General features: G+C 50.3%; 5 protein-coding genes across 8 annotated transcripts; 3 read left to right on the top strand and 2 right to left on the bottom strand.

The window, feature by feature from the left end:
• Positions 1-7,856: 7,856 nt before the first annotated feature.
• Positions 7,857-10,096, top strand: PLA2G3 (phospholipase A2 group III). Its single transcript, XM_058037263.1, is given in 7 exon segments — positions 7,857-8,289; positions 8,354-8,486; positions 8,554-8,688; positions 8,794-9,254; positions 9,365-9,494; positions 9,605-9,739; positions 9,898-10,096. Coding segments are annotated over 7 exon segments (1,626 nt in total).
• Positions 10,097-10,619: 523 nt separating this feature from the next.
• Positions 10,620-18,696, bottom strand: INPP5J (inositol polyphosphate-5-phosphatase J). 2 transcript variants are annotated; one of them, XM_058037041.1, is made up of 12 exons: positions 18,089-18,696; positions 17,170-17,280; positions 15,579-15,687; positions 14,879-14,995; positions 14,632-14,807; positions 13,961-14,072; positions 13,452-13,561; positions 12,970-13,159; positions 12,642-12,779; positions 12,193-12,285; positions 11,850-11,954; positions 10,620-11,717 (listed from the first exon to the last, which is right to left on the bottom strand). In XM_058037041.1, the coding sequence occupies exons 1-12, from the start codon at positions 18,694-18,696 to the stop codon at positions 11,097-11,099; spliced, it is 2,490 nt and encodes an 829-aa protein (XP_057893024.1). In that variant the 3' UTR covers positions 10,620-11,096. The 2 variants fall into 2 exon arrangements, with proteins under 2 accessions (XP_057893024.1, XP_057893025.1); XM_058037042.1 differs by having other exon boundaries at positions 11,349-11,610.
• A 4,308-nt stretch (positions 18,697-23,004) lies between these two features.
• On the top strand, positions 23,005-24,655 carry SELENOM (selenoprotein M). The gene is given in 6 exon segments (XM_058036684.1): positions 23,005-23,050; positions 23,053-23,195; positions 23,278-23,313; positions 23,398-23,432; positions 23,867-23,945; positions 24,035-24,655. Coding segments are annotated over 6 exon segments (552 nt in total). The 3' UTR covers positions 24,248-24,655.
• A 613-nt stretch (positions 24,656-25,268) lies between these two features.
• SMTN (smoothelin) lies at positions 25,269-47,182 on the bottom strand. The gene is made up of 22 exons (XM_058036683.1): positions 47,007-47,182; positions 41,867-42,027; positions 41,531-41,624; positions 41,346-41,424; positions 40,968-41,251; positions 39,394-39,496; positions 38,993-39,210; positions 38,797-38,860; positions 37,535-37,627; positions 36,683-37,012; positions 35,624-35,727; positions 33,492-33,608; positions 32,337-32,495; positions 32,170-32,245; positions 31,737-31,901; positions 31,127-31,189; positions 30,899-30,962; positions 30,398-30,568; positions 30,180-30,300; positions 29,957-30,108; positions 28,459-28,632; positions 25,269-26,200 (listed from the first exon to the last, which is right to left on the bottom strand). Exons 1-21 carry the CDS (start codon positions 47,055-47,057, stop codon positions 28,488-28,490), a joined length of 2,814 nt encoding a protein of 937 aa, XP_057892666.1. The 5' UTR covers positions 47,058-47,182; the 3' UTR covers positions 25,269-26,200; positions 28,459-28,487.
• A 17,661-nt stretch (positions 47,183-64,843) lies between these two features.
• Positions 64,844-114,213, top strand: MORC2 (MORC family CW-type zinc finger 2). 3 transcript variants are annotated; one of them, XM_058037285.1, is made up of 26 exons: positions 64,844-64,966; positions 70,442-70,495; positions 71,936-71,970; positions 72,943-73,011; positions 84,564-84,654; positions 86,124-86,232; positions 87,420-87,579; positions 87,661-87,772; positions 89,009-89,134; positions 93,345-93,424; positions 95,538-95,620; positions 96,472-96,557; positions 99,928-100,068; positions 100,497-100,651; positions 100,779-100,907; positions 102,171-102,276; positions 107,352-107,484; positions 108,003-108,077; positions 108,190-108,564; positions 109,046-109,186; positions 109,280-109,334; positions 110,090-110,231; positions 110,557-110,748; positions 110,843-110,936; positions 112,271-112,459; positions 113,310-114,213. In XM_058037285.1, the coding sequence occupies exons 1-26, from the start codon at positions 64,881-64,883 to the stop codon at positions 113,376-113,378; spliced, it is 3,087 nt and encodes a 1,028-aa protein (XP_057893268.1). In that variant the 5' UTR covers positions 64,844-64,880; the 3' UTR covers positions 113,379-114,213. The 3 variants fall into 3 exon arrangements, with proteins under 3 accessions (XP_057893268.1, XP_057893269.1, XP_057893270.1); XM_058037286.1 differs by lacking the exon at positions 113,310-114,213 and having other exon boundaries at positions 110,843-110,958; positions 112,271-112,373; XM_058037287.1 differs by lacking the exons at positions 64,844-64,966; positions 70,442-70,495; positions 71,936-71,970; positions 72,943-73,011 and having other exon boundaries at positions 84,576-84,658.
• The last annotated feature ends 25,837 nt before the right edge of the window (positions 114,214-140,050 follow it).

Below are 140,050 nucleotides of genomic sequence, written 5' to 3' on the forward strand. Positions count from 1 at the left end.
CCGCCCGGGCCGCGCTCCCCTCCGCACCCCGCAGGCACAGGGAGCCAGCTCCGCCCCAGCCGCGCTCCCCTCCGCACCCCGCAGGCACAGGGAGCCAGCTCCGCCCCAGCCGCGCTCCGCTCCCGCTCCCGCTCCCTCAGCAGCGCCGGCGGCTGCAGGAGCCTCCCGGCCCGCAGGGGGCGCTGCACGACGGCATCGAGCGGCTCCAGCGGCTCGGCCGGGCCCAGCTCGGGCAGTGGCTCATCGCCGTTTCGTGGTCAGGAGGGAGCCTTGTCGCGGCGGGAGGGAGTGCTGTCCCCTGGACAGACTGGCACAGGTGCCCGGGGGCTTTTCGCTTCTCCCGCAGCTCTGAGCACGACCGCGCGACACGGGCCTTGGAGCCACTTTGGCGATGGATTCCCCGCTGTGGCAGGGCCGGGAGTCCAGCTGTGGCTTCCATCCCTCCGTCTCTCCTCCCTGTGCCAGGTTGGCCAGTGAACTCCAGTTCCGAGAATCTCCATGAATGAGGTCACCTGGGGGATTTCTGGATTTCTGTCCTGTGCAGAATGTGGCTGACTTGGTCCCGTCTGGAGGGACGCTCTGCCAGGAAGGAGTCACCACTTTCTGCCAGGACATGCCTGCAATGAAAGCGCAGCACTCTCTGCCAGAGCTTGTGGTTTTTGCCTCAGTCACCACCTCGGGTCCTCAGTTTGAGGACCTGATAGGTTACATCATCACGAACTGGAATGTGAGTGGAATCAAATCTGCTTACAGCTTCTCCTGTGTTCCTGCAACAGAACTCAGAAAGCCTATGTCCCTGCATAACCCTGAAGTACATCTTTGCAGGTGGAGGTGCATAGCAATGCTTGAGGGATTCCTCCTGTGTTTTAATTTGTGCTTTCCAAGAAAAATGGCCAGTTCTGCTTTGACCATGATGTGAATCCAAAAGAAATTGATGAAAATCTGCCCTTTTCCCTTCCTGGAGAACCTCTGGCCAGAAGGCACAGGAAAGGTGACTATCAGCCTCAAGAATGCATCATGAGGTAACTGTGCATGTGGTGTGGCCATATGGTAGAGGCAGTCTGAAGCTTGAGAGCCTGTGAAGCTGTTCTGGCGCTCCAAAATGACTGACATGGACACAAGGATGAATTAAAGCAAAGTTGTAGGTGCTATGAGTATCCAAAACCAAAAACATGTAGCCTCCTGACCAGCACTGCTCCTTCTTCAGGGATGCTCCAGGGACAGCTTTCTGGAAGAGCAGCTGGATTTGCTATTTAACTTGGTGGTTTTCTAGACCAGATCCACTTCCCAGTCTGCTGGGCTCCCTGGGCTCCTGCTGCTCACAAAACTTTGGTGCTTCTGCAGAGTCACCATTCCTGATGGCTGTACTGGACCAGGCATAGGCATGTTTTGTCTCAATCATTCTGATTTACAACAGGAAAGATATGACTGTAGGGGAGAGTCCCATGGAGGTTGGGCAGTGCATTCTTAGCCAGTTTCCTTCTCCCCCCTTGGTTTCATGCTCAGTTCCCTCCTCCAACACACTTCCTGCAGGAGGGCTGAAATGGCTGGCTGTGCATGCATGAACAAAACAGCACAAAGAGTCAAGTTTACAAAAAGCCTTCTACCAGGTTAACTAGAAAATAAAGTGGATTGGGCCTACTCATTCTCTTTCCCTCCTTTTCTTTTTCACTTTCTTTGTCTTACAACCCCAGCTCTTGACGACCCATGCAGCAAGACCAAGATGGGATCTGCATACTGATTATAATCTTTGTTCTCTTTCTCCCTCTTCTGTGTTTATTCCTCTCCTGGGCAAAGCACACTTACCATATTCTACCCCATACTCTGCACTGGACTTTGATGTGCAAGTGGGAAGTTTATGGAAACGTGTTGTGTGACTTGTTAGGCAGCACCCTGTGGGAGTGTGTTATAAGAATTTACAGGCTTGTTGGCCAACACCTTTTGAGTCTAAGCAGTGGGCTGGTTGCCAGAGTTACGGTGACTGTACAATGAAACATAGGAGTTCCTGACATGTGACCAGTGGCTTTGTTCAACCTGGTAAGAATTTGTGCTGAACATCATTCCCCTGACCAGTGGGTCATGACAACAGCAGCACAGGCCCAGGCTACCATCTTTGGCCAGGGGACAAGGAAGTTCCCAAGTCCCAGTTGCCTTGCAGAATCCCTTGTGTCAGCAGCATGCCATGTCTCCAGGACTCACTCCATGAATTGCTGCTCTGTGCAACTACCCTTCTTTGTTACCACTGACAACCTTTAACAGCCTGGGACACAGCTGGCCTCATCCTGCTGCTGGCTGACATCTGCAGAGGCTCTGTGGTGTGACTGTTCCTGAGGCTGGCCCTCCATAGAAATTGCTGTAATTCCTGCCTTGTGTCTAGGCTGGACTACAAATGACAGCCAGGACAGCAATTTCATTGAACTAAGCCAGGAGAAGCCCAGACTCAGTTGCACCAGACTCAGCTCCAGTGGGAAGGAGAAATTCACTGGGGCCCAAGGCCATCTGACATTAGCTGCTTCCTTTACCAAAACCAGGGAAACTGGCTTTACTGGGAGATGTGGGGAGTTCAAGGAGGAATCATCAAGTTTTTAAGCTTGAGATGCACTCATACCCCTTTGCTGAGCCATACAGTGATGTGGGCATGGTGTGGAGGCTGCAGGCCAAGGGGCACAGGCTGCAGCCCTGCCAGTCCCCATGGGGTGCTCAGGGTGGAGCTGTCTGTGTGCCACCCTGCTCTGCCCCCTGGGAGTAACAAGCGCACAGGAGCTGTGGCTTGTTCACCTGACTTTGCAGTAAATGATTCACCCAGTGCCGTACACACTTCTGCTGCAGGCACCCAAACCTTCCCAGCATTTGTCACAGGTAGAGCTCAGTCACATCTGTTGCACACCATGGGAAGGAAATCAGAAGCATGTGGGAATTTTTTCTCTTGTCAAGCTGCTTTGGTCCCTTCATCTCATTTCCAAAGAGATGATAATACCAGCCCACAGTTTTCCTTGGACATTGAAAGAAAAGTAACTGGGCTTTCCAGAAATGCCTCAACCCCATGAACTTTCCTCTCCCCAGCGTGCTAGCCCCCAGCTCCTGCCAAGCCCCCACCCATGCTGGGAAAGGAGTCCCTGCTCTGAGTTGCTGCCCCTCCTGCTCTTGGTAAGCCCAGCTCCTGCTGATTCATCACGTATGTGACCTTCACCTGGAGTGCACTGATATGCACCAGTCAGGTACTACTCCTTGCAGAGCTGCTTCCTCCTGGGTAGTTCCCATAATTTAAAGGGACATGTTCACCAGGGCACTAAAACCAGGTGCACTGATCACAATGGCATGGGGAAATGCCTAGGGACTAAGGGAAAACAGAAAATGGTAGTCATTTTCTCCTGCCATCAGTAGGAGGAAAGTACCATCCTCTCACAAGGAACCTCTGTGCCTTGTGGTAGTTTTGGGGTGGTTTTCTTTGTGTTCCTTAAGTCTTGGAGAAAATACTCTCCTTGTATTTTCCTATAGGACAAGGCTAGTTATTTCCTGCTGGAAGCAAGGTGCAACTCCTTGCTGAGGGTGGAGGTTTTCTAGTCCCTGGCTCAATCAGGGTCACCCAGACAAGGCTGCCCAGGGCCTTCAGAATGCTCTATGACTCTTGGAAAAAACCTTGAGGAGGCTGCAGCTGTGGCTGAGGACCCAGAGCAGGAGATGGCTCCTGTGAGCTGCAGGACCCACAGATGTGCAGAGCCTGACCACCTCCATTGTCCCTACGGCCCAGCCTCATACTGAAAATAGCTGATGGAGCCAGCTCTGCTTCTGCAATGAGAATCTGGCAAGAGAAAAGTCTTCCCCTGTAGTCCCTTTCCCCTATAAAATTAGACAATATATCCGAGAGGGATGTCTCTTTCCTTGAAGAAATCTGGGCAGATGCTACATGATGACAACCAGCACAGCCTTCACAGAGGCTGGGGCCAGGCACAGGGTGGCCTGTGCACCCATGGGCACCAGTGCCACCCCAGCCTGAACCGGTGCTCTCCCTAGAGCCAGGACTGCGGGGTGCAGGTGAGTTAAGCCCACCACCCTGGCCTCTGGCCCCACAGGGTAGCCAGGGAGCAGGCAAATGCCACAAAAGCAGCAAAAGTGCCTTACTCCCACCACATCCCAGTGTTGCCATCTCCATCAGGTTGATGGAAAGCCTGAGTAGCCTGATGCAGCAGGCTGGGGCACTTCTGGCTGCTGTGTGATGAGGGTCCCAAGTCACACCAGTGGGAGAGGGTAGCACTCGTGTGGTGTCTTGGTGCCACAAGGGGATGGGATCCAGATGGGACCAAGATGTCACATGGGACCACAGCTTGACCCAGGCTCTCCTAGGCAGACAGGTGGTGGCTGTGTTGGCTGCCAGCCTGGGGAGTGCCCACCAACCAGCATGGTGTGGAGGGACATGTGGATGCATGCCAGAGTCCCCAGGAGCCTTCAAGGGTCTCCCTGGGTCTGCAAAATACTTGAATTGATAATCTCAAGTCAGGCGTGGAATAACTCCTTTGCTCATTCCAACTTGAATTTTGTCTTCCAATCTTCACAAGACATTTTTTCTCATGAAGTTCTTTCCCTGTCCTTCCTTTCATGTCCTGCCTGTCCTGCCATGGATGCCCTGGATGCTCTATTGCTCCCTTCCACAAAACTGTAAGTTCCAGCTTAGATCAGTAAAAAGCAGATAGGCTTGTATCCAGTGCTGCAGCAATTCCTTTTCCAGAAGGCAGAGCTGTGCATCTCCTCCAAGGGTGCCTGTCCCCAGGTGACACGCCAGCAGCGTGCATGATACACACACAATGGGGAGCCAGTGCTGCTGCTGGCTGGGGCGAAGGGCAAGGCTGGACATGGGGACATCTGGGGGTGTGTCAGCACTGAGATACGGGTGAGGCTCCAGGTCTGGCAGCCACTCACACAGTCTGTTCATCCAGCCCCTGCCTGCAGCATGTCTCTATAGGAGGCATCACCCCAATGCCCATGCTGGCCTGAGGAGTGCAAAAGGAGAAGAAATTAGTCCAGCCATGACTCAGCGTTCAGGGCAGATGAAGCCTGATTCCTCCTCTTCTTCAGCCCAAGTAAGCCTAGCTCCAGTCCTGACCAGCTCAGCAGCCTTTACTAGCCTCACTCCAGCATGGGATCTTTCTTGGACTGGGGAGCCCCAAATGGAACATAGCGTGCAGAAGAAGGGGGGAAAGAATTGCTTCACCAGCCCATTTCTGCACTCTTGCTGACCCAGGCTGGGACCCCCTCCCTGCATGGACCATGACTGCTGGCATCTTCACCAGAGCTCAGTTCTCCCCCGCTGCAGGCTCAGCCCTGAGTCCTTGGGAGCTTAGCCGCACGCTGGCCTTGTCTACAGCCTTGAGCCACGTCAGTGGGGCTGGGTGCAGGCTTGGCAGTGCTGCCTGTTGAGCTGGGCAGCCCAGGGCTCAGCCCCATGTCCTCACTGCCCAGCCAGACACCAGCCTTGTGCCAAGAACTGGCAGCAGGGCAGTAGCTGCATGATTACACAGTGGGGAGGTCTGCTGCAGGGCCAGCCCTGTAAGCCACTAGTTGCCTGGGCGTTGAAGGCCAGAGCATTAGGCGTCCCTCCTTATCCCCTGTTATCTTCCAGACAAACCCAAACTGGGTTTTCTGTCTCTCACACAGTCATTCACTTGTCAGCCAAGGCTGTCCTGTGCTGCCCCATGGATCCCTCCCTGTGGGGCCCCACAGGGCTGACAACACAGCCCGGGCACAGGGCAGCCCCGGGGTGCTGGGCATGAGGGGTCACAAAGCATGCACAGGGGGCACTGGGACAGGAACACAGCGCAGTGTGGCAGAGCTCATGGCAGGAGGACTCTGTGGATCCCTATGGGTGGAAAGCTGGTTCTCCCACATCTGGGGTACTCCCGAGCAGAGCCCTTCTCCAGCCTTGGCATGCCAGTTCTGCCAGCCCTCATCCAGCTTCATGAACACAGCTCCCAGGACATGTGACATGTGGGGTGATGTCATGGGTGGCACACAGCAGCCCTATCATAGCCATGGGGTGGACTCTGCTCTTTATGCAGTGCATTGCTGTCAGGGAAATCCTGATAAGGTGAGATAAGCCCACACTGCCAAGCACCATCCATCAGGCCCCAGTGTCTCCTAGTTAGGGTTAGGGCACATGGGGATCCACAGACCACCTCCCCTGCCCCCCCCAGAAACCCAGCAGGGCAGAGCATCAGCCTGGACACAGACATGACTCCAGACTAGCCATGGAAGAAAAAAACACACCAGAGGAACCTTCCCTTCCCTTCCCTTCCCTTCCCTTCCCTTCCCTTCCCTTCCCTTCCCTTCCCTTCCCTTCCCTTCCCTTCCCTTCCCTTCCCTTCCCTTCCCTTCCCTTCCCTTCCCTTCCCTTCCCTTCCCTTCCCTTCCCTTCCCTTCCCGCCGAGAGGTGCATCTGGACTGCAGTGGGCCAATTCTCCACAGCGGGGCCAGCATCCTTTTGGGATGCAGCAGTGATGCAGCAGGATTCCCAGACACACTAGCCACCCTAAACAACACTTCCCTGGGGCACTGGGGCTCTGGGATAGGTGGAGGGATAAGCTCTGCCCCACAGTCCAGCTACCCTCCCAAGGTATTTCCAGGGTAGAGAGATCCTGATTCACAAGGGGATATTGTACCAGCATAAATTGTGCCACCAGCTGGAAAGCAGCTCCGCAGGGATCCTTGGGATCCTGCTGGGCACCAGCTGAGCAGAAGGCAGGAATGTGTCCTCATGGCACGAGGCAAAGGCAGGCAGGGAGCACCAATGGGGAGGCTGTGCTGCTCCAGCTGGGATAACCTGGGCGAGGCACAGCCATGCTGGGGTGAGTCCAGCAAAGTGCCGTGATGGTGGTGGAGCGACTGGAGCACCTGTACTGTGTGGAGTGGCTGCAGGAGCAGGGTCTGCTGAGGCTGGAGCAGAGGAATTTTCAGGGATCCTGCTAATACACAGGCAGGGAGGGTGCAAGGAGATGAGAGTTCGTCTCTTCCCAGTGATGTCCAGTACTGGAAGAAAATGCAATAAGCACAAACTAGGACATGGCAGGTTGCTTTGAATATCAAGAAACACCTTTGTACTGTGAGAGTCACGCCTCAGTACAGGTCACAGGAGGAGTTGCCCTGGGGGCTGTGGTGGCTCCGTCTCAGGGATCCTCAGCTCTCAAACAGGCGTGATCCTGGGCCACGGGCAGCTTCTGCAGGGGCTGGACAGGACAGTGCTCTGTGTCCTGACTGCACACAGTGGACACTTGAGCAGGGACATGGCTACAGGCTGTGCAGGGCACACACATGGTTGGGCAGGCACGGCACATGGGCATACAATCACACACGAGTGTACACGTGTGCTCAAGGTGAGCGTGCAGGCACCTGTGCACATCTGCACACACACCTGCATCCAGGCTCGTGCACGTGAGAGCACACCCGTGAGTGCCCAGGGAGAGAGCGCGTGCGGCAGGCTGCGTGTAGCAGGGGGTGCCCGGGATGGGGGCTGCGCCGGACGGGGGCGGTGCCCGGTATCAGGAGCCAGGCTCGGGGGCCCCGGCTGCGTCCCGGGATGGGGGGAGCCCGGGATGGGGGCTGCGCCGGACGGGGCGGTGCCCGGCGTGAGGAGCCAGGGTCGGGGGCCCCGGCTGCGTCCCGGGATGGGGGGTGCCCGGGATGGGGGCTGCGCCGGACGGGGGCGGTGCCCGGTATCAGGAGCCAGGCTCGGGGGCCCCGGCTGCGTCCCGCCGCTCTGCCCGGGGCGGGGCGGGGCCTGCGCGGCGCGGGCCAATCAGCGACGTGCTCGCAGTCGGGCGCGGGGTTAAAGCCGGGCGCGGTGGGGGGGCGGAGTGGCGCTCGGCATGTGGGGGCGCGCGGTTGTGGCCTGCGCGGCACTGTGCGCATGCGCGCGCGCTTGGCTCGGCGGGCCGGTGTGCGCGCGGGAGGCGGTGGGCGCGGGCGGCGCGCGGTACGTGGCGTTCCTGAGCGCCGGCTCCGCCGCCGGACCCGCGCTGGTCGAGAGCGTCTGGGCTGCCCCCGGCCGCCTCCGCGCCTGCTGGGCCCGCCGCGATCCGCGCCTCGCCCGCGCCTTCCGTGCCGCCTGCCTGCAACACCCGCCTGCCGCGCCCGGGGCTGCGCTGCGCGGGGCCCTGTCCGCGCTGTGGCGGCGTCGTGCCGCCTGCACCGACCCCGTGCCGCCGGGACCGCAACGCCGCCGCCGCCGCCGGGGCTGGACGCTGCCAGGAACGCTGTGGTGCGGCGCGGGGAACTCGGCGGGGAACTGGAGCGAGCTGGGTACGGAGCGGCGGGAGGCGGCGGGAGCACCCGGTCTCCCTCCGGCTCATCGGCGCCTCCGCAGGGCTCTTCCGCGGCCCCGACCGGTGCTGTCGGGAGCATGACCAGTGCTGGGCGCAGATCACGGCGCTGCAGTTCAATTACGGCATCCGCAACTATCGCCTGCACACCGTGTCCCACTGCGATTGCGACACCAGGTGAGCCCAGGGCGTGAGGAAACGGGGAGCTTGCGGGCCCGCCTTCCTCACCGGTCCCTGCCCCCAGGTTCCGGCAGTGCCTGCTCGCCATCAACGACACCGTTTCCAACATCATCGGCGTCACATTTTTCAACCTGTTGGAGGTGCCGTGCTTTGTGCTGGAAGAGAGCGAGGAGTGCATCCAGTGGTACTGGTGGGGCGGGTGAGTTCCCGGGGGTGCCCCGGCCCTCAGCGTTTCCTGCCCAGCTGTCTCCTCGGGCACTGACTCGGTTGGTGTGCAGGACCTCACAACACGTGCTGTCCCCAGGTGTGAGCGTTATGGAGTAGTGCCTCTGGCCAGGATGGTGCAGCAGAATCAGTACCACCCCAGTCTACCAGCAGAGGAGAGGGGCAGCCCCACTGTGCAGCCCCCGGGCAAGGGAAGGAATTTCTCTAGAACAGGGCGTAAGCGGTTTCGACAGGAACTGAGGGCAAAGTCTGGGCGCCGCCAGGCACGGAGACCTAAGACAGCCCAGCAGCCACAGGGCCCAGGTACCCCTGTGTCGGCCAGGGACAAGGCTGAGCTCACAACCAGGCACCCAGCAGTGCGGTGGGGGCTAGAGCCTGGCCGTGCAACAGCATCCACAGTGTCAGGACAGGATTTGCTTGGACCAGAGCAAGGAGCTGGAATCTCAGCACATCCTCTGTGTGGCAGCCTTGGACCCAGCCCAGCCACAGCGCAGTGTGGAGTCACCCCCGTACCAGCTGTGAAGGGGCGCAGGCAGCAGGGTGAGCTGGTACTGTGGGCAGCACGTGCACACCGCAGCTGGGGTGGCCCACGGCCTCAGGCTGGTGGGGTCATGTGCTGGGGGTGCCCATTACCTCCCCACTGTCCTCAGGCCCGGGCAGGGGGTGCAGGTGCAGCAAGCACCTGCGTAAGTGTGAGCACCAGATTGCACCCCATGAGGTGAGGTACCAGCTGCACAACACGGACAGCCGGACACTCTTCCACTGCAACTGCACGCGCAGGTGTGAGTCCAGGAGGAAAAGGCCACTGTGTGCATACAGTTGGGGATCAGAGGAGGTGGGATGCTTGCCCTGGCCAGCACCTGGTGACATGTGCCCTCCTGTGCCTGCAGGCTGGCACGGTGCCTCCACAGGGCAAGGGACTGCAGCAACATGGACGTGGCTGTCCTGGCTGACCACATCACCATGGACTGCTTTGTGCTAGAACTGCCTGCTGCCTGCAGCCCAGGCAGGGGGTCACAGCACAGGTAAGTGGGGAAGAGGCCAGGGCCTGGGTGGGGCAGGAAACCAGTAGCGCAAGCATTGGCCCCTGCTACGCTGTGCCACTACTAAGCTGCAGGGCAGGAGCAGTGGGTGGTGGTGCTGCAGGGTTAGAGTGATGCTCACAGCTTTGCTTTTCCAGCAGCTGTACCATGATGACCAGGGCTGTGCTTGTACCGGCACAGCAGCTCAAAAAGATTCTAAGACGCTGGGGCCCTCTGCGTGTGAGCTCCAAGGCCAAGCATCTACACTGGAAGACACATGCCAGGGGAGGTACCCTCTGTGAGCAGTGCCAGCATCTGGTTGTAGAGCAGACACCAGCTTAGCCCCACACAGTGCTTTGATGACACCCAAGCAGCGCTGCCTTGGGGCAGAAAATGTGCTGTGCAGCAGCTGGGACCTGCTTGGGGTCTGGTCCTCAAGTCAAAGGATGGCACTGAGCATGGCTGTTGGCATGACAGCATGGAGCTGGGGACCACAGCCAGAGCAGGCAGAGGGACTGACAAGCCTCTCAAGGAGTATCATTATCATCCATGAGTATCAAAAGCAAGGGGAAAGAAATAGGAGGGCTCAGGAAAGAGGAAACTCATTGTCCTTCCCTGGTGTGCTCTGGGGCAGGGAGGATGGCAGGGCACCCCAACCCTAGATTGGTGACCCTTCAACTGGGGGGCCTGAGCAGTGAGGTGTAATCCTGACCCTCTTGCAGGGTAGGAGGGCTGAGGTCAGTACCTGAATGCAGCAGAAAAAATAAAGGGTGGGTGGTCAGAGCATGGTATATGGTACAAGAGTTGAGCCTGCTGTCCCCTCTTGACACTGTGGCCCCCACCCCAGGGGTGATCCTGCCCCCAGCAGTGAGCACAGTGCAGCTGGGGTGGGCAGGATCATTTATTTTGTCACTTGCACTATGTTCAGGCTGAGGCACAGTAGTAGAGCAGGGAAGGAGGGAGCAAGCTTTGATCTCCGATCTCCAGGCTACCCTGTGGTGGTCCTTGCTCTGTGCCTATCACCATTCTTGCCAGAGCCCTGCCCTGGCCTTTTGTGCCACCTGAGGTGTAAGGCCAGCACTCCTCCCATGGGACAAGAGTCCTGCACTTGGAAGTTCGTGAGAGGTTCCCCAAACCACATTAAACCAACTTTGCCCACCCTCCCCTGTGTGGTCACCTCACAGCCCAGGGCAGGAGCTTGGGCTGTGGGGGGCAGCAAGGAGGGGGCCTCTACCTGCCAGGCACACAACAGGGGTGAGGAGTCACTGCAATAAATAAGGGAGGGAGTGTCTCAGCAGGGAAGTGGCAGAGGAAAGCACACAGCAAGCGCGCTATGGGGAGGAGGAAGGGAGCCACTGCATCAGCGGCCCATGGCACAGCTATGTCTGTCCAGTTCCTGGGGGCTGTGCCCCTCCTTTGGGGAGGGGCCACAGCCTGGGGGGCTGGTGGTGCTCATTCTCCGGCAGGGATAATAGCCCTGGTCTGCGCTCTCCTGCCGCCGGCTCAGGGCCTGGTCAATCATCTCCAGGCGCAGTGCAGGCAGCAGGCCCAGGTTCCGGGGGTCAGCCCTGCTCAGGGAGCCATCAGCAGAGACACGCCGGAGGCCACTTTGCTCCTGCACAGTCTGGTAGAATGAGCTGCTGTCTGGGCTCTCAGCTGCCTGTCCCAGCTCCTTGCTTTTAACTTCATGGTGCCCCAGCTCTTCATGGGGCAGATGGATGGTGGGGATATTCCTGGGGACGCTGCAACGGCTCTGGGGTGAGGGACTGCGGCTTGTACCCCTGTCCCGGCTTGATGGCCGCAGGATGAGGCCCTGGAACTTGGCCAGGCTGGGGCTTCGGCTCCGGTGACGTTTCATCTTGCCCGGGCTGGGACTACGGGATTTGGGAGCCAGGAGGACAAGTGTACTGTCATCCTCTTCTGAGCTGCTGCCTGAGCTGTCTGTAGAGCTGCTGCCCTCCTCTGACCTGGGTAGGGAAATCTGCACCCCTGCATCAGCACTGCTAGCTGACCCTCACAGGGGACTGTTGGGTACCACAGCAGCTGGCCTCCCCCATCCAGAGACACCCCCCTCTGCCCTATCCATCCCCCCTCACCTCTTGGCTGTGCTCACCTGGAAGGGCTCAGTCACACCAGCGATGCTACTGGAGGTGTTGCTGTAGTATCCAAGGATGTACTCTCCATTCCCCTTGGGCAGTGCTTCCTCAGAGAACATCACCTGCAGCCCAGAGACACCTGATGGCCACCAGGATTGGCACAAGGGTGCCCCCCCCCCGCTACCTCCAACCCCAGCCAAAAGCACAAATCTCTGCTGCCAATACCATGAGCCTGCCCCATACTCAGCAAAAAGCAATAACAAGGTGCCTGCCTCCCCCATCCAGGGGCACAAAGGGGTGATTATCCCTCTAGTGTGGGGCAGAAGTGCCAGCAAGACAGCAGGGCTGGCCCCAGCTCACCTGTGCACACAGCTGCTTCTCCAGACAGCGCTCCCCATCATCACTCCTGGCCCAGACATAGGACACGTAGTCTTTAGGGTGCCGAAACCCCACCTGTGCACAATACATGGGACAATACAAGTGAGTGGGACAATGTGAGCCCCACTCAGCACAGTCACTCTTCAGTCTCCTGTTGCTCAGCTGGCTCTGCTCACAGAGGGTGACCCAAAGCCGCCTTGCACTCCCCTGCAGGTGTGCCCTGGGGTGCTGTGGGGCCCACAGAGCAGGGGAAGGAGGAACTGCTGGACCAGAGCCTCCTGAAGCAGGACCACATCATGATGCCAGGGGAAGGGAGGGCACAGCTCCATGCCCTCACCATGTTCACCAGTGGGGGGTAACTCAGAAGGGACCCCACAGTGCTGTGCAGTGCTCCCCACTCCCTCCAGCCCCAGCAGCCCCCAAGCCCCTACCCGGTAGAGTCCTATCCAGTCCCAGGAGCTCCGGTGGAAGCCAACAGCCATCTTGTACCTGACAACTGCTTGCTCAGGCCTGCTCCACTCATCAGCCACATAAATCTCAACCAGGGGCTTGTCCACCTTGGAAGCAAACTGCCAGAGAAAGGGCATGGCAAACAGCTGCCTCTGCTGCCCAGGGACCCCATGCACATACCCACAGCAGCCCCCAGTAAAAGGCAAGGTAGCTGAGCTCGCCAAACCGGAGTAAGCTCCCCACACAAGGCTGGACATTCCACCCCTGCAGCTCCTGCCTGTGTTCCCAGCAGCCCTGGACAGTGCTCACCTGCACGGCAAAGATGGCAGCTACTGGCTTGTGGTCGCTGATGGTGTATTCCATGTGACTGCAGTAGCACAGCTGGCTCACTGACAGCACACCCTGGCTGGGCCGGTGCCCACCTGTGCCCAACCCCTTGCTGGGAGGTTTTATCTTCCACAGGATGCGGTCAGTCCAGGCAGGTTTTCGCTTCTTGGCACTGCAGGGCACAGAAGAGCATCTCTTGCCTGGCAGGGGCAGCGGGCTCTGATGCAAACTGCCTCCCCCTGGCACTATGGCACATGTGGGCAGAGGATGTGGCTCACCCTGGCACTCAGCACAGCTGCTGGGACAGACCTGTGCTGGCAGCAGCACTGCCGTCACATCACAGTCCAGCCTGTGCCCACCCCAGCACGGCTGCTCTCCCCACCCACCCACACCAGCACCTACACTGGCTCTGAGCCCCAGAGCTCCTGCATCTCTCAGCCCCACCTCATGCCCTGCTCTCCTACCTGCTGTCATACTTGTTGGTGCCCACATCAAACTTGAAAGTGGGTGGGAAGTTCAGGGGTCCCTCCTGGAAGCCTCTGAGAACAGGCCACGTACTTTTGGCAATGTTCAGCTGTGGGGAAGAGAGCACATCAAGGAGCACAGCAACCCCCATAGCCAGACCCCTCCACAAATCCTGACATAATCTCCCCACCCTCGCACACTGTGAAATCCCAGTCCCATTCCTGCCAGCTCCCACAGCTCTCAGGGTTTGTCTATGCCAGCAGCTAGCCTGTAGACTCAATGCCTCAGCTCTCCTTCACACATTCATGAGGGAAGTGTGCCCAGCTCCATCCAGACTGACCTGGGATTCTGCTGTCCCTTCCTCCCCCAGAGACATGAGAGCCAGGGCTCTTTGTGTCCTACGGGTTGCAAGAGGACATGCCCTGACCAACAGCCACATGGGCAGTTTTGGGGAGAGTCGATCACTGCTAGGGTTCCAGTGTAGGCTGGCAGCACACCCATCCCTCACCTGATCCTTCTCCCAAAGCTGGCTCAGGACATTGCTGTCAATGGCATACTTCACAAAACAGATGTCCAGGCTCTCAATGCGGAAATTGAGGTCCCCAAACCAGAACACGAGGCTGTGGATGGCAGCAAGGGCAACGGGCTGAAAGGGCTGAGGCTACCAGAGCCAGGGACAGCAGGGGTAAGATGTCCCCAGCCTGGGGGCAGCCTTAGCCCACAGCACAGGTGCTCTTGGGAACACTGGCACAAGTCACTGCTCAGCCAGCAGCCTGGCCAGCTGCCAGGATTCTGTAGGTAGGACCAAGTACCATTAGCCAAATGGGCCAGACTTCCCCAAACTGAAACCAAGGGTGGAAGTTTCCACATGAGGCACCCGTTGGATTCAGATCACAAAGCCAGGACACAGGGACAGAGCTAGGCCCTCTGACTGGTCCCAAACCCCAAGAGTGCTAGTAAGGCAGGAATTGTATCAGCCCTGAATGTGGTGAGACCAAGACCCCTCTATAAACACCTACCCCACCAAGCTGAGTCCATGCTAGGCCAGCTCTGCAGGCAAGACCTAATCTCCAAGCTGTGCTGGGATGCAGGGGAGACCCCACACCCTACATGGAGGTGGTCAAGGACTGGGACTGGCACTAGAGCCCAGACTGGGAAGCAAAGTGGTGGGGTACGCACTCATGGTCCAGGATGCCGTTGGCCACGGGCCCCTCAAACTGCTGCATGTGCAGTATGGTGGCAAAGTCCTCCTTGCGCTGCTCCGCCTTTTCCAGGTGTGCTGGCAGGTGGCAGTTCAGGAAGCAGACCATGTGGCCGAAGATGGAGAGACGAACACTGACCCCACCCTTGTTGCCCTGCACCAAGAGGATCCCATGACTCCTTGGGAAGCCAGCCCCTTGCAATCTCCCCCCAGGGCCATACTCACCCAGTATCCCCCCAGCCCTGTCCTGGTGCAGTCTGTCTGGATGTCCTGAAGGAAGGGCAGGTGGTAGTACTTGGCAAACACCAGCAGGATCACACCTTGCATCCTCACTGTGCTGACCTGGAATTGGAGCAAGGGCTGGAATAGGATGGTAGCCTGGGGACAAGGGGACAACTCCCCTCACTCCAGGCCATGAGGCAGTACCTCCACCCTTTGTGTGCCCCTCCATCCTACAGGTGACTAACAGCACATTTGGTTCAGAGATCTGTGCATACCCTCCTGAGCACTGACTGCCAAAGCTGAATCTCAGTGATGCTGGGCTTACATATGTTCTGAGGCAAATGTCTTGGGGAACTGAGCCTGTCTGGGGGAGCTGAACCTGCCCTGAGTCTTGCAGGCTGTTGCCAGCAGCACCAGCCAGTTCCCACATTTACCTCCTCACCCTGGTTCAATGCAAGGGGCAACGTAAAGCCACCCCAAAGCACCAGAGGGGAAGCATAAGCACAGGAAAGGCAGCTGGGTGGCACAAGCCAAACAACTTGCTGGGTGAGATGCAGCAGCAGTCCCTGCAGCCTGGATGGTTGTAGGCTGTCCCTCCAGCCAGCTCTCCCCCTGCACCTCTCTCCCAGCTTTCTATTCCTGTGTCCCACCTGCCTGGCAGGCAGAGAGAACACCAGCAGCCAGCTCCTTCAGGACTCCTTACCAGGATGAAGTGGAAGGGGCTTAGTACATCCATGAAGAGTTCACTCCACTGATCTGTGAAGAGGGCATCCTTCAAGCGTTTGTTTATCTTTGAGTTTACCTCCTGCAGCCTGAGAGGAAATGTACAGATCCTTCAGCCACACCAGGAAACCAACTGTGTCCCAGTTAGTGAGAACTTGGGAGAGGTGCCAAAGCACAATGCTGGGCAGCAGGACAGGGTGGGAAGGGCAGTTCAAGGGAAGACACTGATTTTGGAGTGCAAACCAGCCACGTCCTTGCTCCAGTGATTCTGGGCCATGTGGTGGCAGGAGGCACAAGTGGCCCTGAATCCAGGAGGCTTTGGTCCTTTCTAAAGCAGAAGCAGTTAAGCTGCACAGGGTTGAGCAGAAGCCTAAAGCCCATCTCGGTGTGCAGGAGGGGCTTATGGGGCCTTTCATTCTTTACAGAGAAGTCATGTCCCAACAGCACAAGGTGTCCAGATGTATTTGAGCTGCATAGCTCAGAGCAGCAGCAACCAGAAAGCTAATAGTGCTCCTCCTAGCTGAGCAATTAATTGAAGAGAAGGAAAAATGTCCACAGAGAACAGCACAATCAGGAAATGTCTTGCCTAAAAAAATCGAGCGCTTAGAGCACAAAGACACAAGTCAGAGGAAGGACACAGCTAGGCAGAGATGCCAGGAAGTGAGCAGTAGCAGGACACTCTGCCCTGGCCAGAACATGGTCCCAGCAGGTCCCTAACTATCAGCTACACCCCTCACCCCATCCATCCAGCTCAGGTTGACCTCTGCCACCCACACAGACCCATTCCACTGGCCTGTAAGGCTGAGGGGACTGAGAGGCTGGCTCCAACACAATGAGCTGGCTCCAACATAGCTCCAGCAGTGTCAGCCTTTACATCACTCTGCCCCTGCAGCTGGGAGCTCAGGGGCAGTCCTGGAGGCAGATCCAGCTTTAAGACCTCATACCTATAGGCAGAGGCTGCTTCCTGCACCCTGTGCAAAGACAGCACATCCCTGGCCTTAGTAGGAATTCATACACCACTGCAGTCCTCAAGGGACAGCCACCCTCACTTCACCAGCCTCAGCACAGTGCTGTGCTACTGCCCTGTCAGCAGATCTGTGTACCAGGGGCATGGAGCCAATCCAGCCTCAGGAGAACAGATCTATGCCCTTGATGCCTGCATACCACATGCAAAAGCACAGAGGAGGAGAATGCTCCCAGAGGACTTGGCAAGGTGAGTCAAATGCCTTGACAGACCTGACCCAAGGACTGCCACAACTCACAGCAAGAGCGGGGCTAACTTGGTCCAGCATAGCCAACCTCAGGCTTGATGAGTGTTCAAGTCTAATCAGTACTCAAGGGTTTCACTTCCTCTCAGCACTCCCATCTTACCAGGAGCTGATTCTCCATCATTTTTTCTGACATGCTATCATTTGTGATGCACACCCCTCCCTGCTCCCCATGCCCCAAGGGAGGCTGGGGCTGCAGCTCTTCCATTCCTTGTCCCCCAGGGCTTTGGGGATTCCTTGAAAAGGGAATTCGCCAGAGGGGGAAGGGGAAGGAAAAGGAGGAGCTGCACCTCATCTTCTTACCCAATGGCGATCATGTCCACATCGTTTGTCTCGCCCGTGTTGAGGTGCAGCAGGGATGTCACATCATTTGGGGGCATGGCTGTACCTACGTTCCAGGTGACCACTGTGATGCTTGGGAGGACAAAGGAAGAACAGGCTAACATGAAGGCTCGGACGGGTTCCTTGTAACCCTGTTCAGCCCCCAGATCCACCAAAGAAGCTTTTTGCTGGCAACAGAAGTAGCCAGGGCTGAAGCTTAGTCATGGCATATATACAAGGTCCTTAATTCCTGTATGAGAGAGACAGATCCTTCCCTCCAAGATCCCCCATGATCTGCACCTGAAATTCTAGAAACCAACACAAAGAGCCCTCGTCTTCATCACCACTAGTGGACACAGGCAGACTGCGAGACAGAATGTCTCTGGAAACCCCCCCGCTTCCCCAGGAAGGCTCAGGCTCCTGGGGAAAGGACCCGGATCTCAGTTCCCAGCCCCTGCCAGCCACAAAGGCCAGGGCAGCGCATGTGACAGCAGTGCTGCAACCCCGCAGCGGTGTCCTTCACCAACGCAAAGCGACATCCGTCACAACACATTAATGCCCTTGCTCAACGGGCACCAGCAAAGGGCCCGCAGGCTCTTTTGGTAGTGACAGGAGCCTCAGTCACTGGGGAGACGATTCAATAGGGAAGGACAGCAGCGCCACGCTAGCCCTGGTGCTCGGGGACAGCGGGGGCAGGTAGCACTCACTCCACAGTCGGTGTCTCTGTCACGACATCCCGCACGAACAGTGCGCGCCAGACACGCTACCCCGCCGGGAGCTTGCCTGCAGCCCCGCACCCCATCCTGCTGAATCCGCCACAGCGGGCAGAAGGGGCACAGCGGGTGCTGCTCCCACGGCACTGCGAGCCCCGTCCCCGCGAGCGTCCCGCGGCCCCACTCACCGGAACGCGCCGTCCTCGGGGGCTCGTCCCGGGCAGTCTGGCAGCAGATCGCAGACGTCGCTGGGGCCGAGACGACCGAGGGGCCGGGAGACGACGGGCAGCTCTCCCGGCTCCGCTCGGGGGCTCAGGCCCGCCCACCCGCCGGCAAGGAACTCGCTGGAGACGGCCTTGGGCAGCGTGGGGGCGCGGGGCACGGCGGGGCCCGCCCAGGCCGCGATGTGGTCGCTGGACTCCGCTTTGGGCAGCATCTCCCGCCGCTCCGGCGGGGCTGGCGCGGGGAAGGTGACCCGGCCGGGAGCTGCCGGGGATGGGGGGCCGCCCGGGCCGGGGGACAGCAGGGTCGGCAGCGGGAGACCCTCAGGCGGGGTATGGGCCTGAGGCCGCTCCTCGGTTCCTGCGCGCCGCGGGCAGCCGTTCCCGAAGCCGTGCCCGTCCGGTCGGGAGCTCCTACGGCCGCCCGGGACGCCGCCGCCGAGGAAAGGCGCCGCCGAAACCCCAGCGTCGGGCGGGAGTCGAACCGCGCTCCCAGGGCCGCGCGGGGGGCCGGGTCGAGACCCCGCGCCGGAGGCCGAGCCCCGGTCGGCGCTGCCGCGCCGGGCCGGGTCCATCGGCAGGAGGAGACCGGAGCGGCCCCGGCCCGGCCTCGACCCGGCCCCGCGCACCTTTCGGCCCCGCCTCGTGACGTAGCCGCACAGTGACGTCACGCCCGCCACCTGCGCGGCGCCTCAAAGGCGCAGGAGCGGCTCCGCCCCTCGCGCACCTGCCGCCCCGCCCTGCTCACGTGACGGCCCGTGCCTCACCCCGTGCGCCGCTCGGAAGCCTTTCCTGCGTGTGCCCGCCCCTGCACACCCGTCCCTGCGTGTGCACACCTGTTCTCGTGCACGAACACCTGCCCCTGCACACCCGTCCCTGCGTGTGCACACCTGTTCTCGTGCACGAACACCTGCCCCTGCACACCCGTCCCTGCGTGTGCACACCTGTTCTCGTGCACGAACACCTGCCCCTGCACACCCGTCCCTGCGTGTGCACACCTGTTCTCGTGCACGAACACCTGCCCCTGCACACCCGTCCCTGCGTGTGCACACCTGTTCTCGTGCACGAACACCTGTCCTTGCACACCCGTCTCTGCGTGTGCACACCTGTTCTTGTGCACGAACACCTGTCCTTGCACACCCGTCTCTGCGTGTGCACACCTGTTCTCGTGCATGAACACCTGTCCTTGCACACCCGTCCCTGCGTGTGCACACCTGTTCTTGTGCACGAACACCTGTCCTTGCACACCCGTCCCTGCGTGTGCACACCTGTTCGAACACCTGCCCCTGCACACCTGTCCCTGTGTGTGCACACCTGTTCTTGTGCACAAACACCCGCCCCTGCACACCTGTCCTTGCAAGTGCACATCTGTCCTTGCTCATGCACATCTGCCCCTGCAAATGAATGCCTGCCCTGCTGCATTACTGTGTATATGACTTTTCACCACTGAAGCCGTTCTGTCAGCTTGTGCCAGATATATTTGTGGTCTGCTGCAGAGTGTTTGCATTGTTGGTGAGCACACACACCCTCGGGCAGTTGTGTGTGAGCGTGTGAGTGTGTTTGTGTGTGTTGTTGTGTCTGGCCATGTGTGTATTTACACATGGGCTGTGTGTGCTTCATGTGCATCTCTGTGTGTGTACTGGTCTGTGTGTGCAGCTGTGTGTGTAGCTGGGGATGTGTGTGCCTGTTTGTGCAGCTGTGTGTATGTGGCTTTGCATGTAGGTGCTGCTGTACCTGTGTGTGGCAGTGCCCATGTGCTCCAGTGAAGAAGCACTTTGTACAGGCAGGTCTGAACACCTGCACTTGGGGTGCACACATACACAGGAGTCTGGGTGACAGGTTTATCCTTATCCTGTGCCTGCTACAGTGTCTGGGCAAGGCTGGAGCTTGAGGAGGAGAAAGACCCAGGTGAATTAAGGAGTGAGGCTGAGGAGGATACTGGCCAGAGAGTATAAGATCCTTGGATTGCCATGGGATTCAGTCAGGAGCCAAAGGAACTGTGGGAAGTCCCTGCCATCGTGCAGGGGCACTTGCAAATAATTTGTGATCAGTAGTGCCAACTGGGAAAGGACTGAGGAGAGTCGATATCACTGCTCTGCACTGGACACAGCCCTCGAGGGGTGGCCTCATAGGAGCCTCTTTGACCTCCTGTGGCCTGCTGACAGCACCCCAATGCAGCTCAGGATGTCATTCACCTGCTTTGCCCCAAGGACATGGTGAGCTCATAGTCAGTGAGTGTCAGGATGTGCAGGGTTGTCGGGGTGGGGTGTGTGTGTGTGTTGGTGTGTGCTGTTGGTATGTATGTGTTGCTGCTGTGTGGTGCTGTCGTTGGTATGTGTTGTTTCTGTGTCGGTCAGTGCAATGCTGTGTTCTGTGTGTATGAGCAGTTGTTTGTGTTGCTCTGTGTGTTGGTGCTGTTGGCGTGTATTGCTCTGTGTGTTGGTGTTGTTGGTCTCTGTGTGTTGATCTGTGCTCTACTGGTGTGTGCTGCTGTGTGTGTGTGGTGCCAATGGTCTGTGTGGTGCCAGCCTGTGCAGATTGTGTGTGTGTTGGTGTCGTTGGTCTCCATGTGTCAATCTGTGCTGCTGTGTGTGCGGTGCTGTTGGTCTCTGTGTGTCTGTCTGTGCACGGTCGCTGTGTGTTGCTGTGTGTGTGATGCTGTTAGTCCATGTGGTGCCCATCTGTGCACAGTTGGTGTGGTGGGTTTCAGGGCTGGCTAAATGCCAGGGCACTTATTAGAATATCCTTATTAATTTCCTGTTGTGACATAGGATTAGGAGGAAGGCAAAGCAGACTTAAACTTGAAAAGGGTATAAGGAAAAGTTTATAATAGTAACTAAAAGAAAGAATAATAAGAATTATAATAAAATTTTTAGAACACTTCTCCCCCCATAACCTTTTCTTTCTCTCTAACAATGTACAGAAAAAATTCAGTCAGTTTATTACTTTTAGAATAGTCTTTCTTCAGTTTACTTAGGGAGAGAAGTCTCTCATTAATATATGAAGACTGGTCTATAAGAAAACAGTTCTCTCCTGACTTTGAATTTCTATGAATAGTAGCCACCAGGAAAATCTGCAATTGTGAAGTCCTCATTTTTTACAGCTTCTCCCACAGCTGTGTTTATGGGCCATGTCAACTTATGGGGTACTGTGTTAAAGATGAGCTGCTTAAGAGCAAAAGTTCTCTTCATCTGTCATTGAAATCATACTTTCTGGGAATAGAGGTCTTCTTTTCTCCCTGGGGGCACAGGGTCTTCATCACTCTTTTCTCTCTCTCTGTATAAACTTCTTATGGGATCACAGCTAGTTTAACATCTGCTTACTTTAGCACAGAGGCCTTTGCTAGGTATCTACCATTTGAACGATTCATCTCCCGACCGGACTTTTCAATGCATTACAGGGAAAAAGAGTCTGATGTATTAATTATATTTTTCTCCATATCTTTATAAGATTATTTTCAGCTTAAAACTACAGGCATCTCTTTATCCCTCCCATCTGGGACTTGACTTCTTCACTGACCTCAGTGACTTCATGCTATTCTGCTACATGTTTGCACTCTGTCCTTTTCTCTCACTCGAGGGAGGATTGAAGCACTGAAAGAGTTAATATCTCACGCGGGGCTTGCAGACGGTGACATGGCTCTGGCCAGGCTCTGTAGCTTGCAGCGGGAGCTGCAGCTGGGCTTGGGGGGAACGCAGTTAGGATCTGGGCAGCCAGGCCAGGACACAGCAGCAGCACACCGGGGGCTGATGGCTTCTCCTCCCCCTGCCCACTGGCTGCAGGTGAACCTCAATGGCAGCAGAATCTCGGCCGAGCCAGCCCAGCCCCGGCTGCTCCTGGGGCCCAGCGGGCCCGCTTGGCCTGGGCTGGTGGGAGGGCAGGACTCGGTAGCAGCAAGATGTCAGCAGCCGCAGCCGCAGCCCGGCCTCGGCCCTGCGGCCTCCCCTCTCCCTGCCCAGCAGCGATGGGGCCTGTTGGGCGCCCTGGGAAGGGGCTCAGGCCCGTGGCAGGGACTGCCTGCCCGGCCTGCCTGACACAGGCCCAGCCCAGCCTGACACGGGCCCGGCCCGGCCTCCTCACCTGCTCTCAGGCCAGAAGGGAAACAGACCCTCCTGGGCTTTTTGTCTTTAACAGGTGTCTTCACATAGGCGTGTCCAGTTTCCTTAGTGGTTTAACAAATTGTCAGTTTTCAAACCTAATTACTGATTGAACTTTTTGTCAGACATAGGGGAAACTGCTAACAGCCTCTTTTAGAAAGTCGCTTCCATGACTGCCTCCAATATAAAACTATGACAGTTGGTCTGTGTGTTGCTGTGTGTGTCGCCGTCTGTGTATCGCTGTGTGTGTGTGTTGCTGTGTGTGTGCCGCTGTGTGTCGCTGTCTGTGTGTCGCTGTGTGTGTGTGTGTGTGTGTGTGTCGCTGTCTGTGTATCGTTGTGTTGCCCTGTGTGTGTGTGTGTTGCTGTGTGTTGCTGTGTGTCGCTGTCTGTGTGTCGCTGTCTGTGTGTTGCTCTGTGTGTGTCGCTGTGTGTTGCTGTGTGTTGCCCTGTGTGTGTGTGTGTCACTATGTGTCGCTGTCTGTGTATCGCTGTCTGTGTGTTGCTCTGTGTGTGTCGCTGTGTGTTGCTGTGTGTTGCCCTGTGTGTGTGTGTGTCGCTATGTGTCGCTGTCTGTGTATCGCTGTCTGTGTGTTGCTGTGTGTTGCCCTGTGTGCGTGTGTGTCGCTGTGTGTGCGTGTCGCTGTCTGTGTGTTGCTCTGTGTGTGTCGCTGGTGTCGCTGTCGGTCTGTGCACGCTGAGCGCTCGCGGCTCTTACGCGCCATTCACACGATGCGCACGCGTGTGCGCGCGTGACTGCGTTCGTGTGCGCGCGTGTTTTGCGCGCATGCACGGCGCCGTGCGCGTGCCCGTGGCGCGCCGGACGTGGCAGCGGCGGGAGCGATGCGGGCGGTGCTGCCGGGGCCGGGGCCGGGGCTGTGGCTGCTGCTGGCGGCGGCGCTGGCGGCGGGCAGCGGCTCGGAGCGCCCCCGGCTCCGCGAGACCGTGCTGCAGGACCTGGCCCGCGGCAAGGTGGAGGTGAGCGCGGGTGGGGGCCGCGGGACTCGCCGGGGCCGAGCCGGTGCCCGCCGGGTGCCTGACGAGGTGTCCTCTCCCGCAGACCTGTGGCGGGTGACGGCTGAATCGCCTCAGGGAGGTACGTACTGGGGCCGGGCCGGGCCGTGGCGGGGAGTCGGGGCTTCCCGACGCTGAGCCGGGCCCGACTGGCCATTCTCCGCAGGTGAAGGCGTTCGTCACCCAGGACATCCCGTTCTAGTACCTGCCGGGAGCGGCTGCAGCGCTGGGGTCCGGACGGGATGGGATGGGATGGGATGGGATGGGATGGGATGGGATGGGATGGGATGGGATGGGATGCAAGGGAATGAAGTATGGGAGAGGATGGGCTGAGGGACAGGATGGGGTTTTGTGAGGAATGAAGGACAGGGCTTGGGGAGGAGTGGAGAATGGTAGCTGGGGAATGTGATAAAGCATAGGATGGTATTACATGGGAAAGAGGATGGGATGATGGACAAAACAGATGGGATGGAAGGCAATAGGATATGAGAGAAGATGAGTTGGGATGGATGATGGTACAGGATAGACAGGAATGGGATGTGACAGACGACAGAAGGGGATGTGATGAAGGATGGGATGGGACAAGGATTGCATGGGCCTGATCAGTGCTGCCCATTCCTTGACACATTGCCCAGCCATAACCTGGAGATGAAACACCTGCCTGGTGCTGACCCTGAGCTTGTGCTCCTCAGCCTCCGGTATGAGGAGCTAGAGGTGAGTGGGCAGTGCGGCACCTGCTGCCACAGGGCCTGGGGTGCTTGGTGCCCCACAGGTGCCAGGCTACAGCTCCTGTCTGGGTGCAGAGAATTCCCCTGAGCGACATGACCCGGGAAGAGATCAACCAGCTGGTGCAGGAGTTGGGCTTCTACCGCAAGGAGACGCCTGATGCCCCCGTGCCAGAGGAGTTCCAGTTTGCCCCTGCCAAGTCTCTGCCAATACTGCTGCCCCCCCATGCACCCACTGCTGATGGCAAGACCCCACCCAAACATGACAAGGAAGAACACCCAGACCTCTAGCAAGGAATGGCACCCTTAGGACAGGGTCCTGCAGCCAGTCCCCAGTGCAGGGAATGAGGGCGTTATGGCAGCTGGACACGGTGTCACAGGGTGGCAAAGGTTTTCCCCCCCACTCTTGCTTGTGTGCTGGTTGATGCCCTCCTGTCCTTGGAGCTCATTATCCTTGGTGGAGGAGGAGCAGCATTTCTTACAGTCTCTTGCTGTGCCCAGACGTTTAGCTGCTCCCAGCACTGGGCAGCAGTATCCTGCCTGCATGGGACAGGATGAAACCCTCAGCAGAAAGCACCAGGTGCTAAGGGTAGATGTGCTGAGTCCCAAAGGTGGGAGAGCTGTCCCAAGAAGGGGGCTTTACCCCCCAGCAGGCTTTATATCATATCCAGCTCCTAGTAAAGCTTTTATTTGCAGTCATCTGCATTGTATCTGTATGTTGTGTGCATCCCAAACTGCTCTGTTCCAAGGACAGCTGGGTGCCCCAGAGCTTCTCACAGAGGCAGAAGATGGCACAATCATAATCACTGCTGGTGGGCCATCTACCAACCTACAGACCAACTGTGCTGTTCCCGTGTCACCCCTCCCCAGCCTGATAGAGGGGTGAGGGTGGTGGGCACCATGGCATGGGATGAGCTGTTCTCACAGGGTGCGGAGGGATGGGCATGAGCCCATGAGTGAGTCCTGCAGTGTTGAACCAAAGCCCCATGGCTGCACTGGCCCAGTTGGAGACATCTGGCCCTCACCTAGGGAAGGAAGTGGGGCACAGCTGCACTTGACCATAGTCTTGCTGGCCATGTGGGAGTTTTTCCCTGTGCCAAGCCTGGGGCAATAGGGGGCAGTGAACCCTGGTCAGGGTGGCTCAGCTATGGACATCATCAATAAGGTGAGGAGCAGGACATGCCCCAGTGTCCCTCTGGGCTGGGTAAGCAGTTGAGTTGTGGGTAGAGGGGCCTGCAGCAGCTGGGCTGCCAGTGTTCCCCAAGCACTGTGGTGTGCAGTATGCCACTGGCAGAAGGACCTGAACCAGAGGCATTGCCCTAGATAAACCTTTATTATCTGGCTGGTGTTGGTACACGTGTCAGCGCAGGTGTAGAGATGTGACAAAAGGGCGAGCAGCGCTGAGCACATGGGTGGCCTGAGCTGGAGAGGAGAGTGGGGGCGGTTGTCCCAGCTTGCACTGTTCACCTTGCACTCCCCTGGGACCCCTTGCTGCTACTCCCTCCCCAGCACACAGGTGCCCCTAATGTGGAAGTGCCTCAGGTGCACATGGAGGTGGGAAGCAGGGAGTTGGCACGGTTGTGGAGCTGTCCCCAGGGAGGTGACACCAAGCAGGGCCTGCAGTGGGCAGAGAGGCTTCCTTGCAGGGGGCCAAGGGAACCGCTGGCAGATGCTGCCTGCAGGATATACCATGACCCTGGTTGAACTGCACAGCCCTGCTCAGCCACAGACCCATGAGGTGGCCCGAGTCTGAGGGCACAGCTGTGCCCGTGCCACCCCAGGGACATAGGGATGGTGCCTGCAGAGCAAATAATTCCTGGAGAACAAATAACTTAAAAGGCTGGAGTATGGGGGGCAAGCCAATGTGGGAGCATCCCCAGCAGTGCCCACCTGGCTCTGCCCACAGGGTCAGCCCACAGCTGGCCGAGGCAGAAGCAGCTCTGCCAAGGCAGAGGTGTGGGGGTGCCCTGGTGGAAGAGTTCTCCTGTCCCCAGTGCCAGACCCATGGCCCCCCAGACCCTCCCAGGCAAGCAGCTCCCTTGCCCACAGGCAGCTCTGGGGTGAGGGCAGCAGTGGGGTGGAAAGGGCAGGCTCTAGCACTCCTTCTGCCGCATGCGCAACTCGTGGCGACGCAGGTGGTTATAGAGGGACTGCACGTAGGTGAAGACGCACTTGGCGTCAGGCTTCTTTCCCATGATCATCATGTCTTCAACCTCCACCAGCGGCACGCAGTCCACCAGCGTCCTGCAGAGATGAAGCCTTCAGCATGGCCTCAAGCAGGCTGCCACGTGTGGGGCTGGGATGGGCACCCCACACTGCTCAGGGCCTGCTGGTGTGGGCACTGCTGCCCTCAGACCTGCTGAGCTTCTTTTGCACCCCCCCACCCCACCCTGGTACCACAGTCCTGCTCCTGACACTGGGAAAAGCATGTGCTGTCTGCCCTGGGAGGTGCCTGCCCCAGGGCAGGGGCGGCCCAATTGTCTGTTCCCCAGATGCTCTCCATCCCACTTCTTGGTGCTGGCAGTCATCCCCTGCTAAAGCTGTGCCACCCTCCTCCTCTTGCTCCTCCAGCTGATGCTGATGTCCTCTAGAGAGAGCCCAGCCTGGCTGCAGGTGTCTGCTGTGCCCTTCCCTCAAACACTACCAAGTGATTCAGGGAAAGCAGGGGGGGTGGTCTTGGTTATGTGCTGCCCCTTACTCCTGCCTCACATCCTGGCCCTGCTGTTTTGCCTTCCCCTAAGCCCTGCCAACCTGGCTCCCTCCCCTGCCCTGGACTGGAACCCAGGGGCTACCTGCACCAAGCCCAGCACACCCTGCTGCTGGAGTGGGCGCTGCCCTGCCTCAGCTCACTCAGCCCTCGCCTATTTCCTTCTCTCCCTGCCCCACCACAGTGCAGGGGTCCATGCAGGACGTGGCTCCAGGAGCTACCAGTCTTATGGCACCCTCAAAGATCAGTTGTGGTTGTGTTCCCATCCCCATAGAAACTTTGGGGCTCTGCCCCTGCCCTTTTGGTGGGGTGGCCTACTCTGTCTTGCCACCCATCCAGTTCCCTGGGCTATGTCTCTGCCCAGGTTGGGGCTCCTTGGGCGCTTGAAGGGACTGACCACACAATTATGAGTCCTGATGACAACCAGGAAGGGCTGGATCCAGGATCCCCCTCCAACCATGGAGGGGATCTGGCAACCTCTTGTCTGCTCCTTTCTACAGGGAGAGAAGGGGTGGGGGGCACAGAAGCAACCCTACCACTTTTGCCAACCCTCCTGGCCCTGCCCAGGCCCCACACCCCTACCAGGCACTGTTTCCCCTTCAGGCTGCTGCTGCTGCTGGAGCAAGGGCTGCATTGGCACTGGGGGCGCTGCTGACACAAACTGGCAGCACCTGCTGCTGCCATGGCCAGTTCAGCTGCTTTGGCCTGGGCCACTCAAGTTTCTGCCCCCAAGGCTCTGGGTGCACAAGGATGTCCCAAGGCAGGGATCTGCCCCCAAGGAGGATCTGAACCCTAAGCTTGCCACCCACCACAACACCCTCAACCCCCAAGCCCTGAACCTCCCCTCTCCCCTCCTGCAGTAGCCCCACTGCACACGTTGGCCCCCTAGAAGAGTCACACCCCAAGGAGTGACCCCAGCCAGTGCCAGCCCCTGGGGAGCACCAGGGCCCAGGAGAGCCCCCCACCCTGAGTCCCATGGCCCCAGCCATTGCATTAGGTCTCTGCTGCCTGCTCAGTGGGCTCCAAGCCCACAGCCTGGCTGGCACCAGCCCCACCTCATGATTTGGCCACTGTGAGAGTGGGAGGGAAAATGCTCGGGGCCTTTGGAAAGCCCTTGCCACTGCCAGCCTGGCTCAGGGTAGTGGTGGAGCAATGGCAGTGCACAGAGAGTGACTCTGCCCTTATAAAGCCATTGTTTGGGCCCTGGTGTGCCAGCACTGTGCAGAGTCAGGGGAGCCAGAGCTCTAGCGCCAGCCAGGATGCCCTGAGACAGGCACAAACACTGCAGGACCTGAGCCTTGAGTCACACTTTCCAGACTCCTGCTTCTGCCCATATATGAGCAGGCAGCCTCTTGGAGCTGAGCATGCACCCTGAGGCAGGGGAATGAGGCAGCAAGTGGAAGCAGTGATGCTGCAGCATCCTGAGGGGCCACCCACACTCAGCACCATTCAGAACACCTTGGGTGGCATCCCCAGCAGCTGACCCCTGGGTGAGGCTCAGCCATGGGGGCATGGCTCTGTTCTAACTACTGCCCTCCCCACAGCTGGAGAGCAAACAGCACTCCAGGGTGAAACAGTCCCCCCTGCCCAAACCCCCACAGGTGCTATTCCAGAAGGCTGAAGCCCAGCCAGCTGTCCCTGCCAACCTCCTGCTGGGCCCTGTCTGGCACCGCCAGGACTTGCCCCTCACCCATCAGCATCCCCCAGCCTCATCCACAGCCGAGGCAGTCAGTTCCCTGCCGAGCCCTGGTGGTGGTGGGCACATGGGCAGGTACTTGGAGGGGAAGGTTCTCACCATCAGTCCTGGGGGGGGCTGACAATGGGCTACGACTTTTTGGTTTTTACCAGCCCCTTCTGGACCAGGCAGCGATAGAATTCCTGAATGTATGTGTACACACACTTCCAATCTGGCTCGCGCATCCGGACCATGTCCTCCACGTCCAGCAACTGTGGACAGTCCGCGTGCTTCCTGGGTGCAGGGAGAGAGAGGGGCAAGCCAGTGACCGCAGCCCAGTCAGGGAGGGGAGGAAGAGAAAACAAGAGACACAGATCAGTGCAGTTCCCATCCCACTGGCAGCTGCTCCGCTCTGGCATGCTCTGGGGATGCACGATGCAGGGGCAGGAGGGCTCCAGGCACCCCATGCCAAGGCCATTCAGTGATATTGGGGGGGGCACAAGCAAGGGGGAAAGGGGCAGGTGAGTGGCGTGGAGAGGCGTGAAGTCCAGAGGGAAAGACAGACGGAAGAGAAGGAGGAGTAGGAGGACGAGTGAGGTGTTCTGGTGCGCCAGGTGCTCGGGGTGCGGGTTCCAGAGTGGAGCGGCGCTCTATACAGCTCCTGTATAGAACCGCTGGGAGGATGGCGGGGGGCAAGCCCAGCCCTCCTGCCCAGCTCCACTTGGAACCGCGCGGCACAGCCCTGGTGCAGGAAGCTCAGGAAAGGACGCTCACAAGAGCTGGAGGAGGAGGAAGGACGAGAGGCCACCTGGCTTCCAGGCCGGAGAGATCGATGGCTCTCTCAAGTCCGCGCACCAGTTTCCCAATTAAGGCAAAAAATCCATTAACAGGAGCGCCAAGAGCCAGGCCCACAGCCCCCTTCTCGCTCCACCACAGCACCACGGCACCCTGGGAGCTTGTGGGAATCCCCATCTCACCCTGCCACCCTGGACATCAGCAGGATGGGACCCCCCACCCCCAGCCCTGCCCCCTGGCAGGGTGCTGGAGAAGAGTGGGTGGGTGGGAGAGAGACAGAAGGAAGGAGAGAGGGGCTGGCTGCCAGCCCTCCAGCTAGGTGCACTCCCATCTCTCAGCACCCAGGAAAACCAGAAGCAAAAAGGGACAGGAAGAAAACTGGAGAAGGTGCAATGGTGTTTGAGGCCCTATAACTGTGAAAGGAGGAACCTGGCTTAGGCCAACCCTGCTCCCCCCACAGACTGCAGTCCCACACCTGGTCCCCCAGGATGGAAAGTACTGCTGGAAGCCAGGTGGGCTCATGGGGCTGCTGCTCTGCCTTTGGGTGCTCTGCTCCACATTCAGGAAACCAGACCCCTATACCCACCCTTGCCACACTAGACTGGGCTGCACTGGCCTCCTGTGACTCTGCCCATACCAGCTTCTGTTTGCCCCCACAGCACCTAACCTTGTTGCATTGCATGGGGGGAGTGACACCTACAGGCACCCACCTCCAGCACCATCAACTCCATGTGTCCCCCCTCGCCCCAGCAGCGAGCAGCAGAGCCACCCCAAGCTGCTCCAAGCCATCCCAAGTCTATATGATGGCAAGAGAGATACGTACTCTGCAGAAGAGAAGGCCACCTCGAAGTTTTGGCGGCGGTTCTGGGGCGTCAGCTTACTGTAGTCAAATGCATCAGGGAAGAAATTGTGGACCAAGGCACAGAAGGCCATGCCATCACTCCAGCTGGATGAGAAGTTCTGGATGTCCACGTGCTGAGAGAGCAACAAAGTTACCAAGGGACAGAGTGACTGGCCATGGGACAGGAAGAGGGGGTGGCACCCACCTCATAGCCCCGGGTCTTGGCTCTGCACCAGTCCAGCAACATCTGCTTGATACTGTTGGCGTTAGGCACGCCACAGCTGGAGGAGCGCTGCACAGCGGTCTGTGATGCTGCAGGGTTTGAACTGTGGCAGGAGACATGGGGTGTTATCCATAGCTGTAGGTGTTGTTATTTGTGCAGCAGTTACTGCCCTGGCCAGCCTGCCCCAGGCCCAGCCTCACCTCCCACCCTCCTTCTGCAGCTTCTCCATCATGGCCTTGCGTGCCTGAGAGGCTGATGTCTTGGGCAGGCTCTGAGCCTTCATCAGTTCCTTCTTCTTCTCCGCCTGACGCCGCTCCAGCGCTGCCAGGCTGCTCTGCCGAGAAGCACTCTCATCTTCACGGTCAAAAATGCTGGGAGAGAGACAGGCAATGCTAAAGGGGCTCTGGGCAACCCAGAGGAGGGCAAACAGTGGTCTCAGCCCATGGCCAGCCCTGGAACTCTGGAGACCTCCATGTCTTTGGGATAGAAGAGAGGCGGCTTAAGGTCCTCAGCTGGCAGATCTATCTCTGTGCCCAAGGAAGGACCCATGAGAACCTCTGAACACAGTGGATGTACCTCAAGGACCAGGAGGCTTTGGAGTCCCATTTGCGTGAGGACACTGCAAGCTGGGCAGAGGATTTGTGCAAGCAGATAAGTGACAGGGACCATGTGGGGCTGTCCCCACAGGCACCTCTGCTCACCTGCCTGTCTTTTTGGATGAGGAGCTGTAGGATGATTTAGTTTGAACGAAAGTGCTGTTGCCATCTGCAGAGAGAAAGAAAGGAAAAAGGCCCTGGGCAGGAGCTGAGGGCAGCTATGCCAGGAAGGCAGAACTCTGCCTGCACCAGGGCACTGACGGCTCAGCAGCAGCGATGCCCCAGGGTTACACCCTGAGGATACTATGCAGAAAGGGCAGGAAAAACTCTTACTGTCTGATCTCTTCACATAACTTGACTCCATGGTTGTAGTACGGGAGGTCTTGCTGCCATCACCTGCAGGGACAAAGCAACGGGAACTGCTGGGCTGGGAAGAGCAGCACCCACAGACACTTGGTGCTGCCAAGCATTCACACCCACTCACTGCAATAGGGAGAAGTCCCGGGTGGTAGAGCCATGGGCATAGCAGGCAGAGGGAGGACAGAGGGCATGTGCCCCCCAGGCAGAGAACAAAGAGGCAAGCGCAAAGCAACAGGGAGCTGGGCCATCCCTCAGCCCCTGCAGCCACTCAGCCTGAGCCATCCAGGGACTGGGAGAGCAGGGATACAGGAGACAAGACACAGGCCAAAGGTGCAGATGAGGCCCTGCCATCCTGACAGGGTTGGGGATTCAGAGTAAAGTCACCAGAGCAAAACCCTAATTATCCCCAGGCAGACTCTGGGCAAGCCAGAGACAGCTCTGAAACACTGTCCTGCTCCCAGGACAGTCTAGCCAGACTCGGGACAGGCAGCGAACGGCAAAGGAGCTGTGGTGGCGGAGCACTGGGAAGGATTCTGCAAGGCCCCCAAGGGCTGGCACACCCCCCTCCTGGCCCAGCTCATACTGGACTGGATAAGACGCTCAGTCTTGGTGACGGTGCTGCATGCCGAGCCGTCGGCTGACTGAGTGCTCTGCGTGGTGGTGGTCTCTGTGGCATGGCCAGCCCTTCCTGTCACAGACTGGCTCCTAGCCTCCTGCAGCCGCTGGTCCCGCTCCTTCTCCCGCTGGTCTGCAAACATGAGTGGGAGATGGCATCAGCAGGGAAGTGGGGTGGTGCGCATGGTTCCTGCCACACCAGGAGTCCTGCAGCTGCTGCTGGCCACAACTGGTTTGTGGGAAGGATGATGTCCTTGACATCACAAAGCCAAGGGGGCAGCAGAGGAACCAGCACACACTGGTTCCTACTGCTTCCCCGCAGCTGGACAGCCACACTTGAGCACCCTATATTTGCCACCACCACCATTCTGATTCCAGCAGGGATCACCATCCCCGAGTACCTCGCTTGCGCTGGCGCAGCTCCCGCATGGCATTTCGAATCAACCGTCGTTCCTCAAAGTCTGTTGTCTGATCCAGCTGCAGGAGGGGGAAGTCATCATTAGTGTTCTGCCATCAGCTTGAGGTCCCTTTACCTTCTTGCAGGAGCCCAAACCAGAGGAAGAAGTACCATCTTATCCAGAATATCCTCATCCTCAATCTTGCTCAGCTCCTCGACATTCAGCTTGCTCCTTCTCTCCACCTCCCTCACTTGCACCTTCTCCATGCCGTTGGGCAGCTCTGGTTCTCGCCTCGCTGCCTGCTGCTGCTCCACCACCTCTGGCTCCATCTGCAAGAACATCACAATGCAGCTGAGCCCCCTGCCGGCTTGGCCACACCCCCACCTCTTCTCAGGGTCCAGGCCCTCATCACCCTGACACCTGCCCAGTGCTACAGGCAGTGAGAACCCTAGAGAGGATGTGCCTAAGTGCTCTCAGCTTGTGGATGCTGCAAGCATCTGCAGCGCCCAAGGCAGGCAGGGGAACATGGCAATCTGCAGCACCCCATGGCCCAGGAAGACCCAGCAGTCCCCATCTTCCTTCCAGTCTGGCTGCCATAATATCTCCAAATCCTCTCTGCTCCCTGGTAGGAGGTGGCTGGGTCCCCCAACGAGCAGGAGTTGCCCACAGCTCTGGGCCGGGCAGTGGCTGTTACCCAGCTGTGGGCAAGGTGTCGGCAAGGCCAGTGCACACCATTAGCAGCACGGGGATTTTCACGGAATTAAGGGACTTAGTGTAGAGAAGAGCTTGTGCAGCAGGTCAAGAGCCTTCCTCTGCATCCCTGCCAGGATCTAGGCCAGTTTGGCCCCTGCCCGAGCACAGCCAAGTCCCTTTCAGCACAACCCCCCAGCAATGCATAGCAGGCAGTGGGCCAGGCCCAGAATAGGGCACAGGGCACCAGAGATGACAGACTGAGGCCAGAGCAGTCATGCACACACCTAGTCCCATCCTGCATCCTGTGACCTGGTAAACCGATCCGTGGCAAAGCCATCAGCCGGAGTTAACACTGGCCACATGCACCCATGCCACCACCTGTGCCTGGTGCTGTGGTGGAGGCAAGACTGCTGCCTGGGGCCTCCCACCTGGCACACTGGGAATGCGAAACAGGTGGGTGCACAGCCCCACCACAGTGAGCCCAAGGAGTGGCAGATCCCCATGGCGCCGTGTCCCCGTGCACCACTGCCACAGTCACGCCTTGTGCCAGGGCTACAAATACCCCCAGGAGCCCTGGGAGCTGGTGACCCCCTCCCTTCCCCCTGTCATGGGGCAGGGCTGCCCACACTCACGCTGCTGTTGCTTCGGGAGAGATGCACGGTTGATTGCTGGCGCGTACTGGAGAAAGTGGGTGGATGGGCCACAGGGACACTGGGCTCCTCAGTGCCCTCAAAGTGAGCGCAAGGGTCCTGTGCTTCCAGAAAGAGGGTGCTGATGTCCTCCCTGGGGGGCACCTGCAGCCCTGGTGCCAGCAGATCGAGGTGGCGGCCCAGGCGCCCCAGCTCTGCCCGTAACTCCAGGTGCTCCTGTTCCAATGTCTGCAGTGCCTGTGCCAGCACCTGCACTTGCTGCAGAGCCTGCTCCAGCTGCCCCTCTGCTGCCCCCCGGAACGCCACCAGCTCCTGCTGCAGCTCTGCCAGCTCTGCCACCCCAGCCTGCGCCAGTCCCTCCAAGCTGAGCCCTGGCATGATTGCGGTGCAGGCGCTGCGGCGAGCCCCGCTCAGCTGTCCTGCTGCCCTTTATAGGGGCCCAGGCACCCCCCCGGCTGGAGGCTGGCCCACTCCCTGCCTGTGGGCTATTCTGGTCCCAGCAGCCGGGGGTCCCGTGCAGGGGTGCTGAGCCAGGCGCCACACTTGGCAGCACATCCGGCTGTGGGACCAGGTGGCTCAGCAAGGGGAGCCCTGCAAGAGGCCCCCCCACCCCTGAGGGCTTCCAGGGCCAGATACCAGCCTAGGGGCTGGTGGGGACCAGCCCTGACTACGGCAGTGCTGGGTGAATGAAAAAGCCAACCACTGCTATGTTCTTCTGCCCAAGAGCCTTCCCACTCTGGGCCAGCATCACCCACAGCACAACATCTCCAGCCCCAGGCTGGCATTGGTGCAAGGGCCTTGGTCACAGCACAGATTTTAGGTCTTCATACCCCTGTGCTCCCCAATGCCTGGCCCAGGGGGAGTGGGTCCCTGCACAGGTACAGGCAGCACCCCACCAACGAGAAGACATGCCACCGTGGCTACTGCCCCCAGGTCCCTACAGCCTGCTGGTCCTCCAACCAATGCCTACATGGCAGGGCTGCCAGCACCACTGCCTCATCCTCCTCCTCACTGCCCACCGGGAGCACACCTGGAAGCTGCATCTCCTGCCATGGCAGCCAATGGGTCTCAGGTCCCTCACCTCATCAGACAGACCCATTAACACCTTAATGAGAGCTGACAAGTGCCCGGGCCAAGCATGCCCAAGCACATTAGCACAGGGAAGTCACCCCAGCGCAGCCAGCTGCCCACAGGCAGGACCTGCTGGCAGGTGTGGGCAGCACCTGTGGGCATTGCCTGCCTCATGCTGGCAAGGGCTGGGCTGAGGATGGGGTGAAGCCAGTGGTACCACAGCCACTGGCAGTGACACAGGCCACCCACAGGGCTGTTCCTGCAGAGGCAGCCAGGCGTGCGCAGGGCCATGAGTGAAACAGAGCCACGTTTGACAATCTGGCTCCTGCCAAGGCGGCACACAGACGCCTTGCATTACCCTAGATGGGCAGGAGCAGATTAAAGCACTTGAAGGGCTGTCTCCTGTGTGCACCCAGCCCCAGGATGGCCACAGCCTCACAGCCTGCCCTCCCTGCAAAGACACTGCAGAAGGGTTGTTTTTTCAGGTTTTTTTTTTCCTTCAGTTGCACCCAAGAATCCCTCCCCGGCAGGCTGGGGCTTTGGGCACTCTCCACTCAGGATGGCATAGCAGAAACATGAAAGACCCCAACCCACAGCTCCAGAGTGCTTTAGAGACCTTTGAGGAGTAGGCCCCCTCCAAGGCAGGCTCCCCAGACACATGGCCAAGGCCCATCCCCACGAGGAAAAACAGAGGGGTGGTTGGCAATGGGTTTTTCCTTGAGCTGCTGCCACCCTTAAAGGTGTTTAAAACAAAGCGAGACCCACAAAAGATTCCTTGTCCCCCTCTGCACACCTCCCCAGGTGTGAGTACATGGTGGCACAGTCCAGAGTGCAGGGGGCTCGTTTAGGGCTGTGCAACCACACACAAAGTCCAGGGTCTCTTGATGAAAAAAACCCTATCAAAACAAAAGCACCAACCAAAACCAGACAGAGCCTCTGCGGCACACTGCCTACACTAACTCCTTGGTCCCTGGTCCCCATGCCCTGGAGCTGCCACGTAATGGCCAGGTGTAGCACAGCCCCACAGACCCCTGGGCACTCACCTTGGTGACATTGCTGCTGACACTGCTGATGTTGCAGATGGTGCTGACGCTGCTGGGGATGGTGGTGATACGGATGGGGGCATTCCGCAGATCAAGAGTCACCTCTGCAAGGGGAGCAAGAGGCATGTGGGGTCTGAACCAGCCCACAGGCTCAGCCCTACAGCTGGGGAGTGGCTCTGGCTGGGCTATCTGCCTGCCTCGCACATCTTGCCCTAGCAGTGAGCACTGAGCTCTGGCATAGAGAAAGGGCTTTGGGGGCGAGCAAGAGATGGGGCACTTGAGACCCCTCACTGCCCTGGCTTATCATCCTCCCCAAAGAAGGGCACTTTCTGCAGTGTCTCAGCTGGAGCCAAGACCCCCTGATGAGAGGGATGGCCACAGGAGCACCCTGAGCCAGCCACATCTGCAGGCAAGCAGGGTTGGGGCAGGGCTGGAACAGACACGGTGCAGCCGTGGGATGGGGCAGGGCAGGATGGCGTGGGCTCCCCTGAACCAGCAGGTCAGCGGGGAGAGGATGGGGTAGGGCTGCGAGGGCAGGGCAGGGATTGGAGAATGACCCCAAACACGGTTAAGACGGTAGGGCTGGGTACAGGCTGCAGGGCCAGATGGTCTCCCCAAACTGAGATGCTCCAAGCACGATGAGAGTGCATGCCAAAGGATGAGGGCTACCAGGCATGCTTTGTTCTTCTGGCAGCACTCAAATGCCCCTGCTGCCATCCTGCCACCGATCAGCACCCACCTGGCCTGGCTCAGCCTGCCTGCCTCCACCTCCCCATTTGTGCCCACCAAATGTCAGTGCCCGACGGCCCACTGGCATCCACCTACTCCACTGCCCAGCTGTGCACACTGTCGTATTAGGAGCACAGTCCTGTAGTGCTTACAGCCCAGTAGATATCCATTCCCCTCCGGTGCCCACCTTCCCGAGAGATCCACATCTTTTTCAGTCCCACCTCCCTGCATGACATCCATGCCGATCACCCCTACAGCGTCAAGCCTTATGACAGATGCCATCTGCCCACCGGACCTGTCCTGCACACCCCATACCCCACCAGTGCCCACCTGCCCGCTGGCTGCCGGGGGTGGCGGTGATGCGGGGCGCCAGGGGCTGCACGCGCCCGTCCTTGATCTCGATGGTGAAGAAGGTCTTCATGGCGTCGAGGCGGGAGCCGGCGGGGCGCGGGGCCGGGCGCTGCTCTGAGCCGCCGCTGCCCCGCGCGTTTTGAGCGGGCGCCGGCGGGGCCGTGCGGGGCCCCCGCTGCCATTGGGCGGCCCCGGCCCCGGCCCCGGCCCGCCCCCCCGCGCCGCCCGCCCCCGCCGGCCCGAACCGCTGCGCGCGCTCCCGCACCGAGCCGGCGGCGGGAGAGGGCGGGGGTCCCGCGGGGCGCGGCGCTGCGGGGACGGGCGCGGGGTCACCGCACTGCGGCCGCCGGCGCGCGTCCCCGCCGGCCGGGCCTCGCACCGTGCACGCAGCGCCCCGCGGTGCCCCCTGCGATACGCGCTGCCCCCCGTCCTGGCGTGCCCCCTGCCATGCATGCTGGCCCCGCCCCGGGATGCCACACTGCGCATGCAGCCCCCCCGAGGTTGCCCACACGGCGCACAATGCCCCCGGAGTGCCCGACCGTGCATGCAATCCCTCACGTGCTCACGGGAGGTACCGCTGTCCCCCAGAGATCCCATCATTAGCCAGCATTTCCCAGGGTGGCTGCAGCCCCTCAAAGCCTCTGCTCCCTCCCCCCACTGCACATGGATAGGAGGGAGGGATTCTGGGCAGGAAGCAAAAGGGGCAGGTAGGCAGCCAGCAGCATCCTGCGGCATCCTGGCACTGCGGAGCTCCACACCTGCCCAGGCTCCAGCAGGGACATCCCACCGCTGTGAAGCAGAGAATGGAGGCAGCCATCACTAGGATCTTACCCGTGGGGCCAGCCAGGGAGGAGGGCACCAGCTCCCACCGGTGAGTATTCGGGCGAGCCGGGGTCCCCATGACCTCCTGGGTGGGCACTGATGCTTGGAAAGAGACAGGCCAGGGAAGGAATGACACAGAGGAGGCAGAGGATGAGCACAGCACAGGTGCTACTGGCATCGCCCCACCGCAGCACAGCACCCCTGCAGTCTCCCTCCCCATCACTCCACACTCCCCAGAGCTTATGCCAAAATCCACCAGCACTTGTGGGCTGCCTTGCACCCTGGGCATGGGCTCTGTCCTGCAATGCAAAACCACACTGCAGAGGGGAGGCTCTGCGCCCAGCAGTGCAGTGGGGGTCCCTGGGATCTGTGGTGAAAGGTTGGGATCACCCCTGTCCTCACCAGGCCCTGGCATATCGTTGCCTCTGGAGAGACTTTGAAGGGGCTAGGTGGGTCAGCCTTCAAGGGTGCAGGCAGAGCTTTCTGCCCTTGGACGGGAGTCATTGATGCCCATGGAGGGAGGGGGCTCAGCCTCTCCTCAGAATCCAGGTTTGAGCCCGCTATGAGGCAAGGGAGGGGGGCGCAGACCTTGCACACTTGCCTCTATCCCAGGGCTGTGCCGTCTGCAACCTATCACCCCTAGCATCTTCCCAGGGCTTCTTCCTTCCCAGGAGCCAGCAGCCTCCAGGGGCTCCTCAGAAGGACAGCAACCTCTGCCTGTCAGGGCAGCACCCCTGACCCTGGAAGCAGAGAGCTGCTTGTTGGTTTTTTCCCCATTTCCTCTTGGCACAGCCATGGGGATGGTTTTCCCAGCAGTAGGAAGAGGGCAACTGCTGCCACTGGAATCCCTCAGGGCTGTGGGGAGGCCCTGCAGGGTGCTGGGCCCAAGGTGGGGGTGGTCAGAGCCAGCCGTGCACAGCTCCGAGCCTTATTGGGACAAAGAATGCAAAAGGCCAGGGTTTGCTACTGGCACTGATTCCCTTTCATGGCCCTGCAGTAACCCGGCCAGAGTGAGAGCCCCAGTAAACAGCCCGCCTGGCACCCAGTTCCCTGGCTGGGGTGGGCATTGCCACCACTTGGCTAGGCAGCAATTGGCCCCCAGCTAGGGGTGGCCTTTGGCCTGGCTGTGTCCTGCACTCACATTCCTGGCCGTGGGCTGGAGTCATGTCCCCAGGGCTGCCTGGGATGTACATGCTGCAGGACAGGGGAGTGGGGAGCCTTGGGGTGGCACTGCCCAGCTCTCATGTCACCCCCCTCAAGGCTACACTTACCCATTGATGGCCTCTCATGTCTCCCACCTGGTCCCAGCACCTGGCAGTGTACCCCAACATGAAGCTGTGGGAGCAGAGGGGCAGAGCACTCAGCTGGGGGTTACATGCAGTCCACCCCAAGAAGTTGGCTTCACCCTACAGAGTGGGTGAAGGCCCTGGGCAAGGAGGGCAGTGGCAGCTGCCACCAGTTTTGTACCTGGCTGCCAGCACTGGGCTGGCCCGGGATGAATTGCTCCCCTCTGGGGCTTTGTGCCACACTGGGCTCTGGGGCGCTGGCAGGGCTGCCCAGGTTCCCTTCCTTCCAGGCTGCCTGGGGCTGATCCTGCTGCAGGTCCTCACCATCATCCTCAGGCTCTGGACTGGGCTCTGGGGCTGGCTGCAGCTCCAGGAGCACGAGGTTCCCCGAAACCACAGCTGCGAGTGAGAAGAGACTCTGCTCAGGTAGCCTGCAGCTGCCTGCAATGCATCCTGCAGCCCCTGCAGGCACCCGGCTGCCCTGCCCACCACTGTGAGATAATATGCCCTCCATCGTCCTGCAGCTGGCCCCAGGCATGCAACCCAGACAGGATTTTGCCATGGACATTTGTGAGGACTCACCCTGAGCACCAGGTTTCTGGGGGTCTCCTGCTTGCTGGCTGCACAGCTCCTGCATCCCAGCTGGGACATGCTCCTGCTCCACCACATCCTCTTGCTTGCGGGCCTGGGGGGAGTAGAACCAGTCCTGCTCCAGTCTCCCACTGGGCCACCATGGCCCATTCCAGCCAGGGATGCATAGATTGTGGAATCTTCCCATGCTATCCAGGTCGCTGCCTGCATGCTGCTGGGAATTGACAAGCCAGTCCCTGCACAGGGGTCACAACAAGAGGCTCACAGGGGGACAAGTGTCCCCACACCCTGCTACATCCTGTGGGCAGGGAGAGAGACAGTGTCTAGTGAAGGGGGACCCCAAACCTGCCCCATGCCTCCAGCCCAGGCACTCCAGGGCTCTGTGATGCAGGGAACATCCAGTTTTACAATACCCTGTCCCTCTCCATAGCACCTGCAGCTCTGCTTTGCAAATGATGAAATATTCCAAACATAGGACTACACACAGGTGACAGATCTGTCTCTGACATAAGTCTGAGCAGGGTTGGGGTGTCCTGGTGTCAGCTGGAGAACAAGGTGCCAGTCCTGGCTGTGCCAGTCCTGGCTGTGCCAGTGCCTCTAGCAGCACCATGACTCTAGGGCAGGGGGAGATGAAGAGGGGCCTGTACCCTGAGGGGGCACAGGAGAGCCAGGTCCCAAACCCAGGAATGGAAATGGCCAGATAGAAATCAGCCAGATCAAGTGGAACAGCCCTCTCAGCTGCTCAGTGATGTCCCAGCCCAGCCAGGGCTTGGGGGCAGCATGGCAGCACATCCAGATGAGGAGGCAGACAGTGCTGAAAGGTGGCACAAGGCTACATGCCTTTGGCAGTCTCCTGCTACAACCCTGGGACAGGCGGAGGAAGAAGCAGGGCTGGACAGAGGCAGATGGGAGAACCCACACCTTCTTACCTGGCTGCGGGTACATCCATTGCTTCTCCTCTTCCCACCCTTGCAGGGCAACCCCACAGGGTTGGATGCAGAGATCTCTTACCACCACAGAGTCTCTGCAGTGTCATCCCTGCTGCACTGAAAACCCCAGTTTGTGCTCATTCCTTGCAGCTCTGCCCACCAGTTTATCCCTCCCCCATCCAGAAAGCTACCAGCAGCTTCAGTCCAGAATGAGCCCTGGCCCCTCGAAGGCTAGGAGGAACAGCCATCATGAGAAGGGGACAGGGAATCGAGGTTTCTACCCATGCAGGAAAACTGCTGCAGGAGAGATGAATAGCAGTTGCTTCCAAAGAGCCCCATCCCCAAGAACTGGAGCAGAGATGGGGGCACCACATGCACCAGGGGCTCCCAGATCCCCACCGGGTAGCATCCTTGGGAGAAGACCTAGCCCCAGCTCACCACTGCTGGGGCCATGCTGGCACAGCCCAGCCATGTTTTCCCTGTCCCCAAAGATCCCAGCCCCACCTGTCTCAATCCCTTTGGTCAGGCAACCACAGCTTGCCCAGGGCTTTGTGCTTCAGAGAGGCTGGCACAGGAATCCCAGTAAAAGGTGAAATCTTGAACAGTCCCACCCCCTGCAGTGCTCTACACACTCACCACTGAGCCTTTGGGCTGCTGGGCAGGGGCCTGCTTCACAGCCTCCCCATGCCCACTCTCCTCTGGCCTGGCCAGTGGTGGCTCTGCATCGTCCTGCTGGCTGCTCTCCCCACTCTTGTCTGCGCCTGGAGGCTTGGTGCTGTCCTCACCACAGCTTTTTTCACTCCCAGTAAAGGCTGATGTTTCAGCATTGTCCCTCTGGAAAATTTTCATTTCCCCAGGCACAGTTGGGTGCTTGGTGACATCCCTTCGGCTGCTCTGCACATTCCCAGCCAGGGCTGCAGCTGGGTGGGAGCAAAGATGGTGTTCAGGAAGGAGCTGCCCACATCTCACACCTTCCAGGGCTTCCCCCCCAAGAACATGGGAATGGTGCCTCACCTTCAATCTCCTCAGCCCGCAGCTTACGGATGGCGGCTCGGATCAGCTTGCGTTCCTCATACTCACCCGCTGCCCGCAGCTGCGAGGGAAGGACCCAGAAAAGCCCCGGCACAGGGTGACCCATGGTCAGCCCCAGCACAAGTTCCATCCCAGCAAACAGTCTGCCCCAGCACATGGTCGCTCACCAGTTTTGTCAGTTCCTCCACGCTGGTGATGGCTTCGAGCTGCTCAGACAAGGCAGCCAGGGCTGCCTGCTGCTCCTCTTCCAGGCGCCGGGACCTGAGCAGGATGAGAGGAGTGGCCATCTGGGAGCTGTCACGGGTGCTTGAGAGCAAAGTCCCCTTGTGGGCAGTTGGCAGATCCAGGCAACAGGCCCCACCATGCACCAAGCTGCTCTGTGCCGCGCTGCTCCCACCCTCATGTTCACTCAAATCTGTCCCAGCCATAGCGGGGCCAGGTACCGCAGCTCCCATCTCCCAGGGCAGAGGCACGGAATGACCCCAGCCCACAACAGGACTCACTGTGGCCAATTCTCCTTGTTGTCCTGTCGATGGCTGCTGCGTTCTGGGCGGAAGCGCTTGGATGCCAACGTCTCCTCGTCTCGCTCCAACTCCTGCCGCTGCAGCTCCCGGATAGCCGAGCGGATGCGGCGCCGCTCAGCCAGGTCTAGTGTGGCCTCCAGCTGGGTGCACAGGGCAGAGCTCAGCACTGGCTCTGTCTGCTGAGTCCCCATCTCAGCCCTGGTGCCGCCCTCTCCCATACTGCCATGAGTTGCCCATGCTCTGGACAAAGGCACTGTCTGTGTGCGGCACCCACATGCCCAGCGCACGCTGCCCGGCACTGCCAGGCCCTGCAGGTAGTGGGCACGGCCCCCCTGGGACAGGATGCTGGAACCAGCCATAGTGAAGAGGGGCTGTCACGGTGGCACCGAGGCCTCCGGGCATGTAAAGGTAAAAGAGACAAGCATGGGAAATGAACACCCACCAGTGGTCCTACTGCCTGCAAGGGCTGGTGCCCTGCAGCTCTGTCCCTCCCAGTAGCACCAGCTCTGGAATGAGTCCTCCTACCCATGCCAGTCCCTCCAGCAGCAAAGGGACAGGAGAGCCCATTCTCTTCTCATCCCCTGTTCCCCAGGAGGTGCTGGTTGAAAGGACCCCAGCATCCCACCAAGGAGTCATCTTGTCCACCTTGCAGCCCTCCCCATCCCCATTCACTGCTAGCACATAGCAGGTGGCTCTTGGAACCAAATCCATGAGTGGGATCTGTTCTAAATGCAAGTCCAACCCTTTATGTGTGGGAAGCACAGCCACAACTCACCCACAAATGCCCCTCATGAACATCTCACAGGCACTCCAGGTGCTCCTCAGCTCACCAAAGGCCAGCACCTGGCATGGGCATGCAGAGCTGCTCCCCCTCTTCCAGATCAGGTCAGCCCCATTACCAGCTCCAATTTTTCCAGAGTGCTATGAACACACCTCCTGATGTTCAAGGGGCAGAAGGCAGCCAGATATTCAGTGAGAGGCCAGTCAGGGCAGGCGTGGCCCCACTACCCTTACACTGTCCTGCTGTAGGACATCAACACCACCCTGACATCAGGAACCCAGGAGGTGATTTCCCATGGAGCTCATTAAAATAAACCAAATGACCAATACCAGCTGCTGTCAGCATCAAGCTCCTCATGCTTGATGGCTATGGCTATGCCACAGGACAAGTGCATCAGTCCCTTCCCTTCCTATCCCATGGGCCACTGACAGGCCACCCATGCAGGCTCTCCGGGTTCCGCTGCAGCAGGGATCAGGGTTAGTCCCTTGACTGGACCTGAACTGAGCCACACTGGGGGCCCCACACCACTACCTGTATGCAGACTTCTCTGCAGAGAAGCTATCTCTCCAGAGAAGCTATCGCCCTTTGCCCTCTCTGCTTGGAGTTTGGTGATATGGCAGGGTATTCCCCATCTTAGTGAAGCCAGCAAGCACAGAGCAGGCACGGAGATGTCATGTGCCATCCCAGCAGCAGCCAAAACTGTTGTACTCCAACCCTTGCCAGCCACAAAGCCCAATAGGGAGCATTATCCTTCCCCAATTGGGAAGATACTGGTGGCCAGGACTACCAAGCCCTAGCAAACCAACTCTAAAAACACACATAACCTCTGGGGGAGCTGCCTGGAGCCAGGGTGCTCTTTCCTTCCCACCCCAGCAGCCCCCACCACACTAGCAGGCAGCACCATCCCTTCCAGCAACCTGGCTAGACCTGGGGCCTGCAGCCCACTCTGGGCTTTTATCCAGAGCAGGCACCTCTGCCACCACAAGGCCAGGGAAGCAGCTGGGAAGAGCAGGAGCCACGGCACTGCCAGAGCAGTGGAGAGTGTTGGAGAGAAAACCAGCGCCTCCATCCTCATGGGCCTCTCAATTCCCATCTGCCCTAGATGGCTGCTGGCATCCCAAGGATGCCACTACAGTGGTGACAACTACCACCAGGACAAAGGCATGGTCCAGCAGCAATGGTGGCCAGCCAGGAAGCCTGGCTCCCTACAAACAGGGCAGCATAGATGGGCTGGGAAGTGGTGGAATTTGGTTCAGCTCAAAATGAGGAGCTGAAGGCAGAGCTTTGTGGTAAGGACCAGCTCTCCCTGCAGCCATCCAAAGGCTTTGAGAACAGGAAAACAGTCCTCAGCTGCATATTGGATGGCCAAGGCCTTGGCTGTTCCCTAAATAAGCTGCTGGCAGTGAGTGGCTTGGCCCCAGCAGCTGGGTCGGGGCAGCTGGTTGGGGGAGAGAGGAGAAGGGGCATGTACACAGCAGCTGGAAAAGTCGTGAGTGCCAGGAAAGGAAAGGAGGACACAATGCGGCACCAGCCCTGCAGACACTGGTGCAGGAAACATGCTGGCACCAGTGTGTGCTGAGTGACACCCACTTGCCAGCTCTGGGGTCTGCCCTACCCAGGAAGCTCAAGCTGGGACCTGACATGCGCTCAGGTCCTGGAAGGCTTCTCCCCACAGGAGAAATGGCAGGGCAGGAGAAAATGCCTTATTCCAAGCCCACGTCAGCAGGGAGCTAGAATGAGGCAAATGAGCAGCTTTGGAAGCGCCGTAGCCAGTAGCAAGGGAAAGCATGACAGAAACCACAACAGCTGTGAAGGACCAAGGGGCCCAACCCTGCCAGCACAGGAAGACTCAGGGATCGGCACATGCCGGGGACCCATGGGCCCTGCCCAGCTGGCAGCAAATTAATGGTTCCAAGCAAACACCCTCCTTGGCACACAGAGTGCCTTTGTGAAAGGGCACTGGCACAGCACCCATAGGCTGCTTCCCCACTGGTGCCCAACACAGCAGTGCTCAGAGCCCTGGTGCAGTGGGCAGCTCCCCCAGGAGGGTTGCAATTAGCCTGGGATCCATCCGGCTCTTTGGAGTGCTGCAGTATACAGCAATTTGGAGGCTGGAGCCTGGCCACAGGGAAACCGCTTTGGGACATCCGATGAGCCTGGCACATTGAGCACCTCCTATGGCCCGAAGCTTCACTGTCACCTTTAGAAAGAGCCATGGGGAGCATGGCTGCCCCCTGGGCAGAGCAAAGCAGGAAGGACACTGGATGACAGGGATATGGCAGGGATGCAGTGCTTCTCAGAGCCATTGAAGATTTGCCAAAGGCTACTGGGTATAAGAAGAAGGGGATCTCATGGCAGCAACTTTCCTAGCTCAAGCCTGCCTTGCCTCTGTCTCCAAAGGTATTTATATCCTCCTTAGTCAACCAGACTAAGAGTTGGAGAGGCTGGGAGAGGGAAGCATTCCCCAGCCCAAAGCTGGCAGACCTCAGCCTGGAGGTCAGTACAGCTGTGAGCACTCAAACAATCTCTTGCTTCTGGACATCCACCTAAGGGCCACCCTGCAGTAGCACTCACCCCATCCCCCACTACTCCCTCCTCCAGCTTCTCCAAGACCTTGGTCACTTTTATGCTGCACCATTGGTTCATCACAACCGGCCTCCCTGGGACTGGGATACCAGTGGGGAGGGAATCATGCGGATGCCTATGGCAGGAGTTGCAGGGCAGGGGCTTCCTGGCTGCTCCCAGCCCAGCCAGCACAGGAGTGAGGGGGCTGCACGGACCTCCTCAAGTCCCCCAGCCTCCTTCTTTCAGTTTCCCTGGGGACATTAGATGTTGCTGCCTAGGTGTCACTTGAGACAAATAAGGAGAAGCAAGGCAGAGTGGAGAGCTGGGGAGAGCAGAGAAGATGGGAGGAAGCTGTGGGAGAGGCAGTTTTCCCTTATATGGACTAATTCTCTTCCAGCTGAGGGGAGCCAAAAACCTAACCAGAAGAAAAATAATTCCTTCCCTGCCTCACACCAGCTCAGATGAAGCTTTCCCCAGCTTGTGCCACACAGCACAGGGAAATGTGGGTCACAAGCACAGTGCTCTGGGAAGGCGAAGCCTCAGCATGTCAAAGAAAAAGCATTCATAGAAGCAGTGCTTGCTGCAGGATGAGATCCACCTCCCTGGTCTGGCCAGACACCAGGAACCCACTGTTCCTGAGGCTCCATCTCAGATCAGAGACTTTGGCTGGGACATGGCAGAGCTGGAGCACTGGCAAGATGGGAAGACACCCTGACCATCCATCCCCATGCCTCTGGATAGATGGTCCATTGGCCCTGGCATCACCCTACGAAAAGCAAGTGGGGTCCTCAGATCGAACCACGGGCAGGTCTGCGTGTCGTCACTCCGAGCTGGCTGAGGGCTGCAGGACAGAAGGCTCAGCCGGGGGCAGCCCTCGTGCGGACCCACTGCACAGCCCTCACTTCCCGCCGGCTTCCCGACTCTTTCCTGTTCCAACAGAGCTGCCTTCCTGGCTGACTCAGCGTCCTGCTGTGACTATTCCCCATCGCTGGCCCGGGCCACCCCGGCTCAACCCCCGGGGAAGCAAGCACAGCCTTAGCCCCGGGCCGGGGGTCCCCAGGGTTGCCCAAAGCCGGGCATTTGTAGGGGCTTCCCGGGACACCAGACCCGGCTGAGTATCCCGAGTCCCGTCTTCGGGACACAGAGGCCCCTCGTCCTCCAGAGTCCACCGGCCGCGGCAGCGCACGACCGCAGCTCTCGCTCCTGGGGCAGCGCTCCGGCCGGTGCCCCAGGAGCCGCCGCGCAGGAGCGGATGGGATGCAAAGCCATTCAGGCAGAGCCCGGGAAGTGCGCCTGGCACAGCGCCCGCTCCCCGGCAGCGCGGGAGCCCGCAAGGAGACAGCGGGGAGCAGGGAACGATTCCCCGGGATCCGCCGGCCGAGAAGATGGAGCCGGGACAGGCGGTTACGGTCAGGTTGCGAGCAAAGAGCCAAAAGCGGCCAGAGCAGCGGGGCCAGAGTCTTCGGAATCACCAGAGCTAGTGCTGGAGCTCCCCCCGGCCCAGAGCTCGACCCAGGCCAGTGCGGGTCCCTCCAGGTGCTGCCGCCTGGGACCAGCGATGGGTCTCCTGCGCAACATCCGCTCCCAGACATGGCTCCAGAGTCCCCCGGCCGAGCAACAGACCCGAGGCCCGCCCGATCTCATTCTGCCCGCGCCTGAGACAGCGGCCCCGGGCCCGGGGGGCGCTTCAAGGAACCTCCAGGCACGACCTACCCCCGGAACCGCCGCGGGCGCGCACCGTATCCCGAGACCCAGAGCAGTCTGGGGACTCACCAGCTTCCGCAGCGCTCCCTCGTCCATCCCGAGGAGATTCTCCTGAGACATCCTGCCCGTTGGGCCCGGGCTGCTGCGGCCGGGACCCGGTGGCGGCCGAGACAACAAAGCGCGGCCGGGGCGGCGCGGCCCTGCGCTGGGTTCCTCTGCGCTCCCGCCCCGCCCCGCTCCCCCCCTTTCCCGACTCCGCTCCGCTCCCGTTCGTGCTCCCAATAGCGCCGCAGGGCCACCGCTTCCCGCCGCCCCGCCTCGCCCCGCCGCCGCCAGCCCGGCCCCGCGCCGCCCCGCCGGACCTACGGGTCCTGTATCCCGGTGCCCAGCCTGTTCTGGCACCGTGTAACAGCAGCCGTGCCGTACCGTGCTGCGCCGCACTCCCGTCCCGGACCCCACGCCGGTGCCGGTGTGGCAGAACTCGGGCCTGGCCACCTTGGGGTAGCGCCCCAGGGTGTATCGCTGCCCGCAGAGTGTCCCGAGCCCAGCCGGGCCGCGGGGACTCCCCACCCGCAGGAGCTACTGCGCCTCTCGGCTTGCGGGATGCGGGGCAGAGAGCCACCAGTACCTCCTGCCCAGAGGCCCTCCCCACCGGGCCCGGGTGATCACACCGTGGGATGCCCCTGCATGATCTGGGGAGCTGTTTGAGCTGCTCCCTGACACCGCTGCAGGATTAATGCTCAGGGCACCCCCAAAAACTTGTGAAGGCTCCCTGAGGATATGTTGTGCCCCTCATATGGTCCTATTGCTTGCTCCAACTCAGAAGCTGCTTGTGGTGTCCTTGTCCCTACATCCTGTTCCAGGTCCTAGAAGGCAGTGCCAGGACAGCCAAGCCCTGGTGTCTCACTGTCGAGAGGTTCCCCTGGAGACCCCAAGGTCCTTATCTGCAGTTGAAGTGCAGCCCTGCTCTGTAGAGGACAAACTTGTTGGGGCTCAATCTTGTTTCTGGGCAAAGGCCAGAAGTATTCCCTGGAGAGGACTAAGTACCTGACATAACCCGGAGGTGTTGTGGGCTCTGCAAAGCAGGCGGTGGCCATCTGCCTCTAGCTCCTAGGTGAGGGGGAGAGGTGCTGCTCCCTGCCTTGTCCAGCAACCCAGAGACTCAGGGGCTTCTCCAGAGAAGGTCATAGAGATAAGTTCACTGCTTTTCTGGGAGTTCCCAGCAAACTGGGAAGATGGATGGGGTGGAGCAGGACCACAGCATCATTTGACACAGGGAAGAACCCACCATGGTAGGCCAGAAAGCTGGGGTGTGGTAGAGGTAGCCAGAAAGTCCAGCAGTTTCCCTACTGGGAGTGTTGGTTCAGATGTCTCACTTCAGGCCTGTTTGCCTGGGTGGGTCTCCAGCTGCACTGGCATCCCAGAGCCCTCTGCTGCCCTAGGTTCCTCAGCAGCTCTCCACTCTCCAGGCCTGAGCAGCACTGGGCTCCACTGGAGCATGACACCCCTTGCCCAAGCAACTACACTAAAGCCAACCCCTCCAAGCACTGTGGCATCTAACATAGCATCACCCTCTGCCAGTCTTAGCAGCAACATCATCTTCACTTGCTGGATGATCCCTGCCATGTCTGCCACAGAGCTGCCACACAGGGGTCTGGGGTCTGCCGTGCCCTCAATCTCTGCTGTCACACAGCCCCTCAGGGACCAGGCACCAGCACACTCAGGGGTCTGTCTGCATCACTTGCAGCTATGCTGTCGCGTGGGAGCAGGCACTGCCACATACCAAGCTCCTGGCCTTCAGGAAGCACAGCTGGCAGCAGCTCATCTGCCCTTGAAGTATGGGGGGAACCCCACTGCCAACCTTAAGCTGTTGAAGTTACACCAGGTTTGTTCCACAGCCCCTCTGCCAGCAGCAGCACTGAGCAGGGCAATGAATACTGATGCGTGGCTGGCAGCATGGACAGGAACCTCCCTTCTCTGCTGTATGCTGGCATTGCCAGATGGATCTGTGCGTGATCTTCCCATATGGAGCACCTGGAAGCAGAAGCATGCTGGGCTTTGTGGATGAAGTAGCCTTGTGTGCACAGCTCTCAGCATGTGCAGCGGCACTTATCCTGCCTGTGTTCCCATCGGTCTGCACCACTCCTGGCTCCATCCCCCCAGGTAGTGATCCTGTCACATCCTCAATGACCCACTGCCACATCACCAGGATCACCACCCACCACACAGCATATGCAGGGCTCCCCGGGGGTGAGCCAGCCAAGCACAGACTCCAAGCAGACCTCCTTATTCCATGAAGTGGAGCGAGGAGATATTTACAAACCCCTTGGAGAGCCCAGGGCTCCAGCTCCAGGCCTGGCTCTGGGAGGGCTGTGGGGAGACTGCCCTGTGTTGGTGCAGGGCATGTGAGGGACTGATCTCACCAGTCTGCAGCAATCACAGCATGCTGTTGTGTATTCTGTGCTGACAAAGGTGGTCATATTACCCAGCAGATGGGATGAACCTGCATCAAGGGGCAGAGGCCTGGGTGGGTGCACGGGTTCTGGGGGCTCCCTCAGCCAGGGGACAAGTGCAGCAAAGGGAGGAGAGGCAAGAATCCTTTGGATTCCCTTTGGGGATGCTAAACATAATGTTAAATAGCAGTGATGGAATTTTATTGTGCAAGCACATGTTTGGAACTGGTCTGGGCACCTGCCTGACTCAGAGATGGGACAATGCAAAGGTAGGGATGTGACTGTAGTGCCAGGCAGGGAGAATTCAATTCAATTCAATTCAATTCAATTCAATTCAATTCAATTCAATTCAATTCAATTCAATTCAATTCAATTCAATCTCATTTGGGGCATAGCCCTTCCTCTGGACACAGGAGCCCAGTGTAGGGCCAGCATTACCCTTCTGTTCTGGTAGCACAGACCCTCTGGCAGTGCAGGGCCACACAGTCTGCAGTGGGCAGAGGAGGGTCCTGGAATCCATCTCTTCTTCCTCCTGAAGCTTTCCTGGTTTCATACCTCCTCTCCTGGGAACTTCTGACATGCACAGACCTTTGTCCATCCCACTGTCCACACTCCCAGTATTTTGTGACTGCTCCCAAAATCACAAATTGGCTTGACTTGGTTGACCTCAGTCCCAGAGGAAGCCAGGGAGGGGACACCTGTCACCCCAGGTGGATGTTTGGGCCAGGCACCCACTCCTGGCTGACCAAAGCAGCAGGATGAGCTGAGGAAGAGGGGGATGGGGGGAGAAGGAGGAGGAAAAAGGGGAGGAGGACAGTTCTTGGCTGCTGTTTGCCCATAGTTGTTTGCCCATGGCATGCACATGTGAACCCTGATGCTGCCACTCCTCTGTGTGCTGACAATAGGGCAGCTCCCACAGGACACCATGCTATTATCAACAATGACATCATGGTGGTTGAATTCTGGAGCTCTCAGAACTTCTTCCCAGGGCCTCCCATGGCAGAGTACCCCCGTGGTTCCCAGCTCCTCTGGGCAGGAGAAAAGCTCCTCCCTCTGCTTGGGGCTGCAGGAGAAATTGGGCTTTCCCTGCCTCCTCTTCCTCCTCTCCTGAGAACTGCAGCCGTGGGTGTGATGATGTGCCAAGATCCTCCTTAACAGTAGGTCCCTGGGAACTATGCAGTGTGTTTAATTCACAGGCTGGCATGAAGAGAGGCCAGAGGAGCAGACCTGGGGTGGATGTAGTGCTGTGCCCTCAGAGACATGGCAGAACCTGGGCATGGGCACATCCCAGAGATGGGTCAGGACAATGGATGGGTTAAGGGCTGCCCTTGGTGTGGAGGCTGGGCAGCACAGAGTGGCCAGGATGATGCACAGGAAGGTGTCCTGGGGCACACAGTGCAGCTGGAGGGCAGTAGCAGCAGGAGGGCAGCAGTATGGCAGCTCTGCTGCAGCCAGACCAGCCACAGGGACCACCTGCCTGCACAAAACTGGTGCCACTTGCTTAGGACAGGGTACTCATGCCTAAACATGTCCCCATTTCTCAGGCATGATTCACATCCTGCTAGGAGCCAGGGCAGGATCAGGTGTGATGGATCCCTCACATCCTGCTGCTGGCAGGGGCACTGGGCAACCTCCTACCTGCCTGGGGGTGCTGTTTCATCTGGGATAGGAAGGAGCCATGTGACAAGACAGGTCCCACTTTTGGGGTGCTACATTGCCCAAGGAGGACCAGTGCTGCCACATACAGAGGGCTCCAGTTGTCCCACTTGGCTGGCTGGTATGGGGACCAGCATATGGAAAGCACACACCACTTCCCCATGAGCTAGAAGCAATTTGCCCCAGGTGTGGGTCTTGGGGGCTGGATCTCTGTTGTGCCTCTTTACCTGCATAGAGGAAGAGTCTATCCCTCTGTCTGCAGGCTCTTGCCTGTTGCCTGTGCAGGTACAGGAGTAATGCTGGCGAGTACTCTGGGGCTATCTGCTCAGGACACGCACCTGCGCTCCTGGTGGAGCCTCTCCAGAGGGTAGATCCACACATGAGGTGCTGGGTTAGCGTCCTTCCTCTCCATGCCCACCCCAGTCCAGTTCAATTTGTGCTGTGGGGGGTTGCAGCACTGGGGCTCTGAGCTCCTGCCCCACCACAGCCTTGGCTTGTAGGAGTTAAATGCTAGAAAAATGAATCCATTTCCCTCCACTGACCTTTGGCCCCTGTCCTGCACAGAATCCCCCAAGGATCCTGAGAAGCGAGCACAGTCTGTCCCATTCCCTGCCCTGCCACAGGAGTCAGTGGGTCTATCCTTCAGCACCACATCCGTCACAGGAGCCTGGTTCTGCTTCTGCTGCAGTGCCTCTGACACAGCCTGCTCCTACCTGGGCACCTCTTGGCCATGAGTCTACTTTGCCTGTGCCCAGGAAGGAGGGGAGAGAGAAACACTCTCAGTACCCAGCACTACAGGAGCCCAGGAGCCCAGGGCACTGCATAGCACCCCACAGTGCAGGATGCAGCCACAAGCCATGTCCACCAGAAGCAGAGGGAGCCCTCAGGCAGAGGCTGCCATGGAACTAGCATCTGCTCAGGACATGACTCCCCAAGCTGCAGCCTGTTCCCTGGCAGTGGGCCCAGACAACTAGAGTGCTTGAAAACTGTCAGGGCCTTGGTGTCAGCATCTCGAGCTACCACAGGGCTGCCAGCTTGCAAAGAAGAGTGGGAATCTCTCTTCCCGTCTGTATGCTGGCATTTCCAGATGGATCTGTGCATGGCAACATGTGTACCCAGGCTGAATGCAATGGTCCCTGTCCTGCTGCACAGCCGCTGCTGCCAGGGCCTGTAGAGGCACTCTGTGGCATCTGAACTTCCCATGGAGCTGTGCCCCTGATTAGATGGCACTGGTAGGCTGCAGAGTTTCCCCTCCAGCCAGCCCAGACCTCCAAATGTCCCTTGTCTGACCGTCCTTCCTTCCAAGGGGTTGTATCCCTCCTGCCATGCTGACCCACAGGACTCTCATCCTGCTTTTCTCTGCTCCTTGAGCAGTGGTAAGAAGTAAGGTCCCAAGGGGACCTCAGCTCCTGGCCACATCAGAAGCTCCACCTGAAGCTGGAGAGAAATATCTTTGTGCTATCAGAACTGAGGGAGGCTCCAGCTCAGCTGCAGCTCTGGGATCTCACATGAAGCCCTGGCACTGGGGGAGGTTGCTTCAGTATTTCCACAGACAAGACATTCCTGAGAGGTGACCTGACAGCAAGCTTCCCTCCTGCCTTTCCAATTTCTCTGTCATACTGAATGACTGCAGCTCTTTTTTTTTCCTTTTTGAGACACCTTAAAAGCCCATAAATCAAATGTTGAGATCTGCTGTGGCCAAGAAAGGAAGCATTTGGAAAAAGAACAGGGGTTCAGGAAAGATGCCACTCCTGGTCACTTAGCCCTAAAACCAGGATCCAGACATCTCCAAATACTTCTCAGCCTGAAGAAAAGAAGGCTCTAGGGAGACCTTCCAGTACTTAGTGGGGGCAGGTAGTGATAGGATAAGAGGGAATAGTTTAAAACTGACAAAGGAAAGATTTAGGTAAGATATTAGGAAGAAATTTTTCCCGGTGAGGATGGTAAAGCACTGGCACATTGCCTAGAGAAGCTGTGGCTGCCCCATCTCTTTAAGTGTTCTGGGCCAGGTTGGACAGGTCTTGGAGCAACCTGGGATAATGGAAGGTGTTCCTGCCCATGGCAGGGGAATGAAATGAAATGAGCTTTGAGGTCCCTTCCAGTCTGAAGTGTTTTGTGAAACACACCAACCCTTTCATGGCTTTCTCTGAAGACTAGAGCAGCCATCTGCATCTCCAAGAATCCTGCCTGTCAGTTAGGGGTTTTGACCACCAATACACTGGGAAGAAATAAAGGAATTGTTTTCCAGATTGCCCTAAAAAGTGGCTTTATTTACAAACTGTATGTCAACACCAAGATGACTCTTCTTGCAGGGATGGGTTTGGGGAAGGTCCCCCAAATCACTGGGAGTAGAGACCAGAATAGCGCTACTGCGCCACAAGCAAGTGCCATTTGCCATAAGCAAGGCCAAACAGACTTGGGTAGAGGTGGCCAAACCCCCTGGACTGCCCAAGTCTTCTCTGCAGCCTTGTGCCAAGGCAAACAGAGTGTCCTGGAGCTGTGACACTGCCCGCATGGAGGGAGACAGAGCCCCAAGTGCAGGGTTCAGCATGGCCCACACTCACAGACTGGCTGCAGGCAGCCCTGGCTAGAGACACAATTTCACCTCCAGGGCTGAGGAGCTGGGGACAAATCTGCCTCAGCACTCAGAAGTTGCTCTCTTGTGGTCACTGGCAGCGTGGAAACTGTATCACAGACACCAGTGCTATATGACCCCAAGAAACCTGAAAGCTGTAATGTTTTGGAGCACCTGTACATAACCAGACCTGATATTTGCTAATGAGCCACATCACACACAAGTCAGTTGGGTGTGCTGCTCCCAATGGGTCATGTCCTACCAACAGGTGGAGGGCCTGGCTGTCTGTCACACCTCTGGGCTTTCTGCTGCCTGATGGCTGCCCTATGCTCCAGGACAACCATGTCCTTATGGATCAAGAGGATGAGGTTTCATCTGTTACTCTCTGGTGACACGTCTATTTGCCTCTGCACTTGTCTCAGGCAGGGGCCCTTCTGTCTCATTTACCATTTACTTGAAATAGTAAACTATTTCAAGACCAGACTCTTTTCTGAACATATTTTCTCCTTAGAGACACTTGATTCTCCCCGGGACAGTCACAAGGAATTAAGAAGACTTGGAAAAATATTCCTGAGTATATTCTTCAGGGCTGCTCCTCCCCAGGACCATCCTTCTCCTTTCCTGCAGCTCCATGCCATGTCCTCTTGCACTACCTGAATTTTGTGGGCTCATCATGAGTAGATATTTCTTGGCAATGCTGCACCTTCTGTGTGCAAAACATGAGAAGTTTTCCTAGCTGTAATAAATCTCACTACTTACTGTTCTTTTCCATTATTTTTATAGTGGTTTGTAGACTTTTCTCTGATGCATAGCTGGCTGCACTACCAACATCCTTTTTTGGTTCCCTCCCTGCTTTGCACAAACTCAGATATGAAAGCTGTAGACTGGAGACCATCTGTGTAGGGAGCAATACTCTCATGCCAGGGCTTTGCTTCTTCTTGTCTTCTTGTCTAGATGGCTTATGTAAGAAAGAACTAAACAGACACCTGGTTGGGAGTTTTCCCTGCCCAGCTGTGATTCTGCCAACACCTGCATTGGACTCCTAATCCTTGCTGCTATGCCTAATATATACAACAGGCAGGGTGAGCTGTTGCATTAAAATGCCCTATCCATACACAATGAGATTCACAGAGCTTTTCACAGAATCACAAAATAGTCTGAGATGGAAGGGACCCAGAAGGATCATCAAGTCCAACTCTTAAGTGAATGGCCCAAAGGAGGATCAAACTCACAGCCTTGGAGTTACTAGCACCATGCTAGTAACTGACCAACTGAGATTGCTAGTACTGCATTCAGCATTTCACATGTGATCGCCAATTAACTTTGGAGATAGAAGATTAATTTATCCACTGGAAAGCCACTATGAACAAGTATGCAGCAAAAACTCCCACCAGCATCCCATGATGCTCTGCTGGCTCCCCATGAAGCGCTTTCCCATCCTTCCCTTTTCTGGAGGTCATTCTCCTAAGTCCCAACTTCAGTCACTGAACTACAGTCAACTGCAGCTCCATCATGTATGGCAGTTACAAACCAGCACTTTGCTCTTTTTGACTCATTTACAGCTGTCAGGTGCATCCCAATCCAGCTACCTCCTTCCATGATATTCCTCTCCCTCCTCAGTGGTATGATGGCACACAGAGAAATCTTAAAATAACCTTTCACAAAAATTCTGCCATTCCTCGCAACTTGTGCCCACATTTCAATGTCTCTTATGCTGTGTTTGGTCCCTCAAGAAGCTGCTCTGCCCGCCACCCAAACCATTCCCCCATTCCCACTCCAGCAGTTGTGATGCAGGACACAAAATCCAGCTGTCACAAAGCAAAGCTTCTCCCAATCACCTCACAGCATTTATGTTTTATATTTAATGCCACACATTTTAACATTCTGCATATCAGTAGGTGGTGTTACAAGTCTCCTCTTCTCCCAGTACCTGTTAAAATGTTCCTGGCCCCAGGTACACATGGTAAAGCGAACCAGCAGAATAATGAAGGATACCATCAACATCCACCAAGATCATAAAATGGATCAAAGTCTCCATCTGATGTTACAAAAATTCCTCACAATTCTTAAGATGCTCCTACAGTGGACTTCTCAAACCACCCCATGGAAACACAGCAGGTACTGCCAGACTGGTCACTGAGGAAACACCACAGAACACACACTGTAACTGCCAAACTTCCCACCGAAAGCAAAAAGAGCAGGCAGCTTGTCCCACCAACTACCATGTGTGACAGACACCATTGCTCCAGGTTCCCTTGAACCCACATCCTATGCCTAGTCTTGTGGCTCAGCCTCAGTGGCAGCAGGAGCATCCAGCTGGTCCAAAACCCATCAGCTACACCTCAACGAGGCTGGGGTGGTGGGCTCCCAGCTGAATGTGCTTCCCTGTGCTGGGCAAAACTTGCACCAACATGCTGCATGCTGTTACTTCTTCTCTTGAATCCTTTGGCCTCCAGTCCTCTAATTTTTCTCCATGTTTCAGGGAAGCACTTGCTCAAGAGACACCCAGCACCTATCAGTTACTGGCATCCCAAAAGGAAGTTGAGCTTCACATGTCTGCATACCTGGAAGCTGGTGCCTGCTTGTTCCAACAGCTACAGCCCAGCAGCCTGACCTCAGCTCTGCCACAAATCTGGGAGAGGGGGAGTGTGGCCAACCACTTGTGTGCTCTGATGGCAGTCATGCCAAGGTGCATCCCTCAGTGCAGGCTCACACTCCTCTCTGCCTGGTGCATCTCCAGACCATGAATCCAGCAGACACTTGTGAACACTGCAGAGCCCTGGGTGCAGGGCAGGGTGTTTCTCCACAGCAGGGACCATGTGGTGTGCCTAAAACCCTTTCCAAACTATGAAACTGGGCAGCACCTTTGCCATCCAGTGGGAAAGCAAGTCCCTCAACAAGCAAAGGCATTGGAGAACCTCAGGGAGGAGAAGGCAGGGACAAATTCCAGTTGTGGCACTTGACCCACACTGTCTGCTCTTCATGCTGTGAGCTCCAGGGATCTCACATGCTCTGAGATCCCACGGCCTCTCTTTCAAGGGCTCCCCATTGCTGGCAAGTGACCCCTTCCCTGCACAGCTGATGCAGGGAGGCAGGGAGGCTTGGTTTCTGCCCCCTAATTCTCCCATCCTCTTCCGATGTGCGTTCTTTCATACTCCTCATTTGCAGTGCATAAGTCAGATGGAAAACTCTTCCCAGGTTTAACTAAGGATAAATTATTTTCTCCCCCTTGCTATGACAGTGGCTGGATTAAGACCTTAGCTATATGTGAACAGTGGAAGGAAGCCCACATCATGGCCAGAACCTGAGCCACATAATCAGCCAAGGATTAAATCTCTTTGGGGCAGGGAAAGGAAATACTATCTTAGAGCAAAATATTTAGATTCTGTGGAATATTGGCTAATTACAATATTTCTCTTCAAATAGAACATTTATTGGAACACTGAAACAAATATTTGAGAACACTACCAAAGCCTTGAGTAATTCGTGAGCAAAAGTGTTCCCTCATTTTTCAGGCAGCTTCCCCAGTTACTGTTTGGAGTTGGGATGACTTCAGGTGGGACTGAGGTGCACTGACAGATCTGGTGGCATGCATCCCTGTGGCCTGGAAATGCTGAATCCCTCCTGGCAAGGGTCACCTCCCAGTTTGAACCAAATGGCTGGGTGTGCTGGAGTGCGAGACGGGCTGTCAGCTTCCAAGACCCTGCCAAGCAGCTTGGGAAAGGACCTGCAGAGCTCTTCCCCTGTCTTTCAGTCCTGTCTGGAGAGCTGCAGAGGGATGTGGACACAAATGAGATTTCTTAAATGGCCTTTTCTGAGATTCTGATAAAGTGAGCTGCTAATGTAAGTCACACTCACAGCTGCCATGTCAGGAGACTTGTTCAGTGATGCTGGGGGTCACATTCCACTACCATGGCTGCAGAAGCAAGGCAAACCCACCCGCAGAACCCTAGCAGATTTGGTGTAACGCTCCCAAGCCCACCCTGGCCCCAAACAGCTCCATCACATGCTTTGCCTTCTATTTTGCCCCCATTTCCCCCTACCATGTGAACAACCTAGCCCAATTCTTCCTCTCTCACACTCAATTTCTGCTGATTTTGCACCCTTGTTCAGTGATTGTAGCCTTGGTGAGTGATCCCAGTCAGGCAGCACTGCTGATACTCACCCCTTTGTCTGGCTATTTCTTGCTTTTTGCTCAGCCTTTGGAAAGGGCTGGCATCTCTTTGGCCTAGCAGTCACCTCTCCATTTAACCTCAGCCCAGAGCCAGACACTTCCTTTAAATTTTGCACTACTGTCATTAATACTGGTATTTTCCTACATTTCAGCCAGTGCCACCTGATGCAACACCAAAACTGACTTTCAACACAGGCTGGAGTCTCTTCATTGGCTTTCACATACCCATTATCCCACATGCCAGTAGGAGACAAGCCACCATGACACTCCTGTGAGCCTATGGATACTCTGCTCTTCCTTACATTAGGTGGGGCAGGGTTAGGGAAGGAGTTTGGGAGAGGCACACAGGCAAAACCACTTTCACAAAACAAAATCCATTGTCTTTTCAAAATATTATGCAGATGATGTATTATGCAGATCACCAATGCAGGACAAAGAAGCGAGGCTTAGGATGTATTGAACAAGCAAGATGATATCACACATCCTCCAAAGGAATGGGATTACAGGATTGATGAGGACTGGTGAAACCATCATGAGATGATCCAACTGTGCTGATAAAACATTTCCTGACTTTGTTTCTCTTAAAGAAAATAACTAGGTTTGGATGGAAGATCTGAGTAACAAGAAATAACTTCAGGGTGAAGTTGCTGAAAAAATGATACTGCCTCACAGATTCTTTTTTTCGCCTCCCAAGAACTTCCCACAGATTCTTTTTTTTCGCCTCCCAAGAACTTCCCAGCTTCCTGATAGTCCTAGCTCAGGCTAGGGACAGTCTCCAGAGCTGCGTACTGACAGAGTGCTGACATCTTTTTCCTACAGTACTTCTGCTCCTCACACCATCTCTTGACTGCCAGACTGACCAGCTTCCCCCAAACCCTGACATTCCAGGGAATATATTACACATCTGTGAAGTTCCCCTCATTCTCTCCCACCAAGGCAGTCAGCTCTTCATGTTGATGTCAGATTCCTATAAGGCAGAAGGGCAGCCCAGGGCTCTCATGCACCTAGCACTTGTCTAGAGCTAAAGCTAGGAGAGATGAATGCCTTCAGAGATGACAGAAGACATTTGATCCATGGTGGCATTCCCAGCAAATGCCAGAGGAGCAGTTATCTAGTCATCACTGAGAGATGCTTTGATGGAAATTACTGGCTAAGCCCTGCTCTCTCTGTAGCACTCTCCATGTATGTTCTGATGTGGTGATTCATCTGTTCATCTCTTCATTGGTACCACAGCTCAATCTACTAGGATGTTGCTTCCATGAGACACCCAAGATTTTCCCATAAGCTTTTCATTATAAGAGTATGTTTTTGGTTGCTTTCAAGTTGCCATACTGAAATTACCTGAACTACCCATGTCAGGCACACATCCATCAGCCTGAGTTAAACAGACACTGAGTTGGACCAAACCCACTAGAAACACAGTCCACGTATTTCAAATAATGAGACAGGAAAAACTATTTATTCATAAAAGGAATTGTACTAGTTTGCTACCTTGTTAAGAAGCCTGCACACCTTCTTATGTTGGTTGAAGCCACTAAAAACATCATTGTTCCAGCTCAGAGCAGAAAGCCTCTGGCCTTGGGTCCTTTGCAGCATCCCTGTGGACCCTTGTGGATCTTGACCAAAATATTAATTTCTGACAGTGAGTTCATGCCATACATAACTCTTTCAAGTTTGTGGGGCAAAGTCTTGTAAGACACCACGATCGCTCCTTTTCTGCCATCTTCTTGTAGGCTCTTCTGCCTGTCTTTCCTGCCAAGGCACAGGGTGTTTTCTGCAGTAGGACTGAGGCGGTGACATGATGCTGTAACAGCTGTGACATTTTTTTCATGTTATTAATTCATTAATCAAACCTGGGCTCAGGACACTGGGAGCCTGACTGGCAGCAGAGAATCCTCTCTGTTCACCATTCTGCTGACAATTCGCTCCAAGATGTCTCCCTGTTCTTAATCACCCTTTCTACTCTTCTGCAAGCTCATTTACAAAGTAATTCCTGACAACCAGTGTCTCACCGAGAATGGTACCTAGACTGAAATAACAAATTTAAATCCATGAAGTGACATTTCCTCAAAACAAAGCATTGAGAAATTGACACCTGGCACTACAGAAAAGGTCTCTGAACTGCTATGCCAGTACCTTCCACATGTAGGTGCTCATCTTTGAACATCTTGCTCTGCATGTCTTGTAAGGACTGACACACAGATGGTTCACAAAACTACTGCAGAATTTAGGCTTCCCAACATAGGAGAAAAAGACACTTCCATGAAGAGAGGTCCAACTTCATGATACTTACGTTTAGTCAGCAAATTGCTCTGCTACTTGATGCAAATGATGGAGAAGCTGGGCAGATGTGCCTGTGAACACAAGAAACAGGGCTGCTTCAGGTCATACAGGGAATAACTCCTTACTAGGAGAAGCCAGGAAGAAAACACTTCCTTCTAAAAGTTTGACTTCAGGGTTGTGTTCCTGGATTGTATTGAATTGACATGGAGATACAACTCATGCTCAAGAAAAGGAATGCTTCTGATGCTTTTTGACATAGCTCTTCTCTGTGAGTGAGACTGGCATGCTCTGTCTAAAGGAGAACACCTCACGTGTTTAGGAGGCAGCAGCATTCTGTACTCACAGCAGAAGTTCCCATTCTGTACTGGGAGACAATGAGAACTCATCACACGGCAGAGGCAGCATATGGCATGACATGAAAGAATGAACCAAAAAGCTGTGAGGCAACATGACTTCAAGCCCACTAAAGGAAGCTGCTTTGAAATTCTTTCTACAAACTCAGGGCAATGGAAAAGAGGTCCATGCCAATCTGGTTACTGGGGCTTGCAACTGCACCCAATCTTCTTAGAAGAACCAAGGTGAATGCTTGGTAGAACAGCACTGACCTAGAACTTCAGCAGCTTCCGTCATGAAGTAGACAGAGGACCTTGCATCCAAAGGCAATGCCATTTTTTCCTTCCAGAAAACAACAGATAAAGGCAGGATCAGTAAACACCTGAGGATTACTGGTGATGTGTCAGTTTTATGTTTCACTGCCTGTTTATTTCATTCTGACAACTGAAAACCTAATTTCTACAATGCAAAGTTTTACATTTCTTCATGTACATAAAGACCGAATAAAGCTACAAACAGTTAACTTGGGAGACCTCACAGGTGTGTGAAAAAGACACTTTGCTGCACTCATGGCACTTGTCTGGTGCAGAATCTGGTACTTACCACTATGACGACTCCTGCATTAAGTATTAGCTTAGCAGGCTAGTATCTTGACAAATAGGGAGAAAAAGAACAATTGTTGACTCAAGGCCCACACAGATGTAGAAGCAGTTACCTTCAACTTGCAGAACAATGGCCACATAAATAAACTCTTCAATGACCTCAGTCTATGGCCTGGACTTCAGTGGAAAGAGGCTTAACAAAATGCTGTGCCAGATTAAGGACCCAGCAAACACTATGTGGGACTGCATGGGAACTTACACCACAGCCTAGAAACACAGATTTTGAACAGTGTGGAATCAAAAGACTAGTTTTACAAGGAGACTTGGGGATTATCTCAGAGTAAGAAACTTAGCCTTAGGGTTAAAGAAGAGCAGTACACTTTGCCCCAAGCTCCACTTGTACAGGCTGCACAAACCACCAACCCACAGGTCATTTATGAGGAAAGTTATGTGTACCAGAGCAAACTGCTGCCTTCTACTACACTGGAGACTTCAAAAATGAGGGGGTACTGCCTGTGACACCTGAGCAGCCAGATTTATTTTGCTCATTACTGTAAGATGCAGAGATCTTGGGACTGAAAGCAGAGATTCCACAGATCCTGGAAGAGAAATTCAGGGAAATGGTGCTGGTAGCAGAAGAAAAAAAAAAAAAAAAAAGAGGCTGCCTGTCATAATCAGTATAACTGAAAGATCTAGAACTATTTAAACAAAGTTTAGGGAGAGAGTTTCCAAGGAAAAACAGCTGCCCCAAAAGACGGCAAAGGTGAATTTCCAGTGGGAAGACTTTCATCTCTAAAGTACTGAGAAATTCAGCAGTTTGCAGCAGTGGGACACAGGCCAAATGGACGGAGAGGTTCCTATCAAAGCATGGCTCTGCCACGGCCAAGGCAGAGCTGTGATGTAATCTAAATGCTGCTTTGCAAAAGGTGAATTCATTCCATTACACCTTGGGCCAATGTCTGGCAGGTGAGAGAGCCAGCAAATGAAGGTATAAATCTTTCAAGACTTGGGCAAGAGAGAACAAAGAGCAGAAGTCAGGAACATGTCTGAAACCTACTGCAGAACAGCTAGGGAAAGTGTAAAAATTAAATTCTGACTTAACCTTTGTCAAATTGAGCACCACCAAATGGTGAGATCGTAATGAGCAATTTCCTGCCTGGGCTGACCAAATGAAATAGAACTGCATTGTACGGGTCTTCTACCAAGGGCCAGATCCACAGAACAGTCAGATCCCATAGGAAAAGCAGGAAGGTGGTCAGCTGCTCTGTCCACACTGCTGCAGTACTCAGATAATGTTGTCAATCTCTCCAACACCAGGAAAGAAACATTGGCTGCTCCCTGAAGGTAAGATGATGAGACAAAGTTCCTGATAGGCACAGAGATACTCAGATTACCTAACAGGACAAGGTTGATATGATGCATAAGTTCAGGCTCATGTTCCTCAGGAACACATATTTGGGTAATTACCTCGCCCTTACACTGACAGGATTTATATTGCTTTTGAATATCTGCTGCTGACATTGATTACAATGTAACAAAATAAATCCTGAGCACAACAGATGATGCTACAATCTACAGTAGACTCATTGATTGTCATAAACCCAATATACCAAAACATAGTTCTCAACAGCAATTTTCCTAATTCTTTAATGCAGTTCAGTGTCCTGCTGTGCAAAGCTTTTGAGAGCTAAGGTCTAAAAGGGCCACTGCACACACATGCACAGTGATTTTTTGACACCTTCACAAGGCGTTTTCTCTAACACACAGAAAAATCCCTGCCAGGAGGAACGATACAACTTGCTGGCCTGAACAGGCCAAACTGAGCATAAACAGAACTAAATGCTGTTCTAGGAAGTGAAGTTCTCAGGCCAAAGCCGCAGACTTGTCAGCTCAGGCTCATACACAACTGGGAATGGGGGTCAAACAACTCAAATATGAAACTCATCAGGTTTTAGCCATTTACCAATTATGAGTAACATTTACATTTAAGTTTTCACCACATGTGTTGGATACCACAGAATCATGGAATGCCTTGGGATGGAAAGAATCTTAAAGCTCATCTTGTTATACCCCCTGCCATGGGCAGGAACATCTTCCACTAGGCCACGTTGCTTCAAAAGCCCTGTCCAACCTGGTCTTTCACACTTTGAGAGATGGAGCAGCAACAGCTTCTATGGGCACCCTGTGCCAGGGCCTCACCACTCTCCCATGGAAGTTCTTCTCATTATTCCAATAACCTTGCCCTCTGACAGTGGGAAGCCATTAGCCCTTGTCCAAAGTCCCTCTCCAGCTCCCTTGGAGCCCGCTGAGGTACTGAAAGACTGCAGTAAGATCACCCTGGATGCTTCTCTTCCCCAGGCTGAATAATCCCACTCCCATAGCCTTCTTTTTTTTCCTCTAATGAATAAGATTCTATTGGAAAATTTAAAGTGCTTCTTTTTTTTAACAAAATCTTTACCTTTTCCCTTTGGTGCCCTATAAATAAAGTATCAAATAATGTTTATCCTTTTTAAATCTGCTATCTTACATGTTTCATTCTTGCTGGACATTCTTCAAGAAGAAATATACCACAATAATTTCTGCACAGACTGAATTCCTTCAGATTTTAAATTCCTTCCTGGATATTAAATTCAGATTCCTAGTATCCAAGACACAGCCATGCTGTTTCAGAGTCCATTTCAGAAGAATGATTGGAGTTGTTTTTCCATTGGACAAGTCAGATGCTCAGACAAGTATTCCTAGTCTTCAGGGATCCTGCGTTCAGGTTGTATTTCGTGGGGATGGGGGCAATGATGGGTGCAGAAGAGAGGTAGGACAGCCCCTGAGCTCAATTCTTTCACATTTCAAGATGAACCAAAAGCACAGAATTGAAGCAAGAATATTTATGATTTTATATACCCTTTACATTAATGTATTTTGGTAAGTATGAGCACTCTCAGGAGCTTCTCCTCGGCGACTTCGTAGTGCCTTCACCAGCGCAGCAGGACTGGCACCCGCCGAAATCCGCGCGGAACCGTCATAAGAGATCAGCGGCGGGATCCTTCCATTCAGATGGGTCCTGGAGCCACTCCCGCCGTTTGGGACCGGCGGGCCTCACCCGCTTCAACCTGGCACCCAGCAGTTACCGCCAGCTGGCGCCCTCCGCGCAGGCCGCCGGCACCGCGGCGATCTAGCCCCCCCGCTCCGGCGACCTCGGCAAAGGCCGGAGGGAGCTACCGCGCCCAGGCCACCTCACCGCGCAGCGGGGCCCCGCCACGGCCGCGGCCCCGCCCTAGGAGGCCGCGGCCCCGCCCTAGGAGGCCGCGGCCCCGCCCTAGGAGGCCGCGGCGGCCGCTCCCGCGGCGCTGAGGCGCTCGGCTGCCGCCTTGAACGGAGCCTGAGGGAAAAAACGGATCCCGCGCGCCGCGCGCACCCACCTCACCGCTCCCACCCGGCCGCGCGCACCCGTCACGCGGCGGCGCAGGGCACACATTGGCCGCGCCGAGGCACTTGCATCACGTGCCCCTTCTTGACCAATAGGGGACAGCCGCGTGGCTCCGCCCCGCGGGGACAGTTGCTGTGCCGGGCGCAATCCCAGCGCGGCGGAGACAAAGCAGGCCCGCACCGCACCGCACCGCACCGCACCGCACCGCACCGCACCGCACCGCACCGCACCGCACCGCACCGCACCGCACCGCACCGCACCGCACCGCACCGCACCGCGGCGGCGGGGCGCGGCATAACGAAGTGCAGTGCAGTGCAGCGCAGTGCAGTGCAGCGCAGCGCCGGCTGCTCACCCGGCCGTCCCCCGTGACCGGCAGGGGGCGGGGCGCGCTCGAGGCGTGCGCGGCCGCCGGTGCATGCGGCGCGGGCGCAGGCCCAGGCCCGATGGCGGCCACGGCCGCCATGTCCCTGAGTAATTACAGCAGCCTGAACCGGGCCCAGCTTACCTTCGAATACCTGCACACCAACTCGTGAGTACCGGCTGGGGTGGGGTGGGCCTGCGGCATCCGGCCTGCTGGGGACACCGCCTCAGTGCGATGGGCCCGGCCGAAGCCACGCGGGCCAGTGGGGTTGAGCGGCTCCCTGCCCCCGGCCCCGGCGCTTCGTGGTCCTTCTGGGGACCGGCTTTTGTATCCCGGGCAGGTCCACGGGTCACGGAGAGCCGGTGCATGGGGACAAGAGGCCCCAGGAGGAGCAAGGAGTCACCTTGGGCAACCAAACCCGCACGGTCGACCTCTGTGGAACAGTGTGTGTGCGCTGTCATGCCAGCCACCATCCCTCTGTAGCATCTGGCTTTGTGTGTGACTAACAGGATTATGGTACTCTTTTTCCAGCCAGATTTTTTTGCATGTCGCCAGTGAATCCCCCAAAATAACGCCTCTTGAGAAGAGGCAAAGCCATTATTGAAGATGAGTTTCTTGTGGGTGCATGTCTAGAAAATGAGGAGCACCATCAGGGAGCAGCACTTAAGTGGGGTCAGGCACCCATCAAGACTGCCTGCTGCTCCTGAGCCTTGTAATGGCAAGTATAGAGGAGATGGAAGAGCTCGTTCTGCCCAAACTGGAAGAACTCTGTGGAACCACTTGGCATTGCTTCATTTGGATCAGCTGGTCACCGGCGAAGATTGTCTGCTGATGTTCTGTGGAAGAGTTGACTTACTGTCCATCAATAGAAGAATAAATAAAGTGCAGGCTTATCTTTTTGTTTCCCTTTTCAGCATGTGAAGGATCAGTGGTCTACAGCAGTCTAAAGATGGCACAGAAACATGGGCAACTTGGTTTCAAAGGATTTTTGTCTGGTTTGTTTTGTTGGTAGTGAGATACATCTACAAGAGCAATGCAAGAGCAGTTAAGACTAATCTCACATATGCCAAAACCATTACAATCCATTTATTTTCAGAATCAGGAAAGTAATGGGCTTTGAGCAGGGAAATAAACCTAGTAATGGCTCCATGTCACTGCTCTTTAGCTTGGCTGGTGGCAGTTGCATATGAAGTGAACAATCTGGTGCCTGAAGATGGACAGTACTGAGTCATGTTGTAGTGCTGTTGTTGATTTGTGAAATTCTCATGTCCAGCTCCAGAAGACAATCTTTTTTTTGTGGATAAGAAGACTGTGCAGATGATGACAATGCTCTTTCAGCAGCTTGTGTTTGCCTGCAAAGCTCCAGAACTCTGTCCATCTTCATAAGAAGATAAAGCCTGTGCTAAAGACTGAGTTGTTGCTGCTGTTGTCAAGTATATTAAAAGTACTTCATGTTGCCGTTGTGCTTACGCTACTGTCTGCTTGTGGTGTGCTGCATGTCTGCAGTGATACCTGCATTACTGAATTCTTGGAAAGAGCTGGAAGCCAATGCTTGGATAAGCCAAAGCCAGAGCTCCTTGTCCATCATGAGCAAAGAGCCTTTTGAGGTTATGGGAATCAGTGCATAAGTGAAATGCTTCCCTAAGAATGGCAATAGGAGTAATGGAAGTCATTATAAAAACAAAGAAAGCAGCAAACTGACCCATAAAAACCAACCTTTCCTGCTCCTCCAGAAAAAAATGAGCAAAAAAGAAAACAAGCTAATCCCCAAATCAACCCTAGGCCAGTATAGAGATTTTGATAGAGGAGACTGGTCTCCTCTGGACTGCTCTCTTGCTTGCTGAGGAACACTGTTGCTTGCTGAGGAACACTGTCCCATCTTAGCTAAGTTCTAGTTCAGTGCTAAGTGTATTCTCATAATAAAGGAGGTGGAAAATTTTTAAATTCTTTAAATTGCAGTGAAAGACCAACCATCTGGCTGCTAGGGTGCAGAGGAAAACCATGCGTTTTTAAATTTTTTTTTCTCCTTCCTTTTAAGACCTTTCAGAAAAGTTTCCATATGTCTGGCTCAGAGGACTCAGTTTGAAGTGCTTTACAGAAGACAGTTGTTCAGGTCCCTGAGCTTGAGGAACTGCAGCAGATCTTGCCAATAGCAGCTTAATGCTTACATGTCTGATGGGATGTGGAGTTGAGCCTCTAGCATCTACATGAATAGATTCAGTTGCCATATTTTTTAAAAGTAAAAATATCACTGTGTTTTTCCAGCTTACTTGAATAGTTGAGTGAAGACAGACTTTTTAGTAAGTTCCAAAGTCATGAGACAGAGGGCAATGGCTTTAGCCTAAGAGTGTAGAGTCACACTAGATAAAAGGAAGATGTTCTTCCCTGTGTGGGTGGGGAGGCCGTCGAACAGGGTGCCCAGAGAAGCTGTGGCTGCTCATCCCTCAGAATGTCCAAGACCAGGTTGGATGGGGCTTGGAGCTACTTGGCCTAGTGGAAGGTATTCCTGCTCATGACTGGAAGTTGGACTAGATGACCTTTAAAAGTCTTTTTCAACCCATATGTTTCTATGTTAAAATTCTTTTAAATCCTAGAATGAAAATCAGGGTGTATAAGCACATGAAAATTGCATGTACATTGTTTTATGACTTTCCAGTGTCATCTGCTTTCCTTTGCATTGGTTTTCTGTAACAATTAAATGCTTATATTAAGACACTTCCAAAGTTATTCATTGAGATGATGCCAAAAATATAACAGAGACCAGACAATTTATATTAGCATATTTTGAATATTTATAATAAAAAATTGAATTATTTTGGTAAAAGTTGAGTTGTGATTGTCTTCTAGCAGTAGGTAGCCTTTAGTTTGCAACTTGTGTGTTGTTGTGTAGCTAAAATTGTCCTGGTGAATACAGTTGGAGTCGAAGAAAGTCACTCGAATAGACTTCAAGATGACTAAATGATGGACTTGAGAAAAACTAGTAATAACAGACCAACAATATGTCCCTACCCCCCATCCACCAAATTCCCTCTTCTTCTTGTGCTTTTTGTCTATTTTGGCCTGAAACAGAGTGCATTATTTAGAGAATGTCTGTTTTTCCTGATGCATGTGCCAAAATAAAACATTTTCCCAGATGTGCTCTCCTTCAGAAGAAAAGTGAAGTCTTGAGTCTCTCATTAGTAATTAGGTACTTGTCTGCAGGATCTGGAGTCCACCTAGGTTCAAGCTGGAAGTTCCTGTAGGAGCAAAACAAGTTTTTCTTCCCTTGGGACATTACTTAAAATGATTCTTTGTTGAGGCGTTTGAAGTTAGTAATGTATTAGAGCCATCTGACTCGACCTTTTGTTACCTACGTTTCAATAAATTGCCAATGTTGGATTCCCCTTTTAGATTCCTTATCAAGCCTCCAGTTCTGCATGGAGCTGGCTCAAAGGGAAGTGCACATTGTGGGATGATCCAGGCCAGTCTTTGTCTACCCAGATGAGCTGTTGTTGACGCTATGGATTTTGATACTCCTTTCCTCCCTTCTATATGTTGTTTCACCCATTGTACGGCAGTAATAGTTGTATTTTGGGTACTCTGATGCAGGTTGTTGTTGCCTCTGATGATGCCTATCTAAAATAAGCTCACCGTGTTTGCAGGTTGCTAGCAAGCTCTGAGAGGCTTTATTTTGCCAACAGTTTGTCTTGTTTTTTTAAAGTTGTACTGCAAGTAAAATAATCCTAAACTTTTTTGAGGAGATGTGAGAAATGGTCACTGGTTGATGATGATGGATGTGAAATATTTCAGGCACTTTTGACTGTAAGGCAAGACCAATGGGTTTGTTTGAGATTAGCTGATTAAATCAGGCCAAAGCACTTCATCTGACTTAAGTTAGATATTGACAAGTGTGTTTAAATTCATAAATTGAATAGAAGACTTTTATAGTACGTATTCATTTCTGTTACTGATAAATAGCTGGAGTGAATTTTCATTGGCTTGTAGCAAGGTTTCCCTTTGCTTGTGTCAGCACAAGAGGTTGCAGTTTTGGGAGATGGTCAAGTTTAGTAGCGTCGGGCTATGTGAATATGTTTTGTTTTGCCTTTCTTGTCTTCTATAGCTGTGCTATCAATTGTTTCGTTTCAGCATCTTTCTTTGGAAATCCTTATTTGTATCTTATTTGCATCTTTTCTTTGAAGTGTTCCTAAAATTGTGGAGTAAAAAGTGCTCTTTAAGCATTGCTACTAGTGCTAAAGCATGCATTTGCTTGTGGGTCACTTCCTAAATATACTTCGGTGATGTTGACCTGTGGAGCTGAATAGACACTTGTAAACTCAAGAGAACATGTGAAATCTGTAATCATCTTACATATCTGCTCACTCACCTCCCCAGTGGAATGGGGAGGTGAATGGTACAAGGCTGAAACCATGGGCTGAGATAAGAACTTTTCAATTATTGGAGGGAAGAAACTTATAATAATAATAGGAAAAAGTGAGAGAAGAATAAACCCCAGAAGTCAAGTGATGCTCAATACAATTGCTCAGCACCCACTGATCCATGCTCTCCCTGTCCCCCAGGAGTGATTGGCACCTCTTGGCCAGCTCCCCTGGTTTGTACACTGAGCAGAAGATTCTGTGGTACAGAATATTCCTCTGGCTGATTTGGGTCAGCTGCCCTGACCATGCTCCCCTCCAGCTGCTTGTATAGCTGACTAGTGCAGGACACTGAAAAGCCCTTGACTTAGGGTATGATTGGCTTGCTACCAGACATCAGTGTGTTATCAACATTATACTTGCACTAAATCCAGAACACAACTCTTAACAACTACTGAGAAGAAGATTAACTGTATCCCTGCTGAAACCAGGTCAGCCGGAAATCATGTTCAAAGGAAGGAATACCAAGATTGTGTTTCTATGGAAGCTTTCTGTTTGGGTAGATAGTCTTCCAAACACTGTTCCCGTTGGTCTTGTCTCTGCGGGAGAGTGGAAATCTCTGTTCCCATGGTTTTAGTGATAACTTTAAAGCCTCATGTGTTTTCCTCTGACTGGAGCTGTGTTGATGGGTTCAGTGTGATCACCCTGAAGATGGCTATGAAGGCGTGTTTTGTGGTTATTAACAGTGTGGACAGCTATATATTTTATGTGTGGGAAGTACCTGTGTGTCTGTTCTTGGAAGGCTGAAAATATGAAGAAATTTCTTCTTGGTCACCTGTTGGCTGTATGTGAGGGTTTTGTGCAAACTGAAACATGCTGATCAAACTGGTTTCTGAGGTCTTAGTCTCTTCATTGAACAACCTGGAGGAGTAACAAATTCCATCAGCTGTTTCTCCACATCTTTGCTGTTAACCTTATGGTGAATGTGGTTCATCTATGTTTAAAAAATTGTTAGATTTGAAGTTAGGTTGCCAGCTTGGTCTTGAAGTGGAGAGATGGCATTTATGTCAACAGACAGTGTATTATAATGATTTTTATTAGCTGCTTAAGTTTTTCTCACCATCTGTTTCAATGTTGAGGCATATAACTAATGGCTTCCACATGGGAGCGGCTTAAAAGAGGTGGAGTTAAAGAGGCTGGAAACTATGTCTCTTGAGATTGTTGAGATTCTCATTTAAAGGTCTCTTTTTTAAGTATTGGTGTAACTCTGCTGATTTCTGTTTCATTGCAGAACTACCCATGAGTTTTTGTTTGGTGCCCTTGCTGAACTTGTAGATAATGCCAGGTATGTACCTGAGACTGCCTAATTCCCAAGGTAACTTTGGTTAAGATTTAATTCACCTATGTATTAGTTGATCTTAAGCAATTTTCACTTCTAGTAGATTTTAAAGAAAATAGAATTTTAATTTAGTATTTCATTTGCTCGTCTTACATTGCCACATCAACTTCCTAAAAGAAAATAATTATGCCTGGAAAGACAAGTTTGAGTGAATCCTGGAACAACTCATATTGGAAAGGAAATTGATAGCAGAAACAAGAGAGATTTAAAGAAAAAACTAGTCTGCCTTTTTGTGTAAAGAAATTGCTAAAATAAATATTACAGGAGCTGTGACTCATCTGATATATAAAAAATCATAGTATCAAACATGACAATGAAAATGAAATCAGAAGCAGGATGCTGAAAAACAGAGCAAGAAATACTAAAGGAATTTTGACACTTCAGGAGATATGGTCTTCGGAAATTGCAGCTGTTGGGCTACCTGTCTCACCTGTGTGTGGAGGGAATCCCTGCTATTGAAGCCTCCCAAGCCTTGCGTGCTTTTGTCTTGAGCTAGAGGAAGTACTGTCATGAAGCACTATGGAAGTATTTTGGGATTGTTTTCTCTCAAATGTGATTTGTCACAGTGTGCATTTTGTGATGTAACAAGCTGAAACTGGGGCATTTTTGAGTTGGAAAGCTTCTGTTTAGGGAATCAGCTGTGTGTGTGTTCGTGTGCACACATGCGGGCTGGCGCTATGTTCATGGTTGCAACAAGGTAAGAAAAAGTAGGGTCTTTGGGGGTGGTTTTCCCTTACCTTGGTTCCCCTCTGGCTGTAGAGAGGTTGTCTTCTGGGAAGAAGTAGCTAGGCTGGGCTGGAAATCAAAAGTGAAACAAAGTGGCTGTGGCATTTGTCAAGTGGGGTTTTGTTACTGCTCTATAGTGCCATGCCTCTAAGTCAGCAAACCAAGGTTGGTTTGGAAAGAGGGCAGTAGTGCTGTACATGCTGTACTTTCAAATACAGAGGAGGATGCAGCGTGTGAAGGGCCTCACTTAAGTGATCTTGTAATGACAGTTTACTGTAACAATCCTGAATGTATTGGAATGAAGGTTTATATGGAGTTACTAAACCTTTTGTAGGCAGCTCAGCAAAAGAACTATAGGTGATGTTTGTTTTGTGTAGGAGGGAGCTCAGAAATGTGTACTCATTTGATTTCCAGCCCCAGAATGACTTTTGTTAGAATGCCAGTGGTACTTCCTGTCACCAGAACTGTTTGTGTGCTAGCAATGTCTTATGCTGGAGTTTAGTTCAAATGGACAGTGTTTTCTGATACTCATGACTGTGGGGCCTCTGTGGACTTTGATCTATACAGCCCGTTATTTTGGAAATGCTTGCGTATGCCTGGATTTTTAGCTTCATTTCTGTTTAACGTTTGGATATCAATTGTGGTTCTATTTCTTTGTAGAGATGCAGATGCCACGAGAATAGACATTTATACTGGTAAGTCACTCATGCTACTTCCTTGCATGTCAGCAATTAAGTCACTAGTTAACTTGGGTTTAGGCTGCAAACGTATGTTGTCCTTGATTGAATAAGAGCGAGAATCTTATGCCCAATCCTGGGGTCAGTACTGGGCCCCTCAAGACAAGAAAGATATTGAGGGGCTGGAGCATGTCCAGAGAAGGGTAAGGGAGCTGAAGAAGGGGCTGAAGCACAAGTCTGATGAGAAGAGGCTAAGGAAGCTGGGGAGCTCAGCCTGGAGAAAAGGAGGTTTGTGGGGGACCTTCTTGCTCCTACAACTCCCTGACAGGAGAGTGCTGCCAGGTAGGGGTTGGGCTCTTCTCCCAGGTAACAAGTGACAGGAACAAGAGAAAGCAGCTACAAATTTTGCCAGGAGAAGTTTAGATTGGATATTAGGGAAAATTTCTTTACTGAAATTGTAGTCAGACACTGGAACAGGCTGTCCAGGGTAGTGGGGGAGTCATTATCTATCCATATTTAAAAAATGTGTAGATCTGGTGTTTAGGGACATGGTTTAGTGACCTCAGCTGTCTTAGATTTGTGGTTGGACTTGATGATCTTAAGGGTCTTTTCCAACCTGAATAATTCTATTGTTCTACCATTTCTTCTGTGCCATAGTCCCCTGTTGCCCTTCAAAAAGTCCCTGTTGCCTTTACAAATATCTTGGGGAAGCAATTAAGTCAGCCTTCACCTGGGGTCAGGTGAAGTGAGTTGCTCTATGTAGTGAATGCTAAAAAACTCCACTGACACAATACAGTTTTGTAGCTCAGTTTTGTACTGAAGAAGTTCTTAGTCATTCTGTAACAAAAATCTGGTGCTCTTTCTTACAGCTTAGCCATATTGCAGGTTTAAAAGTCCTATTTGTTGTGTTACTTTTGTTGTTAACACTGATGCCATTTTATGGAACTTATAACTTTTGCTTATGGGAGCAGTGAATAACTCTTCTTGCAGAGCAACGAGAGGACCTGCGAGGTGGATTCATGCTATGTTTTTTGGATGATGGAACAGGAATGGATTCAAGTAAGTGACATAAAGTTACACCTGCATTTGCAAGCCGAGGTTTCATGTTATGGTTTAAGTTGAATTAACAGCTTAGTTCCATTGAAAAGGACATGTTCCATGCCTGTATACATGTTTCTGCCTCTCCTCTTGCTCTTTCACACCATATCATGTATCAGACCATTTACCTCTTCCATTGCAGAAAACTAATTGGTCAAAAGAAAATTTTTTTGCTGCATTTTAGAGTTGGGTCAGCCTAGCTTGAAGTTTCCCAGTACACTGAAGTTGGCCTTGGGGCTGAAGGGAGAATAGTGGAGCAAGAAGGGGAGCAAGTACAAGGTAGCATAAGCCTTTTCTCCATCTGGCTGCCAGGTGATCAGTGTATCTCAGCTCTAACCAGAAGGTGTGCCATGGCAGAAATTAAGGTTCTGCTTTGAAAACAGTTTGCCATTGTTTCATCATGGACATTGTGTTTGAGATCAATACTGGACAATATAAAACCTTAGTAATATGAGAATATAGCAAATGTATTTCTGCCTTGTAAGAATTGCTGTAAATTGATGTTGTATCTAGCAGGTGAAAGCTAAAAGCTTTTCTGCTTTACTTTAGCATAAAGGAACAGCACTGTCAACCCACCTTTGAGTCTTGAGGACTGGTAAATCATCCTGTGAGGAGTTCCATACAGGGTAGCAAAATTGGGTGAAACTGGGAGGTGAATATGGAGAAGACAAAGGAAATGTGTAAATAACATTTTTGCACTGATTCCTCAGTACTTTAAGTTCCTCTTGTGATATTTTCCTAGTTCGATCCCAGCTGGCAACTCAGTCCTACACAGCAGCTTACTCTAGCTCCACTGGGATGGTGGAGAGAATCAGAAGGGTAAAATGTGAAAACTTAATGGGTTGAAATAAAGACAGTTCAGTAGGGAAAACAAAAGTTGTGCACGCAAGCACAGCACACCAAGGAATTCATTCCCCACTTCCTGTGGGCAGGCAATTGTTCAGACACCCCCAGGAGAGCAGGCCTCCATTATGTAAAACAGTGACTTGAGAAGACGAATGCTGCAAGGTCACACATGCCTCTCTTCCTCCTACTTCCCCAGCTTTATCTGATGAGCGCTACACCAAGATACATGAAGCTTGGAGCAACCTGGTCTAGTGGAAGGCGTCCTTGCCCGTGGCAGGGAGTGGAACCAGATGATCTTCAAGGCCCATTCTAATCCAAACCATTCTGGGATTTTATGATACTGTCTGGAATTCCTTGGGTCAGTTGGGATCAGCCATCCCAGACTTGTCCCCTCCCAAGTCCTTGTGCAATCCAGCCTGCTTGCTGGTGGTGCAGTTTGAGAAGCAGAAAGGACTTTGATGCTGTGTAAGCTGTGTTCAGCACTAATGAAAACCATATATTGCCAACATTTCTCTGAAATACAGCCCCATGCAAGTTAGCATGGAGAGATTGAACTCTATCCCACCCCAAATAGATACAAACCCATATAGATACAAAGCATTTCATTCAATGTAATTTGTGCTCTGATACACAGATTTGTGACTTCCATAAAGGAATTTGGTTTGAACTCTAGATACCTTCTGGATATTCTTTGGAATACGATTGAGGTTGCTAAACGGGTCTTCCAAGAGTACTTTTCTGCCATCAGTTAAGCTGAAGGAAACAATAAAGCCCCATCCATAAAAAAAAAGCTCTGAGGTGTGTGGCCTTCTGATAGTCCTTAGGATCAGGGGAGAGGAAAATATGACCTTCTCTGCCTGTGTGTTTCTCTGGAAGGTGCCAGGTGTCTGTTCTAATGCCACAGAATTTTATGGCAGCTTTTATACAGTTATTGCTTCTGTAGTGCTGGTTTTGTGACAAAATGGGATTTAAGTATTGCCTATTGTCTTGGTTTAAGACAGTTTAAGGGGGATGCTCTGAAATGAGGTATATCCCCTTAGTTTTAACCAATCCCTTTCCACAGGAAAGAAATGTGTAAAAATAAGTGAAAAAATAACAGTTTACTAACAAGCAAAACAGCAACAGGCACAAACTAACAGTAAATAATCGCTAGATACAAAATTACTAAATGTCATGGACTCCCTGGGAACCAAGAGAAGCTCAAAATGGCAGTGACACCTTTCCCCGAGGTGACGCTTGCCATGGGCAACTGTGTATGGGAAGACAAAGGGAGGGGAGCCCTCCCTCTTACCTCTCTGGTGGCAGCAGCTCCATCGGTGTTTGCGACTGACATGCTCTGGCTGCTGGTACTTGGTCAGGGACTAGAACCTCTGGAAGGACTTCACCTTCATCTTGGCAGAGGATGGCAGGGCAGCCAGCTAAAGTGGCTCAGACTCTGTGACTCCTCGTGTCAGCTGGCTTCTGCAGCAGCTGCACAGACTGGGGCCTCTTCACTCCTCCTAGCACCTTGCTACAGCTGCAGACAGATGCTGCAAAATTCAGTCTGAAACAGTTTTTCCTTTTGACATGCATGGTCCCATTTTGTAGCTACAGTTGCTACTGTTGTGAGCACAGAAAACGTACCTTAAACAAACCCCTCTGGAAGTCGGAAAGAAACAGAAGAAAAAAAAAAACAAAGCAGAGCCTCTGCCTTGAGCAAAAGCTATGAGGGGAGAGATGAAAGTCTGCCTGGAATGCCTTGACTGGAAAGAGCTTGACACTTGCCTGCTCCCATCCCTGTGGTTCTGATTCTGGCTGCACCGCTGGGTCTTAAAGTGACTTTCAATTTTGAGCACAGATGGATATGAAATACAATAATATTTGGGTTACCTAAGACAGCTATTAAGTGGCTTCTTTTGACTAATCTTTCAGCTGAATGTTGAAGAATTTTATCCTGATAGCCTGAAATGTTTCGTGAAGAAGATTGGCAGATACTGTGCCTTGCAGGGATGTTTCACAGTGCTATGCATTGTATATAGAAAATACCATGTAATTCAGGTCCTTTGACTGTCTTGATGCTGGACAAGGGCAGCCAGGTGAAAGCTCTGTGTGCTGCACCATTTGCCTGTCAGCATGGACAGAAGCAGCTAAGGAGAGTCATTCAAACTCGCTGCATGGGGCTCTCTGGTTCCATCCCTAGCTGTAGGGATATGAGTTGTAATTTCTCATGATGCAGGGTTTACCAGTTTTAAAGATATCCTGAAGATCTCATATCTGACTTTGAAAGATGTCAGCAGAAAACTTTTTATTGGACTTTTCTCCCTCAATACAGACTTTGCTTCAACAGAAATCATGGATCTTGGGAGTGTTTTATTTTTGTGCATGATAACTTCAATTGAAATTATTTTTATTGTACATAAAGGTGACATGTTAAAAAGAATACCTCCATGACTTGCTGTAGTGCTGTTGTAGCCCATGCTAGCCCAGGATCTTCCCAAGTCAACTGAAAGGATGGCTTGGAAGGCTGGATGGGGCACCATCTGGGGATGATGAGTGAATAAACCCAGTTGCGTCTGGGCACTTCTAAACGGAGGGAAGAGCTGAAGGGCTCAAGTTAACTGTTCCAGTAACAGTTTGTGTAACTCTGTCTTGTTGCTGTTCTCTCTGGTCTTGTTCTGTCTTGGGCAATTCTAGATTTGTCTGGCAGGCTCTGAAAATGGGAGGGTATAGTGAGGCAGTTGGTCAGATTTGAGTGCTCTGATGGCTTCTGATTAGCAAGCCAAATGACAACTCCTCATTTCTGAAAATTAGGGATGTTTGTGAAGTGATTCCTGCTGTAGTTGCATTCAGTACTCACTGCATTTGCTCTCTTAATGATCACTCTGAGTTGTGTGGTCTCAAGATCAAAAAACATTTGTACTCAAGCTGGAAACATCTCACACTGTAGTCATGAGTTATCATAAGGTCCAAGGATTCAGTGATGTTACAGGACAGCTCTTTTCAAAGGAACCATCATGTCCTGCAGAGAGGTGTCAAAATTATAGAATCTTCTGAGTTGGAAGGGTGGGATTTTGGGGTGTCCTATGCCTAAGAGAGTTGTCCAAATGCTCCTGGGGCTCTGTCAGGCTTGAGACCATGACCACTGCCCTGAGGAGTCTGTTCCAGTGCCTAATCACCCTTTTGGTGAAGAACCTTTTTCTAATTTCCAATATTAATAAATATATTATTATCCAGTAAATACCCTCTTCCCCCAACACAGAATAATAGTACTGGTCCAAAACTTTGGCTCTTTTGTAAGGAACTATATAGGAGTCCATAGAAAACCGAACAATAGATTTCATGCAGCACATCACATTTCTCATACTATCAGTGAAATCAACTACTCAGGCTTGAAATTTTATCTAATACCTGGCTCTGAAAGTGCTGCATGAATTTAAAGAATCAAAATACAGGTTGAATGATTCAATGAATCAACTTGTAGGTTGAGAAAGTATAACAACTAGTTTAGGAAATGACTGTAGTTTTATTCTTAAGCAATTGAAGAAAATAAGTCTCTTAACTGGCATTTTCATCACAGAAGTGCTCAGGTTGGAAAGTACCTCAAAGATAATTTGTTCCAGCCTTTGATGGGCAAGGGAAAAGATGATTTAGCACCCTGTCTCTCCAGTGATGGGGGATTCCACCACACACCTGGGGAGGTTGTTCTAGTGATTTACTAAATGACTGATTGATCTCTAAAAAATTTCGTACTTATTTTAAGAAGAAACCTCTCCCAGTGCAACTTGTATCTCTTGCCTCTTTTTCATGTGGCTCCTAGGGAAGGGTAGCCTTTGTAAATACCTTTCAAGTACCGTAGTATTATGATGAGATTCCCCCTGGGCCCTCTCTTCTCAAGGAAGGAGACCTAGTTCTTCTCATAGGGCGGTTTCTGCAGCCCTCTGATCATCTCCTTTGCACCCTGTTCAGGCTGTCTGCATCTTTCCTGAACTGAGGAGACAGAACTGGGCACAGTACAACAGGTGGGGCCTGACAAGCACAAAGCTGAGTGGGCTAATCACATTTCCATCTCTTTGGCAATGTCCCTGTGGATACAGTCCAGGATCCTGTTTGCCTCAATTGCTGTTGTGGGACACTGCTGGATCATACTCAGCTTGTTGTCTACCAGGACCCTTCCAACAAGGCTGTTCCTCCCAATCTGCAGATTCCAGTCTGTGCTGGGCTCTTAGGTTATTTAATCCCGGGTGCAGGACTTCACAGTTCCCTTGAAATTCAGACACAATCTTGCTTGCCCACTGTTTCAGCCAGTCCAGGTGTCTAAGAAAGTGTCGCAGACATTTTTTCATCGAAATCCTTTCTTTGGGATTTGTTCATCTTCTGGGAAGCTGAGGCCCCAGAAGAAGAATGTAAACAATTGTTATCGGCTGGTGTGGAATGTAACAGGTGCAGCGGTGATTGGGCTTCTGTGAGTATTTAGATTTGCTAACCACTTACAGGAGAGTTTGTCCTTGCTTTCTGCTGGACACAGAACTTTGTTATTCATTCTTTTCTGTGCTTTTCTTAGCTTAGCAGCCTCTGCAACTTCTCTCCTTATTCTTACTAGTATAGTTATAATGTATTTAATATCATATATCAATAAATCCAGCCTTCTGATCATCAACCAAGATTCCGTCTCTCACCCTGGATACCTTCCTCAGGTCGCTGTAATATCTGGTGACCCCTCGTGTCAGAGCAAAATTAATTTGATAAGACCAGAGGAGCAAACTGCTGCCCTGGGTAAAATCCTGTATGTGTAGCATGTGATGGTTGCTTTGAAGTGACCACAGAAGTGCATTTAAGCCAGGAGCTGAAGAACTGAAGATCCTGATTTGGACAGAGTTCACAGCCAAGGCTGACCACAAAGAGAACCTGAAAACCCTCCGGGAGATGTTTGGAAAGAGCAGCAGAACTGTGGAGCTGGCCAGTGGAAGCTGGACTCTTTCAAAAGGTATTGTTGGCTTTTCCCTTCCTGATGAACCAGCCCTTCGTAGCTTGTGGCTGTTCGTATGGAAGACACATGCCTTGGAGGAAGAGGTTCAGTTCTCTCCTTCAGAGGAGAGACTTATCACCCTCTGGCAACGATGGGGTGAAGAGGACGGATTTTTTTTGTCAAAAACAGATCTCTATGAGTTCTTCCGATGGGCAAAGCTTTTTGGGTTCTTTACTGATGTCCTATACGCTTTGGATGTTTTCGTGTGGGAATGCATGGACTCCATTTTCCAGTTCATGTGGAGTCAGGGATGCATTTTCCCTCCTGTCTACCCAGCATTTAGAAAGCTCTTCCCAGTTTTGAAACGGAGAGCAGCTGTTTTTCCATGGATTTCTAACTGCTATGGGCAGGCTCCGTTTCCACCGTCCCCAGTGGGAGAAGACCCGGTGGGGGATGAGTTGGGGCTTCCCAGCCCCCCCTGCTTCGCGGCGGAGGGGGGTGAAACTTCGCCGCGCGAAGTTTTTTTTACTCTTTCTCCGGAGCCTGCGCAGATGGACAGCTCTCTTTCCCCCCCTTCTCCCCCGCAGGGGGGATGGGAGTGGATGGTGCTGCCACAGCCGGCCTCTCGGACCCCGCCCCACTCAGAGATGGGGGTGGCGCAGGTCCCAAAGGCCCCCCCGCCCCTGCCAGCGCCGCATCCGCCTCCAAGACCCGCATCGCCGGTGCGGCCGCCACTCCAGGCAATCCCGTCTCTGCCTCTCCGGGCGGTTCCGCCCACGGCTTCTCTGGCTTCCCCGCCTGCGCCTGTGGCTGCTGAGCTGCCAGGCAACGACGACGCGTCTCCGGCTTCTGGCTCAGCGGAGGAGTTGTTTTCTCCAGATCCTTCGGCCTTCCCGCTGCCTCAAGACGAGATGGTCCCTGTTCAGGATGGTGCTGGAGATGGCGCCGAACCCGCGGGACCCTCAGAAAAGCCCGCGGTCGCTCCTACACCCAGCGTGATTCCCTCCCCGGCTCTGGCTCCCCTGCTGCTTCCACCGGCTGCCCCAGCAGTTCTGCCGCTATCAGAGACTCTGTCCTCCATGTCGGTGTCAGAGACTGCCCTGGAACTGGCGGCTTGTTTGAGCTCAGACCATCCCGGACAGGCTACCCGTGCAGCGGCCCCGGTGGCTGGTCTCTCCTTCCGTGGAGCGAGGGCTGCGCGACAGCTGGGGGCAGGAGCAGTGCGTCTGCCTGCGTTCAAGATCAGCATTCTAGGCGGGTTGGGGGGTGGTTTTTCGGGGATTGTCCCATGGAGGCTGCCATCTCTACCGCCTCTTTTGCACCCTAGTGGTGGGGGGCAGGTGCATCCTGAGAGCTCTGCCTCTGGTCCCCAGCCTGGAGGGGGTGGGGATGAAGCCATGGGGCAGATGAGAGACAAAAAACCCAATGCATTTGCATTGCAGGGGAAGAGGGCACAGATGGAGGAGACCATAGCTGGTTTGCTGTGGGGAACAAACATCTCCAGACCCCAGATGGGATTTCTGAGGAAGGCTTCTGTACCCTCACTGCTGGCATGCCTCAGTGGTTTTGGGAAAAGGAAGCATGTCATCACCCATGCTGCCCTTGTACTGGCAGCAGGGTGCAGGCCTGTGGGAATGCAGAGCCTGTTTCATGGATTTGGCCTGGCCTGTTGGGCTCAGGAAGTTTCTGGGCTAGGGCCATCACTTGGCCTCTTGATGTTTCTGGGGGTTGTGGTTTCTCCTACCAGTCCTGGCCCCCCCTTTGTGGGCCAGTTTTGGGGTTCCTGGTCTGTCATGGGCCAGGGCCCCCAGGGTTTTTCCTTCTCTGGAACTGCTCTGCTCGGCTGGCTGCTGGTCTTTTCCTTTTCGGTCAAAAAAAAAAAAATAAATTTAAAATTAAATAAAAAAGATTGAAAATAGCGGGCAGCAGCTCTGAAGCACTGAAGCATTGGAGGGCCAGAAAAGGACATTCCAAAATTGTTCAAATTGTTTGAAATTGTTGTAAGACTGTCAATGGTTTGTGATAACTATTGATGGGACTTTTGCAGAAGTCTGTTTCAGGACCAAAAAGGACTCTCAGATATTCCAAGAGAAGCAACTTCAGCTCATGGACTGTTCCTGAAACTCAGCTGCTTGGACTTGAATTCTCTTTGCATAGTTTTTTGCATTTTCTTAGATTGTAGGATTGTTTTAGTGATTTGTTAGTATTGTATATTTTACAGGTGAAGAAATTTCCTGTTCATTTCACATCAACATTTTTCTTTTTAATTTATGCAATTTAGAAAGGTGAGATGTCGCAGACATTTTTTCATAGAAATCCTTTCTTTGGGATTTGTTCATCTTCTGGGAAGCTGAGGCCCCAGAAGAAGAATGTAAACAATTCTTATTGGCTGGTGTGGAATGTAACAGGTGCAGTGGTGATTGGGCTTCTGTGAGTGTTTGGATTTGCTGACCACTCACAGGAGAATTTGTCCTTGCTTTCTGCTGGACACAGAACTTTGTTATTCATTCTTTTCTGTGCTATTCTTAGCTTAGCAGCCTCTGCAGCTTCTCTCCTTATTCTTATTAGTATAGTTATAATGTATTTAATATCATATATCAATAAATCCAGCCTTCTGATCATCAATCAAGATTCCGTCTCTCACCCTGGATACCTTCCTCAGGTCGCTGTAATAAGAAAGCATTCCAATTTACCCCCATCAATGAAGCTGGTGAGGATTCAAAAGCACCCCACTGTCCAGCTCCTATATGGAGATGTTGAGCAGTATGAGGCAGAGCATCAGTCCCTGGAGTCTCTGCTTGTGACAGCCTCCCAGCTGGAGTGAAAACCATCGATGATCACTTCTGAGCATGACCCATGAGCCAGTTCCCTACTTGTTTTGTATACCACTTGCCTGGTCTGTGTCTCCTCAGTTAGTCCAGGAACAGGCTGTGTTAAACCGTGTCCAACACTTTGTTGAAGTCCAGCCAAACAACACCCACTACTGTCTCGATAAGGAAAGGAAGTGCTGCCTTGTAGAAGGTGACCAAATCAGTCAGGTGTCACTTGCCTTTGTAAATCTCTGCAGACTTAGCCCAGTTACCTGCCTTGTCTGGCTTCTAACACTTTTTAATAGGGCTTGTTCTGTTGCTTTTTGAGAGATTGAAGCAAATATATCAAGTCTTGCTTTTTTTCAACTGTGTTTTTGAAGTTTGGAAGCTCAAAACAGCTTTTGTTTTAATGGAAGCAGTTAATTAAGTAGTAGTGTGTTGGTTGCATTATTATATTTTAGTATATAGTATTTGCTATTTAATATTTCAGTAGTTGCTTTATTTGTATTTAAAAAATACTGTTTATCCAAGGCTCACAATAGTGAGGAAAAATGTTTAACTGGAACTCCAACTCCTACTTTAGAGTGTGTACGCACTTGTGTGTGTGGACAGTGACTCTTGGGGGCCACTTTCAGGGGAGAAGTCTACACAATTCTCAGGAGAAAATGTCTCTTTAACCGTCTTTAAGGTTAAATCTTTAACCTAAACATGGATGTTTCCTATAAAGTTAACAGATTTTTAAAACAAATTACAGGAACATATATCAAAGTGATTTGTCAGTCACTGTCTGTTTCCAGTCATTGCCCCATGTGGGGTTGGTGTCCTGTGTTTGTTGCAGTCACAAAGGATGTCACAGCTTTTCCCTTGTTCCCCTATCCTCAGGAAAGTTCAACTTGTCTTTAGGCTAATTCCCCCCAGGTAATGAATTAAATCCTGTTTATCTTGACCATCTGAGTGAATTTCTTCAGCTTGTTTTTTCTCTTCTTTGTTTTGCATAGATCTCCCTTCTCTATTTTTCTTGCTGGGGAGTTTGGCTTTTTTAAATCCAGTAACTCTGAGGCACAACAAAACAAAAATAGTGTGACAGAAATAGCCTTCAGTAGAAACACCCTCCAGAGCCTATAAAGAGCAGCTCTATAAAGAGCTGGGGAAAAAAATTGTGTCTTGATTCTTGGGAGGATATAAATATTAAATCTCTCCTAAAGACAGCTTGGAGAGAGGTTCTACCTCACATTCCCCTCTGCTCAGCATCACCGTCATCCCTCTGACCTGAAAGAGGAGTCATAATAGGGTGATTTCAGACATCCAACAATGAGTGATACCATCTGATCACCTTTCCTGAGAGGGGAAGTGCTTTGGATAATTACTCTTCACCCTCTTTAGGCTTTCTAAAAGTTTCTTAAAAATAGTTACTGAAAAAATATTTGTGGAGCAAAAAGATTCCAATAGTCCTTCTCTTTTTAATATCCTGTATCTACTTTCCTTACCAGGCTTTAAAAATGACACAGTAATAGTAGTTAGAGTAATAAAAACTGAATGATGATGATCATCATCAATTGGATGATAATGGTGATGAGGATGATCATCACCAACATCCTTAGCCAGATCTCAAATACAAGACATTCGAGTGTTTTCTTTCTTTGGCTAGAAAATAGTACTGTAGGCTGAAGGGAAGGTAGAGGTACCCTTATCCAGTCCAAAGCTGTTTCTGGAATAGCTGTGGAGTTCCATTGAGAACAACTGCAGTTTAGGCAGCAAAGTATTTGCACAGTTGTTCTCCTGTATTTGTGTCTTTAAATCTGAATATAGTTTCAACTGAAAATGGTGTTCTGACACCAGCTCAGTGATGCCATGTCAGACCAATGGTGTTAGTACTGAATATTTTACTGTAGAACTGGTCAATGCTGATAAGCCTGTGTGTCTCCTGCATGCTGAAATCTAGCTTGTCCATGGGCTCAGCCTCCCCATAGTTGCCTGGTGGGGTGAGTGATGTCTTGTGCTCCCTTATAGCTTGTGTGTATGCATTTGTTTTTAGCCTTCAGAGTAAGGCACTTTGTGTTCCTTGTCTCTGGAATTAAACTTTATTTCTCCCAGTAAACTCTGGTGAAATGATTATTATCTCTTGGGCAAAGGGAAAGGAATCTGTCCTAGGGATGATGTTAAAAGTCTTTATCCCTTGTACAGTAGAAAGGCTGGAACTGAAAATGACAGACCCTCTGAGCTGTAAAGCCATTGTGTCCTTTCATTCTGTCCTGTGCTAATGAAATCCTCTGCTAATTGCTGTAAGACCGGCTTGTGTTGACTTCTCCCCAGTTGTCCTGCTGCCAGGGGTCCAGCAATCTGCTGCCAAAGTTAGCTTGTGTCCTCCTAGTGCTTTAATTAACCAGAGTGTTAAGTTCAGCACTGTGGAGAAATAGCAGTGTTTATTCTGGATTTCTGACCTTTTTAATAGTCCTGACTTATGCTCTAGTGCCAGTGCTCTCAAGTGTGAGGTGTCAATGGGACATGGGATACAACAGACCCACTGCATCCCAGGGTCTTAATTTATAAGAATTGACAACTGTGATGGACACAATAGATTATTTTTGTGGATTTTTTTTTTTTTTTTGCAAAAAGAAATGTCTTCATGCAGTTCAGATGGGACAGTGAACTAGACTGAAACCTAAAACTCTTTATGTCAGCATCATGGCACATGTACAGATCTTCTGGTAACATCAGTGCCCTCAAGCAGTATGTCTCTCACAGGGCTCTGTGGTACAATTTCAGGATGCAGCTTCAGCTTGGGCTTCTGGCCTTTTTTCTGGCCTATTTCCAGTGGTGAAGAAGTTACCTTCCTTCTTTATCTAAAAGATGTGTCTGTGTGTGTCTGTACACGGAAATAAGCCTTTTCTGTTCCCTGTTTCTTGTTGCAGATGAAGCTGCCAGTGTTATCCAGTTTGGTAAATCAGCCAAGCGATCACCTGAGTCAACTCAAATTGGGCAGTATGGAAACGGCTTGAAATCGTAGGTACAAGAGCCAGCTCCTGAGGTTGGGGAGGTCATAGTCCAGATGATCAGTGTACTTTTTGCTCAGAGGTGTATAGCTTTCTTCCCAGAAAAAAAAAAAGCAGATGAGCTCTAAGATCCCCTGCTTTGGTAGACAGGAGCTCTCTCAACATCTGCTGTAGTATTCCAGTGGCCAGGAAGGCTCTGTACAGCTGACATCAGTGATTTGGGACTGTGTTTACCCAACGCAGAGGGTACAGATGAGAGCTTGGGGAAAATAATGGAAGAGCTGGAAACAAAATGGTCATCTTCCTGTTACAGTCAGGCAGCAAAATAGTGCTTCAGCCTCCCAACAGGAAAGTTATCTGGTGCAAGGCAGATGGACTTAAACCATTTCTTTTTGTTCTCAAACCAAACAAATGCAGGAAGAAGGGGAATGATGGAAGCAATGAGAGGAAGGGTAGGAATAAGTGCAGAGGAGCACAACACTGGTTGGAGTGGATTTGTTAGGAAAGAGGAAAAAGTTTGCTGTGTCTTTGGGAAAGTTACAGGACTTTGTGACTTACTCTGGCTATTCTGCTTTGTGCTCACCCATGTGCCTTGATTGCATCCTATTGGGAAATCGGTGGGACTCAGTAACCTGGGGGGAAAAATTAGGGGATCTTGAGACACTGTCAGTTCAGCTACAGTGCAGGACAGATCCCAGATCCTGACTGTTGCTTCCAGGAGAGATCTCTGTCCTTTCTTAACCTTGAGCAAGAGGTGTACTTTATTACATCAGAGAAATGCTGCCTGAAGCCCTAGCATATGCAAAAGGTAGGTTGTGGAATTGCTGTGGTATAGACTTAAGGCAGTCTGAAGAGAAATGCGCTGACATAACACCAATACTTCTTTCGATGCAATGTTAATTGTTACCTGTTAAGGTGTTTTGGATGAGGTTGGTAACAGGATAACTTTGGAGAGTGGGGAGAAGGAAGGGACTGTCCCTTTTTGTGACAATAAGCTACTAAGCTGCCTTAGCTGAAGTGTCAGTAAGGCTTTAGTTAGGTTAGGAAATGAATTTCCTGTCTCCAGATTGCTGCACTTGATTCTGGATACAGTGAAATGAGGAATGTGCTTGCTTGCTCACTGACATTTCTGCTCAAAGATTTGAAGGTTATTGTCACATCTCACCTCAGTTGTCTTTTAATTTTTTTTTAATTTCTGTTTAAACTTTCTGCACAGTATGAGTCTGCAATGCTGTGCACCTTTTAATTGTGACTGGTGTTAAATGTTTTGAAACATTGTGAAAATGCCCAGATTGATATGCCTTCTGAAAGGAATGAGGTGTTTAGAGAGAAATGATAGTTGCTGTTTCAGCTCTTCTGCCTAACCTGGTTTTGGCATCTCTTAACTGAATGTAATGGGAAGAAAGCTCAGTAACGTGGCCTGCATTCTGAACAGTATGGTGCTTCAGGTGTAACACACAGTTTGACCTCTGCCTACAGGGGTTCCATGCGGATTGGGAAGGATTTTATCCTGTTCACAAAGAAAGATAACACCATGACTTGCCTCCTCTTATCACGGACATTCCATGAGGAAGAAGGCATCGACGAGGTTTGCATGTGCTTCTTGTAATGAACTAATATAGTGAATGCTGCCTCATCTGAACTTGCCTAGCTCTTACAGAAGAGTCTGTCTCAGAGCTGTTTGTGACTCTGGTGGGATCAGTGTATGGTTTTCTTTTAGCATTATACTGTATGGCTTCTGCAAAGTCAACACATTTTTTTTCCTTTTGGTTTTAATTCTAATTCAGAAGTCTCTAGAGTAGAGCAAGTTTGAAGGGCTTATTTCAGTCACTTAAAGGTGTGCTTATGCTAAGTTCAGGACATGCATTTTTCTTTTCCCACAAAATTTGAGTTTGAGATGTATTTAATTTTATTGTGCTGATTTGATTTTGTGTAGAGAACTAAAGATGTTTGAAATTGCTACCCACGGGTCATTTACTGCAGGTGTATCTTCTTACAAATATTTTTGATTTTTAATAAAAAGTCAGCATAGTTCTACCTATGAGAAACTTGTATATTTTAAGAAATAACTCAGGCATTGTTGTTCCAGGCAAGGTTGATAATTTAAATTTGCACTGGGGTGGTATCTCAGAAAGTGTCTTCTGGTATGAGGGAGGGATTGAAGGGTGAAGCTGGGGAGGGTCAGTGCATGCTGGTAGCCAGCCCATGACTGAAGCAGATTGGGAAGAGTAAAGTAAGTCTAATTCCCACAGCAGCTCTGGTTACTTTTTTGGCTTGACCACAGTTCTGGGATGGGATTTGTGTCCTTGATGTGCAGCTGCAGTTTAGAATTCTGTGTATATTTTTACTCTACGTGGCAGAAGCCACCTTGCTAGCATCCTTTAAAAAATCAAAGACTGAGATCAGGATAAATATTAGTGAAGGATATCTGAGTTCAAGAGAGGAATTAAGCCAGAGTGGGGTTTTTTTTTAGTATTATGAAAGTTGCTACATGAGAAGGGGAAAAAAAGGCCTTGAGTGTGTGAGTAGCCAGTACCATACATGTAACTTGGGAATGGTTCACTCTGAGACTGGTATGTTGAGAAGGCAGCTCAGAGGCTGGCAGAGAGGGTCTGTGAGCATTTGACAGACATGCAAACCACTGAAGAGCTGGAAAGGTCTCTCCTGGTGACTTAGGGGGCTGTGAGGAGGGGTAAGTCACTGGACCATGACCTGCAGGAGGGGCTGACTGGAGTGGGAGAGCCTGAGTCACTCTCAATACAATGGGATTTGCAGGTCATCGTTCCCCTACCCACCTGGAACGCACGGAGCCGTGAACCCCTGACGGACAACATGGAGAAATTTGCTATTGAGACGGAGCTCATCTACAAGTATTCCCCTTTCAAATCAGAATGGGAAGTGATGGACCAGTTCAATAAGATACGTGGTGACAAAGGTACATGTGGATGGTGCAGGTCACAAGTGAGATATTTGGGGTTTGGTTGGGATTCACCTGGTTGACTTGTTACTTTCTCAGGCACTCTGGTGATCATCTTTAACCTCAAACTAATGGATAATGGAGAGCCAGAGCTGGATGTGACTTCTGACCCTCAAGATATTCAGATGGCAGAAACACCCCCAGAGGGAACGTAAGTGTGACTGGTGTAACAGGCCTTGATCAAATTTGGTGTAGGGTTTGGCTATATACTATGTGCATGGGTTTTTTTTAAGATTCTCATTTTATAGTGAATTAGGGAATTTAGAAGATCTGTAGTTTGTTCTTAAGCTGTTTGGTGTACATGTGTGGGTCAGCCCATGGGTGTTGTGGCTGTGTTCGGGTTGAGTGCCTGCAATGGCTGATCTCAGCTTCGCCAAAGCAGAAAACTCAGTGTCCTTTAGGCACCATAAAAAAAGGAGCTCTAAGTTTTATGTTTAATTTTATACACCTATCAAAGATGTTTTCATCAGAATGAGAGCTGGTTGTGAGTCAGTGCTGCTCCCAAATTGGTGTTCAGTTTTGTGGCAAAACATGAGGTGCTGCACAGGTCAGCCTCTGGGGGTGGATAGTATGGAAGGCAGGTGAGGTGTATCATCACATCTGTCGGGGAGCACTTCTTCCTGGAGAGGGGCAAGAAGGATGTGCTCAAAGGGCAGCTGGAAGAGCACAGGCCCCTGTTTAGAGAGAGCTGAGTGTTTGCTGAGTTGATCACCTGTAGCCTGAAAGCAAAAAACTGAGCTGAAATGAGCCAAATGCTTGGTTAAGTCCCAGAGCTCCATGGGCGCACCTAGCAAGCTTTATGTTTTTGGTGAGATTACACGCTTCTCCTCTGCAGCGCTTGAATTTTCCATAGGAAGTTTCAGACCCTGTAAAGCAGCTCTGTCTATGTATTAGAGTGATGTTACTGAGCAAATTCCTTGGGGCCCTCTGAGGGTTCTCAGCATATTTAATGCCTGTTTGTAAGGCAGGCGTGATTGCCACAGATCACTGCCTCTTCTTTCTGGTATTGTGGTACCATGTGTGTCAGTGAGTAGTACAGGTTCTGAGGCAGCGTACGACTGACTCGCTGAAGGGTGGAAATGCTCTGGATAGGTGGGCACACTTTTAGTGTTAAATAGGCCAGTTTATAGCTTTGGCCATTATTATCCAGATGTATTCAAACTCCCTCTTCAGGTTGCAGTAACATGAGTATCAGTTTCTTGTAGCTGTAGTTATGATGTACAGCTCAACAAAGAGTCTGGAGAAGACATAGGTCAAAAAAATTTAAAGAAAAGCTTTACTTAATGTAGTTTCATGGTAATTAAAACAGAAAGACCTTTTCTTTCACCTGTCTGTTTTGCTAAGAGTATCTCTTGGGCATATTCTGAAGTAGATGTCTCTCTTGCAGCAAGCCGGAGCGCCGTTCCTTCCGTGCCTATGCTGCTGTGCTTTATATTGATCCCAGGATGAGGATCTTCATCAATGGACACAAAGTACAAACCAAACGACTCTCATGCTGCCTCTACAAGCCAAGGTAAGTGTTGGATCCAAGATCTGTGGGACCATTTGGAGTTAGAGAAAAGGTGTAGTGTTTTGCTCTCAAGATGTATCCTGCATAATTCCATTCCTAACTCTAACGCCACAGAATCAGACCATAAGAGAATGGCATGTGGTGTTGACATCATGGGAAGAGAGATACATCGTGGAAAATCGAATGCCGTTGAAAGTTGCCTGAGTCATTGGTGCAGTTTGGCTCCCTTTCAGAGCAAACAAAGAAATTAAGATCCTGGTTGTATGAAATACCATATTCATACAAAACTGTTGGGTAACTATGTTGTTGTTGTTGAGCAGAAGGAAAGCAGAAGGTGGGTGTTAGGATTATTTCCAAAAAGAAACTAGACTGAGTGCTTTGAAACAGTTGCTTCTATGTTTAGCTAATCCGGGTTTGAATAGAGATTGAGAAAAAGCTTTCCCTATATTCCTTTTAGATTTCCTTAAACAAAAAATGTGACTGTGAGCTGGGGTGTGCTGTCAGTTGGCTGAAGAGAGACTGGAAAAGGTTACTGGCATGGGAGGGGAAGCCTGTATTTCAGTCTGATTGAGGCAGACTCTCTCTGGGAGCGCACAGTCTGCATTCTAGATACCCTGGCATAATTTATTTGAATCAAACAGTAGTAATTTTGTAGAGTATTTGTGGATTTTTTGAGTAACGTTTTGGGCTCACCCAGCCTGCTAGGCACTGTTAGCAGCCACAGGCCAGTGTCACACCACTGACAGTGCCTGAAGAGCCTGGCTGATTTTTAACTTAGGCTTCCTCAGCTCCTTACATGAGACTGTGTGAAATGGTATCAGAAACCTGACCAAAATAAAAGAATGTTACACACTCACTGCTCCTCATGCTGGCCAGGCCAGTTGTTTCCCTGCGGAAAGCAGGGAACTTGCCACTGTAAATCCTGATTTACTGGATAGAGAATGTCTGGATTTCTGTATTTTTGACTGTGTTTTATCTACGTGTGAGGGCCTTGTGCTGCTTTTGCTTGTGCTATAGTTCATCAAAAGTACTAGGGAGAGAAACTGGGGGAGGACACAGATTTTTGTCTCATCAGAGACAAGCTTCTTGCGAGACTTATAGACAGGATGCCATCATTGTGGGTGATGCTGTCAGCGTCATGACAATATTAGGTGTCCCAGGTCACCCCAGATGAACATGTCTTATTCTGAATGTGTCTTCTTCTTCTTCAGTGTCTTCTTCTTCAAGTGGTCAGTAGTCTATTCTAAGGAGCCCCAAGCTGATGTGTGCTGGTGGCAGATGTGTCTTACAGATCTGTTTGTGCTGCATGTGAGCAAACTCCTGTAGATCTGCTTATAGTGATAGGCCAGTACAAATTCCTGAACGTTACATTTACGATCCCCATTCCTGCAACAGAGCAGTAAAGACCTTCCTGCAGAGCACAGTGTAAATCTTCTCAGTCTTTTGGCAATCATTGTGGCTTTACTGGGCCTCTCTGGAGACTGTCCAGACTGCTGCCTTCTGGCTGGACTTCCCAATGCCAGCTTTGGCCTCTAGAAGCTGTGTGGCCATCAGGACAAGCCATCAAAGTCTTTCCTATGGGTTCTGAGAGCCAGCACTGCTCTTGGGGTAGATGCCATGCTGTGCCCTGGGCAGGTTGAGGAAGCTGTCTTTTTCCTCAGGAGAGCTCAAATCTGCCTTGAGTGGCTCTTTCTAAAGGGAAAACCAGTAAATCAGTCCACTCTGAAAGTGGTTACTTTGCTTTTACTGACATAGGTGTAGGGTTTTTTTACGTTTTTCTCCCTGAACCTGCTGAAAAGGGTCACTTATGCCCTCACTTTTCCTTTAGAGCTGAAGCCAGAGCTCAGCATCCCCATTTATCTACTAGGCTTTGAGTGCTCAGCAGGGTAATACTGGGTCAATCCCTTGCATTTGTGCCAGCATTGTTTTGTGTGTGAGTGCATGGGGAAGGGACCTCCATTATGGTGCTCCTTTGGGGTCAGCAAATGTAGCAGTGATGCTCAGCTCTTTAGCTTGGCTGTGTTTCTGGCCCAGTAGCCTGGGCCAGATAAATCCTGAACCTTCCTGATCAAGCAAAGGGATGGGGAACAGACAGTGGAGGTGCTGCTGCCTTACAGCCTGAGTAGCTGGTGTGCTTGTCTGGGACATCTGAAGGGCTCTTTTCTTTCAGAGGGGTCTCCCTCCTGCTGTCAGTCAGGTTGCCTTTATCTCTGAAGGAAAAGCCTGTACAGTGGCTTGTCTGCAGGTTCCAGTGTTGGTGTTTGTGGACAATGAATAGAAATCCACTGTGGATTTAGGGTATGTAAGTGCCTTTACTGAAAAAAGGTTTTGCAGCCCTTGCACTGTTTTTCAGGAATAACAGTGCATCTCCTGAGCAGGACACTTGTTTTCTGTTTGTCACCACCCATGTTTCTGTGGGAGAGGCCTCTCCTCACCTTTCTGGAGCTGATAACATGCTGGTGACAGGGGCTGGCTGGTTTTGTGTGGATCTTTCACCAGCCTTTGCAGTTGTGTTGCCACATTCCCAGCTTCCCTGGGAGTGGCCTGTGTCTCCTGAAGGATTGCTTCCATCTCTTCCCCAATACCTGTTGGAGCTTGTTTAGCAATATGGGCTGTGCAGGTAGAAATAGCCAGGCCACATGCAAGGCCTGTGCCTCCACAAGGACCCTCCAAGGCAGTTGGAATGAGTGTCTTGAAGGTCGTGATGGTTCACAGTGCCATCATCTAGGACATCCAACTGTTGCTTATAGTGTTCCTTACAGCAAAGGAGTGCTGTCCCTATGGTCCCCCCAAGTGCTGCCCTGCCTGCTGAGCTGGGTATGGGGAGATAATTCAGCTTTGCTCTACTTCTCTGTCTTTTTATTTTCTCCTTAGAATTCAGGCAGGTGTGGATGAAGTAATGTAGTTACGCCAACATGTTGAAAGCAGCCCGGTTTTCAGAGTGTACTGTCTCCTGGCCCCAGATAGCTTTAGTCAATCTTACATAGGTTAGAGATGGCACCACCAAAATCCTGACTCTTTAGCTCCTGACGTGATGAAATCACCAACTGTGATTTCTGGAAGTCTTAGCACTTGCCTGCTTTTTCCCCAGGGAGGAAATCCCTAAAAATAGCAGAAGATGTATTTCCGGGAAAATGTATTTCCGGGAACTGCTCTTGTGGTATTAATTTTCTAGATTTGGGAGCAAGGGATTCCTGTTGGTGAGATTATGTCTGATGTCAGTACCCTGTGTGCTCACCCACAGAAACAAACCTAAACAAAACTTTTCATAAGTACAAGGTTGTTTCTCATAAATCCTGACAGTTTATCTGCATTTGGGGGGAATTTTGTCTCTCATTAGGATCTAAGTGTGATTCCAGTCAGTTGGTCAGTCAAGTGTTACATCTCTGTGTGGTTTTGCCTTTCTGTAAAAACGGCATTTCTAGTGGCTTTTGCTTTAGCTAAATACTGGAAAATTTAATCCTCTTGGGTATATCCAAACCCTCATGTCTTAAGGTGATCTGAGTTCCTGCAGGCTCTGCTTGTCCTACGTGTCATCTTTCCTTGTGACGTGCTTGGAGGTGATACACATTCATGAACTTCTGCCTCACGGGCACCAATCTTTCACTCCGCAGCAGTCAGTGAATTTGGATCTGTATTTGGCATGTTAGCATACAGGGAAGGTGAAACAAGCTGCTTCATCTCCAGCACAATTTACAAGGTTGTGAGTCAGATACAAAACACAAAGAAGTGTCCTGAAACTTGGAAGTTCTTACCAAATTGTTGTTCTACTTTGAGATAGCCCTGTGTGAGATGGACCTGTCAGACTGCACCTGTGGACAGCTCTTCACAAGAAAGGTTATTTAGCTGTGGTGGGAGCATTTTGAGAAGCTTTCCATATGTATTCACTCCTCCTTTTTACTTCTGAAGAAATTATTTCTCTAAGTATTGAGATTTGCTACAAGAATATGGATATATTTCACCCCCAATGGTTAATGCAGAAGAAGAGAGGATATTGTGGTTGGAGCTACTACTAAAATATGTGTGAAATAAAAAGATTTTGCTTAGCTTCATCCAGAAATGTCCAGTTCATGATATGTAAACCTCTTCCATTTATTGAATCTATTGGGAGGAGTAGAGTAGCATGTGGGGACCTTGTTCTCTCATGCAGTGATGAAATTTTGATTTGACCTTACTGCTGAGTTTGCTGATTAATAAATTTTGATCATCACAGGATGTACAAATACACTTCAAACCGTTTCAAGACCCGTGCAGAGCAAGAGGTGAAGAAAGCAGAGCACTTGGCAAGGATAGGTGAGTTGTCAGGGTATGCATTCATCTGTTGCGAAGGGGAGGACTAGACCCTTGAATGATGTGACCTGGGATTGGCGGCCTCTGGGATCACTGGAATTGCTCAGGAACTGTATTATTGCAGCAACTACAGATGACACAGACTTACCTTCATGCAGTGGAAGGAATGTACATTGTTTCCAGAGACCATTTCATCATCTGAGTAGCAGATGTACAGGATAACCCTTGGAGTCCCAGCAGTTTTCCCCCACTCCAGCAGAAGGCTGGCTGAGCCCTGTCATCCTACAGTTCTTCTGTCACCTTTAAGATATTATGAGCTTCTGGCTATGTTTTCATTCTGCACCTTTCCTGTTAAGGCAGTTAAAAAAGTAGATGTTTATTCTGTCACTTAATGTAAAGAGTCTGGGGTCTGGGTGTACAAGGGAACCCTGGTTTGTTTGGTTTTAATCCTTCCTGGCATACCTTTTGCCCATCTAATCTTCCTTTCCTGTTAAGTTCTGTAATCCTCAGGGAAAACTCAGTTTGTCATAATTGGTTATTCAGCATATATAAATCACACAAGCATATAAATACAGCATTAAACTGTATTAGAGCTGCATTAAATCTCCAGAAATATAACACAAAAAGCAGCATCCCTCCCTAACCCTTAATGCAAAAAAGCTATAGTGAAGGAGGAATCTTGGAAGTTGTAAGTAATTTATATGTGACCTGTATCTTCTGGTAGGTTTCATAAATCAAATAAATAAATCACTTGGAGGCATGTGTCCTCTGTCCCGGTGTCAGAGCTGCTTTAGGCATGTCTGCACATGGCTGCAGATCATGTATACAGGGATGGTGCCACATTCAGCCTGTACAGCATCACAGAGGGCAGTGTGATTGTGACCCTGCCCCAAAGAAAAGCAGCAGAATGAAATGGTGTGAATTGCCATGTTCCCTGTTCCTCCTTTAGGAAGTACAGCCTGGCAAGATGGACTTGGTAAGATGAAGCTTAAACAGATTTTACTGTATGCCTCAATCCTCATAGGTGAATTTATTTTTACATTGAGTCCTATAGCCAGGGCATGTCTTGAGCACACACTCCCATTGCTTTTCAAGAAGATGCAAAGAGTAGGATTTAGAGAAGCTTCTTCCCTGAAGCAGTCTGTGAGGCTTTCATGACACTTAAAAGTGGAGTTCAGTGTATGGCACTGAAAAATGATGTCCATTGTTGTCCCAGTGCTGAGAACAGGTCCCATTGGCCCTAAAATGTCACACATTGCCATCACCAAACCAGCCTGGTGCCTTTGGGTGTGCAGGGATCACTGAACCTGCAGGGTGTCCAGGGGGCCAAGAAGGCCAATGACATCCTGGCCTGTGCTAGAAATAGTGTGGCCAGTGGACCAGGGAAGTGATTCTTCCCCCCTGCCTGGTACTCAGAACTGGTGAGGCCACACCTCAAGTACTGTATCCATTTCTGGGCCCCTCATTTCAAGAAGGACATTGAGGTGTTTGAAGTAAGTCAGGTAAGGGCAATGGAGCTAGTGAAGGGTCTGGAGTGCATGTCCTATGAGGAGAGCTGGGGTGGTTTAGCTTAGAGAGAAGGACGCTCAGGTGAAACTACCTGAAAGGAGGCTGTAGCCAGGTGGGGGTAGGTCTCTGCTCCCAGGCAGGTAGTCACAGGATGAGAAGACAGAGTCTGAAGGTGCGCCAGGGGAGGTTTAAGTTGGACATTAGGATTAATTTCTGCACAGAAGGGATCATTATATATTGGAATGAACTGCCCAGGAAGATGATGGAGTCACTATCCCTGGAGATGTTTACGGAAGGACCGAATGTGGCACTTATTGCTGTGGTCCAGTTGACATGGTGGTGTTGGTCACAGATTGGACTCCATGATCTCAGAGGTCTTTTCCAACCTAATTGATTCTGTAATTCTGTGAACTGGCCCAGTGCTTTTGGTGTACCTCTCAAACCCTCTCATGTAAGGTTTGATTTTTGTATATTTTTGTGTTTCCTTTGTACCCTTGTACACATCAGTGCAGCAAAGGCTCTCTGGAATTGCTCTCTTTGGGTGAATGCCTGATGGTGTCTGTCTGTACCAAATGGCTGACAGCATCCTTGTCTCTGTATGTTTCAGCGGAAGAGAAGGCTCGCGAGGCGGAGAGCAAAGCCCGTGCCCTCGAGTTACGCCTCGGAGGGGATCTCACGCGGGAGTCTAGGGTGAGCCTTGAGCTTTTGGCAGCATGTCGTGTTTTGAGCACCAAGGGGTGTTCAGAGCACTAGTGGTGGAGTGATGCTGACTGGGCAGCACCCCATGGCAGCATGCCGTGTGCTGGTTAAGCAGGTGGTGGCTCCAGTCAGCAGTGAACTTCCAGCAACATTTAGGTATCTCCATGGCTTCATCACCACTGGGTGTGTTTCACCATCTTCACACGGTGTGCCGCCCAAGTGAGAAGTGTGTTGGCATTCCCCTGCCTACACACCCAATATATCCTGCATGAGAAGGTGACCTCCTGACTCCAGGTGCTGTTTGCTGACAGCCTCTGTGGAAGTGGCCCGCGGAACAGAACTAGAGCTATGGGCCTTTTGGCTGTTCCCTGCTGCCTGTGCAGCTGTCTCTGCAGCATTTGGGCAGGGGCTTTTGAAGAGGGCCTCTTTGCTTCCTTCCAGTGGGACTGTGGCTTTGAGGGGCAAGGCTGAGCCCTGGTGCCAGGAGTTGGGAGGAGGGCTGGCAGGGGCACTAGAAGGTCAGCAAGTAACACCAGTTTAAAATCATTGAGCTTCCTATTGGTATGTAATGGAAACAATAGTATCCAAGTGCCCTGGATGTTTCCTTGTGCTCCATTGCCCCTGTTTGCAATTTCCTTAGTCCTCTTTTTACATGTAGACATTTTCCTCCAAACCTAGCATAAGTTTGCCCTGCCTCTGGAGTCACACTGGTTGTCACTGTCTACCAGTTGTGACTTATTTACACTTGAAACGCTTCTCAGCTCTTTCTGAAAGAGCAGAATATCATAAATGGAGTGAATTTTATGAATTTCCCACCTTGACTATGCAATGCCTGTTTGCAGGTGACATTGCGTCAGGTCCAGAACTCTGCCATCACCATGCGGCGGGAGGCTGACGTCAAGAAAAGGATTAAGGATGCAAAGCAGCGGTGAGTGCAGGGGCTTCCAAACTCTGGAGCACCTAGGCTGTTTGCTCCAGGTGCTCATATAGGTCTCCCGTTTTGCATGTATTTTTGGTTCAGCTCAAAGCTTAAATATCTATGGGCATCTTATATACCTGGGCTGTTAAACTGAGCAGCTGGGGCACTATTCTGGTTACCTCTGGTATTCCCCTCTTACCTGCTGAAAGACATGTGGGTCTCTGGATTGGGTTGTTTGCTGTAAATATTTACCAGATTTTCATATCAGTTTTTTTCAGTCTTGCTTTTTCACTTGCAGATAAGATTCAGGCTGATGAACAAATGTTTGCAAGTTACAATGAAACAGCTGTAGGAATTTTAGGCATGCTTTCTAAAAAAGGCTGAGTTTTGGTGTAGTCAGTGCTGTGAAATCCCAAGGCATTCTTCTAGCTTAGCTCTGGTGGCAATTAACTTTGGTTTTTGATGTACTCACAGGAATATTTCACTCTTCATATATGTTTGTTTTGCATTTCTCAAATGAAGTGAAAACCAGAAACAAATGCTCTTAACACATGCTGAGTTTGAGGAAGTTGGGAATTTGGATACAGAACATCTCCATTCCCTATGTGTATGCATGCCGATTTACATGGCTGCCTAGGTCAGAACTATTGCAGACTTGTTGCCAGAGCATCTTAAGATGCTGAAAAGAAACAAATAAATACAACTTTAATTTAAAAGTGCTAGAGCTAGGATCTGAATGATACAGAAGCTTGTGAGAGAACCTATTTCCTTCAGCTTCCACATACTTTTCCATCTACACCTTTGTTCTTTAATTCTTGGGTTTGGTGACATTAGTGTGCAACGAAAAATTTGTGAATAGTCTTCTGCCCTTCCTGCCCATGGGCAAAATACTTCTTCCTGTTACTAAGCTGAGCAGCAAAAAGCCACTCTGGGCAGGTACATGGCTTTCCCTGTGTCCCTGCATTCATCACTGGTGATCAGAAGCAGATCAGAGGATTCTGATCTGTACAAAAGTACAATGCTTTTCTACAGCATTGTACTTCATTCAGAAAACAAAAAAAAAATCCTGAAAGATGTGCATAATAGGCACATTAACTTCTGTACTAAGCAATCCCTGTTGTCTTTTGGAAAATTCTTGAATTACAGAGGATGTCCTAGGACAGTTTTCTGCTGTTTCCGTGAGGCTGGGTGCATCAATGAAAGAAGTGCTTTCATGTTTCCAAAGGCTATATAAGATCAGGTTGGCTCTGAATCCAGACAGTAGGACAGGTACTAAATTTCTAGTAATTAAATCCCTGGCTTTTGACCCACCACTTCATTTTCCGTGGTTTGGATGATAATTTTACTTCCTGTCCTCTTTGATAAAAATGAAATGTCCTTTTTGTTTTGTAGGTGAGTATATGTTGGAGAATTTTGCTCAGACATGGCTTGAAGGAAAAAAGGCCATGAAAATATACAGCTGATTGAAAAGTAAAAGGCAGCTGTAAACAGCATGTTCTCAGACACGTTCCTGTAAACAGCAAAGTTCTCAGGCTTGTTTTTTAATAACAAGTAAATACTTTGTCCTTGGATAGTGATGGGAAAGCAGAGTGACAAACATGGAGGCCTTGAGAACAGTTAATAACAGGATGAGAAAAACAAGTTTTGGTCTCAATAACAAACCACAGGTATTGAAAACAAGAGGAGGGGTTGGTGTGTAATCTGTAGCCAATAATGAGCTCGGGTTTTGCAATATGTATGAACTTAATTTAACACGATTATAAAAGTGTGCATACTGGATCAATAAATCGGAGTTTGATGCTCATCAATAAGGATGTGGTCGACTCCCTTCGCTTCCTCAAGTATACATGCTGTTTCTTTAAGTATAAGGCTCTACATTCTTTTCCAGAAGTTAGAAAAAGAAAATTAATCCCTGAGATGGGTGTTTTGCTGCACTTGCTCATGCTCTTGAATCATGGTTTTCTACGACAGTGAGCTGAGACCAACAGGTCACATTCCAGCCCAGCAGTTGGCAGTGTTCAAATCCCCTCTTGGCAAAGGTTTAGATTTGAAATTACTGAAAACTGCTATTTCAGGTGTTTTCCTAGGAATGTACTACAGTCACCTGTTTTAAATGACGCTGTGTCACAGGGTACCATTGCATCTGTGTGAGGGATGATGGCCTTAAACAAAAAATGAATATGAGTTTTATTTTTGGTATTTATTTTGAAAAGTTTCACCATTAAGACAGACTCAGATCTCATATCTGCAGGTGATCATTGTGTAGGGTTCATGTGTGTGTGGTTCAGGTCTTCCTAATATTTGATATTAGTAGACAGTCAACTGAACATTTTAAGGAATTCCACTATCTTCAGCTAACCGTTTAAGCAGAAGTTAAATTCCTCATTAAGATAAGGTACATAACTGCAAAGGACTTGATGGGGGTAGGTGGGGAATATAAAGCAGGTCAAAATTGAGAAGGGTGGGCAGGACCATGGTATAGGCTATGCCTAGCAGTAGTTAATGGTTTGGGCCTCATATTTGAGGATACTTCCATACTGAGGCTGAGTATCCTTCTTATGAAAAATTCTCAGCGTGGGTATCAGGGAAGCTGTGGAACCTGATTAATTTAGTATGTTGAAGAGCAGGACTTGTTTGTGAGACACAGGGATTTTGTTTGATTTATAGCACAAAGAGATCAAAATCTCAAGGCTTTTGGCCTTAATGGAGATAGAATTCCTGGTAACCAAAGATTCAGATTGAGAAATCCTGTGGGTTCACAAACATACTCGAGGCCAACTTTTCTTGGAGTCATCTGCTGCATAGATAAGGGAGAAATCATGCAAATTGATATCCTAACATTGCAGAAAAAGGAGCTCTGCTTGGGCTGTATGTTGTATCCTCCAGATTTTGAACTTAAGGAGCAGCCTTGTGAAATTTGGAATTAGGAGAACTTCCTAGAATCAGAATATCAAGACTGTAGTTTTCTATTGAAATCTGAATTTCCATGCTTTATCTAGAAAGGGATATATAGCTGGAAAATACAAACCAAAATAGCATGGGAAAGGACCAGTCTGGATGCAACAGTGCTCTCATAAGACTAATTCAAAGACTAATTCACTGAATAAAAACATCTGAAGTAAAAACCAGAATCTGTTCTGAAGGAGAAAACATATTCAATTGAAAAATTCTCTGTCCAGCCTAAATTAGTATTTGTATTGCAAAGTTTTTGTATTTTGTTCATATTCAGTTGTAGTGCTCTTTCAGCAAATGTTTTGTATTTTTCAGAAGTAGCAGTTTAATGCTCAAGGGTGCTGGCCTTCCATACCCTCTCTCTAACACCAGCAGATAGTATGCTTTATTTCCAGCATCCCTAGGGGCTCTGTTTTGTCCCCTACAGGGCACTGAAGGAGCCCAAGGAGCTGAATTTTATCTTTGGGGTGAACATTGAGCAGCGCGAGCTGGACGGCATGTTCATTTATAACTGCAGTCGGCTGATCAAGATGTATGAGAAGGTGGGCCCACAGCTGGAGGGTGGCATGTGAGTCCTGCAGATTTTTCTGCAATCTTTGCTTAAGCTTGGCACATTTTTCTATATCTGACTTAGGCTGCGCAGTAACCATGTTTTGCATTAATCATTCTTCCTGAGCCTGAGGCCTGCTCATTTTGTCAGCCTTCAGTTTGCATTCTGACAAATAAATTATATTTAGTACTGCCTCATATTTTCCTGGTTTCTTGATAGAGAGTTCTTGACACAAATTTTAGCCATCCCTGCAGCAGTATGAGGAGCTTGCCATTTGGTGCTGATGAGTGCTGGTAGTACTAGTGCCTCATTCCAGAGACAGGCAAAATAGGTCTTGACAGCAAGTACAAATATTTGAGCCCATCTTCATTTTGCATGACAGTTCATGTTGCCAGCCTGTCGGTTTAATCTGTGTCCTTCTGTGTCACTCTGTGTCCCTCTTCCAGGGCATGTGGAGGAGTGGTAGGCGTGGTGGATGTGCCCTATTTGGTTCTGGAGCCAACCCATAATAAACAAGACTTTGCTGATGCCAAGGAGTATCGACACTTGCTGAAGGCCATGGGAGAGCATTTGGCTCAGTATTGGAAGGATGTTGCAATAGGTAGTGAAACTTCACAATTACCAGAGTCTGGAAGGAGAAATTTGGGTGGCTGAAGGTCAGCCAGAAGTGCAGATGGTGATTTTGTGATAATGACTCCATATTGAGCAGAATATGGTTTGTTTTCCAGCCCAGAGAGGTATCATCAAGTTCTGGGATGAATTTGGTTATTTATCAGCAAACTGGAACCAGCCTCCGTCTAGTGAACTGCGTTACAAGCGCAGGAGAGCCATGGAGATCCCCACCACAATTCAGTGCGGTGCGTCTGATCCAGCTGCTTCTCTCTGGGGAAGGTGGGGGAGCACTCCTGGCTGCAGATGGGACAGTTAAATGCATAGGAGATTTGGGATGGATATCATCCCTTCCTAGGGCCTGTCTCCTCTGCAGTTTGCCTTTGTCTGCACTCAGTGGTATTCTGTGACAGCCAGGCATAAAGCTCCTTTCCTGCACAGTTTGCTAGTTTGCTAACTGATCTTCTCAACTGAATCTTCTGACAGAGCAGGGCAGATATGGCCAGTAGCAGTGTTGAGAACAGCCTTAGAAATGTCATATGAACTGGAGCTCACCAAAGGCACCCATCCCAGCACCAGAATAAGATGTGAAACATCCGCACAGGCAATGGGAAGTGGCCAAGTAATTTGTACCCTGATGCACTGGCCTGCACTGTGCCAGCGCAGAGGGAACCTTTTACAGTTACCTTGGAATTTAATGCAAGTTCTCTTCTGTGCACCTCAAAACAGCTCTGGCTAAGCCCTTGTTAGAGTAATGGGAAGCTCCACACCATCACTTTGTCACCTGGTAGAGGGACACCAAGCTCCCTTATTTTCACCCCGGGACTTAAGGATGTGGTTGTAGGAAGGAATGTGAGGCCATTCTTGTGGAATTATTTGTTAGGCTCTTCTGCCTTGATGGTTGTCTCAGTCTTTTCAAGGTTCTTTTGAAGGGGGAGGGATTTTTTTCTCCTTCTTGTCTTCCCTTGTTGATATCCTTCCAGAGCCTGATTTAAGGACATTTGGATTTTCTTGGCAGAACTTGATTTTGTGAAGCCGTTGGTTTCCTGGTAGGCTAGCAGTACTCTGGAAAACAAATTTGTGTTCCTGGTTCATCAAAAATTTAGTAGATTTTTTTTTTAAGTGGATATGTCTGTGATTTCTGTTACTTTGGTATCATTGAGAGACAGCCTGTCTGCTGGGCTGAGCTGTGATGTCTGGACTGGCTGTTCAATTCAGTTTGTGTATGTCATAGTTGCAGCCGGAGTGTGAGGTCCTCTGGTGTTGGTTGGTGCTAGGCTTCATTGCATTCTTGTTAGGTAGAGTTGTCTTTGAGGGTTTCATTCAAGTGTTTTGTGAGCACAAATAAATAATTGACTCAATATATTCTGTGACTGTCTCACTTTTTTGGCCACTAGTCTTACTGTTGTTGGATACACTTTGGTGTGGTACTTGGGCATTAAATGGGCTATGGGAAAAAATCATGTATCTCAGGCTGTGTATTTCTGACTTGCAAAGTGTCTGTCTGACAGATGTCTGTCTGAAGTGGCGGACTCTCCCGTTCCAGCTGAGCTCAGTGGAGAGGAACTACCCTGACACCTGGGTGTGCTCCATGAACCCTGATCCTGAACAAGACAGGTAAGAATCAGTTAATATTAAGACTTTTCTGCAAGGTGCTTTATCTGCACATTTGGAGCTTTTTTCTGATCATCTGTTCTTTGAAAACAGTTGGAGGGGTTCTGTACCTTTAAGTTGTGCTCACAGTCTGTGAAAAGGCAGCAATGGCAATTGTATAGGGAGCTGAATGCTGGGTGGGCATTTGCAATGTGCAAATTGCAGAGGACATCCTCAGCAAGTGACAGGTGATACCAAACTGGGAGGAGCAGCTGACAAACCAGGCAGTCATAGATCCCTCCAGAGGGACTTGCAGGTTGCAGAAATTGGCCAGCAGAAGCCTATCCTGACATTCAGCTAGGAAAAGGCAAAGTCCTGTCCTTGGGGAGGACAGCCCCAGCACTGGTCTGTGCTGTCCATCCCAGAGATGATCAGGCTCAGGGCGTTCTCATCGACGTATAGAAACATACAAAGGCAGGCTGCAAAAAGCACAGAGCCTGTCTCTTCCCAGAGGTGCCTAGTGCCAGGACCAGACACCAGGAGCACAAACTGGAGTGCTGGAAGGTCCCTCTGCACATCAGAAACACTTTTTTCTCTGTGAGGGTGACCAAATCCTGGCCCAGGTTTCTCAGGGAGATTGTGCCGTCTCTATCCTTGGAGATATTCCAAGATGGGGTCCTGAGCTCCTGGTCCTGGGTGGCCCTGCCTGAGCCGGGTGGAGCCAGGTAGACCCCAGAGCTGCCTCTAGCCTGTCAACCAAGTGATATGGTGGAATTTGAATCATTGGTTGTTTTTCTGCCCTGGCACCAGAAATGCTATTACAGGTTTAGATTATATTAGGTTTGCCATGGGCAGGATAGATGGCAATTGGAGAACTGTCATGGTGCAGGCTGGGAGTTAGGTGAGTTCAGGGGAGCTTTGCAATTGCCTTTTTTGCTCCTACTGCTCCCACCCATCAGACACCAAACTGCAGCAATTCCACATGGTTGGGATGAACCCAGGAGGGACATTTTGCATGCTTGAGGAAGCAGCACAGTGGTTCATTTTCCAATGATGTGTGTTACAGTCACAAAATGTAGGTAGAATGTAGTCATTTATTTGAGTGAGGAAAATGATTGCTTTAGGTTGCTTCTCTGTGGAAAGCAGCACTGCTGGAAGCCAGTTCTTGTCTGTATTGTGTAAGGAAGGGAAGCTGCTTCTCTCTAAGTCAGGTCCCTTGGCTCAGGGCTTAAAGACAAAGGGGATGAATCCAGGCGGTAACTTTTGATTGGAATAAAGAATTTAATATCTATGGCTGAAAATTTTACAGAATATTGATGCTATTTCAAAGTATTGACTTTCTGACTTCTTCCTTTTGGTACCTCCCAGTGGAGAATACCTGTGCTGACTTCTCTGTTTGCTCCATATGTATGTAGAGCTCCTGCTGTAGAGCTCCGAGGAGTGTGGCAGTGCTGAGGATGTTCCTGGACAAAATGCTGGGGCAGGGCTGAGCCTGGAACCTAAGGGGCTGGCACATCCCCAGCCCTTCGGCTGGAAGGAGTAGTGAAGTTCAGAAGATGTTGCTTGTAGACACACACAAACACAGACAGACTGTGTATGTACATACATCCAGTCCCACAGATAGCACAAGTGGGCATGTGCAGTGCTCCCACAGACCACACCAGCAGCTTCATCCTTTTCCCTCTTGGCTCGTCAGGGTGAAGGATCACTAGTGGAAATACTCATGTCCATACCTGGCCTTCAGATCCCGAGCCTCTGGTTACTTCCCCTGGGATAGATGGGCCCTGAGGCGTGCAGTCCCGGGGGGGGGTGTACTGACCTCCTTCCTTGTTTACACATAGCGCACACACCCTCCAGACCTCCCAGTGTCTCACACTGGGGATTTCTCTGTCTTGATTGGATCAGGGTCCTTGCTCTTCCCCACATACTTTCTGCCTAGAGACACCCACTGTTCTGCCTACACCCCTATACCCATCTCCATCAGCTGTGAGACTCACCCATGTCTCCAGTGATCAGCTCCTGAGCATCACCCTTAGACATCCTCTCCCTTGCTCCCAGGTAGCCTCCTGGTTGGCTCCTCTGGCCTGACGTTCCTGTGGCTCATATTCATTCACTTGCCTGTAGTCACAGCAGCTGGTGGCACTCAGGCCCATGAGGCACTGGCACCAGTGGTCCCTCTCCAGCTACTGACACTTGCACCCCAGTACAGAGGCCGTTGCCTAGGAAAGGGGGAGACATGGAGGTTAGTACACAGAGGTGTACTGACCAGCCCAAGGTTTATGTACAACTGGCCCTTGTTATAGTGTATTTTTCCCATATTTGTTCTTCCCAAATAATCTCAGTCCTTTCCTTTACTTGCTTTTGGTTCCTGGTGTTGGTCCAAAAGATGTTTCAGAGGGCTGCCCCAGAGCTCACCAGAGCTGACGCAGCTGTAGGACAGTCCTGGCAGGACCCCAAAAGGGGTTTCTGTTCCTCTGAACAGATTTGCATTCCGCAATTCCCAAAAAGCCCAGTTCACATCTCCTGAGCTGCCTTTGGGCCTCTGGGCTTGTGGAAATGGACCCTAGATGGGCTGGTAGCTTCTGGGATGGCCTGAGGGTAGCCATGGAAGGGTGTTATTCAGGTCCCCTCACCTGCCATTATATTTCTGCACTTCTGTCTGCAGAAGTGGGAGTCTTTATTGTATCACCTACCAGGAACTTGATTTAGTGATGAAAGAATTCAGATCTTTTATTTGCAATACCTTGAAAATTGGGGGTGTGTGAGTGGGGCTACTTTTCACTTTGAGGTATTGTTTGGGGTGAGTCCGAGTACCTCCGCAGTGCATGCTGTGCCATCCTACATTCCCCGTGCAGGAAGCTGGGAAAGGGCAGGAGGGGCACTTGGCACTGGTGAGCCAAACTTCTCGTCATTTTAGCTTCAAAAGGAGTCTCAGGAGTCTTACTTTGAGAGAATAAATAACTCCAGGACATTTCTTGATTAAGTAGGCTTACATGTGCTTTCCAGCAGCAAGTGCAGTTGTGTCCTTTACATGAAGTAGAAGTTTTTCCAGCACTCCTGGCTTTTGGTTGGAGCACATTCCAAGTGCTGCACTGTTGTGTTGAGTCCTTGTGCAGAGTTTGGACACCTTCATATCTGTGTCCTGACCATTACAGGTATTTGTAGTGTCTGAAGGATGGCAGGATTTGAGAAGCACATGGGTCACATCCTCAAGCTTGTGTACTGTGAGGCTCAGTGCAGGGTCTCATCCAGCCAAATTGGAAATGATGCAATGTCAGAGCAATGTCAGGTGTTGGGACTGTCCTGGCATCAGAGGTCGTATGGTAGTTTTGGCTGCCTCAGCACAGTGTCTACTATTGGCACTGAGCTGTTCCCTGCCCTTCTGGTTTGTCCACCTGCACTTCAGGGGCTGCTTGTGGCAAGGTGTTCCAGATCATGGGAGCTGAATGCCCTTCTCAGTCTGTGTTATGAGAAGCAGTCACTCCCTCCAGTGCAACTGTCTCTGTTGAGGTCAGCACCAGGTGCCACTATCACTCAATTTCGTTACAGAGAAGGCAGTGTCCCTGTTTCACACTGTGAAATAATGTGAGGCTTGCTTGCCTCTATTCTCCTATCTGATATCCAGTTGGATCCCAGATGTCGTTTGGATGGGTGGCTGAAGCACCAGCTGAAGATGATTGTGTGTCTCAAAGCTCCTTGAGCATTATCAGGAGTCTTGGTTTTAGTCCATTCTGACTACCAAGATAGTACATTTGTTCTGATTTGCTGCCTCCAGTGATGCAGTCTCTGGGTTTGGATGCCATAAGTAGTCTGAATTTTTCTTGTCACAGAACTCAAGGTGCTTTTGTTCTTTACTGTGCTGTAAGACATAGCTTGGCAATGCTTCCAGCCTTGCCATGAGCTGGGAGATGCATTTCTGTGCTGGGAAACCTGTTTATGGTGCCACTTGTTCAACTTTATCTTTGGGAACTGCAGGTTTCATTCACAGGCAGTCATTTTGCAGTGACGACACACACTTTCTTAGCCAAGGAAGTAACCACTCTATGGAAAGTGCTTCAGCAGGGAAGAGGCTGATGGAGGAACTGCTGCTTTTGCTCCTTCTCACTCACAAAGCTGATCAGAGTGTATCTGATAGCTAGAGATCTTGATAGAATCATCTCTCCTCAGCTTCTTGGAGCTTTGAGTGTTCTACAGTGAGAGTAGGGTTCTCTTACATCTTCAGGTTACCAGCTTGGTTCCAGTGTCCAATGAAATCTGCTGCATCTCGTGTTGTAAAAGGGCTGTCTGCTGCTTTCCTGGCTCAAATCATTCTTCCATGACTTTACCCCAGCAGTGCTGGTCCTCGTCTGTCGTTCTGTGATTGTTTGGTGATAGGTGATGAGCCTGGGCTCAGTCCCCTCTTCCTCCTCTGGCAGTGCTCCTGAGGGCCAGCTGCTCATCCAGGCACTTCAAAGGTGCTGCCAGTGCGTTTGAGAGAGTACTTCCTGCTTCTCTTTTCCTTCTCTCTCAAGGACTCTTCCAGGATTCTGCACCTGAGAGGACCTGGGAGAGTAGGATACTCACCACTGTTATTGGCCATGGGCTGAACAGCCACAGGAAAGCAAAGGACAAAGCAATTAGCTACAGGATATTGCAAAGCACACTGCCTGGCCTTGAATGGCAAGGCAGAAGGCATTTGGGACTGGAAGGCTTGTGGTAATGTCTTAGTCATGGGTTTCTGGTACTGTGCTTTCCTTTATGAAGGGAAAAAACTATGTAGAAAGAAGAACTGATATGAAGAAATAAGGTGATAGGAAGGAAAATTGCTGAAAAAGTCTGGAGTACAGATGCAGTACAGAAGCTGTCACAACTGTCACAGTTCCTGGGCTCTGAATTGGTGATTTCCAGCATAAATGGCTTTTTAGTAGCAATTATGCTTTTCATCCTTAATTCATATTTCTTTTCCAAGATGAAAACCACTGCTTTTGAGATTGTGGCTGCTGCAGAAAGGCAGGTGGCTTTCCTGCTGCTTTTAGAATGGTATGTTGGGATAATCCTGCATGAGATGATACAGGTTCTGCTGTCCTTACTGAGGGTGTCTTGCATTCCCTCCATTCTAGATGTGAGGCTGCAGAGCAGAAGCAGAAGGTACCACTGGGATCTCTAAAAAAAGACTTGAAATCAAATGAGGAAAAGCAGAAACAACTGACAGAGAAAATCCGCCAGCAGCAGAAAAAGCTGGAAGCTCTGCAGGTGAGTCTGGAGGTCTCCAGCTAAGCAGAGCAGGTGTGACTCAGCAGCAGCCCTTTCCCTGTGCAAAGGGCTGCTGCTGAGTCTGAAACCATCTATGCTCCTTCATAGGGCTGGGGCTGTTATAACAACAGAAATTGATCATCTCATCTTGCTTTTAATTTTCTGTTGGGAAAATGGAAACGACAGCTGAAGGAATATCTCTGGAAGAACACAAAACACACCATATAATTGTTTGGTTTAGCCTGGAGAACTGCTGAAATGGGTTCAGGCAGCCCCTGGCAGCCTGTAAACATGAACTTTCTGACCTGGTTTTTTTTGTTGTTGTTTTTTTGGTGGTTTTTTTTTTTTTTTTTTTTGGTTTTTTTGTTTTTGTTTGGGTTTTTTTTCTTTTTTTTTTTTTTTTTTTTTTTTGTTTGGTTTTGTTTGGTTTTGGGTTTTTGTTTGTTTGGTTGGTTTTGTGTTTGGAGTTTTTTTTCTTTTTTTTCAAATTTTTCTTTTTTTGTTGTTGTTTTTTGTAGAAAACCACTCCAATTCTATCTCAGGCTGACTTAAAGAAACTACCTCTGGAAGTGACTACACGGCCTTCAAGGGAGGTAAATGGAATCCTACTGTAGGCCTTTTACTCTTTTGTGCTTCCTTAGCTGTTCTGAACAGCAGTTCCCCACTCTTCTACCCTTCCTCTCTCTCTACCCTCCTTTGTTTCAGCCCACCCGATCTCAGCGCCCACGATCTCCTCCTTTGCCTGATGTAATCAAGAATGCTCCCAGCAGGCCACCAGGATCTTCACCTCCTCACAAGTCCTGCACTCAGCTGAAAAAAAGTTCTTCAGATCATCCAAATACCAGCTCCCTCAGGCTAGCAAGCATGCTCTTCAAGGAGGAGGCCAGCACTTCCAGGACAAACCATCACACTGTGACAGCTGGGAAGTCTAACAGCACTTTAAAAACTCTTGCCAAGTCAGGTACAAGCCTGAAGTCGCTCTCTGGCCAACAGAGTCCCAAAAGCTCACGTGAGACACCCAATCCAAAAGCAGCCAAGGTGCCAGCAGTAAGGAAATCTGCCTCTGGCAAATGTTTACAGGTAAGAATCAATGGGATGAAACCCCTCAGCTCCTCACCCACTGTCCTGTAAGCTTGTCTGTTCTGTATTGTGATATGTGCACTGTGGGCACTGCACAGGACAAGAGAACTTCTACTTTACTCTTGGGTTAGGTGTCATTTACACTCCTTGGTCTCATCTCTTTCCTGTTAGACCAGATTGTTTCCCCAGGGAAAAAAAAAGTGCATGGGGTAGTGGGATGAGTGTTTGCATGATGATATACCACCTCTAAAACCTTCCAGAAAAGCTCATTAACTACCAAATAAAATACTGAGTGTTGGGTTTTTTTCTGGGGGGTTGGTTTGTTTGGTTTTTTTTGGTTTTTTTTGGTTTTTTTTTTTTTTGTTTTTTTTGGTTTTTTTTTTGTTTTGTTTTGTTTTGTTTTGTTTTTAACTTGGCTGCAAGAAGGTTTTGGTTGGAAGCAGGCTGGAATTAATAGCTAGAGCTTGTTTGCTTCCTTCAGGCTTCCAGCACTCGAAAGAGGGCCTCGAACATCCCAGAGGATGGGTCTGAGGAGGAGGGTGAGCCCAAAAAGGAGAGGACAAAACGAGGAAAATTTTTGGCAGTGAAAGAAGAGAAGGATTCCAATGAGGTGGTGGTGGAGGTAAGAGTGTGCTGGTTTCCCCAGCGGAAGGTATTTGTCAGGTGTTTATAATCTTGATGAGAGGTGGCTAATTTGAGCTCTCTCTGCTCCCAGCTCACAGACAGTGCTGGAGAGGAAGAGTTGTTGGAACTGAAGAAAGCACAGAAAGGTGAGAAATAAGCCAGTATCTGACATAAAAAAGAACTGTTGTACAAGTTAAACATGTGCTTTCATCAATGAGATTTTAAAATAAAAAATAGTGTAGATTTGAACTCCAAACCCCAAGATTACTCTAATTGCATGAAAAATTTTGGCTGAGAACCCTTTGATTAGACCAGTGGCAATTGTGGCATGGAAAGGTCTGTGATTGATGCTTATGTGATTTTGTCAGGGGTGAGGCTGGGCTGCAGGGTGTAGCTGATGGCATGTTCACCTATCCTGAGTGGATCATGCAGCCATGCTAGCTGGAAAATGCTCAGGACTCTATCCAGATCTGCACTGCTGTGAGAGAAGAGTGACTGGGACACCCCAGGAAAGGTGATAGCTGGGGTGGTACTGCGCCATCTGCCAGAGCAGGGCATCTTTTCAGCATGCTTCCAGGGAGCTGTCTGAAAAGTGGCCCACTAGGGACATGTGTCAAATTGTCCTAGAGCCCATCATGAGACTATAAAGCCAATGTCAAACAGCTTGGAGTACAGGAGAAACCTTCCATCCGGAATTGCCAGCTCATTTCCATGCATCTTCATGTTTCTCAGCAGGAGCTGACCTGTGTGCCCATTGTGTTTGGTGGTGTCCGTACTGCTTGAGGGCATTGTCACAGGTTCAGATGTTCTCCCTGCTGAGGTGCCTGAATCTCTAGAGCCCCTGTAGAATGTGCTTTCCAGCACCTGAATGTTTACAAACACCTTTGCTTCCCCCTCACAGATAAAGGGCTGCACGTGGAAGTGCGTGTGAACAAGGAATGGTTCACAGGCCGTGTCACAGCTGTGGAAAGGGTCAGGCATGCAATCCGGTGGAAGGTGAAGTTTGATTATGTCCCTACGGACACCACACCAAGGGATCGCTGGTAACTATCTAGAGCTACTGAATTGTGGAGGCTTGGGGTTTTTTTTGGGAGGAAGGGCCTGTTTTATTGCCATAGATCCTGAAGACAAATATGCTGTTGTCATGTCAGGAAACAGGTGAGGTCAAGACTGTCCAGGGCTACATAAGGAATGGGCATTACAGACTCCATCAGTCTGTCACTCTGATGCCTGCCCTGGAGGCAGCTGTTGTGTGTCTAGAAGTCTGTGTGACACTTGGGTACAGATTTTGATGAAACTGTTAACCATGTTTCAGGTATGTCCAATGTAAAAAAAGATTCCTGACATTCCCTTAATGCTTTTCCTCAGGGTAGAGAAGGGCAGTGAGGATGTAAGGCTTATGAAGCCTCCCTCTCCTGAGTACCAGGCTCCAGACACACAGCAGCAAGAGGATGCCGTCATGGCCGAACCTTCTACCTCGGATTGCATCAGAATCGAGCCTGACACCACTGGTCCCAGCAGCAGCCAAGAAACAGTTGACTTACTAGTCCAGATCCTTAGGTGGGTTCACTGCAGATCTTGTGAGCTCTGCAGTCTGATTGCTTCAGTCTGTTAAACTGCCACCTCTGGCTTTGCATTTTGTTTTCCTGCACAGGAATTGTTTGCGATACTTCTTGCCTCCAAATTTTCCAATCTCCAAGAATGAGCTGAGTTCCATGAGCTCAGAAGGGTTGTTGGCATTTCCCTTGGTGAGTTCAGTACTTCTGAAAAGTAAGTTTATGTGTTTTCCCCACACATATTCCTTTCTTATGGCAAATGTGCGTCTTGCTAATGCGGGAGTGCACTCTTGAAAAAATAATTTGGATCCTTGGCAGACTAACATAGCTGAGGAAAAGAATGAGACCTCTGAGAGATGCCTTGAGTCTTGTAAGAGTTGTCTGAGGATGTTTTTAATTACCATATATGTGTGTGGGAATGCTGTTGGCTGCTACTATCTTAAATTCTTAACCATTGCTATTAAACTTATAACTTATAAGTTATAAGCCTTATAACTTATCTGGAGACAATCTTAAAAATTATAAATTAATAACAAATAATTATCCCCAGATTCACAGAATATTCTGAATTGGAAGGAAGACACAAAGCTCATTGAGTCCAACTCTAAGGTAAATGGCACATACAGGGTTTGAGCCCACAGCGTTAGTGGAGGTTCAGTCCCTTTATAGGCCATTTACTTTAGTGTGAGAGAACATTGAAGTAAACCCCTTCCCACTTCCCTGGGAAAACAGGTTGACTGCCAGCAAGTCAGCTGCACACCATAAGACTTTTGAGTTCTGTTTATTTGAGGACAGGTAGGACTGAGCTTCCACCAGCAGCCTGGTACTGGGAGGAACGTTACCTGGTACCAGTGCTGGCTGCAATGCAGGGCAAGGGAACTGGCCTCTCTTACTTTTTCCTTCTCCAGCATACCACCAAGACAGACCTTTCCAAGGAGGCACTTGTAAAAAGCCACCTGCAGATGAGCACATGACCAAAGCCTGTTCTGTTTTGCACTTCCAGACTCGAAGTGTGTGTATTGGCAGTCTCATCTCCTCCTCTTCTATTAACTCAGGCATCTGCTGGCATTTGCTGGAGTTACTATTCCTGCTTCTTCTATAGGACACCTTGGTTGTGTCTGAGGCTTTTGGTTAGTGTAGCTGTCCCTACCTTGCAGTGGGAGGCTATGATGTCTGGGTGATCTGTACCAAGGATACTTAGAATTTACAGGGCATGTCAGGCCTGCAACCATACCTGTGGGTTCCTGCTTTTTAAAGTACACTGCACCCTTTATCTAAATTCAAGCAGCTTTGGGGGCAGTTCTGGTACTGGAAGAATGTGAAAAGCTGTGTGAATTCTGTGCTGGCTGGTGTAGGCAAATCAGATGTAAATACGAGGGTGGGCAGAGTATGCAGAGGCATGCTGCAGGGAGGATTTGATCATGGGGGCCAGGAGTTTGGGTCTTCTACAGCCTGTGAATGCTCATGTTTTCGTTGATGCTTGATGTTTTCTCTTAATGTGACACCTTGTGTTTTGTCTACTACAGAAAGAATATTTTAAGCAGTATGAGGTGGGTCTGCAGAACCTGTGCAATTCATATCAGACACGTGCCGATGCCCGGGCCAAAGCCTCTGAGGAAAACCTCCGGAACTTAGAAAGGAAGCTGAGGGAAACAGAGGAGAAACTGCAGAAGTTGAGGACTAATATCATGGCCCTTCTGCAAAAAGTGCAGGAGGTGGGTGAGGAGTAGCAGCAAACCCTGAGCTGTCTCGGAGTAGCCACCTGGCTCATCCCCTCCAAGCATTACAGTGTTTCACTCCAGTGTCTCACTGGGCTCCAACTTCCTCAGCTCGGAACAGCTTGGCTGTCACTGCCCACACTTGGGATCCAGGCTCTGAGAGTCTGATGTGTGTTAATTCTCACATGAGAATGATTTCTCATGGTGTGTATGTTATGTACAGATTCTGTTTGTTCTCTGCCGTGAGGCTGCTTGAGAATTTCCCCAGGTGTAGGCAGTGCTCATCAGGGAATTTTTGCCACATTCCTGGGCAGATTCTGAACTCCACAAATAGAAATGCAAACCTTTAAACAAACAACATGAAAAAGTGTTGTGGTGAAATTGATATATTAGTTATACTATTAAATTAAAATAGAAAATATATAATTAAAACAAATAAATAAACTAACTCTAAACTAAAAAAAACTAATAAAATCAGGATCAACCTGTAAAGGCTACTGAAAGCATCTGAAAGCAGTTTCACCCTGTTAGGAAAATGTGTTAAATCTAAAAGAGCCCGAACCAAATCTTCCTTGACCACAATCAGTACAGTAGATCCATCACTTGAGTGTGTTGTTTGAGCATCTGGTGCTGATGGGTTTCCTGTGTTGTCTTTCGGATGCTGACAGGGAAAGCTAGGGGTGTTGTCACTGCAAGCTGTCAGCAGCTGGAGGGTGCTGGAGGTTGGGGCATAGAGGTTGAGCAGGCCAGACGTAACAGAGGGTGCTAAGCTGCTCTGGCTCCTCTTTTCTTGTGCTGTTCCTCGGTATTAACTTCTCACTGGTATTCCTTGTTGCTTTGGTTTCAGGACATTGATATTAATACAGATGATGAACTGGATGCATATATTGAGGACTTGATCATGAAAGGTGACTGAACAGCTCCAGCACAAGTCGTGGAGAACTGCAGAAGAGCTGGCTGCTGCAGAGGGAGATGTGGATCTCTGTGCAGGTGGACTGAGGCAGCTGATGAGGAGAGAGTTTTTTAGACAGCGCTCATGTTGGTGTACAACTTGTTCCTGTGACTGTACATGAGAAGCATTTGTGCTGTTGGCAGGAAAATTTTTAACTTTGTAGTTCTCTGAATCTCTTCCTTTTGTTTATAAATATTTATTTTTAAAAGAAATGGGAACTGTGCCTGTTAAAATGGCTGGTTTTAGTGATGTAGAAGTGTGAGTATCGCTTTTGCAACTCAAGTATATTCATATGCTAAACCTGGGAGCTCGGAGCACCCTGCTTAGCTTACTGGTTCTCCAGCAAGAAGCTGGCAGCAATTAAAAAATAAGCCTTGAGTTGTGGCAGAGGGGGTCAGGCTTTTTTTGTGGAAGATACTGAACTTGAGGTAGAGAAAGCCAAGCCATGAATTGGAGCTATAGAAAGGAGATGTCCTTGTATGAGTGTGAGTAGAGGGGATGGAACATTGGTGGAACTCGGAAATTGGCACTGGCACCTGCAGTTAGCTTCCTGAACAGGAGGTTGCTGCAAGTGGGTGAAACTGCCACCGTGGTAATAGCCAAGAGGCTGAGGTCCTTGTAGAAGAGGATCACCTCCTGGACTGCTCACAGTCAGAGGAAGAATGCTGGCGTTTGGGTTCTCTGCTTGCAGTCACTTTATCACTCACTTCTGCTGCTGTTTCTTTGAGACATAAGTACAGCATCAGAACAACTCCTCATCCACCTGACAATAAAGTGACCCCTGTTCTATTTTCACCCCCTCAGTTTTGTGTTGCTTTGCTCAATTTGCTCTACCAGGTAATTTTATTATTAGAGATTTCTAATTATTAGAGGCTATTTGGAGCCTTTGGAGCCCTACACCGCTGATTGGCATCTGGCCCTGTGCCTGCAGCAAAGAAAACAACTCTCCCTTATCCTTCAGCTGCAGCCAACTCCTGGTGAGCCACTTGTGGCCAAGGGGACTTCGTCAGAGTTTGTCAGCTGGCCAGCAGCTTCGCAGGCCTGCTAGGACAAAGTGTCTGTGGACTCATGTTCAGAAACTGGAGTCCCCTGCAAGCCAGATGGTTGTAAACATGGTGTAAAGCAAGAGGTACCCACTATCACGGAGGTCAGGTGGAATGGACCCTGGAGATTGACACCTGGATGTGTAATGGACGTCTTGCAGCAAACCCTTCCAAATTAAAAATCTGTTGCACCAAAAATCTTTGGCACTAATTGTTTATAGTCCTGAATAACTCCCAAGTTTCTACACACCACAGAAGAGGGGGAAGGCTTTTGCTTATTACCTGAATTACAGGTGCTTATCACAGCACATGGTGAGACTGCTTCCATCCCGAATCTGGGCCTGACATCCCACAATAAATAAAGGTAAGGAGTATTCTCCTCTCCTCATACACCCTCCTGCACAAAGGGGCAGCATTCCTTAAGCAAAGGAACAGGCTCCACCAGTCTCCATTTCCTCACCCATACTGGAGATTTATTAGTTGTGATGATACACTGCAGTTTCTGATGAAAATAATCCAGAGAAGATGTATTTTTTATTAAGGTGAAAGAAGTTTTTGTCCTTCCCAGGAGACAGCAGACATTCTAAAGAAGAAGATTTTGTTATATTGCAGTTCAGAGCTGCTGCTGCACACAGGCTTCAATTTTGGACACCCAGAGGGCACCAGAATGGGCCTAACTGTTCTTACATAGTTCTTGAGCTTCTTGGCACAGTTTGATTTCCTACTTCTCCCATGTTAGGAAAGTGCAATTGTTTTGAGGTTTGGTCTTTTTCCCCTCTTTTCTGTGGAACCTCTCATTTCCAATTTTAACTCTTGTTTTTTAATACATTTAATTGTTTTGATCTTCTACCAAGGTTTTTTGCTAGGAAGAGAAAGCCAAGAACTTTTAAGTGCCAGTAAAATAGATTTTTCATTCTCAAACCCTTTTGGACAATGCTCTGCAGCTGCTTTTTTCTTTTTCTTGATTTTGTTTCTATAAATTTGTTAGGCAACTCTGTGTGTAACATCAGGTTTTAGTAACACCTCTAAAACCCATAGGCTCAGAATGCCTCCAGAGGGAATCCAAACTCCTGGCTCCAAGTGGGGTATACTCCAAAGCTTTATAAAGTGGTTCAGGGCATTTTCCTGTTGAGCTCTTAAAATCAGGGGTAGAGACTGCCCCACAGCTCTGCACCACACACCACTCCTATGGGTGTTCTTCCCTGGTATCACACAGGGATGTCCCTATCACATCTTGAAGGTCATTCCAGCTGCCATCAAAAACCTGTCCCCTGCCTCTAACCCTGTCAGGATACCTCTGTCCTGCATTTAAGCCTCTTGATGCCTCAGATGTTCCCCTAAGTCTTCCTCTGCTGTTTCTTACAGCAGAAATACTAAGGACATAAGTTTCCTTTTGCACAACATTTCCCTCCCCCTCTCTATGGCCAGCTTAATCCCTTGTTTATACGTTCCATAGTTGAAATTTCTACCAGAGCTGTCAACTGGATACTTCATGCCAGCTTACTTCTTGTGGGCAGGTTGCATTTTTCCTTCAAGCTCTCTGCCACATTCCCTTTGCATCTGTTTCCAAGAGCAGTAGATTACTGATGTTCTCGCCTGCAGGAAAGTAAAGATGAGGGTCACTCATGAGAGAAACCAAGGGAATCTGGAAAATTTGCCAATTCTTGATAGTTGCTGTGAACTAAAATGCTGTGAAAATGGAGAGGATGTCCTGGCATGCACAGCTCTGCAGAGGTGAAAAGTAACTGATCTTTTTTGGATGGAGAACGCTGAGGGGTGTGTGTTTTCATTGTCCCTACGAGTTCATCAGTGCCCAGAGTTGCTTCTTAGCAAGGAAATGAGGAGGACTATGTCATTCCTGTCCTTTTGAAGCACTTCTTGAATCACTTTTTGAGTCTCAACCAGAGCTTACCTTGTCTTAGTTTGAAAAGCAAGTGTCTGCCAAGGTGTCTGCCTTGGTGTCTGCCAAGGAAGGCAGGAACATCTCTTGGAATGGAGACTATAACCCCCTTCCCTCGGAATTATTTTAACTTTGAAATTTAGGGGCTTTTGGGCAAAGATTTGGGAAAAGGAATAGCAGCTCTTTCCTAGTATGCATCCCAAGGCAAACAGACACCAACTGCGGCATTCCCAACACCCAGAGGCAGACTCAGTCCCGCCATTTCCCCTCTGGTGCCGTTCCGGGCGCAGCCGCCAGGGGCGCTGCTGGCTCCGGGCAGGGCGGGGGCGATGATTCCCCCGCGCCTGCAGGGGGCGCTGTGGCGCAGGCTCGGTTATTTCTCTCACGTTGTAATGGCGGACATGCCGGCGGAAGGGTTGGGAAAGGGCTTGCTCCACAAACCTCCAGGGGCAGCCGATCCCAGTGCCTAATCAGGAACCTTGGAAGTGGCAAGCTGAAACGGCAGGAACGAGCTCACCTGGGATAGCAAGCAAGAGTCAGCTGTAGTAGGAGCTGCGGTGTGTCCTGGCAGGCAGGGAGTGTGGGGTTAACAGTCTTGTGAAAAACCCCTGGAGCAGGAGCTGAGCAGCAGCAGACTGTCTCCCAAACTGGGCCCAGAGAGGCTCCCTTGGGGAGAGAAGGGGCTCAGGGATCCTGGCATTTCCCCTGAGGCACCTCAGCAGATGGTGAAGGATCCTGTATTTGCTGTGGAAGGGTGCTGATAAGGTCTCAGTGCAACGGCCACTCTTACAAGCAGCACTCCACTCATGGTAGGAGGCAGCAGGAGACTGAACGTGGTGCTGGTTGCAAATTCTTCCTGCAGGGACCGAAGCCTCTTTCCCCTCTGAAAGCTGAGAGAGTAGGAGAGGTCGGAGCTGCTCCCAAACCCATTTTCCCCAGCCCAGTTCTCTCAGTATCTCTGGCCCTCTGAGAGAAACCCTCTCGGAGTAAAGGGTAAGAGAAGTGCAGCTAGGTGCCCTGCCCTTCAAGTTTGGCAACTTCTTTTGTCTCTCTTAAGTACCAATTATATTTTCTTAGAGACAGATGAGACAAAATTCCATGAGAGAAAGAAACAAAAGGAAAAAATACAAAGCCCAAACACCCCCATTAAAGATGCAAGCAATTGCTGTCACGCAGAGCAGATCCTGTGAGTATTGGTCTCAGTTTGGACACAAATTCTGGGAGACAAATGCTCTAAAATTACTGTTTTTCTCTAAAGAGAGAGCTTCAATTGACATGTGGAGAGAGACTCTAAAACTCAAAGACAAAATGAGTTTTAAAGTAGGTATGTTTTTATTTGGCCAGATGGATGGGAATATTGCTACAAAGACACGCGTACCCCTTGTACAGACATGGTTTTCTTTTATCCTCTAGAATGTTACATATGCATCATGTTTCAGAATAGATTATTTCCTGGCTCCTCTCCCTCTCTACTTTGTATGCTAATCATCTTATCAGTCCTTTGCTGGTGCGCAGTTGTCTCTGGTGGTTGTAAGGGATGAAGTAAAATTGTCTTCCTCAGGACTGACTTTTTGACCTGCTGCCTTGCACATGCTTACTAATCTTTTGGCCTCTGTTCAAGCCAGGAGTCCAGATTCATCTGATTTCAGGGGCCCAAGGAGCCTTGTTATCTCAGTATCCTTGCATACTGTATCCTGTTCTTGATAAACATCCTCCTCCTTATCAGGCACCCTTGCATTCTTTCTTGCTGTTTTGCACATATTCCTTTCTTGTATTCCTTTTCTTTCTCACACAACTAAGGATGCAGCAAATATTAAGCAATGTCCACCATCTTATGTGCCTATTCTTAATGAATACCTTCTAATTTCTGTGATTGATATATATCCTCTAGTTCCTGACTCCATGCTTCAGTCCCCTCTTTTTAATAAAGTAGTAAATTATTTTACTTAGTATAAATTCCGATCCTCATGGTATGTGTGTCTTCTAATGCTTTACTATGTACTCATGATAAAGAGGTTAATATTGCTATTTGTTGTAACAGTCTCCAATTCCAAATAAGTATTACAGAAAACAATGTTAAACTTACACCAATTACTAAAACTTTATCAATTAGTAAAACAATGATGGGGTGACATAATGTATTTAGGATCCCGGTTGCAGTTGGCAACCATCTGAAAAATTAACCCCACCAATTGTGACTTGCATCTTGTTTTACTCTTTGCAGAACCTTGTTTATTTCCTTTGCGTCACAATGGACAGTAAAGTTTTCTGTCCAGTTTTCTGAACATCCCTTAGAATTTTGACAAGGTCCTGATGCTTAATAAATTTACATGAGGTTTGTTCTAGTAGGTGTGGGTGACAACCTGTGATACATTGTATTGTTGGACTAAATTAGCTGGTGAGATACAACTGGTGCCAAATTCAGAAATTCACACCCTAAAATTTTAACAAAGTTACAAATACTAAAGGTTAAAATGACTCTCACTGAGCAAAGTTCATTGTTCTTGTCTATTTTTATAATAGTGCATGCAGTTCTCAAACGCACACAACCTTGACCAATATCTACAAGCACAGTCCTTTGACTGGTATTCAGATGAATTTCAAAAAGACAAACACCCTGTTCAGTTTCAAGACATGTATCTTGAGCATTGATTGTATTACTCTCACAAATTAACCCCTGTTGTTCCCAGGTATTCTGGGAAGATTCTGGATTCACAGTTTGCCATTTTTCACTTACTCTTCATGCCCATGTCCTGTGTTCTGAAGGGTAGAGCACTGATTTAGTCCTAATGCTCGAATAGGATGAATAATGTAAACTGTGGCGTCGTGTACGGTGAGCACAAAAGCATTAGCTATGTTATCACTTGAGTCATAGGTGAAGTTTAGCAACGTCCACCAAGATTGAAATTTCTTCTCAAAATCCGTAGCATTGTCCCAAACAACTTTTCGAATCTCAATCAGAAAAGCTCCTTCACTCCCTTCTCTTATAATTGAAGCAGCTGTTGATTGTGACCATAATTGTGTCTCTATGCAACTAAAAGCCAGAGACACATTATCTTGAACCATAGCAAGTGCATCTATAATTAATCCATGGTCTTGGTCTTCCGCTTTTTTCAAACTTGGTAATATTTTCGAAACCTGCCACTAACTGGTTCCCAATGCTAACAAAGTTGACTGTATGGGTTGTTTTAATTTTGTTGGATTGCTTGTTGTAGTGGCCAATTTATTCACTAATATTTCTGAATCAATTGCATTTAAAACTTCCAGCCCTGTCCCTAATATTCCAGTCAGATCTCTTCACATTCTGCCTCTGGTATATGCCAGCTTTTGCAACTGTGTCAGCCAACCCTCAAAGGATGTCTTTAGGAAAGAAGAGCAGGCTGGTTGAATTTCAGAATGTTAGTTTGCATTAGTAATTCGACACACTTAAGAGATGATTCAACAACTGCTGTTGGCCTGTCTTCCTTATTACATATGGGCCGATTTTATAAATTTTGGCTTCAGGCCTAGGTGGTGTGATTTGGGTTTGGGCTGGGGTAATGGGCTCAACTGTGGCATTTATTTTAAATTTCAAGGTGAGCCCAGTAGTATCATGGGCCCAGAGACAAACCACCTCAATTGTCTGTACTAACGTAAAGTTATACCAACACTTGAATGACTGCAAACCTCCTGGTGTTTGCCTGTGGGAGAGGTTGAAACACTAATTTGGATTGCTGTCCTATGATCTGTTCCATTAATTCTTCTACACCCTATCCTGATTTCCTCTCCTATAGTCCCTTGAAGTGACCACAACCTTTGTCTTTGCCACTCTTGCCTTCCATATACTTGGTTTTTGTGCATGACTACAGTTGACAAGTTTAGGTTTTTTAAATCAGAATATTCTCCCATGGATCCAGTGTATCCAGTAAAAGCTTGGGACCAAGGCCACTCAGCATTATCTGGCTAGAGTATTTTCTAGTTCTAGGATTGTAATTATGGTTACTAACTGTCCTGGTTTACGGCAAATTTGGGAGAAAACCTCCAAAAGCCCCCCCCCCAGAAAGCAAGCTCACATGGCCCCTCCCCCCAGACAGTTTGGAAAGAATTTCCTCAGAGACAACTGGAAAAAACCTGTTTATTTAACAGGCACAGCACTCCTCAGGACAAGAAATGAACAATACCGGATGACAAAACTCATTCACCACTCTGAAGAGATGACAAATTCAGAAAAGTCTCTCCTGGGAGTGGTCACTGTTATCAGTCCCTCTGGTGCTGGAAATGGCTGCTGCCCAGAGTAGACCTCAGTAGGCCACAAAGTGCAAGCTCTTGGTGTTTCCCTGGGTTCTGGTCTGAAGCAGGTTTGAATGGTTCCAAGAAAAGGGAAAGACAAACAGTCTATGGAAAACTCTGACTGCCTCAGCTAGCTAAACTAACTAAAAAGCAAAAGAAGCACTGTGTTCTGCCCTGTCTGTGCGCAGACGACAGTGGAGTTCTGTGTTCCAGCAGACTGCGGGGGAGAGTGCAACTGATAAAGAAACTCTGTGCTTCTTCTTCTGCCTGCCTGCACTGTGAGAGCCAGCCTTGAAGGCATCCAATATAACATCCAGCATAAACAGAACACCCGCCTGGGGGTACAAGCATCATAATGTCACCCTAGGACATTAAGAAAATAATTTTCTTGTAGGGGGTTGAGTAAATATATGTATTGTAAATATATGAATGGCAGTAAAAGATCTTTGTATTGTATTAGTGACCCTGCCCTGATTCTAGTTATTGTAAATGGGCTGCAGCTGTGATGTCCTTGATTGGGCAGCAGCTGTAGCCCATGGAGGTAACTGAGATAAAAGGGGGCGGGGTGGTCAGGGAGAGCCTTGGAGAGGAGCCCTGACCGAGAAGCAACAACACCACTGCTGTGAAGATCTGCCATGAGAAAACCACCAAGAAGGTATGAGACTCAGGAAATATAATTATACAACAATATGAATACAACATTTTCTTGATTAAATTCCTGCAATCTAGATTGCTAAACATTTTCAACTGCAATATATTAATTTTGTTCGAGTGAATCTTAGTTCATCACCCGGTGTTACTCTCCAAGGAGCCTCAGGAGATTTCTTTACGCGAGAGTGGTGAATCCAGGCATTCTGGTCTTAGATCTTAATTGCAGTAAAGGTGGTGAGAAGCACTTGGAATGGTCTTTCCCACTGTGGCTCCAAGGTCTTTTCTTTAAGACACTTGACATACACATAATCCACAGGCTGTATGTCATGCACTCGTCCATCTATCCCTCTGCTCTGAACTCCAGCCACGTTTTTCAATTTGTCTGAGTTGCTTCCCTAGGGCTACCATATAAGGAGTCAGTCTTTCTTCCCCAATTTGGGTAGATATCCCTTTCTGCCCACCGTATGTTCTCCCATAAAGCATTCCTAAGGGGCTCAGCTTTTCTTTAGTTCTGGACTTAGTCAGGAGTCATAGCAATGCTGGTGGGAAGGACTGGGGCCAAGGCAAATTAACCTCCTGTCCTAGTCTCACAATTTGTTGTTTGATCAAATGACTCATTTTTTCAACTTGGCTGCCTGACTAGGTATGGTATGGCATGTGAAATTCCCAGCCTATGCCTGGAAGTTGACTGACCTGCTGTATCATTTTTGAAATAAAATGTGGTCCCATATCTGGGGATATTGTGGCTGGAACTCCAAAGTGTGGTATTATTTCTTGCAACAGCACCTTGGTTACCTCCTGGGCTTCGGCAGTCCTGGTAGGGAAAGCCTCTGGCCATTCTGAAAAGGTATCTGTTAGTACCAATAAATATCGACACCCCCTTTTCTTGGTAATTCTGAAAAATCAATTTGCCACTGCTGACCAGGTTCATGGCCCTTTCCAATTTGGCCCAGGTTTGGTTTAGGGGTATTCTTGGGTTAGTCTGGAGGCAAAGTTCACACTGCTGGGCTATTGAATGCAGGGTGCCCCTGTTGCAGGGAATGATTGGCATCTGATTCCATTGATTCAGAATGCTGAACAATTGCTTTATTAAACTATACTATATTGCATTATACTATACTATAATTTAGAGATACTATACTACAAAGAGATACTAAAGAATACCAAAGAAAAACCTGTGACTCTCTGCCACAACCAGGACACAAGCTTCAAGTGATTGGTTAATTAATATAGACAACCATCACAGAATCCAATTACCAAATCCCTTCAGGTAAACAATCTTTCTAACACATTCCACATGTGCAAAACAACAGGGCAGAGAATAGAGATAAGAATTGTTTTCTCTTTCTCTGAGGTTCCTCGCTGCAATTCGCAGGAAATATCCTTGGAAAGTTGTGCCTGCCTTCACTCTATGAAGAGAGCTGTGGCTACACTGGGCTACTTGAGTAACAGTGGCATATAAGTTCCTGGCAGTGATTCTTTCAATCAAATTATTATACAAGGCATCAATTCCCCAGTGTATTTTCCACTGATCCTCTCTTACTGGCCATAGTAAATGGGAGGGGATAACCAATTTCCTTTCTGATGTAACCGCTCATCCTTCCTGGTTATATGTTCCCTTTTGATCCTCAGTTAGCTTCCTATCCTTCTAATTATACACTGACTTACCTTCTAGGGAGATTTGGCCATTGAGATTTAAGGCTCCTTCTACTGTTACCTCACCTTTTGCCTCTTCTTTTGCCTCTCTGTTCGCCAGATTGTTTCCTTATTCTAATTCTGAGCTCACTTTCTGATGTGCCTTAATGTGCATGATTGCCACGTTCTCAGGCATTTGGACTGCTTCCAACAGTTGTATAATTTCTTGTGAATGTTTAATGTTCTTCCCTTGCAAATTTAACAGATTTCTTTCTTTCCAGATAGCCCCATGGGCATGCACTACTTCAAATGTATATCTTGGATCTGTATAAATGGCTATTTTCTTTCCTTTTAATAAATCTAATGCACAGGCCAGGGCAATTATTTCTGCCTTCTGTGCAGAGGTACCTGCTGATAATGGTCCTAATTTGATTAGGTTCCTTGATGTGGTAACTGCATACCCAGCATGTTGTTTTCCATTGATAACATAGCTGCTTCCATCAGTGAACCAGGTTTCTGCATCATCCAAAGCAGTGTCCTTCAGGGCTGAGAAGCTGGAATAAGTAGCTTCAATAGTCTCCAGGCAGTCATGATGAATTGGCTCTCCTTGATTCCCACTAAGAAAAGAGGGTGTGTTGACAATGTTAGTTATCACTATCTCTACATTATCCAGTTCTACCATGATAGCTTGATATTTCAGAAACTATTGTGGGGAGAGGCAGTGGCTGCCTTTTTTTTCCAGTATTGAGGATACTGTATGAGACACTAGCACAGTCATTTTCTGGCCCAGGCTGAACTTACAGGCTTCCTGAATGTTCAGTACAGCTGCAGCCTCTGCTCTGAGGCAACCTGGCCATCCTTTGCCAGCTGTATCCAGCTGTTTAGAAAGATAAGCAACTCCCTACTGTATGGGCCCAGGTCCTGTGCCAGTATTCCCAGGGCAATTCCCTATTTCTTATGAGAGAAGAGAAAGAATGGTTTACTCATGTCTGGAAGTCCTAAAGCTGGAGCTGACATGAGGGCCTTTATCAGTTGACCAAAGGCCTGTGTGGCTTCCTTTGTCCACTGGAGATCTCTCCTTCTATTTGCAATGAGCAAATACAGAGGTTTCACAAGTACTCTGTAGTTGTAAATCCATAGTCTGCACCATCCCATCATGTAAAGGAAGGTTCTCAGCTCTTTTATTGTTTGAGGCTTTGGGGTTTGGCACTGATTCTATGTGTTCTTTCCCCATTGTCCAGCACTGACCTCATAACCCAGGCAAACTCCTTTTGTTTTACTACCTGAGCCTTTTTCTTTGATACTCTATACCCATGCAGCCCCGAAAAGTTTAGAAGGCTTACCATCCAGGCCATGCACCCTTCTTCTGTAGGGGTAGCTATTAGGATGTCATCTACATAGTGCAATATTTTTCCTGGTGGAGCTTCCCAGGATTCCAAATCCTTCACAAGTTGTTATCCAAACAGGGTGGGCAAGTTCTTTTGTCCTTGGGGTAGGACTGTCCATGTGAGCTGAGTTTTTCTTCCACCTTTGGAATTTTGCCACTCAAATGCAGAAATTCTCTGGCTGGCTTCATGGAGAAGAAGGCAAAAGAAGCCATCCTTCAAGTCTAAAGCAGTAAACCAAGTTAGCTCTGGCGTTAAACATGTTAACAAGGTGTACATGTTACCCACCACAGGGTAGAGATCCTTAGTTATCTTGTTAACAGCCCATAAGTCCTGCACGCCCCAGTATGATGCATAGGTTTGCGGACAGGCAGGATAGGAGTGTTGAAGTCAGATTGGCACTCCTTCAATAACCCCAGAGAAAAAATTTCAATTATTGGTCTAATTCCTTCTCTATCTTCTTTCCTCAAAGGATACTGTTTCGTTATAACCGGTTGTTTTTCTCCCTTAAGCTTAATTTATATTGGTGGTGCATTTTTCACCCTCCCTGGTACATCGGAGGCCCATACTCCCAGAAGCACTTGATTCAGGATCTCCCCACTAATTTCTTCTTTAGGTTTAATGGCTGTCAGTATTAAACTCAGCACTTCTACATATTTTTGCTCATTAACTTCCAGAGTAACCTCTCAATTTTTAAACAAAATAGTTGCCTCCAACTTCTCCAATAAATCTCTCCCAAGGAGCGAATCTGGGGAATTGGGCATGTATAAGAATTTATGGATGCCTCACTGTTTTCCATATTTGTATTTGAGTGACTTGCAAAAATATGCTGTTTCAGATTGGCCAGTTGCTCCCCTTACCCAAACATATTCATTCCTCACAGGCACCAAAGTTTTATTTAAAACTGAAAATGTTGCCCCTGTGGAACTATAAGTTCCACCTCTTTTTCGTCCTTCCCCCATTTCATTTTTATAACCAGTGGATCCCCTGGGGTAAGGTCCCCTGGTCCCCTGCAGTTGCTTTTTGTACAAGCAACCACCACCTCCATTCCCTGGTCCCCTTTTCCATTTCTTTTTAGTTCAGGGCACTTGTTCTTCCAGCGTCCAAATTTTCTGCAATTTGCATACTGATCTTTGCCCAGCCGGGGTGGTCCTTGCCTAGGTGGTTCTTGCCTAGGTGGTCCTTGTCTCCACCTTCCTTTGCCTTCACTCTTTTACTACTGCCATTAACTTTCTCATCCCTTGCTTATACTCTTCTTCTCGACTGCTGAAAACCCTCCATGCCTCATCTAGCAAGGCCTCCAAATTCCTTTCCTCTGGTCCCTGGAACTTCTGAAGTTTCCTCCTGATATCTCCCATAGATTGCCCTAAAAATAAATTTATTAATTGCTGTATCCCTATCTTGAATCCAGGATCTAATGGTGTATGGGGACGCATTGTGTCTCTCGGGCAATGTAAAAACTCAGAAGTTCTGGGTGAACGATTTTGCCTATAAAAATGTGAAGTTCCATTGATGCAGGGCAGCCCCCCACACAAGAATAATGTGCTCTGACTCCATGATTTTAGAAGGCTGAAGAAATGCTTTAAGCTATTCTATATTACATTGATATGATACTATAACTATACTAAAGAGATACTCAAGAAAACCCCATGACTGCCTGGAGATAGCCACAACACAGCTTTCACCCAACTGGCCAATCAATCCAATCAACCATCACCTTTGGTAAACAATCCCCATAACATATTCCACATGTGCCAAACAGGAGCAGTGAATAGAGATAAAAATTGTTTTCTCTTCTCTGAGCTTCTCACTGCCTTCCCCAGGAAAAATCCTGGGTGAGAGAATTATGTCTCTCTCTGTTCAGACAACGTGAATACCACAAAGTTCTAATAAAGTTGGCTCTTCTGCCTTCAGAGCACGGAGTCAAATGTTGCTTTATATCAACCATCCCTAACTCAATAGCAACAGAAACATCCTCAGCAAACCAGAGGTGCCACTTCCTAGAGGATCCCTGGAAATATTTGAGCCGGGATAAAAACCCTTATCTGTCATATTTCATAGCAAAAAAAAAAAAAAATCCCAGAAAACAGATGCCTCATAATTTTTAAATAGATATTACTTATTAATTTCTATTTTATATGTTTATTTTGGTTATTAGCTATGATTTTCTCTAGGAAGGCAGCCCAGTTCAGCAGCAGTGGCACCTCTTGACACCTGGCAACAATTGAGGTGGGCCAGGACGGGCTCTTCCTGCCACAACCCCCTTCCCCCATCTCCAAAGTGCCATCTTTCTGCTGATGTCACAATGCACCTCCCCAGTCTACCAGTGACATCACAAGGTGGCACCCCCCATGGTGACAAGGGGAGGCTGCTGGGCACTGCCTGTAGCCTCAAGTGGGGTTGGGGGGCTGTTTTGGTGGGTGTGGGAGCTTTAATGGGAGGGCCCTCAGGGACAGGCAGGGCAGGGGCTGATCGGAGATGGAGAAGTGCTCCACCATCAGTATCAGCAAGAAGCAGAGTTACTTGTTCCCCACACTTCTGCGTCTCTCCACCAAAGGTAAGGGTTTTGGAAAGCCTCAGGGGTCAGAAAAGGAGGGTTGGACAGGGCTAGGGCTGCTCTGAGGGTCCCATGGACACAGCATGTCCCCTTACCAGGGCTAGCTTCTGAGCTGTGGGAGCTCTGACCTCTTGAGGTTCTAGCTCTTATTGGAGGTCTGACAGCTCCTACTGGGCTCTCAGGAGCCAGCTGGATCTTGGGTTGCCATCTCCTTTTGGGGGTTAGATGATCACAGCCCTGGTTCTGAGGGCTTTTCACATCCCCAGTTCTGCCCCTGTCCTGCCTGGGGAGTAGAGAGAACCCAGCTCCCTTGGGGAGTAGAACCAGGGGCACAGTCCAGTCCAGACTCTTTGTCAGCCCCATCTATCACTCCACAGAGCTCCCCAAAATGCCACGAGTGAAACTTGATGCCTCATTCTGGTATTTTCCAGAGGTCGTGGCCATCTGGGATGTCGTGTCTGCCTACATCCTAGGACAGATGAAACTGGACAAGGTTGGCTGGTGTCTTGGACCCCTGTGGTCCCCCTCCCCAAGCACCACCCCGGAGAACTCATCTTAGTGGGCCCTGATCGTCCAGGGGTGGAGAGACCTAGCAGAGAGATACAGGAGGATCCTGCTGGTCTGTGCCAATGATCATCCCTGGGAATATTTCCCTAGGTTGGAATGACTTGGGTCCTTCTTTAGCCAAGGAATTTTTGTGAATATTTTGAAGAGGGAAAGTAAAAAAATGAAGAACGTGGGTTTTTCCCACAGTTTTCACATTTCCTTTTGTCAGAGTCTGGATTAGAACAACGTCTCGAGACATCTTGCACTTGTAATGCCAGGGTCTGTGTCTGGTGGGAGGGGCAGGCCAGGCTTTACATAGTGAAGCAGAGCCCTGTCCTGCCCCCAGCTGGGCTGTCAATCATAGCACCTATCAGCAGTCCCACCAAGGACTTACCCCAAGGACCACAAGGTAGCCAGCATGTGAACTGTGCCTTGTCTGGGACTCTGGGGGAACCCAGGAGCTGGTAGCTATATGTGTGTGTTTTGCTGTACCTTTTCTGTCTCTCCTTCTAATCCCTTTTTCATGGAAACTTTTTGGGTAAATGCTAAGTAATGGGATGATTGATAAGTGGTTTTATGTTGAATTTGTTAGTGTTTTTATTCCATTGCCAAAATTGCCTTAGTTTTCTATATGTTTGCCTTTTGTGTGATTTTTAACCTATTGAGAATAGCTGATGAGGTTCCTCCTTTGCACCAGCTAGAGTAAAGGAACCTTGAGTTTAACCCCTGGATTCAAGGGTCTGGGAGGTGACAGCTATCTCAACTGTTTTGTTTTCTTCCTGGGCAGGGTGTCCTTGTCCCAGGTCTTGGGACCTTTGCTGTGGTCCCTGAACAAATCAACAGCACAGAAGAGGTGTATGTGGTTCGAAGACCCGTGTTCCAGCTGGACATGGACATGTCCTGTCTACAGGAGCTGGTGTTCCCAACAGTGATGATCCCTGGTGAGAAGGGATCTAGCTCCACATTTGGGGGGACTGTGTGCATTCTGCTCTATATGGCAGGGGGGAATTGCCTCCAAAGTTGGAGGACAGCTTGAGTTGCCCCCAAACTAAACCTGTCTTTCTGACATTTTGCCATTAATCTCACGTGAAAATTTGCTCATCTTGGTAGTGACAATACTCTCCTCTTTGCAGGTGACATCGTGATCATGCCACTGGATTACTGGTGGCTGTCCCAGACTAATTCCCTCCCGCCCGACTTGGTGAGGGGTTGTGTGGAGGAGACCATTCTCTTGTATTCCTTCCAGCTGAGGGACAGGCAGCACCCTGCATTCGCCTTTGAGAATATTGGCATCCTGTCCTGCCAGGACAATGTCCTGTGCATGCAATTCCACTGCAGCTGCGTTGCAGGACTGGAGAGTCAGGACACTTGGGTGGCTCTGCTGCTCACGGTGAGCTGGAATCTGGGGGCATTGAAGTGCTGGAGAGTGCCCAGAGAAGGGCAGAGAGCCTGGGAAAGAGTCTGAAGTACAAGTCTCATGAGGAGCAGCTGTGGGGGCTGAGCCTGAAGAAAAGGAGGCTTAGGGGGGACCTTTTTTGCTCTCTGCATCTGCATGAAAGGAGAGTGAGGCCAAGGGGGGTCAGCCTGTTCTCCCAGATAACAGAAGACAAATTGCACCAGGAGAGGTTTAGGTGGGATTTTAGGGAAAATTTCTTCATGTAACAGGCTGCCCAGGGCAATGGTGGACTCATCATCCCTGGAGGGATTTAAGAGACATGTGCATGTGGCCACTGTTGGACTTGTTGGCCTCCAAGGGTTCTTCTTATTGGTTCTTTGATTCCATGATGTTCATGAATGAGATTTGGGAAGAGGAGTTTGGAGAAGTGGCTCCTATAGGAGCAGGAGACTGGTCTGCTTTCTCCATGGAAATCTCCTGACAGGTCCCTGTCACTCTACAGAGGCTAAGTATGCCAGGTTCTGGTGTCAACAATGGAGTGACCACTGCTCAGGGTGTGCAGGCTGCACAGGCCCACATGTTCCCCAGGTGAGTGCATTTCCTTGTTGATTTTCTGGTTGCTTTATTGCCTGCAGAGTGTGGCGTCTGCCATTCCTCAAGCCTGTGGCATCATTTGCTTCTGGAGTTGGCCTCACTTGTTCTTGTGGATTCCTTCCAATTCCAGATATTGTCATTCTGTGATTCCAGGTTTCAACTTGTTGTGTCTGATGCTGTTTCCACCCAACATACAAAGGCTGCAGAGAAACACAGTGTCAGAACAGGTATGGAATGGGTTCCTGCTGCTCTGTCACACATGGGGTGATCACATCTGTGACTGTAAAACCTTACAGACTGCTCCCAAGAGTTTCCTCCTTTCTCAGGGGAACAAGAGCATCCTGGAAAGTTTTCCCTCCTTGCGCTGCCACACCAGAGGCCAGGCACAAGACAGCAAGAGCCAAGGTCAGAGCCATCTGCCAGGTGAAACTCTTGTGGGAATGGTTTGGAGGGATCCTTGCACACTGGGTGAAATCCCACTCAGACACTTGGACTGTGTGGCAACTCAGGAAGGTCCATGGGAACAGCCCTAGCTCCCGACTTCTCCTGAACACCTGTGGAGTTTTGGTCCCAAGGGAAACAGGTTCCCTATCTGCCCCATGCTCATGCTGATGACTGCTGGTATTTCTGCAGTGTGCTCACCCCATGCCTAGCCAGCTCTCCGAGGATGAGAGAGTCAGGTAGGCAGGAGTTATCTCCTTCAGCCAGGCCTGACATCACACTCCTGGCTTCTGAGAACTGCCAGAGAGCACTGCAGGTATGTGCCAAATGGATGAGACCTGAAGGAAGCCCCTCAAAAGCTGAGACTAATCATGCCTGACACCTCCAGGAGGTCTGGCAGCTGTATGCAGGATGGGAGCATGGGAATTCCCACTGGAGAGAACAGAAGGTGGAATGGGCAGCATGGGAAGCCTGGGCTGCTGGGGAAGACCAACAGATGCTGCAGGTAGGGGCAGAGACCCTCTCTTTCAGGTCACTCTGGCTGGACATAGAACCCCTCTGGGACAGGGGCACAGAGGGTGGAATTGGGAGGTCAGGAGGGACCACAAAGGACTAATGAGGCATGGGACAGGTCCCTTGGAGAGGGGCTGGATGTTTATTGAGGGCTTAGGGTGTCCCAGGGGGCTTTTGGGCACTCCTGGGCTAGTTTGGGGGTAGTCCCTGGGGACTGGGGGGGACTCCTAGGATCCAGGTGATAGGAGTCCCTGGGGACCCAGATTAAGAGAGGAGTCTCAATGGGGTTAGGATGTTCTGGGGCTTCAAGGGGACTCTTAGGACTCAAAGAGATGGGCATCCCAGGGGTGCAGTTGGGGGTCACCCAGGTGCAGGGCAGGGATTTGCCTATATGTCCCGCAAGGGAGAACTCTGTAGGGCAAAAGCAGCCATCACTCATGGTGGGGTACCAAGTCTCCTGGCTCCCACATATTCAGGGGCCACCTGAGAAATGGCATCTCTGGTTTGCTGAGAGTGTCCCCTCCTTGGCAGATATTTGGTGTTGGAGGTGCTTGGGCTCCACATCGTCCATCCCAGCCCCCAAGAAAGGGGGTTGCTGGGAAGTGGGGGACAGCTGGAACCCCCCTTCCCACAGAGAAAATGGCAGAGAGATTCCAGCCTGGGACCAGGTAGGTGAATGTGGGACCAGGTGGGTGGATGTGGGACTGTGTGGGCACAGGGTGGGGTAAGGGGAGAGGCAGCTGGCAGCTCTGCGATGGTGATTCCCTGTTGTTGCAGACACCTTTCCCCACGAGCCATCCAGGTGCTTCATGGGCTGGAGCCACATCAGACACGGAGGAACATCTTCATGTTTTTGGCTGAGAACAACCGGCGGCGGCAGGAGCAGCAGAGGCAGTTCTGCAGGTAACTCCACAGGAATGGATTTTCCCATATTCCTCTGCTGAAGCAGCTGCGGGGGACAGAAGTGGGATCTGGAGGCTGCCTGTGGGCTGGACTCCCCTGGCACCCACCTGGACACCCAACATCGGCTTCTCATGCAGGACAGAAAGTCCTGGCTGAAGACAGAGGGACCTTGATGGCAAGCTGTCCCCTTCCCAAACCTGAGAAGCATGTCCTTCCCTGGCAGAGTCCTACCCCACAACACCTTGTCCTGAGTGGGGACACTTGTATGGGACACGCAAGGTCTCAGGCCAACCTGGCTTTGCCTCAGCTGCACCAGGGGGTGCATCAGGGACCTTCCCATGGGCCGGGAAATCAGAGGCATCTCCATGGACACCTTAACGTGATCTGATCTCAGGTGGCCTGAGCCAATCCTACAGAAATTCTCTGCCTTCTGCTTGCCTGTTTGATCAGTTGCCTCTCTTTCTCTCTCTCCCTCTCACCTCAGCTCCAGGTGCTGTTCCAGCGCATGAAGGGCTGGGGCTGGAGCTGTGTCTGCAGCAGAGGCTGCTGCTGATGGGGCTGGGAGGCTGCTCAACTGCTGAGGTCCACCTGTGGATACAAAATAAATACCTCTGTTCCCACCTGGACTGAGTGGTCTAGGCCTGGTGATGAAGCTGTGAAACGGCTGGGACCACGGGGGATGGGACAGGCAGGGGGGCCTCATGGGAAGACATAGGCTCTTCAGGAGGATGAGAAAGAGGCTTTGCCTATTTACGTCCTGCTCAGGGTGGGACTGAGCAGCAGAATAGCCCAAGGTGGGTGCCATGTTTGCAGGTACCTGCTCTTCAGGAGGAAGAGGTAGGTGAGGCTCCTTTGCAAGCCCTGGTTCTCATAGGGACCTGTGCCAGCCCCTAGGCCCCCCACCTTCCCCTGGTACCTGACAGGAGGAGAATCCAGACATCAGGGAGAGCTCCAGAGTGCATTTCCTGGTACAGATGATATGGAACCAAGAGGGAGAGGTGCCTGGAGAGCAATGATCACCCATGGGAGCATTGATGCCTGCTGGGATGTCACTGCCCAGCAAATTGCCACCATCCAAATGGAGAGACTGGGGAACACTGGAAGGAGGAGAACTGGAGAGCAGTGCAGGAGACAGGGAGCAATGGAAGGGGCACTGGGAGCCCTGATGAGGATCCTGAGAGCACTGTGGAGACTGTGGAGCACTGCAGAAATCTGTCAGTGGCCTTTACTTTCCCTCAGCCCAAAATCTTCCCACCAACCCTGGGCCTGGGTATATTCCTCCACCAGGAAGGGAAGGCACCAAAATTTGAACACATCCAGGGATTGCTCCCACAAAAAAGGTGTGGGGCCAGAAAGGTCCTGGCCTACACCTTCCCTGGGCAGAAAAGGCACCAACACATCTCTGAGCTCTCCAGTCTGGTGTGTCAGTCCCTTTGTGAGAATGAACACCTATCATTGCAGCAAAGCTTATTGCATCCCTAGAACTAGAATCAAAGCCAAAAATCTCAAGGGTTTTGTTGCAATTGATACAGACAAGACACCTGTTTCTTTGTGCAGAATAGCCCAGTTTTTATTGCACAAAGCTCATTTTTATATGGTATCAGAAGGCATCATGTTTGAATTTAGTTGGCCAGCAACACAATGAAATTCAGTTCATTGGTTGGTAAAGGCTAGTGTATGTGTCTGCTAAACTTTTTTCTTTCTAGATGTGTTTACATTCTTTCTTCGTGGATTCTTGTCATAGACATGTTTTATGAAAAATCCTTTCCTCAGGATTTTTTCTCCTGAGAAGCCGGGAGGCCTCAGGAACAAAATGTAAACAATAATTATCTGCTGCTGTGGAATGCAACAGGTACATCTTTGATTGGTCTCATGTGGTGGTTTCTAATTAATGGCCAATCACAGTCCAGCTGTATCGGACTGTCTCGGTCAGACACAAGATTTTATTATCATTTCATTCTTTCCTTTCCTTGCAAGCCTTCTGATGAAATCCTTTCTTCTATTATTTTAGTATAGTTTTAATATAATATATATCATAAAATAAATCAAGCCTTCTGAAACATGGAGTCTACATTCTCATCTCTTCTCTCATTCTGGGACCCCTGTGAACACCACCACAGATTCTCACGGGATAGATGTCTTAATTTTGCAGGTGCAAAGTGTTTTCTTGCAAGAATAGATTGTTATTCAAACTGATTATCATTCTTATAATTATTTTCTTATGAGAATTTAAAAGGCCAGCTTAGTTAGAATAGCAATACCTGAACTGTTTTTTGCAAGGTCTTCCTTTTATATGGTTTTACCTGTATGTAAAAGGGTTTGAAAACATAGAATGATTTTGTTTCCTCCAAAAATTTCCAGCTTTTAATAGAATCCCACACCAGTTTCTGATGGATTTTCTATGGTGCCACCTGATGGGTCTTTTCAGGGGTGGTTTGGTTCAGGTTTTAGCCCCCTCCTCATCATTCACCGGTGACTAACCACATCACTTAGCACAGTGGCAGCAAATACAGAAACAAGGTACGAAGCAATGCTGAGGATCCAGGATGCCATGTCCTCCATTTTTGCATCTTTCTGAAAAGAGTGGAAAATCCAAATGATGACATCCTTTCAAATGCACTTCAGCAGTCAGAGAAAGCTAAGAATGACAGTTGCTGAAATTTAGAGCATGGCAGGTTTATGCATGAAAATTACTCCTACACTGCATTCTCTGCCGGTGTGAGTGGCCACAAGCGGAGACCAATTTCCATGGGAAAAAGAAGTCATTTCCCCAGGGTCTGGATCTCAGATGAAAGGTGGCCTTTGAGGCTGAAAGGACTTGCATGGTCCTAGTTGCTGGCAGGTTTAGTTTTGAAGAAATCCAGCAAAGATTGCCAATTTCGAGCTTTGCACTGCCCTGTCAGCCAGGGTGAGTGGCCATAAACGGAGGCCATTTTCCATGGGAAAGAGAAGTAATTTCCCCAGGATCTGGGTCTCAGATGAAAGGTGGCCTTTTGGGTCTAAGGACTTGCAGGGTCCCAGTTACTGACAGCTTTAGTTTTGGAGAAATCCAGCAAAGTTTGCCAATTTCACGCTATGCGCCCTCCAGAGACCCAGGGCAAGTGGCTGTAAACAGATGCCATTTTCCATGGGAAAGAGAAGTCATTTCCCCAGGATCTGGGTCTCAGATGAAAGGTGGCATTTTGGGTCTAAGGACTTGCAGGGTTCCAGTTACTGACAGCTTTCGCTTTGAAGAAATCCAGCAAAGTTTGCAATTTCGAGCTTGGCCATGTCCTGTTGGCCATTGTGAGTGTCCACAAATGACGGCCATTTTCCATGGGAAAAAGAAGTCATTTCCCAAGAGTCTGGGTCTCAGATGAAAGGTGACCATTCGGGCTCTAAGGACTTGCAGGGTCCTAGTTGCTGGCAGCTTTAGTTTTGAAGAAATCCAGCAAAGTTTGCAATTTCACGCTTGGCACTGCTCTGTTGGCCAGGGTGAGTGCAGAGGCCATTTTCCCTGGGAAAGAGAAGTCATTTCCTCAGGGTCTGGGGGTCAGTTTATAAGAGGCATTTGGGGTTCTAAGGACTTGCGGGGTCGTAGTTGCTGGCTGCTTTAGCTTTGGAAAAATCCAGCAAATTTTGCCAAGTGCTAGCCTGGCACTTTACTGTCAGCCTGGGTGAGTGGCTGTAAACGGAGACCATTTTCCATGGGAAAAAGAAATAATTTCCCCAGGGGCTGGGTATCAAATGAAAGGAGGCCTTTGGGGCTCTAAGGACTTGCAGGGTCCTAGTTGCTGGCAGCTTTAGTTTTGGAGAAATCCAGCAAAGTTTTCATATTTCTTCCATGGCACCTCACAGTCAGCCAGGGCGTGTGTCCACAAATGGAGGCCATTTTCCATGGGAAAAAGAAGTCATTTCCCCAGGGTCTGGGTTATTTTTTAAGACTGAATTTTATGACTTCAGCAGAACTGTCTTTTTGAATGTCTACATACCTCTATTAAACCCTGAGGTGACAAAGAGAATGGCAGTGGAAGGAAACCTGGTCCATCTCCGCCTCCTTGAAGCTTTAGGCCAGTGAGTGATTAGAATTTGGTCATGTCATTTGAGGTAAATATCTTTACCAAGAGAGAATATTATGCAACCTTTATCTTTCCTTTTGGAGCTGATCCACTTTGCAGTCATAAATTCTTGACTCGGTGAGAAACAATGGCATTACAGCCATGGATGTTCAAGTGCACTGATGGGAAATGAAGTTTTCATCTTCAGGTCCTTGCTTCAGTAAATATTCCACATTCATCAGAAAGAAAGTTCAAAGACCAGTACTCCCCCCTCAAATGACCTAATTCGAATAGTCTGTATACATAAGAGACATCAAGTAAGCGCTGTCATCTGTTAGGGAAATACCCAGCCAGTACATGATTGTCTAGTTAGGCGGCAACAATTTTGGAAATAATTTAATTTTTTATATTGCAAGTGAGTGGTCAATCAATTTTATTACTGGATAATGTAAAAGAATGTCTTCTGCATCCTCTCAGAGGGGAAGCTTCCCTACATCTAAAGCTGCTCAGCTCCATGATAGGGTGCTTTGTCTTAAAAGGGAACTCTAGTCTTTGTCCTTTTGGATTGCTGAATTGGTATGCATTCCATGAAGTCCACAGGCCCCGTTGAGATGGAGCCACAGGTCTCAAGGCTGTTAGCAGATGTTATTCTGAGGCCATTCTTAATCATGTTTGATGGATCATGGTGACTGAGGAAAGTGCACAAAGACTGGATGAAAGCAAATGTCACCCATCTTCAAAAAAGGCAGCTAGGAGGACTTGAAAAAGTACAAGCGAGCCAGCCTCATTTATATCCCCAGGAAGTTGATGGAGCAGCTATTCCTGGAAAGCATTGGCAGGCACATGAAGGACGACAAAATAATGTCGTCAGCATGGATTTATCAGGGGAACTTGATGCTGAACAACTTTTTAAACTCCTCTGATGAATCAATTTGACTGGTAGATGAAGGGAATATTGTCTGCCTGGCCTTCAGGGAGGTTTTTGACCTATCTTTACATGGCAGCACACATTCATATGGAAGCAATAGTGCAAAGGGGAGGGAATCAGCGTCTTTTCAGTGATGCTGAGTGGAAAGACAAGAAGCAGTGGGCACACTGAAATACAGGAGATTTCCTTTGAACATCAGTAAATGATTCTTTACTGTGAGGGTGACTGAACCACAGCACAGACTGCCCAGAAAGATTGTGGAGCCTGGATCTTTGAAGACATTAAAAGTACACCCAGATAGAATCCTGGGCAAGTGGCTCTAGGTATCCTGGTTTAGGCAGGGGGGTTGGGCCTGGTTAGCCCCACCAACCCCTTCCACTCTCATTCATTCTGTGCTAGTGAATTCTCTTCAAGATGCATTTCAAGCACTGGCATGACAAAGTTCTGTGCAGACAGAGATCCAAATGGACATGGCATCTAAGTTCCTTAAGCAGTCTTCAAGAAGAATGTAAAACTCTGGGACAAGTGTCTCTTCCCTAACTGAATCCCTTTCATGGGAAAATTCCCAGCTCTAGAAAGATCTTCTGATACGCATGCTTAAGACTGACACTGGCTGAGCAAATTTCTCCCTATGTGTATCTAAGACCAGTTAGGATCTTCACCCAAAGTGCTGTCAAAATAGTCACAGAATGCCTATTGTTAAGAAGTGACAACTTCCATCAGAATGGCAACTATTGGTTCACAAAATGGATGAATGGATGGGAATTATCTACTTGGGTTAAAAACAAAAATAAAGAGTTGGTCTTTATTTATCAATTTCATTGCAATATTGATAAGGGAAGAAAAAGACCTAAGTCCTTGACTTTCTTAACTCGAGGAGAGATTTTAAAAATTCCTTGTAAAAATATATTATCACAATCAGACTATTGAAACCATTTTAGTAGGGAAAAAAGTTCCAAAATTGTCTAGATGGAGGCAAAGAAACCAAGAAAATAGGAAAGAAACAAAAAGAGAGCAAAAGAGTCAGCTTCAGTGTACAAGCTTGTTCTAGAAGTAGTCTGCTGGGAAAAGGAACCCCCAGTTGAATTTCCAATGTATTCCTGCGCTTGATTCAGTAACTGGTCAACGTAAAGCCAATCCTTTTGTACAACTTCTTCCAGCAACAAAAACTCCAACGGGTTGACACTACCATCATGCCTGTTCCAGACATATTTAAAAGAGAAATGATGATTTTCTTGAAAACCTACTTGCATAAAAGTTGCAAGATGGTGGAGCGATTCCCATATCCTCCTTCCTCCATCTGGCTTGAAAGTATATTTGATAAAATATGCAACAAAGCACATGATTTATAAGGTAGAGTCAAATGGATGATTTGGGAATTGATCTCTTGTTGATAGTAAACTTCATATCCACTCTGTGTGACCTTTCTAAAACAAAATGTGGAGCTGAGGCATGAATCTGCCACAACAAGTGTTAAGCAAACATACACACTCCCCTTCACGTGCCCCCCCTTCCACACACACCTAGGCACACACAGAGATCAGCATAGCAGATCACGAACACCTTGGAAAAGACTGAAATGCTAAATGCCTCTCTTGATGGGCAAAAGAGCTGGTGCAGTAATTCAAATGCCTGGTACAAAAATTCTGTTTAATATTTAGCTCCTATTTAAAACACAGCTTTTCATTTCATTCTATTTATAGAATATTTTCATTTCATTTGTTTCTTTAAAATTACTTAGTTCTCACCTGTTGTATGTCTAGGAATATTTTCTTCCAAAAATAGAAAAAAATAGATGATATCTTTTCAGCAGAAAACATTGGTTGATACAATTTTAAACCATCATGATATGGAAGAATTCTTCTGTCCCTCTCGAAGGTGGAAGAAGCATTTGGATCACAGATCATCTACAATGAAATACTTGACATGTTTAAGATGCTTTCAATCAATTTTGATCGTCAATTGCTTATTCGTTGTAAACAGTATATTTTCAGTGAAGGGAAAGTGTGTGTGGTATATCTACATGATGTGTTCAAACCCAGTTCCTACTAATGGCCAGGCTGAATTCCAGTAAATAACGTCCCGAAAGATATTTTGCCGCCTTCTTTGGCACTTCATGAAATCTTACCATGATGAAGTGCTGAAACACAGAGATTTTCTCTTAGAGAGTGTCTCATGTTGTAACCCATCCCATGGATTTTATGCTGTTATTCTTATCTCTTTTAAAATTTGCTATATTCTGTACAGTTTTCATGAAACTTTCTGTTACAGTAGTGAATAGCACAGATAAATGTCATTTTGTACAACTTTGAATTTACCTCAAGAGCTGAGAGAAAACTTGATCCTATACTTCAATCCGAGTTTCTTCTATAGTCCAACTTTGTTTCTCTACCATCCAGCTTCTCCTTTGTTGCTGCTCCAAGCCCCGTCCAAGCTGACCTTGAATACTTTCAGGGATGGGACACCCACAACTTCCCTGGGCAAGCTTTTCCAGTGTTCCAGCACTCCCACAGTAAAAAAAAGCCTTGCTTTCATCTAATATGTTTAGGAAATCATAAATCTAGGCATAGAAAATTGGAGTGCAATTTTGAAATTTTTTTGATTTGAAGCACATTTCATATGAATACTGACTTACAGATGACTAAAAGATGTTGATGGGCATTTGAGCTGACAAGTTTTGAAAAAGTGCACGGAAATTAAAATTGAAACCACTAAAATTAAAAACTCCTTGCCATTTTCTTTTTCCTCTCCTATTGAAAATTGAACAAGTCAGATATCAGTGCTTCATGCAAACTTCTCAGATGCTCTCAGAGAAAAAGCATTTCTTTCAGACTAAGTTGCGGTTGACGTAGAACACAGCCTTTAACAGCTGCAGTTTGCCTGGAGCTAAGGGCTTCCTAGTTTAAAAAATCCTAGCCCTAGGCCTAAGCCTAACACTAACCCTGGGAAGGTAAAGCAGCCTGGTGTTAGGCTTCTTCCCAAGGAAAAAGCCGTGAAAGCAGCCATGTTGTGGCACTTTTGCACTCCCTTTTGGATGCCTTTCACAGCTCCAGTGTGTCTAGAGGTCTGGGCTTCCTGATTTTAAAAATCCTAGCCCTAGGCCTAACGCAACCCTAAGACGAGAAAGGCAAATCAGCCAGGAATTAGGGATGTCCCCAAGGAAAAAGCTGTGGAGACAGGCATGTTGTGGTACTTTTACGCTCTTCTTGGGTAGTCCTTCGCAGCTGCTGTGTTCTTGGAACTCAGGGCTTTCTGGTTAAATAAAAACTAACCCTAGGCGTAACTCAAACCTTAACCCTAGGAAGGAAAATCAGCCTATGGTTCGGGATGGACTCATGAGAATAGCAGTGGACGCAGCGAAGTTGTGTCACTTTTGCCCTCCCCTTGGGATGCCTTGAACAGCTTCAGTGTGCCTGGAGCACAGGGCTTCTTGGTTTTAAAAGTCCTAGGCCTAAGCCTAACAGTAACCCTAGGAAGGTAAATCAGCCGGGTATGAGGGTTCTTCCTAAGGAAAAAGCTGTGAAAGCTGCCATGTTGTGGCACTTCTGCGCTCCCTTTGGGATGCCTTTGGCAGCTGCAGTAAGCCTGGAACTCAGGGCTTCCTGGTTAAAAAAATCCTAGCCCTAGGCTGAACCCTAACCCTAACCCTAGGCAGATAAATCAGCATAGGTATAGGGATGGTGCCAAGGGAAAAGCTGTGAAAGCTGCCATGTTGTTGCACTTTTGTACTCCCCTTGGGATGCCTTTCACAGCTGCCGTGTGCCTGGAGCTCAGGACTTCCTGGTTTAAAATACCATGTCCCTAGCTGAGACTGGAGGCAGGTAGTTCAGCCTAGGCT

This window comes from Melospiza georgiana, chromosome 18, assembly GCF_028018845.1.
Source record: "Melospiza georgiana isolate bMelGeo1 chromosome 18, bMelGeo1.pri, whole genome shotgun sequence".
Lineage (NCBI taxonomy): Eukaryota > Metazoa > Chordata > Aves > Passeriformes > Passerellidae > Melospiza > Melospiza georgiana.

What these genes read in the sequence shown, in the direction of transcription:
- INPP5J (XM_058037041.1), bottom strand. Translation starts at nt 18,696, where the DNA reads ATGGACCCGGCCCGGCGCGGCAGCGCCGACCGGGGCTCGGCCTCCGGC. An exon ending in GTGGACATGATCGCCATTGG is followed by an intron (nt 15,688 to 17,169) that starts GTAAGAAGATGA and finishes ATTTCCTCTCAG; the next exon opens with GCTGCAGGAGGTAAACTCAA. An exon ending in GCCCCTTCCACTTCATCCTG is followed by an intron (nt 14,996 to 15,578) that starts GTAAGGAGTCCT and finishes CTCCAATTCCAG; the next exon opens with GTCAGCACAGTGAGGATGCA.
- SMTN (XM_058036683.1), bottom strand. Translation starts at nt 47,057, where the DNA reads ATGTCTCAGGAGAATCTCCTCGGGATGGACGAGGGAGCGCTGCGGAAG. An exon ending in AGGGAGCGCTGCGGAAGCTG is followed by an intron (nt 42,028 to 47,006) that starts GTGAGTCCCCAG and finishes CTGTGCACCCAG; the next exon opens with CTGGAGGCCACACTAGACCT. An exon ending in ACATGAGAGGCCATCAATGG is followed by an intron (nt 37,628 to 38,796) that starts GTAAGTGTAGCC and finishes TCTCTTTCCAAG; the next exon opens with CATCAGTGCCCACCCAGGAG.
- MORC2 (XM_058037285.1), top strand. Translation starts at nt 64,881, where the DNA reads ATGGCGGCCACGGCCGCCATGTCCCTGAGTAATTACAGCAGCCTGAAC. An exon ending in GAATACCTGCACACCAACTC is followed by an intron (nt 64,967 to 70,441) that starts GTGAGTACCGGC and finishes GTTTCATTGCAG; the next exon opens with AACTACCCATGAGTTTTTGT. An exon ending in ACTGAAGAAAGCACAGAAAG is followed by an intron (nt 109,335 to 110,089) that starts GTGAGAAATAAG and finishes TCCCCCTCACAG; the next exon opens with ATAAAGGGCTGCACGTGGAA.